Source organism: Colletotrichum chrysophilum (genome assembly GCF_026319265.1).
Source record: "Colletotrichum chrysophilum strain AFK26 chromosome Unknown scaffold_2, whole genome shotgun sequence".
Taxonomy (NCBI): domain Eukaryota; kingdom Fungi; phylum Ascomycota; class Sordariomycetes; order Glomerellales; family Glomerellaceae; genus Colletotrichum; species Colletotrichum chrysophilum.
In genome coordinates, this window is record NW_026517289.1 from 873,744 (window position 1) to 1,010,737 (window position 136,994).

The following is a 136,994-nucleotide window of genomic DNA, read 5'->3' on the forward strand; positions in this document are numbered from 1 at the left end:
CTGCCCACATCGGTGGGCGGTCGATATGGGTGTATCCGTTGACTCGTCTCGCAATAGCTATTGAAGCTGTATCCTCATATGCTATGTTGCAAGGATACGTTTTGGCGAGTTGTTGTGAGAAGGGGTCAATTACGTAGGACGTCATCATGAGGAGGGCGCCGATAGTAGCTAAGGTTCTACTCGGGACACGACAGCGAGCATCGGTAAATTGATCGCCATCTTTTCAGTTGGAAGATTCCGGTAACTTACGGCTTTGATACGAAGAAAAGAAATTTAATTGACCCCCAAGCTCCCCTGCCAGCATTGTCTAAATGCTCAACGTGGCGTAGAGGACGCGGTGTCTCTAACCAATCCCATTTTGACTGCCCGATGACTATAATATTTTAGCATGGAAGATGAAAAAGATAGACTATGATTTTCATATTACCTTCAGTTGCAATGAAAGCCGTAGCAGCTCTTAGGGTGGTTGACAAGATCGCGATGATTGTGTTGATGTTGACATCGCGGGCAAACTCAGGCTGGGGCTGGCCATTGTAGGCACCAAGAACCGCTATAATTCATGCATAAGAGAAGATTGAAACGAAGAGGGCCAGAAATTCGAATAGCCATGATCTTAAGATATCCAGCTTCTCCGTTGGCTCCGGTGGCTTTCGTTGGCACTCCTCTGTTCTGGGGGAATCAATAGCCGTCTCCTTCCCGGACGTGAGGGAACCTGTATCGCTTGTCGGTATAGTATTGTAGCCCGCATCTGTGCGCATCGTGATCTCGATATCACTTTCGCCTTCTACAACGTTCGCGCGGACGTCCTCGTTGACTGTGACTGTCTCCTGACGATCGGTTTCAGTTGTCTGCCCTGGGGCAGCACTCAACGGTACTCTGTGGTTGCTGAGGGGGTCCAACATGGTAAGAAGTCTTCCTTTGAAGCAAAACTTTATAAGAAGTAAAGGAATCGACTTGGAAAAACAAGGGAGGTGGCCGAGGTAAAACTATCTTATAGTCAACTTCAGACACAATTTACGCAATTCGCTGCCATGTAAGACAACCAAGTGAAACCCTCATAATCATAACTTGCAGTGGTGGGCAGGAAACACGATATTCTTTGTAACTTGCTAGGTAGCGAGGTAGACACAAGCTCCGTCATCCAGGGAACCTGAGACTCTTCCGAAATAGGCAGTAACGAGTCCTCTTGGTCAAACCAGCTTCATGAATTCAACATAAAATGGTAAAGTTACAGATTACACTGCATCAAAAGTCCTTAGTCAGACTAAAGCTGTTTCACAATCTCAACGCAAGACTTGAATGGAGGGCAGTCTACGTAAGTAGTATCATCGTGGGATATAGTTATGAAAGACATATGCTTCTATGCAAACAGGCTGTTAGAGGCCCCCGCACCAGCTTCGCCGTTGCGCTGGGCCAATCACAAAACGGCCGAAATGCAAGCCCTATCGTCATTGCATTTTCGGGAGTTCGTCTATTTCCGTCTCATATTTCTTCTTCACCAGGCAAGTTTTTTTCGTATTACATTGCTGCATTTGTTGGGCGACAGTCGGAGTTACTCCGCCTTACCCCAGTCCCTTCCCCCGCACACTTGCCTCTGAACGGGACCCAACCCCGGATTTTGCCAGCGGTGTGTGGTCCCTTTTCCGTGTTGGCTTGGAGTCGTCACCAATCTCGAGACTCGACAGCGTGGTTGCGATGGCTTCTTTTACGTATTTGTAAATATTCGCCGAACGCGAGAACGAGGTGGTCTCATTATCGAGTCTTGGCCCTGATCTGCGAACCAAGAGTTCGGGCTCGAAGTTTTCCGCGACAACCCGTCCAGCTTCCATTGCGCCGTAAACCGCAGCTTCGAGATGCAGGCTGCAGGTTCTCCGCACCAGAATGGCGGTCCTGTCAAGCTCAATGCACTTCTTCCACGAAGCTTTCGCCACGCGCAAGACGATTATCTTTGGGACGATCCCGACATTCGGTCCCGTGTCGCACCTGTCCAGCGCGTGGTTGGATGGCAAAATGGGGAAGAAGATTGTCATTACCTGGTCGAGAGGGGAAAGGGAGTTCTGTCACACCAGAAATTTGAATGGCTGGGGTGAGATTAAGCTACCCCACGGGGGAGGGACGGTGATTACCCCGACTTGGGTAGAACGGCTTGGGACGAAACCGAGCCGAACATGACCACCCCCAAATGCCGCCCCCCATGTCTTTTGTGGTTTCCTCTTTTCCGCAGCGGAAAGCTGCTAGAGCTTTGGGAGGTGCGGAGTTAAAGAGGTTCGACGTCCGCTCTTCTAAATGGTACTTGAAGGATTCATGTCCCCATAGTGATCTACTTCTGCGCGATCGGTGCTTGCTTTCTCCTCTCTTGTCGACCCGGCGCATCGGCAAAACGTTCAATCGACTCATTTCGCAGCCAGTATTTGATAACGCAGGTTCCGAAAAGTGAGCAACAAGGAAAGTGGAAGCTAAATGGCGGACGGAAAGCCGACGGAGGTTGACCACACCTCGCTACACCACGACCACCGGTCCAACGATGTCAACGATACGGCTCCGAAAGCCTCCATTGAGGCCCAGGCACAGCGGAGAGGACTGCAGCCACCGCCCATTGTGGCGGCGATGAGCCATGAGTATCGCGCCGAGCTAGAGAAGAAGCTGAGACGGCGGATCGACTTGCGCCTGCTTCCGATGACGGTCATCTGCTACATCTTGTAGGTCTTGGTCTCGTGGGTTGACCTGCTAGGAAATTGGAGACTAAACTTGTGTAGGAACTACATCGACAGGAACAACATTGCGGCGGCTCGTTTGGCGGGATTGGAACGAGACCTCAAGCTGGACCCCGACTCGAACCAATTTCAGACGGCGGTCAGTATCTTGTTCGTGGGATACCTGCTCATGCAAGTGCCTTCGAACCTCTTCCTGAACAAGATCGGTAAACCGGCCATTTACCTTCCCACTTGTGTAAGTCGATACAGAAAGTGACATGTCAAGTACTGGCATAGACTGACCTCGTCTGTGTAGATGGTTGTCTGGGGAATCATCTCTGCCGCAACGGCAGCATGCCACAACTATGCCGGCCTTCTTGCCGTTCGCTTCCTCTTGGGTAGGTGAAGCTCGACCCCCTTCTGCTTTAAGATCTAACACAGAGGAAACAGGTTTCGTGGAAGCCGCTTACTTTCCGGGATGCTTATACTACCTCAGCTGTTGGTACACGCGTGAAGAGCTGGGTCTGAGAACGACAATCTTGTACACCGGCTCCCTCATCTCTGGTGCTTTCTCAGGTCTCATCTCGGCTGGTATTACGGGAAATATGGATGGTGCCCGAGGTCTCGGCGCATGGCAATGGCTGTTCTTGATCGAGGGCGTCGTGACTGTTGCCATTGCAATCGCCGCATACTGGGTCCTGCCAAACTTCCCCCGCACAACATCGTGGTTGAGTGAGGAGGAACAGGCCTTGGCTATCTGGAGACTCGAGGAGGATATTGGCGAGGATGACTGGACGGGAAGTCAGCAGCAGACCTTCTGGCATGGATTCAAGACTGCGCTGGAAGATGTCAAGACCTGGATTCTGGTATGCTCACATCATTCACTTGCTTCCGTATCAACCCACTAACATCCACCAGCTCGTCCTCATCTTCAGCATCGTCGCCTCGGCCTCCATCACCAATTTCTTCCCCACCGTCGTCGCAACCCTGGGCTACAACAATGTCATCTCCCTGCTCCTCACCTGCCCCCCGTACGTCCTCTGCATCATCACGACGTCCCTGAACGCGTGGCACGCCGACCGCACCGGCGAGCGCTACTTCCACATCATCCTCCCGCTGTGCGTCGCCATGGTGGCCTTCATCATCGGTGCGGCCACCCACGCCACCGCGCCCCGCTACGTCGCCATGATGCTCCTCGTGCCGGGCGTCTATTCGGGCTACACGACGGCGCTGGCCTGGATCAGCAACACCCTGCCGCGGCCGCCCGCGAAGCGCGCCTCGGCGCTCGCATTCATCAACGCCGTGTCCAACTGCTCCAGCATCTACGCGAGTTACCTGTACCCCAAGAGCGCCAGCCCGCAGTACATGGCGGCGTTCATCCACAACTGCGTCGCATGCTTCATCGCCATCTGCGCGGCGACGGTGCTGAGGGTGGTTCTCATGCGGCTGAACAAGAAGCTCGAGAGGGGTGAGCACGTCGAGGGGGCCATCAACGCTGCGCCTGGGGAGGCTGCCACGCATGGGTTCCGGTTCAAGGTTTGAGGAGCTGGAGTTGGAAGTGGGATGATGTCATCTCAATGTTGGAACGTTGGCGTGCCTGTGTGTATAGCGCTCGTGATATCAATCAAACATCAGGGCTCTTCACAGAGACTCAGCGTCACATTTTTCTGCTTGGTCCCTTTCTTTTTGCTGCGCCTTGCCGTATGTAGTACCCTCGAATGTCGTAATTGCGTGGGCACATGGTGGCCTGAAGATCATCGGATTACCGGCATCCGCATGTAACCCCGTGAAGCTCATTTTTCTGCTTCTGATTTCTACAGTTGAGTTTCACGGCCCGGTGGGTTACATTCGGCACCATCACCGGTATCCCACCCGTTTAGACGGTGATGACCCAATCGCTGACCCTGAACCCGATGGCCACGTTCCGTTGTCGCGCAGATGATCTGCCGCGCGGAGAATTATCATCCAGCCTCCAGAGACATATACGGGATTCGGATGAGCCAGTCGTATCAGGATTGCAACGACTTGGGGCTCCATCGCGATGACAACATCGACCGGGAATGTGCTTCGAGCGCTGAGGCAAAGACGTGTGTCATCAGCCAAGTCATACACGCACCGGGGCTAGACTCGATGAACCGCCAACAACAAGAATCGTAAAAACCTCAGGTTTTCTCAAGTCACAGTCATGGATAGCCACAGTAGAAATAGCATGTGACGGCCCAATCATCGACACCACCTGGCGACTCCTGCAGAGTGAAAGGTGCATGGCATCTTGAAGAAGAATGGGACAAGCGCAAAACCTAAAGGCGAAACAACGGCTTTTTTCATCCCAATCCCAGACTGACTTTCCTCTGCACTGCCAATGACTCACAGACACACGTTGGCTTTCTCGATAAATGACCTCAATTGAGTTAGGACTGGATGATGCGCTTGGCAGCTTCATCCTGGAGCTTCCGTCTCCACCGGCGAGAAAGCTTGGAGGGCGGAGCAGCAGCCTGGGTCTTCTAGAACTACTCGAGACACTCTTCCGAGCTGTGTTCGGGGGAGATTGAGATGAGCTTGATGGGACCAATAGCAGTTCGGGTTTCCAGTTATTGAGTCTTGATGCAAGACACTGCGGGGGACAGCAGGTGAGCAGAAAAAGATAAAGCCAACGATGCCATGCGCATCCTCAAAAGGAAAATCGAAGAAATTCCTATTGTTCAAGGCCATACGTGGAAGTTTACCGCGCGCCTGGCAAAGCCCGTGTCCAGCAGCCCGTGTCCAGCAGCCCGTGCCCTCGACATTCTCCTCGTCTTCGTTCGGATCAAACCAACGTTTCGGGGTGGCAGTTCGCAAAATAGACTTGTTCTTATTCCAACTCAACGGGAGCAGCCGCTGATCATCAACTGTGATTGCTTGCAGGCTTGAAAAAGGCTTAAAAAAAAAGGCAAAAAAAAGTCCGGGTGCGCGCATCCGAAAGAAACGAGAAAACGAGCAGGAGAAAACGAAAAGAACAAACCTTAGGCCCCGGGTTGGACGATACAAGTCCGCGCTCCCTTGTCATGAAGATTTGACGTTTTTGTAATTCCAATTCCTTGTCGTCGTTAGACTTCTGTCACCTTTCAACCGTGCCAGTGAAACAAGCCCCGAGTTTCGGACCTCGTCGCTCTGGACCACCTCTCCGTTTTGGCCGACGGCCGCGGCCGATGCTGGGCGCTGGGAACGTTGGACGGCCGGGGCGCTGTGTTGGGGTTACAGTGGGAAACGACAATGCTGCAAAAACGGCGCTGGCTGCTAAGTCTTGAATAAGTGTCAAAAAAGGTAAAGGCCGAATGATTGATAAACCAGACGGATGTCCCAACCTGTCTCCCTCTTCCTCGAAGCGCACGTCAAAACATCAAAAACTTAAGGCACTTGATTGAACGAGAGACGGCGAATCACCCAACTCTCCGAAGCTTCTGTCTCTTATCCATGACTCTTCTGCGATCTTTGTCCACACCATCAATATACCGATCAGTCGAATCAACAATCTCGGCAGCAGCACCGACAGAGCGGAGCACCCGACAAGCTCCACTAGCGTAAACCGGCCGTCCACCCTGCTACACTAGGTAAACCGGGGAATTCTTTTGCTTCTCTTATCGACCTACCAGACTTGGCAATTCCCATCGGCAAGAACTGGCCCTAGGCATTACGTACATGATCAATCTTCAGCGAGAGGGCGAATGAAAGACACCGTCCTTGGTGTGTCCCGGCAAGGAAGAAGAGCCAGCAGGTTCCATTACATATGAGCTTTGCCCGTTCCGCGTGGCCGAATCTCCATCATCCCCGCTCTCCCTCCTCGTCTTGTGAAAGAGAAGAATACCTAGGCCTGGCTTGTCGTTCGCGCCTTGCTCGGTTAAATCGTCCTTGTGTCAACGGTCAACGACGTCTTTCGGCGCCCTCCACCTCCGAGTTCGCTGTTATCACGACATAATCATTGACGCCATCCAATTCCCCCCCTCTTATTGTGACTGACACTGCGCGTTTTTGAAACCGTCGACATTCTGTACCTGTCAACGACTCGCCGAAAAAAAGTGTTCATCCCATCGCGCTTTTTCTTTGCTCCCTCATCATCTGTCGAACCCCTCCCCCGCGCTTTCGTCTCCGGTTTATCGACGGCGAGAACCCCGCACCGACGACTACTCACCATGCCCCTCTCCACCAGCGCCCTCCTCACGCCGCAGGCGCAGGAGTTTGTCAAGTTTCCCAGCAGACGCAGTGTCGTTCACAGCACCAAGGGCATCGTCTCATGCACTCAGCCTCTCGCCGCGAAATGTGGTATTGAGATCCTGCAAGCTGGCGGCAATGCGGCCGTAAGTCGATCCTTCAGATCTCTTTCCGGGGTGTTGCGGCTGACAAGATATGTAATGTAACAGGATGCAGCGGTCGCGGTTGGTCAGTACAACTCTATTTGGGACTTTTGTTCAAGTTGCTAACAAGAACATACATTCAGCCGCCGGTCTGAACATGACTGAACCGTGCTCAACCGGCATTGGTGGCGATATGTTCATCCTCTTCTACGACGCCAAGACCGGCAAGGTCTCAGCCATGAACGGCTCAGGACGCTCAGCGAAGAACGCTACCCTCGAGACCATCCGCAAGGACCTCGGTCTTAAGGATGGCGAGCAGGGAAAGATCCCTATGAAGAGTGTTCACGCTGTGACTTGCCCTGGTGCGGCTGCTGGTTGGGTTGACACCATCGAGCGCTTCGGCAGCGGCAATGTCAACATGGAGAGAATCCTGGCCCCAGCAATTGAGCTGGGTGAGGGGGGTTTCCCCGTCAGTGAGCTGACAAGCTCATACGTATGTACAAAGTTCTCAATACTAAGAAAGCCGCTGCTAATGATGAGTAGTGGAACACAGCCGAGCCTCAAATCAGAGATGCATCGCCCAACTTCGCTGAAATGCTGAAGAAGGACCCCAAGGCCGCGGACGGCGTAAGAGCGCCCAACCCGGGTGAGATCATGAAGAACCCCACTTTGGCGCAAACGTTCCGCACGCTCGCAAAGGAGGGCAAGAAGGGCTTCTACACGGGCCGCATCGCCGAGGAGCTGGTCAAGGTCGTCAAGGATCTGGGCGGCCACCTCGAGCTCGACGACTTGGCCAACCACCTGGAGCTTGGCAGCGAGCCTGTCGACCCCATCTCTCTCAAGTTCAAGCCTGTTCTCAAGAACCAGCAACAGGCCAACGGCAATGCCGACTTCGTCGACGCCGGCGTCGAGCTCTGGGAACACCCGCCTAATGGCCAGGGTATTGTTGCTCTCATGGCTCTTGGCATTATCCAGGAGCTGCAGGCATCTGGAGCAGTTCCTGCCTGGTCCGCTGAGGACCACAACACGGCGCCCTATCTCCACGCCATCATCGAGGCTCTCCGTCTTGGCTTCACGGACGCGAGCTGGTATGTGACCGACCCCAACGTCGTCAACGTGCCCTCCGCCGGCCTCATCTCGCGCGAGTACCTCGCCCAGCGCGCAAAGCTGTTCGACCCCAGCAAGGCACTGAACAAGCTGCACCCCGGCGAGCCCCCCAAGTTCGTCTCTCCTGCTCTGAGCAGCAGCGACACCGTCTACTTCACCGTCTCAGACGCCCATGGCAACGCCGCATCATTCATCAACAGCAACTACGGCGGCTTCGGCACCTGCATCATCCCCAAGGGCTGCGGCTTCACTCTCCAGAACCGCGGCGCCAACTTCAGCCTCGACCCGGAGCACCCCAACAAGCTGGCGCCCCGCAAGCGCCCGTACCACACCATCATCCCGGGCATGGTGACAAACCAGGCGGACGGCTCGCTGCACAGCGCGTTCGGCGTCATGGGCGGCTTCATGCAGCCACAGGGTCACGTCCAGGTTCTTCTTGGCCAGATTGTCGCAGGACTCACGCCGCAGCAGACGCTCGATGCGCCGCGCGTGTGCATCGTTGCTGGTCTGCCCGAGAAGGACGCCGACTTTGACTGGACCGTCAGTGTCGAGGAGGGCATGCCCGAGGAGACCGTTGAGGGCCTGCGCAAGCTGGGACACAAGGTCGAGGTCGTCACCGGCTCGGAAAGAGGTCTGTTTGGCCGCGGCCAGATCATCAGGTACCACGTCGACCCCATCGAGGGAACCGGCGTGTGGTCGGCAGGCAGCGACATGCGTGGCGACGGCGGAGCGTACCCGGCGCTGTAAGCGTTAATATGTAATGTGATGGAAAATGAAAGAACCCTGGACGAGGACCAGCAGTATGTGAATATGCGCAAAAAATGAATGGAGATTTTCCGGATATCGCAGATGAAATAAATACCACTCTATTTCCCGGGACCTGTTTCGCTTCGTGGCTGCCTTCCCTTGGTATTTTACAATCGTACAAAACATGAAAACGCTCTCCTCAAGCGTGGATGTCTAAGAATATCCTTCTTTTTACTCCTCCTTCTTCTCGCTCTCGGCCGCGACAAGAACCTTCTTCTCCTCGAGCAGCTTGGCGAGCTCGCCGTTCTGGTGCATAGAGACGAGGATGTCGCAGCCGCCGATGAACTCCTTCTCGACGTAGAGCTGGGGGATAGTCGGCCAGTCGGAGAATTCCTTAATTCCTGTGCGCCTATGGTCAGCATCTGATCTTCCTTCCAATTTTCATCTTTCCTCGTAGTTTGTATTGTTCGTACCTTGGCGCAGCTCGGGGTCGGCCAAGACGTTGAAGGCGGCGAACTTCTCGGGGTCGACGCCCTGGAGGCCGAGGATCTGAATGGAGGCGCGGGAGAAGCCGCACTGAGGGGTCTCGGGGGTGCCCTTCATGAAGAGGACGACGGGGGCGGCGCCGACGGCGTTCTCGATCGCTTGCTTCGTCTCGTCGGAGAGGAGGCGGTGCTGGGTGAGGAAGGGGATGGGAGCACGGAAGGCCAGCGGGCGAGCGGCGGGGCGGGCTGCTTGCCGCACGAAACTCTGCGACGTCGGGTCAGCGCCTCTTGGTTCTTTGTGGTTGTCTCAATGGGGTTGAAGACGCGAGAAAGGAAACTTACTGAGCGGGCGAACGACCTGACAAACATGTTGGGCTGTGTGGTGGTGCGTTTGGCGGGGTGGTCAACCGGAAGCGATTGATGAGAAATGCGAAATTGTTATCGGATGGCAGAATGGGTGATGTAATAAGGTGTGCCCCTCGGTGAAGGAGCTCGGGCCATGCCTCACCGAGCTCACCAATATGGCTGCGGGTCTCCGAAGTCGAATAGCCCAATCATTCGCTCGTCGTTGTCAGCCATCAACAGCTGCGCATCTTTCTTGCCTCGATGAAAAGTGAAGTCTTTTGCGACCTATGCTCTTCAATTGCCTGATCATTATATGCCTTCCATTAGAAAGAGACGCTTAATTTGCCGGGAATCTGGCCAGACAACGGCGCGCAATCTATGAAGAGTGATGACTCTTGGACCTCTTGAGATCAGGCCAGCGCGGAGATGCCTGCCAACAGCCGAGCTCGACAACATGACGTCCGACACTGACTTAATGAGCAATCAAATTGAGGGTCCTGTGACGAAAGTGTTGCTAACAAACTAAAGATATGGCAAGTGATCATTGGTGTCAATCGCGGTAGTGAACATGGGGGTTAAAGCCAAGATACACAGCGGTTACCCGGTACCTTACGAATCCCCATTCATCAATTGCGGAATTGTTCTCGCTGACAAATTTGACTCGTTTAGGCCTATTTGAGACGCTGCGTTTCTCGATTCGGAAGGATATGTGACTGGAGCTCTGATTCAGGCAGGAGATCCCGAGCGTTGCGGTGTGCCGCCGATAACCCCCGCCCGGCCGATCCGCTTCCGGGACGGCCATATCTCAACGCATCCTCAAATTGGTTCTCACCAATGTCTGTGAGACCATCTATCAGGGTAGGACGCCATGCAGCAATCATGTCGCCGAATAAGTCACGGTGTTTCGATGAAAGGTGTGAAGATAGTGTCCGGGACTCAAAGCCTATCAGCAGCCAAATGGCGACGCTCACGGTGAAATCGTTTATAAGTCTGGGTTTCTTGGCATCATTCAATATATCAGTTGCAGCATCAGTCCAATTTCATTCTTCCCAGCAACTAGCCAACTGAACCACTGCCGAAAATCGCCAAACTAGGTTCGCCATGTCTACTGACAAAAGAATCCTCGTCCTCGGAAGCGGCCTCGTTGCCAAGCCCTGTGTTGATTACCTCCTTCGCGATGAACGGAACAAATTGACAATTGGTTCTTGACCCGTTCCAAGAACCGGCCGAACCAGAAGCTGACTTGCTCCCTCTTAGCTTGTCGAACTCTAAGCACAGCCCAGACCCTTGCCGCGGACCATTCCCGGGCGACCGCCATTGCTCTCGACGTCGCCTCTCCTGAACTGGACACCCACCTTGCTGAACATGACGTCGTGATCTCCCTCGTGCCCTTCATCTACCATCCAACGGTGATCAAAGCGGCAATTCGCGGCAACACCCACGTCGTGACCACGAGTTACGTCTCGCCTGCGATCCGAGAGCTGGAAGCCGAAGCCAAGGCAGCTGGGATCACGGTTCTCAACGAGGTTGGAGTCGATCCTGGAGTTGACCACTTGTACGCCATCAAAACCATTGATGAAGTGCATGCCAAGGGCGGAAAGGTGGGAAGCTGCACTGGAACCAGTTTCGGAGCACCGCTCTTGCTAATGTATTGCGCCAGGTCAAGGAGTTCTACTCATACTGCGGCGGTCTGCCTTCTCCGGAGTGCGCCGATAACCCCCTTAAGTTCAAGTTCTCCTGGTCCCCGCGCGGAGCTCTCCTGTCGCAGTTCAACTCGGCATGCTTCCTCAAGGATGGCAAGGTGGTTGAGATCTCCAATCAGCATCTCATGGCGCACGCGGAGCCGTACCACGTCATGGACGGGTACTCCTTCGTTGCGTATCCCAACCGCAACTCCGTCCCGTTCCGCGAGTTCTACAACATACCGGAGGCAGAAACGGTCATCCGCGGGTCTTTGAGATATGCCGGCAACCCGGCTTTCGTGCGGGCGTTGATCAGGATGGGGTGGTTGGACACACAGCCCAAGGAATGGCTGGCCACTAAGAATGAAGGGTTGACTTTGAAGGAGGTCCTGGGAAGATGCATCAACTCCAAAGACTTTGATGAAAAGTATGATGGCTTGTCTTTGGTGTATACTGGAGATGTTCGCTGACTTGCACAGGGCCTTGATTAATGGTATCGAAGAGCTTTGCGACTTCACCAGTAACGCTGAGAGGGAGAGCATCATCGAAGGCTTGCGATGGATCGGTCTGTTCTGCGACAATCCGGCCACTCTTCGAGGAAATCTTCTGGACACTCTATGCGCGGAACTCGAGAAGCTCATGAGCTTCCAACCTGGAGAGAGGGACCTGGTGATGCTTCAGCACAAGTTTGTCGTTGAATGGAAGGATGGTTCCAAGGTAAAGGGATCCCTGTCTTGTTCGATCATAGTGCGGCACTTGAAACTGACGGCGGCTTCTGAGTAGGACACAATCACCTCAACTCTGGAGCTTCTTGGAGAACCAAATGGGTACTCGGCGATGGCCAAGTCGGTCGGCGTAACTTGTGGCATCGCCACTCAGTTGCTACTCAACGGTGAGCCTGCGCTCAATGTCACTGGAGTTTTGGCACCCTACAAGGCGGAAATTTGCGATCCTATTCGTAAGGCAGTTGAGGTGGAGGGGATCGTGCTGGTTGAGAAAACGCTTTGAGGGGACACTGTTTACGGCGCTGTTCAGCTTGGCTCCGTCTTGAACAGATATAAAGCTTTTACCATGAGAGCGAAGAGTTTGATATCAATTATGCTTGTGCTTTTGCTACCAAAACTACCATTTTCCTCCTAAACCGAACATCTTCACGCTATTTCTCCATGCAGCCTCCGCCACCTCCTCCACGGTGATTCCCTTCAACCCAGCAACCACGAACGCAACTCGATCCATCGTACAGCTTTCATTGCGCCCCTTTACCATCAAGCCCAACTCAAACTTGTCTTTCTTCTTACTCTGAGGCAGACTCGGGGCGTTAGCAAGGTACCTTTTCGCCAACTCCGAACCGGCAGGGATCTCTCCCCAAGGCGCATCCGTCTCGATCTGCAGCCGGTCCAATGGAATTTCGCGAACCATCTCCAAGCTTTCCCTGTCCTGGAAGCTAAAGCCATTAACACTGACGTCGAAACCCATCTCGACCAGTCCCTTCATCTGCTCCGCGCTCCCCACGAAGGAGTGCACAAGTCCTCGTCGGGGAAGATTGGGGAGGTACGGCTTGATAACCTCCACAAAGTCATCATACGCTGCACGGCAGTGCAAAAAGAGTGGCAGATCAAGTTTTTCCGCAACGAAAAGGTCTAGTTGGCGCTTGAACGTGCGAAGCTGCGCTTCCTTGGAGGCATGATTGAGCCGGTCGTAGTCCAGACCCAGCTCACCGAAAGCGGCCACCAGACTGATGCCACCAGACGTCGGGGCCAACGCATCACGGACTGTCTGCGCGAGCTTGGCAAAGTGGCCGTCCTCGCCGCCATCCGGCTCTGCATCCGGCTCCGCTGCGTGGTACGGGTGGATGCCGATCGTGACGAAGCATGAACCCTCTGGGCGTGATTTCGCGATGGAGAGGTTCGTTGCGGCATCGGAGAGGGACATGCCCGTCAGCATCACCTTCTCGACGCCCGCGGCGAGCGCGCGGTTGAGCACCGCATCGAAGTCTGGTTGGTGATACTGTTTGCCTCTGTAGATACCCGCGAAATCTTTTGCGGTGGCGGTGACTGCGACCTGCTTGGATGATTAGTACGATGAAAAAGAGATCCGTGTTAGTCGCAGGTGTTGCCCTTACATCTGCAAAACGGAGTTTGGTTGAAGGTCTAGCCGGGGCTTGGGTCGGAAACACGGCGAGGAGGTCGGATGCCATGCTTGCACTACTTTTACTGTCCTTTGCCGTGTAGTTTGCCGAGCGCAATGCGACGAAGTCTAAAAGAGGTTGGTGATCCAATCAAATTACGTTAATGTGACAGAGGATCATGTGTTGAGTTATTTGGCTTGACTGTGGCAGACTGGAAGTTCCCCCACGTTCCTCCCGCTTCGACGCTAGTGCAGTGTTCGACTTGGCAGCCCCGGTGTCGGCCGGGCCGGGCCCCGGGATCGGGATCGGTGCGGAGGCTCCGAAGTTTGGCCAATGTCGCACCAGATTCCGATTCGACTAAAAGCTGTGAGTTGACGAGAGATGTCGATTCAAGGGCGTACTCGAACTCTATTCTCAGCCCTATGGTGTACAGATTGAGCTTACCGGTGGACATGGGTAGCTCCTGTGTACCCCACTTCGGGCTTTCGGCACAGTCTTTGAAGTAAACACCAAGACAAAACCAACTTGAACTGGAATTATCATGTGTCATGTTTTCATCGCATGGTAAGATCTCCATATTGCCGTACCGGGAGCATCGACCGGTTGTCATAACCGGCCGTCAAACTCCTCCGCCTATCTTTAGAGATAATAGCTGATGATAGCGACGCATTGCGTGGTAAGGCTACTCATGAATGAACACTGTTAAGATAGAGACATTGTGAGATTTAGAATGATGAAGACAGATCCTCTAAGTTATAGACTAAGTCTAGTGGTCGAACATCTCTCTTCATTTGAGAGATCAAACACACGCTACGTAAGGAGGCGCCTTAGACGGAGTGTGAAGAGTTCTTTAGGGTCTCTGATTCATGGTTATTTCACTCACGACACCACTAGAACCAACTAAAAATGCCCAAACTCAAAGTAGATGTCGGTTATGCCAGCTCCTTCTCAAGAGCATCTGCCATCTGTCCCAACGTGTCAAACTTGAAGTCGAAAATCTCAACATCCCTGTTTCCCATAACCGCACCGGGTCGGACAATCCAAGACGACTTGATACCCGCCTCCTTAGCCGGGTGATGGTCGTGAAACTGGCTCTGAGCCGTTTGCAACACCTGGTCCTTCTCCACACCAAATGTCTCTTTGACCTTCTGCAGCATGTAGCTGAAGTTGCGCTGGTCAGGCTTGTAAGACCCCACATCCTGCGCAGTCACCACAAGATCAAAAGGCACACCCTGAAGCGGGCCGGCGTTGCTCTTCGCAAAAGACTCGCGGTCGACGTTGGACAGAACGACGAGTTTGTAGAACTTTTGAAGACGGCGCAGCGCGTCCACGGTGTCGGGAAACGCAGGCCAGTTGCCGACTGAGTCGCCGAAGGCCTTCGAAGCCTCGGCCGTCGGAGCTGCGAGGCCAAGTTTTTCAGCAATCTGGGGGTGAATGGTGGCCACGAGCTGGTAGTAAGGCATGTCTGGCGTCTTTGTCTGCTGCTTGGCCTCAAGCTCGTGGTAGACGTCCAGGAGGTGCTTGCGGGTGAAGTCTGTGCGCTTGTTCTCGTCCAAAAGGGGTTGCAGGGCCGTGAGCATGCCGCCTTCCCAGTCGATTAGAGTTCCGTAGACATCGAAAGTGAGAACACGGAAGTCCTTCAAGCTAGCCATTGCGACTTATCGATGTGAACTTTGGTTATCAAAGTGAGCGTTTGATGAGAAATTAATGATAGCGATCTTGGCGAAATGCGGGGTTGATGGTACTGAATCTTGGCTCGAAGTTCGAGGGTAACTATAACTCTTTTAAGAAAGAGAGAGATGGTGAAGATGTTCCTTTATTGTTGATTACTGATAATTCAGTTCGTTACATGTAGTATCAACCTTCGCATTGTCCTTGTCGGAAGCTTCAACGTCAATCCAAGGGCGTAGCATAGTCCCCACTTCGACCGGGTGGCGGTTTGCACCGGCCCGGGTGCAGCCGGAACCGGCATGTATCTTTTGAAGCTCTCGGTGCTCGAAGATGCAGGACTCTCAATGCATTTGTGGCGCCAGTCCAACCTGACTACATTGTATTTGGCAACTGTTTGTTTTTCATTGCCTTTTGGGCGAAGACATTAGCATGATCTTCCAGGTGGTAAAGTCTGCAGTGGGATAATTCACAAGGGGTGACTTTGACATGCCAACTACTGCCTATGAAGCTTCCCCAAAATCTGTGTGTAAGACAGAAACGTAAATCTTTGTTCTTCATTCCACTACATGTAATGGCTGAGGACCAACAAATGACTCTCTTCCGGAATTACATAAAAAAGAATGACTCCGTATCTCTTGGTAGACTAGCAGACTCAGAACTCTTGCAGCTCTGTCAAGTGGCCGAATGATGAACACCCCTAGGAAACCCACCTTCGACTAAGACATCTACCAACTGCTGATTTCCCGCTCTTTCCGCAAGATCAAGTAGTGTTCTGCTACCTTCATAGCACCTGTCTTTTAGACCGACTCTCTCGACTGCATGGCTGAATGCGACATAAAAGTCGTCAGCTCCTGGCTTTGGGAAGGCTTTGACCGTGAGCAGAAACTCTTCCTCCTCAGTAGAAGCCGACTCTGCTTGCTGTTCGGTGGCGTCATCCTCTTTATAAACTACCAGAACGTCGTTTGGTATGCCATCATAGACAGCCATGTTTTCATATACGGCTGATCGGACCAAGACTTCCATTCGAAGGGTACGGTCTTTGATGCCAGTCTTGGTTTCGTGTTGCTCGACCAGCGTCGTTACAATCTTGGCTGAAGGGACGTGTTGGGACGCAAAGGCGATGGCCGAAATGAACACGCCCCGTCTAGTTATTCTTCCTTCGTCTTCTTCTAAAGCGGTTTGGCCGCCCAAGCTCTCTATGTATCCGATGATCTTACTAAACGGGCGGTCGTGACGCGCAACAGCATTGACAAAGGTCTCTCCGAGCATTAAGTTTGGGTTGAATCCGAGATCATAGAGAGTACTGAGAATCTCCAAGAATCCATCCTCCTGGTAACTACGCATGCGGTCTCGCTGCTTACGCAGCGGTAAGGGTTCCGGGCTCGTCACGTCCAGTGTGTCATCGGTGTCTTCGTTGACGTGGTCGCCGAAGAATTTTGTTGAAATGAAAATCAAGTATAAGAAGGTGACGCGGGGGTTGGCCAGACTGCTGATACTGGCCACTTTATCCAGCAGAATCATTTGCTTTGAGCCTCGATTGCCAATTTCTTCGTAAAACAGTTCTAGCAACTCGTTGGCTGGAGGTAGAGCCGCGCCGTGCGCCATCAAAGCTTGCAATACCGACTCGGAGTTTCTCTTGATAGCTTGAATGAGTGTCTGTCCATCTTGACAGACCTGTTTGACGATGCCAGTGCCCGGGGGCTCGAAACGCAAGAACAGGGCAATGTGACTTTCCAAGACCCCTGTATCTTCTTCGTGGTTTCTACCAAAGTAGGCGTGCTTGTCAAGAAGTATTCGAAAAGGCGTGTGTCCACTGGTATTCAAACACTGAAGGTCTTTCGAAGCTCCGTGGTCGAGGAGCAGTGTCAGCAACTCGACTGTAGGTCGGAACCCGGATGTCGCGGCATGCAGAACGGTATTTCCGTTGTCATTACACGAATGAATATCTGCGCCGTTGGAAAGAAGCGCTTCGATGGTATCTATATCCCCATCTTTCGCGGCCAATATAAGTGCAGTATTCCCCGTGGCGTTACGAGTGTTGACGTCTGCGCCGTAGGCAATCAAGAGCTTGGTTAACTCAGGTGACTTCGCCCCAGCTACATGCATCAGTGGAGTGTAGCCCTCAAATTTGAACACAGCATAGTCTTTGAGACCACCCCCTCTTTTTTGTGTTTGATTCACATTTGCTCCGTGTTGAAGCAAGCGTTCCACTACAGCGACGCTTGCCATCTTGCCTCCCCAGACATAGTCATAACTCCGGACGGCTTGTAGTAGAGGGGAGCTTCCCTCATGCTCGAAATCGACATCCGCCCCATTTGAGAGAAGCAGATCGAAAAAAGTCGTAATCTCAGATCGCACGGCAGCATAAACAGGACAAAGACCCTGTTCGCGGGCGTTGACATCCGCGCCGATCTCGACCAGCATTCGCGCCGCGGGTAGGTTACGGGAAATAATGGCGCTTTGTAAAAGGCTCGACTTCCAAGTCTCTGGTTGCTTCATGAAAAGCTGCTTCGATGAAACCTCGATTGCGCCAGTCTTCCTTGCAACGCGCCATGTGGATTCAGAGACCGGCGGTTGGAACTGCCCGTAAGCGTCGTTGATGGCAACGGTGACCTCACTTGGCCGTTCGAGCCAGGACATATCTCTAGTAGATGGTAATACATCCTGCAGATAGACTTTGTGTGTAGGACCACGGAAGTAGGATAGACCGATAGCCTTTCCAATGGTTTCAAGATCCGACTTTGCAATAGCAGTCTCTTTAGGAGCTTTCGACTTATTACTGTCAGCATCCTGGTCAGATTCAAGCAGCAATCTGACGACATCGAATTCGTGACGTCCAATTGCCCAGTCTAGCGCGGTGAGGTCACGATTGCTTTTGATTGAAGGATCCGCACCCAATTTTATGAGGATCTTCACGACTGGTGCATGCCCGCCAAATGCCGCCCTTTTTGGTGTGGATTTGATTAGCAGAAGACTTTCTAAACAGGTTGCAGTGCTTACCAAAATAACGGAGTCCATCCTTCTGAATCCTTTGCATTGAGATATGCTCCAGCTTCGGCAAGAGCCGCCGCGACCTCGACATGACCGTTTGCGGCAGCCCAATGTAGTGGCGTCCATGACTGAGAGTCGGATGTTGACGGTGGACAACCTTTTGAAAGTAGGCTCTTCGAAAAGAGTGACAGTCCCCATAATGCTGCCAGGTGGAGTGCGTCTTGTCCATAAGGAATCGTAGCGAAAATATCGGCGGCAACAGCGGTGTTTTTGATACTGGAATCAAACTGGAGAACTTGGAATGAGCTCCACCGCGTCTTTTCGGATGCCAGTAGCTTCTCCAGCAAAGGGAAGAGCGATTTCTCCATGTTCTGGTCGATAATATGGTGACCCCAGTGGTGAGCTGAATAGTCCAAGAACGGCATATCAGTGAGTCGGCCACGCAACTCAGCCACGTCTTTTGCTGGACCTTCTGAAAAAGGCTTGACACACAAGTATCGGATACAAGATTGCGCGATGTCGATTTGAACATCCCAGAGGTTGCTTTTGTGCGGCTCGAAGAATTCGAATACTGACGTGTGGGTAAGTCGGACATTGGCCATGTCATCCACCACCACAAGTCCAGCGCAGACCCGTAGCATGAGGCTTTGGCTCGTAACAGATTCTTGATCAATTTCATCCATGTCTTCTGTAGCGAACGCGTGCAACATCTCATCTGTCGTCAAAACCCTCCTCGAGTTGATAATCCAGCCGATCACTCTGTGGGCCAGAGCTTTGTGCGGTGGGGGCTGGTTATCGATTCGTTGTAAACTAGATTCAAACACATCGTTGATACTGCCACTTTTGGCGGTGTCGAGAATATGCCTCATGGCTTTGACTGATGTTTGCTCTAGGAGATGTCCGATCAGAACATGAGCAATGAGGAATCTGTCGAAGTATTTGTATTAGTTCTCATAGTCGTAGTTTCCAGAGTAAAAGGCGGGGGATGTCTGAATACCTACATCCCATTCGATCTTTTAACAACACAATCAATCAACTCAGGAGTCACCTGATCTCTCAATGGACTGTCGTGACTTTCACACAGACGACTTTGCGCTAGTCTGCGAATGTCTTGGGTGGGACTTTCCATGACAACAGAAGTAACCGATACGGAAGCAGAAGGCATAGCATCTTCGTACTGACGGCGACTTGTAACAAGTACGCGGCAACCTGCGTCGGCAAAACGTTTAAAGTGCTTGGTCAAGAGCTCCGATGACCAGATTTCATCTTCTGCATCCAGAACACAAGCGACATTGTAGTCAGACTCTGCCACTTTAATGATAAACCTAACTAGAGCTTCAGCGTCCTGAAATGCATCGAAGTCTGACAAAACATTCTTTGCAGCTTCAATTACAACGTTGTCGCCTTGAGCTATCAACTGGTAGGCCATGCACTGGAGCACAGCCAAAGTTGTCTGGCTCTTCTGCTGTATGAAGTCGCAGAAGAAATAACACAGAAGTAGTCTCTGATCCTTTTGCTGTCGCTCTTTTAGGCCCTTGACCACGAGCCATGCGATGCCGGATTTACCAATCCCAGGCGGACCATGACACCATAGGAATGCAGAAGGAGGTTCGGGTTTCAGCCACTGGTCATAGGTCTCCGATTCTAGGAACCATCGGCCAGTTCCAGGACAAGTTTCTGTTCTCTTCGAGATGGTAGGCTTAGGAAGAGCTGCTAAAAGCTGACTGCGCTCGTGTGACAGCACCAAGGGATCGACCTTCTTCAAAGTCGCTTTGGTGGTGGCGAGAATGCTGGATGAGGCGAAACTATCGAACATGGCTCGATTTCGCTGGAAGGTGTCGATCTGTGCTCTCAGGTCATTCTCCTTGACTGGCCAAAGTAGTCTTGAAACGCCCAGTGCCGCCACTCCCAGTGTCGCTTGGATGGTCCTTAGCTCATTCTCGCAAGTCGATACTAAACCTCGCAATTGAGCCTCGGCACCATCGCTAGAAAGAATGGCAGCATTCTCTGCACCAAGGGCTTGCTTGAGATGTAGAAGCACCACAACAAGAGCGTTAACCTCTCTTAGATACTCCCTCCGGGTATAATCCGCGTTTCGCACGCTAGAAAGATAGCTGTAACTCAGTTTTGTGATCTCGCACGTCATCTGTAAGAGACTGCCAATGCTGGCGACGGCGCCGAGAGTGTCGTCCCAACCCATTCCTGAATAAGGTCACGGGCGTAAATGATCTGACAAGGCGAATACTGATAGTTTCGGCCAGAGAGAACTGAGAGAAAAACCTCTTCGTCAGAAGAGGGGTGACCTGATGATGCATCCAATAGCAACTGCGAGATGCAAAACGAGTTGGAGAGCCCTAGTCGTATTAGGTACCCGCTTTGGCGAATCCTTTAGCATTTCCTAAAGCACGCTTATCTAAGACCTACAGGATGAAAAGTGTCTACAGGGGCGCTTCGCTCCGGTCCCGCTCCGTGTGGTGATGCAGCCGAACCCCAAGGATCCCAGTCCGAAGGGCCGAAGGCCGATCCAGAATATGGACAACCAGTCATGTCATCTTGAGTGCCTCCCGCTGACGCATGCTTCTGGTCTTTGCACCTGACTTAGTATGTTTCTTGAAGGCAATATGTCCTGTAAATGATTACTCTAGCAGAACCAGAAGATGTAACATCAGATGAGTTGCATCAAAGGCTCTCCAAATCAAGTGGGCCAGCTTTCCTCACCGTCTCCCAGACCTGTCCTAAGGTGCTGGATCCACGCTTCATGAATTGGCCAACACCTTTTGACGCGACAATGCCTTCTCCATCCCGGTCCCAAACCACATTGCCTCTCAATATCGTGTATCTCGGCCAATTCCTCACACTTCGTCCTTGATAAGGCGTGTAGTCGACATCGTGGTGAAGTAAGTCGTTTGCAACTTGGAAGTCACCGAGCTCGTCCTCCGGATACCAGATGACCAAGTCCGCATCCGAGACACCAGGGATCATTGCACCCTTTCGAGGATACAGACCGTAGAGCTTAGCCGCATTGGTGGAGGACATCTCGACGAACTTTGTCAGGGCTAGCCTTTGTGCCGAGAACGCAAGAGGTAATCGAGTCTCAACACCAGGCAGACCGTTGGGTATATAGCGGAATTGACCCACGGGATGGTCAGCCGTGACGCAAGAGTTCTTACCCGCCACGGGGTCATTGAATCGGAATGGGCAGTGGTCAGAGCTGAGTACCGTAAAAGTTCCGTTCGCGAGACCCGTCCAGATAGCGTCCTGATCGGCACTCGTCCGGGGCGGAGGTGAGCACACACACTTTGCACCTTCGAAGCCAGGCTTGTCCAGGTCATCTCTTGTCAGAAAGAGATACTGCGGGCAGGTCTCTGCAAAGATAGGCTGTCCAGTGGATTGAGCGATGCGGATGCGTGAGGAGGCCGAGGGATCGCTGACATGCACGAGCAGAATAGGTGTGTTAGCGATGAGGGATGATAGAGCTATTGCGCGATTGGTCGCCTCAGCTTCGAGGATAGGCGGGCGCGAGTTTGCGTGGTACTTTGGCGCAAATTTGCCTTGTAACTCAAGTTGATCTGTGAGCCAGTTGAGAACATCACCATTCTCAGCATGGATCATAGTAAGAATCTCATTCTGACGTGCTTCTAGAAGAATGCTCAGAATTTGGTCGTCGCGAAGCTGGAGAGCCGTGTACGTCATGTAGATCTTGACGGAGGAAATTCCTTCCTCACTCTTGAGTGTCTTCAGCTCGGACAACACCTTGGGGCTGGTATCAGAGATGATGACATGAAAGCCATAATCTGTGTAGCAGTTTCCTGTTGCAAGCTTATGGGTTGCATTGACCGCACTTAACAGGGAGTTGTCTTCGCCCTTTCTCTGAGGCGCAAAGGCGACGACGGTTGTGTTGCCTCCAGCCGCGGCCGACCGAGTTCCAGTTTCCCAACTGTCAGCTGAGCGGCCGGTAGAACCTTTGAAATAAATTGCAGGTTCCTCAAGATGAACATGGCAGTCTATTCCACCAGGCTAGTCGATTGCAATTGTATTAGTGAAATGACTCGTTTTATCAAAAAGTTAATCGTGCAGGTGAAAAAACTGACCATGACATAACCGCCTCTGGCATCAATTATTCGTTTGGAACTCGCCTTAGATAGCGATCCGGATGGTGCCTGCAGCACGATCTTTTCATCTTTGATGGCAAGATCCCACGCTGCAACATCGCTTGCTGTCACGCAAACACCATTGGTGATCACGAGGTTGAACTCGGTCGTGGAAGACATATCAGGTGCACCGATGAAACAAAGATGTTTCGCGGTGTGTTTTTTTGGTTCCGGCCGTGGGAGATGCCACAAAGTTGTTTGGTAACGCGATTCTCATGTGCACACATCCGGACGCGCGAAGGTGAGATCGCCGCTGCGGCCGACTTCCACTGCCGGTCCCATCTTATCATCGGCCTTTAAAAGATAAGAGTCGGTATTGGGCCGACAGGCCGACACTCCGGGCAAGACTGTGTGATAACGACGGACGGGCAATGATAAGCGGCGACTATGGTCCACCAATCACATGTTCCGGATTAGTCTACAGCATAATTAACACGGGGCACATTTATCTGCAGCGTCTTATCTCACTCGGGATGATCGAAGTTGCATTGGTGGAGAGAATCTGGGGTGATAGCATGGAGGTGTTCTGTGTGGAAAACGGGGTTTCCAGAGCCGTCAACGTCTGAGTACTCTGTAGATTCCCCCCTTTCATGCTCGGCATCAACACCGACAAGGAAAGGGGGAGCCAACGCATAGTCGAATTCAAAATGACACAGACGATGAGGTCAAATCTCACAAGTGAGTTTAGCTCTCAGTCATTCGCTGCGGAGACAAAAGGGCGGACGAAAGACTGACCTGCATACCAGCAAGAGCAGCTTGCAGCACTTGCCACCATCGGAAGGTCAAATGCGACGCTCATGATGTTGGAATCCCATGTTCAAATTGTCAAGCAGGCTCTCGGGATGACTGTCGTCCTCATCAGAAACGCAAACGGGTATCTCGAGCAGCTACAGCTCGCCGTTCTTCGCACTCTTCAGTTGAAGTTGAAAGACACCCGCCTACTTCGCCAACGCGTACGGCCATCCTCTCAACGGCGGACGGCATTATCACTGTTGCTGCTGAGAAAGGGGGCTCACCAACCTCGCCTGTAACAGAACAATCGGAAGGCCAGAGACCAGTTCAATCAACCCCTGGATCAGTCGGCTTTGGCGTCACAGGAATCGACATTCACGCACAAGAAGATGGCGAATATCTTTATAAGCGACATCTGGTTGAGTTTATTGACCAGCCAGAGCTTGTAAATCGACCAATCGACAACAAAGCCCGTATGACCTACATTGGTACAGATGTTTCGAACGTCAACTATCTCATTCAACAGCAATTTGGAGCTGCTGTTCACACATCCAAAGTCTGCCATTACCCAACAAATCGCATCTCACGGCGAGTGGCGGGTCACGATCCGGTGGATCGACTGCCTCTAGACACATTTCAATTGCCACCAAAAGTTGTTGTAGACGAACTTCTGGAGGCCTATTTTCGACACGTTAACCCGGGGTTCCCCGTAGTTGATGAGCGTATCTTCATGGGCCAGTATCGAGCTAGAGATTCCTTGAATCCGCCTTCACTCCTACTTCTCTACGCTATCCTTCTTGTTGGTAGCCATGCCCTTTACGAAGAGGATTCCGAAAAGAGACATCTCGCTAAGGCAACCTATTTTCGTCGTGCCAAAAGCCTACTGGATGCTAGATTCGAATTAAATCGCGACACCATTGTCCAAGCGGCTTTGCTTCTTACTTGGCATACAGACGGATTGGAAGACACGACAGCGAACGCATGGTACTGGCTTGGAATAGCTGTTCGCATTGCCACTGGCCTGGGAATGCATCGTGACGCAGAATTCAGCACATTAGTCCAACACAATAAGCGCATGTGGCGACGAGTATGGTGGCTGCTTTTCCAAAGCGATGTATGGATCTCGCTCCAATACGGGCGGCCACAGTCAATCCACCTCGAGGACTCAAATGTGCAAAAGCTGAAAGTATCAGACTTTACCGACTGCGGGCCGGATGCACAGCCTGAAAGCCTCATCCAAATGTCTGAACTGGCTATCATAGTATCAAAAGCAATGCGGGAGAGAAATCGAGCTTCAAGTGACGAGGTTAGGCGCATCGTTTTGCACAAAACCGATGAGAGGCTGGCCAGCTGGGCGTTGAGGCTGCCACAGTCACTAAATCTCCATGGTGCCCTAGGAGCCGGTGTATGGAACACAAATCTGCATCTACACTACAACATGGCTCTCATTCTTCTTCATAGGGCCCCTCCAAAAGCTTCATCTCGAGACGTCAGCGGCGTAGAAAGTTCGAAGCGCGATGACAATGCCGAGATATGCACGGCTGCTGCGGGAGTGATCCAATCACTTTTCCAGACCTTATGCCAAACTGATGGCATACGATGTCTTTGGATGTCGACCATAAACTGTTTGTTCTCGGCTTTGGTTCAGTTGAGCACCGAAATACGCATTTCGAACCCCTTGCTTGCCATATCGGCCCTTAGAAGATACGATTCAGCTCTGGTGTCGCTGAAACACCTCGCAGAGTATTGGCCCAATGCAAAGTCTATCCTTCACTTTTTCGAAAACTCGGTGCGGATCAATTCCCGGCTTCAAGATAGTCACGACGTTTCGCAGCTGCCCGACGAGGACGCTCTACGACAGTCAACAATCCACCACACAACAAAAGACAATGAAGAGGTGGTGGATGGAAGCCAAAGAAGACCTGACGAAATAATTGACCCGTCTGTCTGGGGTGTCACAGAAGATACGAATGAAACTGGGGATTTGAATAGTACTGGGGCGATTTTCGACTCTTGGAGACAGTGGCAAAGCCAACACTGGCATACACCCGAGTTTTCAGACGAATATTTGTTCACATTCTAGCTCGAGAGAACTGTACAACGAAGAGATGATTCTTCTAGCAGAGTCCAAGAGATACCCGCCCGAAGTCTTTCTCACATTCACCATCGTCCTCCTCAACCTTTGCTGGGATAGGCTTATTCGCCAATGGAGTCAGACGGAAAGCATGCCTGCGCTCACCAGCAGGGTAATCAAGGGTCTGAGAGTGGTTCGTGACACGCTGATCCCAGATGAGAACGGTGCCAGCCTCATAGCGGACACGGCACTGGAAATCCTGTCTCTTAGCGATGTGATCGAACAAAAAGTTCAGGAGGTAGTCAGATTCCTCTTGGTCGAACCCAACGATCTTCTTCGTGTAGACGGGATTGACATCTTTTAAGTCCTTGTCAGCAAATATCGTATTGTGTCCTCCTGAGGTCAACTTACATAGTGCCTTCTCTCTGGTAACGGGATGAACGATGACGACAGGGTGTTCTTGAACCAGTTGCTGTCTTCTCATGACTGCGTTTTGGCCGTTCTTCAGCTCCTGGGTGACACCATCGTTATTGGAGTGGATAGCAGTCAACCCCTCCAGCCTCTTCCTGAACTTCGGTGACAGGGCCTTGAAAGCTTGAACGCTAGAGCTCACAAGTGTGTCACCACCAGCGGCAGAGGGTGACTCGAGCATGCAGATGAAGGTGGTACCAGGGGGCTGAGGCTCGGGGGACTGGTCGGTGTGCCATTGCACGGGGCTGCGACCCCTCCAAGACTTGCGCACACGTAGATCCTCTTTGTGATCATAGATAATCATGTGCTCCTCAGAGCCAGCAGCAGGGTGTGGCGCCCATCCATGGATATGCAGTGGACCGAAATGGCGTACGATTTGCTTCTGGCGTTCGAAGCCGATGTCGCGGAAGTCCTGGTTGCGAAAGACTAAGGCCCCACGCTTGGCAGCGAGAAGCGCGAGTTCATCCAGTCCTTCAGTTGATAGCTGCGACAGCTGAACCCCCTCGATCTCGGTGCCGACGTGGGGCGAGAGGTCAATGACCTTGGTTGCTGTTGAGAGAAGATTGGGGAGCTTTGGGTCAGCGCGGTGCCCGGGGTCGAAGTGCTCGAAAGACCCGATGTCTTCTACCTTCTCCAGAGGGTCATAGAAGGGCATGAACTCGGGATACAGTGCGGAGCCATCTTCCTTAACGGGTCGCGTGACGAGCTTGGTCGCCAGAGGCTCTGCAGGGCCGGGGACGGGTGATGTAGTCGTGGCTGAGGGCGCCATGGTAGCAAGCCTCTCGAAGCCCCTTGGGTTCGGTATTGTAGAATAAGATGAGTACGGCAACCGGGTAATTGTTTCCGTATCGGTCCTCCCTTTGTCAATTTTGTGAAAGTTTGTGAGATAAGATGGATAAGATGGCGGGGAAGATCCTGTGCTATCAATCAGGCTTTACTTATACCTACTCCGGATTGCCTCGGTCGGGCTAAGAACCACAGGGCTGGACTTTATCAGACCGTTGACGATTGGTTCGAAGCGTCTTGGATGATGGTCGGTGCCAATGGGGCAGTTTCTAGCTGACGCGCCGATAGCAATGACACCGAGACCGTGAGTTCAAAACGCCGAGGCGCCGAGTCGCCGACGCGGCCAAGCCGGTTGCTTGTCGTTATCAACAGAGGATCAGCGGGGCACAACAATCTCTTGCAGATAGCGGCATGTAAGTTGTCTCGATCTGCCGCTCTGCTTTCCGGTTCAAATGCCAACTTTCGACTTTTCGACATTGTCGTTTCTCGTTGTCGCTTGCTTGTTGTTCCATTCTCCGACCAATTCTCGGTGTTCTCACCATGAGCGCTCAACCTCACGACGCATCCTCAATCGAAGATGTCGAAAAGAAGACACCGGATCAAAACTCTCCTTCGTCAAAAGCTAGTGTGGCTGAGGGTCAGGCAAACCCTCCAAACTCTGAGTATGAGAGGTATCTGGATTTGCATCGACAGTTTGAGGGTGCTGGGAGAAAAAGGCTTTTGCAGAAACGTACGTGTTGATGCGATTCTGAGACTTAGTTTCCCTATGATTAACTGATTGGATGCAGTCGATTGGCGCCTTCTACCCACTCTGAGTGTTCTCTACCTGTTGTGTTCACTGGACAAGTCGAATGCTGGCAACGCCAAGATCTTCGGCTTCGTTACAGACGCCAACATGACTTCAACGCAATTCAACTTGGGCTTAATGGTGTTCTTCTTCTCATACGGTCTATGGGAACCCGTCTCGAATGTTCTGCTTAGACGTCTTGGACCCAAGATTTGGTTCCCTATAATTATAGTAACTTGGGGTACGATTACGACCTTGACCTGTCTTTGCCGCAGTTTCGGAGCATTCATAGCCATTCGACTTGCCCTGGGAATCGCCGAGGCCGGCTTATATCCCGGATCTTACTTCATTTTGAGTATGTGGTACACGCCTAAGGAACTTGCCACGCGCATGGCCATATTCTATGGCGCAAATACTGCAGCTGGCGCCTTTTCAGGTGTCATCGCGTATGGCGTTGGTCATCTCGATGGCTCTCATGGCTACGCTGCTTGGGAGTGGCTGTTCTTGATAGAAGGTGTCATCACTGTTGCTGTTGGACTCATGACCATCTTCTTTCTTCCGTAAGGGTTCTTGCTCAGAATTCCACATCGTCCTGCTAACACGATTTGAAGTCATTTTCCCCACCAGTACAATGAGACTCGCAAGACTAGCTGGCTCACCGCCAGTGAGCTGGATTACGCCAAGTTGCGGGTGAAGTACGCTTCTGGTCCGGATGCTCCTACCTACGAGTTCCGCTGGAGTGACGTCTGGGCAGCTGCGCGCGACCGCAAGACATGGCTCATGATGATGATGTTCTGGTGGGGAGGTTCCATTCCAACATACTCCTTGTCGTATACTCTGCCGACGATGGTGAAGAACCTGGGATATTCAGCCATCCGCGCCCAGGCCTTGACCACGCCACCTTACATTTTCGCCACCATTGTGTGCATCTTCAACGGTTGGATGAGCGATCACTTTCAGAAGCGTTATGCCTCGATAATGGCATGCTATGCTGTTGGTCTTACCGGTATCGTCATCTTGTGGATCAGTGTTCACTTTGCGCAAGTTTCAGGGGTGTCATACTTTGCGATATTCATCGCAGCCGCTGGTTACAGTGCTCAGGCACCGATTGTCGGAGCTTGGACTTCGAACAATATTCCCAACCCTTCCAAGAGGGCTGCTTCCATCGGACTTCTGATGCTTTTTGGCTCTGTTGGTGGTGGCGGTATTGGTTCCAATATCTATCTGGAGGAACAAGCGCCTGTCTATCCCTTGGGTTTCGGCTTCTCAGTTGGCGCAACCGTTCTCGGGGCAATGATCCCTGCTACTATTCACTGGTGGCTCATGCGAAGAGAGAATGAGAGAAGAGCTATTTTGGACCACGATAGGATTCTCACTGAACATAGCCAGAAGGAGCTCAGCAGTATGGAAGAGAACTCGCCTCTATATCGTTACACTTTGTAGGGTTGGACATAGCACAGCAGTATGAGCAGGTTGAATCAAACCCATTACTAGATCCATGATATTGTATGTGCAGGGGCAATTGAGGTACAAACCCTTGCCATCGTACGGCTTTTGTGTATATGTGACCACTATAGTTCACTTCTAATATGTAGTCTAGGGCGCATGAGAATACGTTTCGGTCCTGTTCTGTGTAACCGAAATGCTTTTCCATAACATCGTTGTCTAACACGACATATCGGAACATGACCTGGATGTCATGTTCGCAAACCACGATTGAATGCTCAACACTTGATGTATGGCATTTCTGCAGCGAGACACCCATCGATATGTGGGTTTTTCTCGGCGTTTCGGCGGGAGGCTCGGCGACAGCACTATCAGGTGCATGCGGAAGTGTCATGTGATTGCCGATGTATAATTTGTGTCTGACCTCCTTGTCTCTTCACACAGAAAGCAACTGGGTTTGCTACTGAAGCTGCATCATTTTCAAGCAACATGGCTTCTATCTCGCACCGACCCCTTCCTCGGGGTATCTACACTCCCCTTCCTACATTCTTCCTTCCCAACGAAGATTTGGATCTAGATGCATTTGCAACTCACGTGCGATACGTAGCTGCGGCGGGCACCATTCCGGTGGTAGCAGGCTCAGCCGGCGAGGCCCCTCATCTCTCCGCCGAGGAGCGTACGCAACTGATCAAGACTGCTCGAGCTAGTCTTGACGAAGGAGGGTTACAACATGTGCCGATTGTGGCCGGTATCGGTGCTCCAAGCACCCGCGAAACCATTGAACTTGCCAAAAAGGCCGAAACAGCGGGCGCCGACTATACTATGGTCTTGCCTCCCGGCTATTACGGTGGCCAGCTGGGGAGTCCGGCAGGAAGACTTGCTCTAACGAAGTTCTTCATCGATGTCGCTGAAGCAAGCCCGCTGCCTGTGGTTCTTTACAACTTTCCTGCTGTATCAGGGGGCATCGATTTGGACAGTGACCTGATTGTCGATGTTGTGAAGGGCTCAGACAATGTCGTCGGAGTCAAGTTGACGTGAGTAAATAATCCTGACATCAAAGACATCTGTGCAAGATCTGCGATACTTACTGGGGGAAGATGCGCGTCCGTTGGTAAGATCACAAGGATCAATGCAGTGCTGTCCGCGTCTTCCTTCGTGGAAACCTACCCACGTCGTCGTCAAGGGGACAACTTCAAGATCATCGATGGCTTCATTGACATCTTGCTGCCATCGATAGCCAGCGGAGCTGCTGGGGTAAGGCTCAATGTCCAGGACGTAATGGAATTGGACTAACAATCTTCTCCGTATTATCATTGTAGGCTATCTCAGGTCTTCCAAACTTTGCTCCTGTAAGTCACTTGCATCTTGATACTCCGAAAAGTTGGCTTAAAATCACGCAGAAAACATGTGTCAAGCTCTGGCAACTATGTGGCTCATCTCCAGGCTCTGAGGATTACAATGAGGCTCAGCGTCTTCAAGGTCTGTTGGCTATGGCGGATGGAGCGTGTCAACGCATAGGAGTGAGTTATCATGCTTACCAGTCTCGAGGGAAGAACACTGACAAGACTGAAGATCGCCGGGTTGAAAATGCTTGTGCATATGGTATTGGGACATAGTGAGCTACCTCGAAGACCGCTACTGCCCATGTCAAAGGAACAAGGACAAGAGCTTGTCTCTCTTGATGCCATACAGGCCGTCATGGAAGAGGAGCATAGGTTGACAAACGAGCTATGAAAACGAATCAAATATGAGCTGTTAATGAAGTCTAAAGACATTTCGGAAAGCTGCCAAATTATCGGATGTTGTTCAGTGCACATGTATGTTTCGGCGGCATGTGACGTTCAATCTGACCCGAGTTGACAGGAATACGATGTTACATCACTATTGATGCGGTCGAATCGGATTAGGAAGGCATGTAATAGCGCCAGTGTGGGAACTTCAGAATCGGACTGCCAGTCCGACGTCGAACTATGATCCCGAATAGAGGCAAGATCCGGCGGATCAGCGTTTCATTAGAGGGGAATTTCCCCGCACTGCACCCAACATAGATATCACATCACCAGATCTGGGGTAGCTTCCCAAGATGCTGTGTTAGCCGCACGAATAGTGCGTGGTCTGGGTTTCTGAGAGACGGCCAAAGCAATAGAATGTCTGCAGCTACCGAAATCTCCAATGTGTTCACCTATTCTGGCTGTTAGTTATAAAAGGCTCCGGCATCCGTGTTAATGTGAATGATTAAGACAATATGATTAAAGACAGTCGAGGTGAAAGCGGATTTGTCTTGGAAACTGTCGCTGAACCAGTGCTTCATCATGAAATTCCTTTCAGTTCTATTTCACCTCTTCGTAACGTTTGCGACCGCAGCGCCACCCCACGGCTTGGCACATCTGGTTCAACGAGCCACCCCTGCACCTTTCAGCGACTTCACCAACAACCTAGTATTCTACCCAGATAGGAACTACACCAGCTGGAAGGTCATCTACGCCCGCACTGTGCAGCTGCCTGATGGTAGTCACCTTCTATCGTGGGAGAATTATCCACCGGAACCTCCGCAAGCCAACTTCCCCATTTACAAATCAACCGACGGAGGCGCAAACTGGATCGAGTTTTCATCCGTGTCTGACCAAGTCAATGGATGGGGTCTGCGGTATCAGCCCAATTTCTACCTTCTCAAAGAAGCGTTTGGCGGATATCCCGCCGGAACCATTCTTCTTGGGGGAGCTTCTGTTCCGGCGGACCTGAGCGAAGCTTATCTAGATCTTTACGCCAGTAGAGATGAGGGATTGAACTGGGAATTTATCAGTCACATGGTATATGGCGCTGGGCCCGAGACTACCACCAACGGCAACGATGCAGTATGGGAGCCATTCTTCATGATGCACGAGGGCGAGTTTGTGTGCTTCTTCTCTGATCAGAGAGATGAGAATCATGCGCAGAAACTTGCACATATCACGACCAAAGATCTCAAGACATGGAGCGAACCTGTGGATGACGTTGCTTCGTCGGCATACGACGACCGCCCAGGGATGACCACGGTGGCACACATTCAGTCCACGGGTCAGTACATCATCACGTATGAAGTTTGCGCGACGAATGAGGGCTGCGAAGGGTATTACAAGGTCTCTTCCTCGCCCCTGACATTTGGCACTATTGAAGGGCGCGGGGACAAAATTGTTTCCGCCGAAGGCCATACTACCGGGGGATCACCATACGTCATTTGGACTCCCAACGAGAAGACAAATGATGGCTCTGGCATAATCATCATGAATGGTGCTAGCAGAGAACAACTTTTCGTTAACGAGGATTCTGCGGATCCAGCGGGATGGAAGGAAGTTGATGTGGGACAATGGGCAGCGCATTCGAGATGCATTGAAGTGATCAACAACAACGGAACGGAGAAGTTGATGCTTTCCAACGCTGGCCAAATGCAGGCGGGATTTGACAACTATGTGGTTGTCGGAGTTGTGGATATTCCCTATGATGCTGTCTGACCCTCTGGTGACATTTCAAAGGCCCATCTTCAGCATACAGACATTGGAAGTACCATCAACACTATCCAACTAGTAATTGGCGAGAAATAGAGTACAGAATACATAAGTTTTATTCTGTTTTATCACAACAAAACAACCCAGACAGGTATGCTTTTATTGAGGCGAACCATCCAAGGTCGGATAGTCACCAACTATCATCTTTGAATACCGCTTGACAACCCAAGCCTCCAATGAATTCTCGTGCTTCAGTTTCTGATCTGGACACATGGGGTTGCTCCTCCTTGCTCTCAGGATCTATAGTCATCTGCAGAACCCCAGATGGGTCGACCACCACCACATTCCGCCCATCCAAAATCAGCCGTCGGATATTTTCACGAATTATCCTTTGTGCAATGGCATTTAGTGAGTATGTGTCACGGAATGAGAATACCACGGCACAGGCATTGGCATGCATTCCAGAGCCGGGGTCATCCGGGTCCGGCTCACTCAGCTCACGCGCAAGAGTCCTGGTAAGACGCTCTGATCCCGCAAATCGAACAGCGCCTCGAAGACTGAAGATGACAACTTTTCGTTGGCAGTTCGGATGATGCGGATCCCTCTTACCCCCAACGATTGTGGCTACTGAGGTGCGCACAGTGGCACCGGCGACCTGGCTGGCGTCCATCATGTGCAGGCCCATGTCTCGTGACAACTGCTCACAGATCATGACGCCCCTTACACTGTTTCCGCGCCCGTCAAGCTTGGGAGAGAAAGCTGCGAGACCGACTTGGCCCGGTAGAGCTCCGAGGATGCCGCCCGCCACGCCGCTCTTCGCCGGGATGCCGACCCTGGAAACCCAGTCGCCTGCAGCATCGTACATTCCGCAGGTAGTCATGATAGAGAGAACCTGACGGACACTGGTTTGGGGGATAATGTGGTCTCCAGTGATGGGGTTCACACCGCTATTGCAGAGAGTTGCTGCCATCAAGGCCAAGTCTCTGACATTGACATTGATGGAGCATTGGCGGATGTAACCCTTCACGGCGTCTCGCGGATCGCAGGTGATGATGCCGGTTGCTTTTAGCATATATCCGATACTCATGTTGCGATCCGCATCCTTGAGTTCGGCCTGATAGACCTCCTCGTCGACATGAAGTTCCCGGCCTGCGAGCCTTGACAACGTCTTCAGGATACGTTCCGTCCTCTGCTCCACCGTAGCGTCAGGCGAGACGACTAGTGTGTGTGCCGTGATGGCTCCGGCGTTGATCATGGGGTTCATGGGCCGATTGCTGCCGCGTTCGAGCGAGAGCCGATTGAAAGCGTCGCCGGACGGCTCTACGCCAATCTTTTCCAACACCCGCGACAATCCCGCGTCCTCGATAGCCAGCGCATAGACAAAGGCTTTGGAAATCGATTGGATTGAGAATTCGACCCGGTCGTCTCCTGCCGAGTAGAGATTGCCGTCAACCATGGCCAGAGCCACTGCCATCTTGGAGGTGTCCGCTTTCGCTAGCACATCGATGTAGTCTGCTGGTGCTCCATCGTCGTTGGGGCGGGCATTCTCAAGTACGCGTTTGAGATAGTCGGGGATGGGCGACTTCATTGCGTGGGTGAGTGGTGTAGCAGGATCGTGAGAACTCAGTGGAAAAAGCCTCTCAAATTGCCAAAAAGGTGAGAGAGAATATATTTCGCTGCACTTGGCGCTTACTAACAATTTGACCGTAGTGCACAATTAGGATTTCTCGGTTTCCGAGCCTAGTGGAATTTCGCGAGTCACGGTGGGTAGGTGACCTTCACAAGACTGCCGTTTGACTAGAGCATTCTTCATCGTCAGGGCTGATGAGCACATGACAACCTACGAAAAATGACCTTGCCAAGGAAAAAAAAGGTCATTGGATGAGTCTTCTGTGTTGTGGAGGGCGAAACGATTACGTCAATTTCAGCATACCCTTCATGAGCTGTTTGGCGAGGGAAGCAAGGGCTTATTTGTGCTACAACACGACGTTTTGCCCTCTAATTATTGTCTCGTCGTCAGTAATTGAATTAGATGTGTCATACGTCCCCATCTGGCGTGGTTTGTAGGAGGCGTGGAGACAAAGCTCTCCACCTTTATTTTTTTTCGAAGGAAATCGCATGTCAAGGCCGAGCCTTTTTCGGATATCCGAAACCCCACACATATGTTCTTCCCTGGTCAACTCAAAGTTATGATGTCTTCACAGAATTGACAACTCTTTGAAACGGGCAATACTCTGGGCGGGAACGTTCGGTCCGGACTTTGTGAGAAGCATGTCTTCAAAACATCCTGATGTTATTTCTGAGATCAACCATTGTCCGTCTCACAGAAATTATGTGCGTTTGTTTTTGAACGACAAATGTTTGACTGGAGGATGAATTGGTTATAGTAACACAGAGCGGGAGAATGAAGCAGGAATCTGACATACAGTTGGGTTAGGTTAGTTCATGGTTTACAACGTTCGCAAAGTGGGGCGCTATGGATCAACACCTGGAGTGCGTCAACTGCCGTATCTAACTCCCCTTTACCCGACTAGAGCTGATGACTAAAGTGGCTGAAGCCGAGCTAGATAAACCAACCATCAATAACTCGCATTTCGCAGCTCACTCTCCCCGCTCTCCTTCCCCTTCTGTTCACAGACGACCACCTCCCGCATCCCGCACAGTATACAACCAGCACAAATGAATGCGGGGGGTGACTTCTTCCCGGTGCAACGAATCGCTCAGGCATGTATTCAGTGTCGGTAAGTATGCAGTGGCCGCGCTGGAAGCAGAGATAACGAGATGGCATGCACTTTGTAGTCCGGCTGACCTTACTTAGACGCAAGAAATGTCGATGCACCGGAGATCGACCTGTCTGTGGTCATTGTCGTCGGTTGGGACTAGGTTAGTCATGCCCCGTATTTCAGACTCCGGTACTTGTCCTATCATGCTAATACACTTCTTCAAATAGACTGCATTTACGGTGAAGAGAACCCTCGGCAGCGTTCCTTGGACTCCGAGCCACACGTTGAGCCCGACGCATCTTCTCGGGAGGCCACCGTGAGTGGAAGATGATGTCCAGCCAAACCAAGCCTCTCACATCTGTCTCTCTAACGAGGCTCTCAGACAACTGTGTTGAGGAGACTGTCAATGCTTGACAACAAGATGGAGAATGTGACAGCTCGACTTAGCACGTGAGCTACCACCCTGACGTTGTACCATAGTGTAACAAGCTCACATGGTCAACTTCACAGTATTGAGGACCGCCTGACATCAATTCTCGATCTCCACCTTTCAGGCAGCGTACCAGCGTCTCATGCCGCGCGCCATCCTAGCAATGACACCGCCGCACCGAACCTTGCCTCAAGTCAAGATCAGAGTGTGGTCGCAGAGCAGGAGGCACCTGCACCCATGGATGTCGGCGTGCCTGAAGACGTTGTCGCTGTCGCGGTGGATGCCTACTTCTTCTATTGCCACAACCAACCCTACTCATTTTTCCATGAAGCGCACTTCCGTCGCTGCTTGTCAGAAAGGACTGTGCCTACACATCTGCTGCTGACTATAGTGGCTACAGCTGGTCGCTTCTGCTCACATCCCTACTTCGCAGGGCGCGTGCACGAAGCGTCGGTCGACTGTGCCAATCGGGCTTGGAAGCTGATTGTTTCTGATTGCTTCACGGAAGGCACTGGCACGGAGATATCCGCAGTACAGACGGTGGCTCTTTTGGGTCTGTTTGACTTCACTGGTGAGTGGTTATTCTCATACTGGGGCTTATTACTTGTTTTCCTTAAGCGATAAGACAAAAGGCAGAACACTGACGGCAAGAGCAGCTGGCAGGTCGCGTCACGGTTCGGCATGGGTTAAAGTAGGTATGTCTGTGAGGATGGCACAGGATTGTGGACTCATGTTGGAGAACGCAACACATCTTCCGTATGTGGAGCAGGAAGAACGCCGACGCGTGTTCTGGTCTGTCTATCTCCTGGACCGACTGGTGTCCTGCGGACGCGGTCGTCCACCAGCCATCGTCGATGCGTCTTGCCACCTGCAATTACCATGCGAAGAGGTGGTCTGGAAGAATGAGGTATGGAGCAAGACGCAATCTCTTGACGAGATGACAAACCGGGCCTTTACAGTACCTCAGAGTCAAGGCTCCTTCGCACATGTCATTGCCATGGCACAAATTCTAGGACGGAGTGCGCAGTATATGCTTCAGGAGTTCAACATCCGCAGTCCTCATCCTCCCTGGGATCGAAGCTCCGATTTCGCTGCTCTTGAGTCTGATCTCCTCCACTTTGAGTCATCCCTGAGGATCCAACAACCGTTACAGCAGGTTCTGGCTCCGTACATTAGTACCGATGGAGTCGTGGATTACCACACCACTGGCCCGATTATCTTCTCTCGCGCATTTTATCACCTCTGCTACTGCCTGCTTAATCACCCTTTTCTGCTCAAGCGCCGGATTGATACGTGCCGCACGTTGGCCCCAACGAGTTTCCTGACACGATCATCTGACCTAGGATGGTTGCATGCGCAGCATATGCTAGCACTCATACGGGACGCTCGCGGGCTGGGGTGCTCCTTTCATTCCTCTTCTAGCGGCTACTGCGCGACTGTTGCCGGTTCCATTATCGCACTTAGAACCGGTGATTCAGACTTGGCCGTGAGCCAGAGAGCTCAACTTCTCCTCGAAGAGGCTTTATCATATCTGGACACTCTAGGTCGTCATTGGAATAATGTCTCCTCGATGGTGCGTAACTCTTACATTCTGGGATCGGCCATGCTGGGCTTCCTTCTTTCCCACCATGAAGTGACCTAGGACTCACAACTCTTTAGGCAACAGTACTTAGACGAATGGTATATGATGGTTTTCTGGGCGGAAGTCTGTGCAGTAGTGAGCTCCAAAGAGCCAATATTACTCTGGCTGAGGAAGAGACCTTGTGGGCTGTCGTTGACTACAACACAATGTCGAGCACAGTGAGCGAGGAATCTTTGAATAACAACCAAGACCTTAGTAGCATATGGCTTGATTCGTGGACGGATCTCTTTGGGGTGCCAGGCGATCAATTAGCCCCGCTGACTCCGAATCCTCTGTAGAAGAACATTCGCAGGAGCAACGGAAATTGTTTGTTTGTTAGTATTGGAGCAAAATCTTGAACATAGGCGGCTTGTCACGAAAAGCGAGAAAGCTTCAGTAATTAGGTAGTTGCCACAACATCTTGAAATCAACCATCCCGAGGTTAGAAATAAGTACCTCGCGCAGTTGCTTAGTCCCTGTGACGAACAAAATCAAAATACTATGCGGTGGCTGTACTATTTACAGCTCGACCTTCTTAGTATCATGCCCAACTATCGCCTCGTCGAGTGCCTCATAGACAACACTGAAGTCGCGACTTCCCCATTCGGTCGTCTGAGCAAGAGGTCGATAAACCTCTTCGACACGTCTTCCGAGCGGCAGTGGCGAGTTTACTTCCATAGCAGCCTTCACAGCCAAGGCCAGATCCTTGTGCGCTAGGCTGGTAACGAAGCCTCCCGCGTATTTACGATGGGCTGGAGGGCTTGTATGTCCTACCTTGACTTCCGGAACGGGATGGTTGATCTGGAAGATTTCTTAGCTTACCACCCGTCTAATCTTGAACCCAACGTCAAGCCTGTCCCAAGAACCAGTGATGGAGCGAATTCATCTTTCCATCGAAAACACCTGGTCAAACCTAACCCAGAAGAACTTACCTCACTAGACCAACATCTCCCCGTCGAATTGTTGATAATATCTGCGAGAACTTGGGGATCAACACCGAGCCTCTTGCCCAGCAGCATGGCCTCACTGAGTAGATTTGCGTCAGTTTCTGGATGGAAACCATTTTCACTCTGCATCAACTGCAGGCAGAAATGCGTTTACCTTAGACCCAGCATAGTGATGCCTAGCAAGAGACTGTAAATTCGAGGAATGATTAGAACAGTTTTCAAAGAAATATTGACACGGTGAGTTCCCCTACTTGTTGGATATTTTCGCTGCAAGACCAGCACCAAGGTCACCGCAATATGTGACCTTCCTGGCCATAGGCTGGAGATAAGGGACAGCCCGTTCAAATGATCTCTTATTGCCGCCGACCATTATCGCGAGAGTACCATCTCTAGCACCGATCACTCCTACGACCATGATAGTCAACATACTGTAGATCCTCTAGGTAGATGAAACGGTTGAGGGGCAAAATGACATACCTCCAGACACGGGGGCGTCCAATAGGTCGGCACCAGTCTCCCTCAATTTCAGAGCGACAGACCTGCTGACGCTTTGCTCGATGGTGGACTGGTCAAGACACAAAGTCGCCGATCTTTGCTGCTCGTCCAACGTTTCCAAGGCGCGAATGACGCTGCTGTCGCCAAGGTAAACGTCTTCTACGTGGCGACCTGTGGGCACCATCGAAATAATCGTCGAAGCCTTTTGTGCCACATCGCATGGGGCTGTAAGAAAAGAAAAGGAACAACCCAATCAGTGAATTGGAATTCCCTGCGACAAATCTGTATCGAGACTCACAAGAGCACCGATGTATAGACACAGCTGGGTTCTGCTTTTGGTGCCGCTGGATGACGCCTTCCACAGCAGCATCGTTCACGTCAAACAGAGCGTATTTGGCACTGTTGCCGACTTTCGCTATGGATCTGCTGACAAGGTTATTGAACTAGATCAAAATTCGTTAGAAGCATAGACGGAGATACTTGCGGATAGGTACTCACCATATGATTCCCCATAGCTCCCAAGCCGATGAATCCGATAGTGTTGCTTCTGTCAGTGGCGCCGCTGGTCATCATGCGCGCGGAGCCCAACTGGTGATGGCGTCCAAGTTGATGTCTGCAGGGTTGCTGGCGGAGGATGGACCTCCAAGAGATCGTTGACGGCCGCATTTGCATGTTGAAGGTTGCGTAGTAACTTCGCGTGAGGTCATGGCATATTCATGTTTCCATGGACTGAATTCGTCCCTTTAAGAGTGAATCGACGTTTCCGAAGTGATGCCGTTGTAGGCCCATGGCAACCGGACCCAAGCCAGAACAAGGCGGGCCTGATCGGGCGGCCGTAGTGGGTACGGTCCGGCCTTGGGGGGCTGATCTGCACTAGTGTGTGAGGGGTGGGAATAAAGGTGGACACGGTCCGGCGCCCGTGTCACTAGGATTACATGCATTACTGGGGGTAAGACCCGGGACAGGTAAGATCCAGGCTTCTGTTTTGGGAAACAGTGATTTCATCTGAGTGCAGTAGACGTATCCCAGAGCAAGGTGGTGGTCTGTTGGATATGGTGTGGAAATCAATATCCGCTTCGCTCGGCGTTGAGATAGTGTTTTCACCGCTGTTGAACTTCATGCTGGAAGAAAAAGATGGCATTGAGTTAGCGACGACTGATAGCAGGCGAGGCAAATGAATATTTCAGCGAGATTTTGTGGGATGCAGACGGGGCGTATCTTGAAAAATACTTGCAATGATGATTCTACTTTGGGTGGGCAGTATCATGATGGTTACGACGAAAACGGTTCAGTCATTGATTTACAGTGAATTCATGGTTTGAACAGCTTCTCGTCGATTCGCGTCAGGGACGTGCTGCGAAATCGGACGTCTCTGCCGACGTTTGTCGCCTCATGTCAAATCCAATCTCGAACCTTTCTCCATGATACCTCACTCTCACTGGGCAAAACAGTGCCTAGTGTCTCATCGCTTGTCGCTGATTACGAACTCTTCTTGCCAAAGCCTATCAACTACGCCACTTCTCTCCAGAAGCTCGAAGGCGGATCCTTGACCAGTGCTTCAGCTTCATACCGATCAATGCTTGGCCAAGCCCATAGGAGGTCTACCTCGTGGGCTTTTTTGATCTGTGTCTTTTTGGTCAACTTCCATCCTGTGTACAACACAGGCGCAAGAAGCTGCATGGTATAGTTGGCGAAGAAATCGGAGGCATTCCAAAGGCGAAACGCGGTGTATCCATAGAAAATTGCGATAGCTATCTCCAGAACCAGAGCTACTCAGGCACCGTAGGGTTGAAGGTACCCATAATATGGTCTGCTTCTGCGGTCGACACCTTGAGCTTTGCAGGCTTCGTAATAAGATAGAAAGGTAATCAGTATGACCACACAGTTGACAAGACAACCACCAGCAATAACGGAGATGAGGGTACTCAAAACCTTTGCGGAGCCGCTGTTGGCCTGTAGAAATGCCAAGAATGGGAAGACCATGGTAACTGCAAAGCAATTGATAGGAATACCAGACTTTGTGACCCGCTTGAGGAAAGATGGAGCATGACCCTCGAGGGCTAAACTGTACAGTGAGCGAGCGGCGCAGTAGGTATAAGTATTGCCCGCCGAGTAGATGCTCGTACATAGCAAGGCGTTGATGATATGGGGAAGGACAGTGATGCCCATATTCTGCATCGCGATGACATACGGCGAGGCATTGGCGGTCCCGGTGCCCTGACCATCGATGTGGATGCTTCGTAGCTTCGTATCGTCGTAGGGAATCACAATCCCGACTGCCACAGCCCTTCCGACAAAAAAGATACCGAAGCGAAGGTATACTGTCTTGAAGGCTGACTTGATATATCGGCTGGGGTGCTTTGCCTCAGCGGCCACCATAGAGATATAGTCGGGCCCGACAATGATGAATACCGCGGTGACCAGTACGCCCATAAACCCTTCAAGGCGGCCGAGGTCTCCAGTGGAAGTGAAAGTCGCAAAGGCACCAGGGGTTTCCCAGTTCCGGAAGCCGTATGCATCTCCTTGAGGGTTCCCACCAGCCATAGTGATGATTGTAAAGCCGAAAAGCATGAATGCCAGAATGACCTTCCCTGCTGAAAGCCAAAACTCGGCTTCGCCAAAGATATTGACCGCAACGGCGTTGATAATACTTTTGGCACCGTCAGTGCATCGAACGGGCAGTAATCGGAGATTTTACAGAATCAAATGACTTACCCATAGGAGACAATTACCCCTACACAAAATCCAGCCAAAGGCCCAGGTTCCGAGATGCCAGGAGCCCAAAAGGATAGTACGATATTCAGTGCCACTATCTCAAAGGGAATGAGAAGAGCCTCGTACAAGAAGAAGTTCCAGCCGACCACGAATCCTAAGGCATCATCGAACCACTCGCCCGCAAGGCGAATAAACCCCCCAGAAACAGGCATATATGTGACCATCTCGGCAATGGAGTTGTTGACGAGGGCCACCACACAAGAATAGAGCAGGAAGCAGATCGGAAGATTCGCGGGTCCCCCCTTGACGAGAGCAGCCCCGATGCTCACGAATAGACCAGTGCCAATGGTTCCGCCAATGGCAATGAGCTGTATCTGCCTGTTGTTGAGGCGACGATGCAAGCCGCCATGAGCCACAACGTCGCTTCCAGCATCTTCGCAGTGCTCGTGCTCAGTCTTCATATCACTTCCCGTGATGTCTTCGTTTGCGCAGTATTTTTCAGAATGCAAGGCTATAATGACTAGAACCTCGCTGGGTTTGTAGGTGCTTCGCTGAGAGTTTGCGATTTGTTGATACGTGATTTCAACTCTAGAATCCAAGGAAGCGGTGTTGGGTCTTTGTAACGACAGAGAGGTTTCTTTAAAGAGCCACAAACGATCTCTGTACCGCATTGAAGATTTAATGAAGAGTGCAGCAGGGTCCTCTGGTGGTCAGCGCGATGGATGGGTTCCCTCGTAAGATATCCTCAGGAAGTGTCGTGACCCGTTAGCGGGATTCTCTGTTGGTCCAGATGCGGGGAGACCCCTCCTCCGCAATTGATCTAAAGATCGTCACCACTACCTTCTCACCGATCTCCATGGGAACACAGGTTTTGGGTTACCGCGCTGACGAGCAATCTGGAGGGCAAGAGTGGTGGTGGTTGTGGTGTAAGCTTAACGGCCGGACCGGGTCCACAAACCACGAAGCACGAGGCCACCCGCTACCAGTGGGGACGGACCAACCAGTTGTCTGGTGGCATCAGGATTTCTTGCGAAGGTATGCCCATGTAAGCAGTTGACTTACAAATCATCGTAGCTTTCGGGACCGCATGCCTATTCAAGGAAATATACGAGCCACAGGCCACTGCTAGTCGATTCCCTTCGACCGGGAGCCGCTTGGAGTCATGATGATCACCCTTGAATATGACGGGGTAAATTCTGAGATCAGATGGAAGTTGGAGTTGACGGCCGAAGTGAATTGAATTGAGTGGAAAGGGAAATAGTCTTGCCTACTCCGAATCGGCAATCTTGAGCCGCCGCCATTTCGGGCGACTAAACGGTGCCCGACACACAGACACTTTGAAATCCTAGAACATATTCATCATGATACTTGAGACTATGTATGAATTTAATAAACAAATTATTCCATAACACTTGATTGAACTACGCTGGTGCTATAACATCAAAGCCATGATATTGATGGGCTGTCGTGGTGACAGTTAGGCTCTGGTGCTGAAGACCATTGCGGAGACTCTTCTGGAGTTGCCAGTTGAAGAACAGGTCTGAGCAGTTCGAAATTGCCCCATTCACCTTTCAGCTGGGTGAACCATGGCGATGATGGCCCAAAGTGCTCAGGAAACACAGTGGTCCATCCCTTGAGCACAACATCCAGCAACTCGAGGACGAACAGCTCGGGACCAGTTTCGCCCCATTGGAACCTTTCATTGCACTGCTTCACAGCTTCGGGAGAGTATAGGCCGACGTCTGGCTGCAAGGGCATGGCGGCTGCCGCCATGAGCGAGGCGAAGACGTGATAGGAGCCGCCCTGACGCGCGCGGTCTCTTATGGCCATCATAGCCCCAATAGCACCAATCAAACCAGTCAACATGTCTGGGACAGGGAGAGCTGGCAATACGCAAGTGCCGTCTGTATGACCCAGACTTCTTCCGGTGACATAAGAACACCCAGAGGCGGCGTCGGCCACCTGCTGCCAGCCTGGGCGTTCGTGCATGGGGCCGTCTGGTCCGTAGCAATTCTCTTCGACGTAGACGATACCCTTGCCTCGTTTGCCGGCCATCTCCAGGAGATCGTGGAGGCCCATTCCTCGTCTGGCTAGGGACCCTGAACGGTAGCCCTGGACGAAGATGTCTGCGTCCTGGATCAGGTTGAGCAGATGCTGCAGCTCGTCTTTTTTGTCGAAATCGATGTCCAATGTGCGGACTCCGGCATTGAGCGTGAGTTGCAATGACTTTCCGTTGAGTATCAATCATCAGCTTTTGTAACATGCTTCCACAAACGTGATGGACGAAGAAAAAATGTGAACATATGCAAAGGGGCTTTTCCAGTGCTTACATTAAAGTCCGGCAGCCTGCTACAGTTGATGCGAATGACGTCGGCTCCCAGTGCCGCCAGCGTCGTTCCAATCACTGGGCCTGCAATGATCCGCACGATTTCCACCACTTTGATGCCAGCCAAAGGTCGTCTGTCGGACCCGGGGGTCAAAGGAATTGCTGGGGTAGGGATGGCATGGGACTGCAACTTGCAATTCACAAGAGGGTGTTTAGAGAGGTCTTTGCTCATCCGCGTCTGCCTCCACGATTCCGGAGTATAGCAGATGCTTCCACAGAGACCGCGTTCAATGTTTATGGCTTCCAACTCGTGAGCGCCAAACTTCCGAACGTGGTTGCCGATGAGCTCGTGGGCTTCAACAAGCCCGCTACAGGGAGCATCCGGGTCCAAGCCAATGGCTCGTAGCACAGGATCCGCGTCAAGCGAGCCATGGAGCTGGTACCAGAGTCCCTCTTCTTTGGTCGGATAGTTGGCTGTAGCACGTAGTCGCAGAGGCGTTGCAAACGTGCCCTTCTCCAGGTCCTTGGAGAAGATGCCTGCGAGCTCGCCCCGTTTAGCCAACTCTCGGACGGTTGACCCGTTGCGTTTTGCCATGCCAACACACCCAAGCCAGAATGCAGCATGGTCTGTGTTGATACCAACATGGCGGATAGGACTGCCGCCGTCTCGGAGGGCCAGGAGCTCGTTGGCAACCACTCCGCACATGGCGTGCAGTGCCGCGGCAATGACAGGAGACTTGAGTGGGCCAGGGGCGATGGTCTGCGGCGAGCCTTGGAACGAAACAGACTTCCACAATTCCTTATCTTGTGTGAAGCCCGGGGTCACCGCCGCAAGCGATTCAAAAAGCCGGAGCGCATCGTCGGGGACGGCTGGGGCATCGTGATCGATCCATGACCCAGGCCCATAGATGTCGGCGCCTGAGATAATGTTCGCCATGGTGTTGGGGGTTTCTGGTGCGCAGGAGGACTTAACAATAACCAAGGTGATGGAAGTTGCGGAGCGTACTTCACTGGAAGAAGAAGTTTGGGGTAAAGTGTTTGCGCGGGATGGGAATGCCTGTAAGACACGGCAGAGTCGTATTTCAGGAGGTTCACCATTGTCATCAACGACTTAAATACGATGTAAGTAGACGAAAATCAATGCATGCAGCCTATTGCCCCCCTGCTTAAACCGGGGGTATTCCTGGTGGATGCTCGGCCCCGGATGACGATGAATTTAGACATTCCAGGGATCGTCGCCGGTCCGCCCGGACCGTTGGGGGCCAAGATTCTACAGCGCTCTCCGCACATGTATCCAGCCATTGTTCCCACATGCTTGTCATCGGAGGCAAAGTTTACCCAAATAGGTCAAATCTGCCGGCAATGACCATTCTTATCAAAGAGTGGGACCAACAAGCCAGAGGTTCAATATTGGAAAAGGTCTTCCTTGCCTCGCTACATAGTACGCCTGGGTCCTGACACTCATCGAACAAGGCTTCATCATACCTCTAGTCAGGTCAACAGAAACTGTCAACACTCACCCTTGGAAGCTCTCCACCTTTGAACGCTCACTAACATTCACTACCGAAATGGAGAAACCCTGTTGGTTCGTTTGACCCCTGCCCCTGCTGTTGCGGTTCCTTGTCTCCATGGTTTCTCTCCGTTTTGAAGGCATCTTTAGTCCGCAGACTAACTTAATGTCCAATCAGCTCGCACAAGCAACATGATAGCGGAGCAGCACCGTTGCCTGTTTTGATGGATCATTCGACCATCACCAACTTAGCCGAGAGCGCATTCCCCGAGCCCCTGTACGGCAATGTCACTTGGCAAACGCTGCTGTCGAGACCCGACACCTTGACTGATTCCATGTGTGCGGGACTCGCAACCTGCCCGCCCGAGGGCTTTCTTGCTCTTCACCAGCACACCCAGGCCGAGATCTATTACATCCTTTCCGGCACCGGAAGTGTCGAGATCGATGGCAAGCGGCACGCGGTATCGGGCGGGAGCATTCTGTGGATACCTGGGGATGCCGTACATGGTGTCTTCTGCGGGCCTGGTGAGACCCTGCACTGGCTTTATGTTTTTCCCGAGGCTCGGTTTGAGGACATCATCTATCGGTTCCAAGAGCCCATTAAAAGTAAATTGTAATCAAGATGTCGCAAGTTAGTTAGAGCAGTTGTTGAAGGCGTAAGGATGAGAAGCAATACGTCTCAAAGGCGGTCGAGGACTCAGGAACGATAATGAAAGGCTGGAATGGAGGAAGAACTCAGAATGAAATATGATAAGAGTAGGATGATGATGAGGAATAGTATTAGAGACAATTCAGAAGTCAATTATCTGCATTGCTGCAAGTTGACTGAAAAAACACAGCCCATGACCATCTGTATGATTTTACACTTTTGTGAACGCATGTCTTGGAAGCTAGTGTGCAAATCGCATATCGATAGCCTTCTGCTTTTCTGCCTCTGAAGCCTCTGCGTATCTCCTCTCAAGTATACGATTACGCCAGATGTAATATAGCTTCATGCCAATGAATAGGAGAATGTTGAATATACAAAGCCCAATCAAAGTCTTATTAGCGGTGTAATCTGAGTAGAATTCGTAAGTGATTAGAAGAGCAATTCTGTGGAGTTTGAATCTTCCTTACAGTACGGCTTGTCCTCGTCTCGATAGATGTTGACAGCAGCTATGCTGCCTATCTGGTACGTCATGTTGTACACAGCTGTTGCGACTGCTCTCGTACCCACACTACGTGAGTTGCGACTCGCCATTCCGACGAGCACGGAGTGCGTGTACGGGATCGAGTTGATTCCGGTGAGCAAGGCGTACCGGACCCAGGGGTTGGCCGATTCGGGCAGAGCGATAAGTGCGATGAAGAAAGGAAGCATCCATATATTGCTGCAGGACGATATGATGGAGCGTTCTTTGAAATACTCGGATAACCAACCAAAGATCAGAACCTGAACATCAGATATTAGTGTTTTGTGCTTGGGTACTTTTTGTCCGACTATACTTGCATTGATGGCGAATAGGGCATAGCTTGGTATCGCAAGCATATTGGACTCGAAGACAGAGTATCCCATGTCGCGAAGGATGAGTGAAAGGTAGTTGGCTGTCGGTTGAAACGGAATCCAGGCGAAGAGGCCAACGAGGAAAATGGGCCATAGGTTCACAGTCGTCAGTGCTGTCCAGAGACCGTGGAAAGTTACGGCAGTTCGGTTGTTCATGTCGCCTTTCGTAGGGTCGTCTCTGAGGATTCGGTTCACGAGGACCTCTTCCTCATGTTCTGTCCACCACTTGTTAGATCCGTCGGGGCGCCTGAACGCGCGAGCGGGCTCGCAGACAGAAGGAGGCATGACGAAGAAGCTTATAGAACCGATGATCACGCAGATTAGCCCTTCGAAGAGAAAACTAGGGGTTTTATCTGGATCAGTATCTGTAGTAGGGAGGAAGGCGTGCAGAGGACAAGGAACTTCGTCGCTTGGTCTTGTACTCACAGCCATTGCCATCCCGCCCAACCTCTGATGCCCCTCATGGCGAGAAAACCGGCCGCCAAAAGGGCACCATAGATTTGTGTGATGGGGATAACTGTGTAAAACACACTGAGGCGGATGGGAAGTTCATTATTCTTGTAAAAGTACGAGAGATAAAGCACCATCTCAACAAACTAAATGTACTAAGCCCTGTCTATAGAAAATACCCCCTTTTTATCTATTCCTGTACGTGGAGCGCCACCATCGTACTTCTATCCACCCTCGAGCGACTTCATCTACATGTCCGTTGCGCTTCAGTTTGTCATTCATCATCATGCAATCACTGCTGCACCCATGGTCGATATACGTAAGATGTTGGTTGAGCCCCGATCACGGCCGTTCTATGGAGACTCTCGGCATGACGTGATCTTACCACCCCTGAACACACCCCCTGATGGCGATCCTCTTTACTTGTGAGTGCTCCGAAGACCGCGAGGACTGGCAAACAGCGCCGCGACTAGCGCGATAGCTGCGAAGCTGGTGGATGCAGCAAAGGCGTATCGGATGCCTTCGTAGTAGACCATGCGTGCTGGCAGACGCACCTCCACCGGGAGGGTCTTGAGGGCTGTCACGGAATGACGGATCTCGTCAATGAGCTTCCATCATGTTAGCAATTGAGACATCAAGGGATAATTGGGGAACTTAATACCCTCCACTTGTCAGGGACATCGCCGAGAGCATCTGGCAGACGGACACTCAGGGTCGTCTGGACGATGGCCGAGGTGATTGCGACGCCCCAGACGGTGCCAAGGGAGCGGACGAGGTAGACTGTTGATGCCGACACGGCGTGATCTGTGGTTCATGTTAGCCCGAATTTGATGTTCTGATAGTGAGGCTCGACCTACCGGCGTGATCAAACGAAGCTAGTGTCGTGAAGAGGATGGCGGGGTAGATAATTCCCTGGCCAAGATTCGCTGGGAAGATGTACACCAAGTACTTCCAATTGCTATCCTCGAACTGCAGAGCCGTTACAAGGGCGTTTCCGAAGAGCATGAAGAAAGCTCCGGTGCGAACAAGCCAGACGAGTTTGCCCCAACGTGACATGACGATTCCGGCAACGAGGCCGCCAAGAGGAGTCGCGAGCGATGGAATGGCCAGTCGGGCACCGGCCTTGGTCGCTGAGTCCAGCAATACGACCTGGAAGAAAAGAGGCAGCATGAAGAGATACTGTCTCGAGTTAGAAGCATTTCCGGTCAATCGAAATGACCTCAAGAGTCGTTACTTACCGCATAGGCCGCTAGTCCCGCACAAACGTTCGAAATCTGCGTCAATACCGGCAACCGACCCCTCAGCATCCTCAGTGGAATAACGGGAATAGCTGTCGTTCTCGCCTCAACGACCAGGAACAGGCCTAACAACAGCACGCTTCCCACCAGCGTCCCAATGACGATTGGACTGCCCCAAGGCAGCTCATTCCCGCCCAGGCTCAGTCCGACAAGCTGCACCGAGATAGCCACCACGAGCAACAGCGCACCGGAAACATCGACGCGGGTCCATATGGCCTTGAAATTAGTCGTGTCAATGTCGAAGCCGCCCTCGGGGTTCTTGATCACAATCGCACCGAGAACGAGAGCCAAGACAGAGACGGGGACCTGGAGGAGGAAACACCAGCGCCAGCCGATGTGGTCGGCGATGGAGCCGCCAAAGGAGGCGCCCGCCACGGCGCCGAAGCCGAACATGCCGTTTTGAAGGGCCTGGTACATGCCGCGCTTGCGGAAGGGGATCATATCCGAGTTGACGATTGTTGCTGGGGTATGGTCAGCTGTGTTGTACGTCTTAAAGCGAACAGTTGCGATCGGAAACGTTACCCATCGTCATCAACCCTCCACCACCAAAGCCCGTCAGCGCTCTCATGCAATTCAACAACACCACGTCCCGCGCCAGCCCGCACCCAAGACAGCCCAGCCCGAACGTGACGCTGCTGACGAAGAAGCACACGCGCCGGCCGAAGATGTCGGAGAAGCGGCCGTAGAGGGGCTGGAAGGCGGTGCTGGTGACGAGGTACGACGTCGTCAGCCACGAGGCGGTGTTGGCGGCGTCGAATTCGGAGCTGATGACGGCGTACGTCGCGGCGGTGATGGTCCCGTCGAAGCCGTATAGGAACACGTTGGACATGATGGCCAGCTCGATCCAGGTGAAGCCCGGCGGGGGCTTCCACGCTTCGCCGGAGGTGACGGCGGCGCCGGGGTCGCGGAGGAGGGGCTGGTCTTCGCGGGGGGCCGGGTCAGCGTCGGGGTACGGGGGCGGCGGTGAGGCCCGGGCCCGGGCCTCTTCGTCGGAGTGGGGCCGGGGATTGGACATTTTCAATGTCTTATTGCCTTCAGAGTGTGTGTCTGATTGCACGTGCTGGTAAGACAAGAGAGTCTCAGTCTGCAGGAACTAGGATGGGTGCCGCGTGGACGTTAGATGAGACGGAAGTGGGGATGCGCGGCTGTTCAATGGGAGGATTTCATTGAGTTGGAGATTGAAAGAAAATTATTCAAACGGCCATCACGCAATCGGGGCCACAGCGACTCGGTCTGACTCTTCCGGCGCGGCTTTAAACTTGTCAGTGCTGGATGGAGTCGATAAGCCGGGGTGTGGGCGGGAATGACGAAGTGCAAGGCGGGACCATTTTTTTCTCTTTTTCAGTTTCATCCGCCGATGGGGAACCGACGGGGTGACGTGGGGCCGGGCTTCGTCCGCACGGTACAAGCTCTTTGGTCTCGGCGGGCCAACTTCGGTGCCGGGTCGGGTAGCCGATAACTGCAGTCTATATCTTGGTTTTGATGGAGAAGGTATATCACACCATATGCATCTCAAGCACGTAATGCTTCAGACTCTTGTATCGTTCACGCTGTTTACGCCGTTTGCTGCATCGCTCCTGGCGTTGAAATGATTTCACATCGATTCTTGGTTGAAAGAGTATGGGCGCCCCGCGTTACCGGCACACGGCATGAGATTCCGCGTGAGTGCCGGAGGTGAGGGGTTGATGTCATGATGAAGTAAATACAAGGCCTGGCTCCATGATGTACACATGTAGGGGATTAACTCCTGGAAGTCATTGTCTTGAGCATAGCTGCGAGACCGAAGCAATCCTTCGAAGCACGCAATGAAAGAGTTTTCAACGTGCTGCTTCCGCAATACCCGAGGCAGACCAGTGAATCTATCCAAGACGACTGTCACCTAAATCTCCGCCCGTACTAGCTGGCCTGCGTCTTCGAGCCTCAGAGAGCTTGGAACACGTAGCATTGGTCGCAGACCGTCGTAGGGCTAGTCGTGGTGCAAGACGAACAATGAGTCAGGCCGGAGACAAGTACTATCTCTCCAATCTATCAAGCCCAGCCGGTTCAATTGCGTAGCCCGTGACACTATGGTGCCATGCTTGACAAATGTCAAGGTATTGCTGCAAGAATACCGATGTCGCCATGCCGATCCGTATACTGAGGGGAAGCATACCCAAAGTCTGCTGAATTGAAAAGGACGGGGTACCCGCCCTTTTCCCACCATCCTCCTCACCCAGCAATAGCTCTCACTGGCAAAGCACTGTAATTTGAAACATTGGAAAACACGTGAAGGAAATTCTCACAAGTCATCTTTTGAACTCTAGGGCTCATGTACTTCACCAAGGTGAATGTACCTATTCTTCGCAATGGGTAACCCAACGGAAATAGCTGACGCACCTAGGATCCCCGGCCACCCACCATGAAGAAGCACACCACCGCGCTCCTCGCCTTATCGGCGCTCCTCGCCCCCTTGGCGTCCGCGGACTGGCAGTTCCGCTCCCGCCCGGACCTCGCCCCGCCGCGCCTCAACATCACCATCCCGGCGACCGCGGACGTCGAGCAGGGCTACCTCTTTGTCGCGCCCTTCGCGGGCCTCCCGGACACGCCGACGGAGCAGCACGGCCCTCGCCAGGCGGGGCCGTACATTTTCCGCGACGACGGCGAGCTCGTGTGGAGCGGGTACGCCATCTACAGCATCTGGGCGACCAACTTCCAGGCGGCGCGCTGGCGCGGCCGGGATGTGCTGTTCAGTTTCGAGGGGGACCATAACCCCGGGTACGGCCACGGGCATGGGCATGTCACGTTTTTGGACCAGCATTACGAGACGATCCGGGAGGTGCGCGCGGGGAATCATAAGCTTGTTGATAAGCACGAGTTTCATGTTGTTAATGAGGAGACGGGGTTGATTCAGATATATCAGCCTGTTCCGAGGCATTTGACGCCGTGGGGCGCGGAGCCGGAGCAGCAGTGGATTGTGAATGCGATTATTCAAGGTGTGAAAGTTTGAATCGCTGAAACACTTTAGCGTCGTACTGATGTTGTGATAGAATTGGACATTGCTACTGGCAAGCTCCTTTTCGAATGGTCCAGTCTTGACCACGTCACTCCTGATGGTAAGATTCCAGCCTTCGCTTGAAGGGCACATTATCTCACACATATCACAGAGGCTATACTGCCCATCAACCCTGGCCAGGCTGGGTCAGGCTACAACAGCTCCGACGCATGGGATTACTTCCACATCAACAGCGTCGACAAGGATGCCACTGGCAACTACCTCATCTCCGCCCGCGACGCTTGTTCCGTGCACAAGATCAACGGCACTGACGGATCCATCATCTGGCGTCTGGCAGGCACAAACTCGTCGTTCGACCTCGGCGAGGGTGTCGACTTTTGCTTCCAGCACCACGCTCGCTGGCTGTCCCAAGACGGCGACGAGGAGGTTCTGAGTCTGTACGATAACAGCGCCCATGGTACGGAGCACGGCGGCGGTAGGGAGGTGCACACAGCGCCGACGAGCAGCGGGAAGATCATCCGCGTGAACACGCGTACCTGGAAGGCCGAGCTAGTCCAGGGCTTCTATCCCCCTGATGGCTTGCTCTCCAAGAGCCAAGGCTCGACGCAGATTCTGCCCGGTGGCAACGCGCTCGTCAACTGGGGTTCTTCTGGTGCCGTGACCGAGTTCAAGGCCGACGGCACTCCCATCTTCCACGCGTACATGGACTCTGGCGACCTTGGCGTCGCTGTCGAGAACTACCGCGCCTTCCGGTTCAACTGGACTGGCCTGCCTTCGGAGGAGCCTGCGATTGTCTCGCTTGAGAACAAGGACGGCACGGCGGTGTATGTTTCATGGAACGGCGACACCGAGACCGAGACTTGGCGCTTCTATGAGCTCACCGACGAATATGGCTCGAGGAGCTTCCTTGGCGAGACTCAGCGAACGGGTTTTGAGACTTCGCTGCACGTTCCTGGCCGTCGGGTTGGTCGTGTTGCAGCGGAGGCAGTTGATGCTCTTGGCGGCGTGCTGAGGGGCACTGGTGTCGCCAAGATTGAGCAAGAGATCCTGCCCATCAGCGCTGGGAAGGGCCGCAAGGGGCCGCACCCTCAAGTCGCGGAGAGCCAGCGTCCCAAGGAGAAGGTGCTTGAGAAGGCGAAGAGCTTCTGGGAGGAGTGGTCCATCTTCCGCATCGTCGGATGGCGGAAGGCGGGCGACCTCTGATGGCTGCCATTCGTGAAGCAAAGCACAGTATTCCTGCCAAGACAGTTTGATGAGGGCGACGTGGTTGGCCACGAGCTCGTTCACTCTGCCCTTGTTGTGCGCCACTCAGAAGTTACTTATCCATCTGGTGAGGCGATGCAGTATCGATAGCGGGTACTTGGAAGATGCAGCGTCCCGTCCCATACCGTAGTCAATTGAATCGATACTATAACAGGACGAGCCGATAAATCGTTCGCACAAACGAAATGAGGCCTTGGTACGCATGAGTGATATTGAAAGGAAGTGACCAATCTGTGCTGCGGTAGGTACCTACCTACCTTAGCTTGAGCGCCATGCCGGCTGTGTGGGACGTGCACCTACAGTGTACCTAGGTATGCCCGCTTACATAATATGAGACCCACGTCGTATTGCAGATAAATGTCCTTCCGCCGCAAATTTTTCTTCCATCGTCCTTCCTCCCACTCAACACGAACAAATTCCCGGCAACAAACGCAGGACCAGTTGCGTCGCAGTGAGAATCGACAGGATCGGTTCACAGTCTTATTTCTGGCTGAGATTCTTCTTTTCCTGCGACCGTCTGGTCCTGGAATCTCAAACTGTAAGTTCCTGCTGATTTCCTTCCACATCACCGTCCCAAATGATGAGAAATTAAACTTCCATGGCAATGATATCTATTTACATGATTATTGTTACACACACTGAAAATCCTGAACCGACAATCATTTTCTCACGTCATGTTCAATCGTCTGTTTCGCGATCAATGACTAACGAGGTTCAGTAGTTTGCTATGCATGGCTTGATGGCTGAATGGGTTCCGTTTGGTGGGTTGAGAGGCAAGATAGTAAATACGACATACTTCTCCCAGCGTTTTTGCGTGCAGTACCTCCCTACCTATCCTTGTGATGGCCCAAACTTGATTCCGTATCGTGCTGCGAAACTAGCTTTCCTGAACTCGCCAAGGCAAGTGAGCAAACAAAGAAGCTGGAAGGGGTAAAGGCGACCGTTTCCCCCGGTCGACACTAGCATGCTGCCAAGCGGGAAGTACATGCGTGCACTTGAACTACCTACACGCGTTCCCCCACTGTTGGTTCTCATTCCAACGCTCCTCCCCCTTTCAACCTCAATCAACCCCTTCACCACTATACGGACCTTCAACGTGGCCAAGCCAACGCTCGAAACGCTGCCTCCAGAGATTCTCCATCAAATCTTCTCACTCGTCGTCGCACAAAAAGATGAGTACACTACCAGTCTCTGTTGTACAAGCAAGCGCATCCGCGAGTTCTCGAGCGCCGCGCTGTATGGGATCCTCACTCCTCATGAACCCTCGGGCCCGGATGAGCTCAGTCTTCCACGCGTCGTTGCCCTCTTTCACGCGTTCGCCGTCAACCCACGCCTTGGCGAGCTCGTGCAGGAGATCGACCTCTTTCACCTGTATACGTGTACGGAGTGGGAGCCTATCCATCTACAAATGTTCCAGGGCATTTACACCATGTGGAGAAGTGAAAAAATGGAGGCTCTTCCCGGCCTGTTCTTGCCCCCGCCTCAGCTTCTCAACCAAGTCCAATACATGGTGTGGCTATCGGAGCTGCTCATCACGAAAATGCCCAACCTCCATACCCTCGCGATCGGGTCTCAGAGTTTTTGGCGGCATCACCTGATCGATGACAAAAAGCGGGATGGGACTGAATTTTATCACATGGAGACGCTGGACATCGTTTCCAGAGCTGCTGGGGGGCGAGTGCTCTTTCCTCACCTGAAGAACGTCTGTATCGACATGTACGGTTGTTTGAAACCGCTCAGTGACGTCGCACCCAATATCGAGTCCCTCGAACTGAACGGTTTTCTCTGGCACGTGGATGAACCGGCCGCTGTCCCCGACATCAAGTTATCCCATCTCAAGTTTCTCGAGGTAGTAGATAACTCTGTTGTCACAACGCGGGTACTTCCTGAGCTGGTTAGAAGGCTGCCTAGCCTGCAAAAACTTCACTATGAACATCAAGACAGCGGGATATACTGTTTGAGAACAGGTTCAGACGACGATTGCCCCACTCCTCGAGGCATCGTCAATCTATTGAAGCCCATAGCAGGGCAGATGAAGGAGCTCAAGCTGAGCCATTTCGACCGATGGATCGTCAGCCTTTGTCATGACACTGAGGTCAGCAGATACGCTCAGAAGTTTGTCGAACCCGCTGGCGTCCTGGAGCCTCTGGAGTTCCTTACGGTCCTCGAGCGTCTGGATGTTGACTCCGACTGTCTTTGGGTACAGCGACACCCATACGTCAGAAGGTCCAACTACGAGAAGGTCATGCATCTCATCAAGTTGCTCCCCCAGCGACTGCAGGACCTTAAGTTCGACGGGCTCAACGACGATGACGCAGATGGCGACGACCCGGATCCCAGGATACACTTCGTCAGAGAAGTTGCACTCAATGACGGCGACGAAAACATGGAAAACTCTGAAGAACAGTGGGACAGCATAGACTATCCGTACGTGAGAAGCAACTGGCCCCGCGGCAGTTACGTTCATGAGCACGCTCATGATGGGCTTTTGCTGCTCCCGCGTCCCTTACGACAACGCTGCCCCGACCTACAGTCGGTGACATATCGCTTTCTACCGAAAAGCCCTGGGCTTGCCCCGGAGCAACTGCAGACTCTCAAGCAAGCATTCGCCGAGGTGGGAATCGCGTTTCACCCTTCTGAGCGCGATGAGTACGAGATAGAGAAGCGGATTCTTCGGCATTACTTGCATTCCGACATTCCGCAAACAGAGTGGTTTTGAGCTTTCAAGCAATGTTTGGGGCGTCCTCTACAAGCGCTCATACACTTACGGCTGTGTGACTGTTCCTTTAAAATGGCTTTTCTTCTTCCGTAATATTGGAAAGACTTTGGAAACAAATAGCATAATGACGGCGGCAATAGGGGAGATAGGCAGGCAGGATGTGGTAGGTTGGGACGGCATAGACAGTGTGACCTTAGGCAGGAAAGCAGCTCCTTGCCAGAGCTCAACCTTTATAAATTTCGTATACTTCCTTCTCATACGAAAATGATCGTCGAATCAAAATTTTGCCGTGCAGGTTGCCTAGTTTTTCCGGCCGGAGACTGCAAGATTCTCACCTTGTTGTCAACCGTCTTGAAGCCCATGTTTTATGATTCGAATTGCCGGGATGCTGCCCCCGTCCTGCCGTCGCAGAGGCCACGGAGTCAGCCAGCCAGACTGGTTCACTTCCTGGCCTCCTCCGTCCATCCCGACATCCGTGTCTTTTCCTTCCCATTCCTTCCCCCGTTCGCTTCTTGATTCCCTTCTCCTTGTCTCCGTTAGTTGCCTTCGTCGATCTTGCCCACTGTCATCCTAGATAGAGCTATCTCGAGCCTCGCGGGTGCTTTCATCTAGCACCGCCGGATTTTCGACTTTATGTAGCCCGGTGTTGTCGGACGGCGAGGCTCATTCATGTTCTTGTATAAGTGCGTTGTGATGCTTGGTCCGGGACAATCGAGGGCTGGGCCATGGATCAGAATTTATAGCCAAAGGTCACACCGGGCCGGTGCAGGTTTGCGACACCGACATTCGGGACGCGGATCCGTGCAAGGACCGGGCCGGACCCGTACATGCACCACAGAGAATTCAAACAAGGGGAGAGACGTTCTAGAAAGGCGGAATCAAGGAGGGTCACTCCCCCAGACAAGAAAAAAAATTCATCATGTCACGGGGAGGAGCCCATCGTGAAACCCCCGCGTTTTGTATGAGAGAACAGGTATAAGCTCTCGGAGAATCGGGAATATTAGCTAAAAGAAACGAAGCCCCTAGCATCGCCGAAGACGGCTCGGCGGTGCGCGGCTCGGGGTGGGGTGTTCCGTCTCCGGCTTTCGGGGTCGACCCCCGCCGCCAAGGGGAGGGTGGGCTTCACCGTGGTGAGCACGCAATTGGAGACCCAAGCAGAGTTATGGAAGCCATACTACTAGGTATGCAAGTAGACAGCACAGTGCCCGCGGACTCGCAAAGTCTGGGGTTTCCAATTTTTCGCGTCGAGGTCGAAAATAGAAGGTTGAGCACAGGCGTGTTGGGGAAAACGGAAACGCTGATGCACGCTGCGTCCGGGTGACCCAAGCTTTTCGCTGAGGCGCGGGTCACACGGCCGCCTGAGGTGTCGGCGCTAGAAAGCAACGGTGCATGTCGCCATCCCCCAGTGCATATGCGTTGTTGCTTGGGCGAACCGTGGCCATGTTTGTGTCGTCGTGACTTTTTCTGGGGTTTTGGCGGTCACCGGGTGATGGACTGGCGGTGGCATTCGTACCTGATCAGCGCCTCAACCGTGTGTGGTGTTGCGCTCGCGTATCGTGGGGAGCGTTCTAGGTTCGCACCAGGCAGGTTAGCTGCAGTAGCAGTGGGCAGCGAGAGAGATCACCACCTCAGCGAGGTGCCGCCTGTGCCATGCCATCCCGCCAGGTCTCAGGTCGAGGTGAAGGGGGAGATGGTTCGCTGAGGGAGGGTAGCTGGGCTTGATCTAATCTGATTCGATCCAGTGCGGGTACCTCTGGACTGGACCTTCCGAGTTGGCGCGTCCGCATGCTGTTGCTGCTTGCTGGGTGCGCTGGCTGGCGCCCCCCTCCACCCAAACTCTCTTCCCCCACCCCCTGGCAGCAGCAGCAACAGGATCGACCTGAACAGCGAACATCATCCTTCCGTCAACCACCACCCCGGTGCCCGCCCTGTGTCGTCGACTTGCGATGGACTCAAACGTCGCGTTTCTGGTCTCGTAGTGTCGTTTCTTCCGCAAACCCGTTGCATGTTTTTATTCTCGTTCTCTTTCTTATTATACATCTCCTATTGATATCTCCACAGGATCTGCCGAGACAATACATCCGTTGCGTCATCATTTCCGGTTGGGAAAACAAGCATCAGCTGCGGCATCGGGGGATTCTCGAACCCCACCCCGCCCATCCCAATCCCCATCCCACGCCATCAGGTGCACCTCACCACACAGTACACTACACTACGGTCTACCTACACAGCTCGGCTCGGGTGTCAGGAACCGAGAACAGATTGGCAGCAACCCCAAGCTCGAGCACTGCTCGTGCGTCTGAACCGCTCACCGGCGCCCAGTCAAATATAGCTGGCCCCTGTCCAGCTGCCCTGGCCCAGCATGGTCGTCTTTGTTGATTTAGAAGAGGACGACGAACCTCTTCATGTCCTCGAGGCCCGTCGTTTAGCAGCAGCCGCCGCCGCCGTCACCCAACGCATCGAAGCACGCAACCGCGAGTATCAGCGTCAGTTCTACAGGCCCAACATGGCTGCCGTCGCCGTCTCAGTCCCCGTCCCAGCTCCGGCTATGCACATGGCTCCGCCTGCTGCTGCTGCTGCAGCTGCTGCACCGGAGCCATCCCCGACCTTCCAGAGTGCTGCCACTGAGGCTCTTGGCTGCTATCCGTAAGCTTACCCAATCCCCAATCCCATACGATGTCTGACACGGAAGGGCAGTGTCGTGATGGCCATCGCCGAACACATCGACCTCAACACCCTCGACAGTCTGGCCCGTACCTGCCGTATGGTCCGACAAGGCCTGCTTCAATACCGCAACATCCTCCTCTCCTCGACGCTACACTGCTCCAATGAGCTCGACCCCGTTGACCCGGAGTCAACCTTCCGCTATCGCGCGAGGGCGAGCAACTGGTACTACATGGAAGACGGACGCGCCTACAACGGCAAGAGCGGCAGCTGCGCCCGGGACCTGGTGACGGAGTGCCGGAGGTGTGAGACTGTTGTGTGCAGGGTATGCCGTCCTATGCCGTGCCGCGTGCCCTTGGCCCTCTCGCCGAGAGGGGCTTCCCTACTTGTGTGAAGAGGAAGGCAGCCTACCAGCCTCCCCAAGGGGACATGCGGCATTGGCTCGGGGAGGAGCCGAGAAGGCTACACAGGAACAGTCGATCGCTGACACGTCATAACAGAATTGTGCCATCAAACCCCCAGCCAGTACAGTCCTCAAAGACCGTCATCGCAGGCTGTGTCAGCCTTGCGTCAAGGCGCCAATTGCCGCTCTCGTGAACCCAGCTCTGGATCCCGAGACACCGCTCACCCACGACGCGGTGCGACGGGAGATCTGCAGATGCGAGCTTGATGGTGTCTGGCTCTGCCAGCCCTGCGGGCGGAGCATGCGCGCTGCCGATCAGGATTACCGGCGGTATGTAACCTCCGCCACTAACACCAATGAATTAACCTGCTAACAATTTTCAGCATCTGGAAATGGCGCGCCCATTACGGTGAAGTCCTCGGCGGCTTGGGTACGGGCATTGGCGAGGGCGACCGCGGTGTCATCTGCGGTCGCGAACAAGCCTGCGTTGGCGCCAAGGAGCGTGAGAACGAGACTGATTGCGACGCCGAGGATGCGGCTGTCAGTGGCGCCAACCTCTGGGAAGCCACGGACGAGGTGCATCTCGATACCGTGCGGTACCAAAGGACGCCAAGCCCGCAACTCGGCCCTGGCTATGAGAGGCACGAGATTGAAGGCATCGGCGGTGTTGTGAAGACGAAGCTGGTGAGGATGGTGAGTGTGGGCGCATGCGTGCCCGAGTGGGACGACGAGCGACATTCATCCAAGATTCTCAGCAGAGAAGCCAATGGCATCAGAAGGAGCTGGTGCGGCTGGTGCTGGAGGGTCATACCTGGAAAGGATGACCTGGAGAAGGCCGGTGTTGAGATGGCGGACAAGATGGGCGTCAAGGTGCCCAAGCTGTGAGCGCTTGGTATGGTTGAATTCTCTACTATAATGTGATGATGACTATGGGTTTGATACTTGCTTCCAAGTAGGATTATATAGATCGCCGTTGTAGCGGCGACCAGCGGAGACAACAGCCAGCAGACTACACTGGCTGGTCGAACATGAAGAGGAGGCTACGTAAAAGGGGTGGTCAGAGGGATGGATATACAGCTCCAGGTTCAGAAACCAATGGGCCTGATCTAGTAGTAGTGTTCATGATTCTTAGAAGTGACGATGCAGTGCTTGAGAAACCTATCTCGCACAATGTGATAGGTAGTTCAATACGGCGTATTTGTAATGGCGAACCAGGGAATGGAAAAAATTATACACGAGTTTCTATGAATTTTACTCATTGTACAGATATGGTTGGGTGTTTTGCTCTTCAGCCCTGAGCATGAATTCGTCCTTCGTCTCTATCCTACATCCCCGCCCACCGCCTGTCTTTTGTGTGTAAACCTCCATCATGGCACGTAGACACGCGAGCACGCGATCAAACACGTCGCAGCCTCCTTTTTTGCTTTTTCTTTTCGTCCCGTATTGATACAGACAAGCCTCATCTGCCGTTTTCACTCAACCTCATCCATACGTAGCAGTCGTCCCTCGCAGGGGCCATAACCGTAGGTTTTCCTGCTCTGCAAATATGTAACCACACATGTCCAATCCAATCCCAACCCGTTTTACAGCTCACCACGGAGGAGCATCTCCTTGCGGCGCGAGCGGTCCTCGCGGGCCTTTGTGCGGATCTTTCCCCAGCCGTCCTTGACGCTCTCGAGCTTCTGGGCGAGCTTCTCCTTGTGCTCGCGGGGCGCGGGGGTGCAGATGGTGACGAAGACCTCGGAGCAGTCGAACTTGCGGGCGAGGGCGGAGACGGACCAGGTGACGGGGTCGGCGGCGCGCAGGCGGCGGATCTCGGCGACGTCGGCGGGGGTGAGGTGGTAACGCGGGTTGGCGCCGCGGGAGGGGACGGCGAGGGCGGGCGGGAGTTTTGTCCCTTCTGCCGATGGTGTGGCTGCCGCAGAGGAAGCGGAGGAGGAGGAGGAGGCGAAGAGGTGGGAGAGGTTGGCGCGGCGGCGGGGGTCGGTGGGCGGGAGGAACTTGAAGGGGGTGTGGAAGACGGAGGGGGCGGCGGAGGGCGGGTTGATGAGGATTGTGTCGCCGGCGGTCGAGGGGAGGAAGTCTGGGTGGGGCGCGATCTTGAGGGCCTTCTTTGTGCGGGTTGTGGTCTTGTGGCCGCGACGGAGGGTGAGGGATGGTGAGGATGAGGGGGATGGTCTGGCGGCGCCGCGGAGGAGGGTGGCCGCTGGGCGGGTTATTGTCCTTGCTTCCATTGTCGCGGTGTGTGGTTGGTGATGTGGTTTTTTGGTGGGCTGACCAGAGCGGACCGGAGGGATCAATTGGGTGAGGGGAGGTTGTTTTTTTCGACTCGGCCGGCGTCGTCGTCGCTTCGGAGGTGAGGAGGGCGGCGGTGTCCGGGTCGGCGCGAGGGCGGGAGGGGGTGGTGTTCGCGGTGGTGAGGCTCTCTCGTGATGGACCCTTGGAGGTGGTTTGGACATTGAAGTTTTTCGGAGCGTTGGAAATTTTGATTAGGTAAGGTGTGGGGATAGCTGTCCGAATGGGGGAGCTCACAGCTCTGACTGATTACATAAGTGCATGGTGGCTTTTTTCGCGGAAGCCAGAAAACCGTTCGCTTATGTAACAACATCGGCTTTATCAAGTTTACTCTCTTGAAACTGCTAGACACGAACCGCGTGACGGTACCTCTCTCTATAGGGTAATTTGGCATAAAATTGCTCCAGTCGAAGATGATTTGCGGCTGTTTGCAGAGTTTGTTCAATAAGGAGACCTTGAATGCTGAGGAAGAGTAGCTCTTGTTAGCCATCCTATCTTGCCCCTCATATCGCTCCCTCGTTTCGCTGCGGAAAGCTGTATGCGACTCAAGCCGCTGAAGTATTGTTCTTCTTCAGTGGTGCTTATCCAGTCGAGACGAAGCTTCAATATACGGTGTGGCCTCGACTTCTGTGAGCGGATTCTCATAACAGACCATCAAACATGAGATCTCTCGCTTTTCGACCCGAGGAATTTGGCGCCGGCATCGGGAACGCCCCTGCGTTTTCCGACTCGGAAAGTCAAGACATTGGCTTTCGCCCGCATGCGCATCTTATTTCCTCTGCCGAACCAACATTCATTTAACAGCGTTCCGAAGCATATTAATCCAGGCCAGAGCACCACGCCTCTCATGAAGATCATCATTGGCACAAGGGCTTGCGTCTCAGCTTAGCATGCCTTATGCCAAGACATTCTTGTTTATCGGACGTGGTGTAATGTCTCCCTTGGTCCAGAAACGCTCCCATGCCTTACAGCTCTGGGGCTCAAAACTAGAATGAGTGACTAGTGATGACCGGAACAGCTGCAAAAGCGTGAGGAACGGAACGAGGCTAGGAAGGGAATGGCTGTCGGAATCTTGGCGTGATATCGTCATTTACCCTTTCCCATATTGAGTTTTGCTATCCGGGCCGAAAACTAACTAGATCAGTTCTAGTGGTTCATTTTATCTAAAAGAATCAGTTTTGTCATCCCCAATGTTCCTATCGTCCCGGGACCTGTCCACATCTGTCTCTTTCTCTGCGGTCGTCATCGTCGCTGCCGTTGTTATCGTTTCCTTACGCCCACTACCCGTCTTGATAGCTTTACATATCCGCCCGGATAGCAAAACTCTTCCTTATTTTGTGATTCGCGTTAGCAAGTGATGGACCGGTCCCGTAATCTGAGACTTCCAGGGCCTGGGTTGACGATGGCGTTCCGCTCCACCGTCTTCCGCGTTCCAGTAAACCCTGCAACCCAACCCTTAGCATATTTTCTCACAGGCCTGTCTTTATCTGCTTCATTTTGCAGATTCTGTAGAAGACATTCTTCCATCTTAGTGAAGACCCGGGGACCCAGACAGAGCCTCTGTAAACATTCAGGGATCGCGTTGTACAGTCATCACAATCGCTCAGCAACCTGTTGATTTATGCGTTGGTCTCTGCCAGATTACAGGTTGGATTTTGTCGATGTTTTCCGATGCCCCATTTACTTTGAACGCAGCCATCTCCAATCAGTATGGCTAGGATTTCTACCTTCATCACGGCCCTCGCGGCCGTAATACCTCGTTGTCACTGCTTCGGCGTTACCGCATCGAACAACGCACTCGTTTTGGCCAATGCCATTTTTACCGGCCCCGGAGTAGTTGTGCAATCGGCGACTTTTACAGGATCATCGGCCAGTTCAGGGACATTCACAAACGGCCTTGGCGGCATCGGTAATGGTGCAATTTTGACGACTGGAAACGCCGTGGGGGCTCTTCCCAACGGTGACCATTATGTGAACAACGGAGCGGCCGGAAGCGATACATATTGCGGCACTGACACTTTCAACGCTGCAATTTTGAGTGTTTCTGTCGCTATTTCCAATGGCTACAACGGAGTTCAAGTCGAATTTATCATGGCCTCGGAAGAACAAGGGTACGTTCTCGCCAGCAGCTCATCTTCTAAATTCTATCTGATGAGTCAAGACTGCTGACAACTTGACAGAGGAAGTTCTGATCCCATCGGCATCTTCCTCGACGGCCAGCAGTATGCCATAGGCTATGGCGGGGCAAGAATCACGGCAACATCCCCTTATTTTGTCCAGCCGATCGTCATCACGCCGCCTGACAGCGTCTCATCGTACCCAGGCTCGACCCCACCTCTTCTGGTAGGAATACCGGCTACCGGTACGAAGCAGATGGTCTTTGCCATTTGTGACTTCGCTGATACGGAATGGGACTCCGCTCTTATGTTAAAGGCGGGTGGCTGCGTGCAGTGCAATTCTCAAGTCATAATCGACTACGTGACAACAACGGTCATTGTTGCAGCAGGGCAGGAGTTCACATCGACGGTGAAGGCTTCCGGCACTGTCTCGGGGACCATAACCATTGGGGTTACTGCAACAGCTACGTCAACCTCTACATCGACGACTTCATCGAGCTCGGCGAGTTCTGCAAGTTCGACGATAGCGCAGTCCACGAGCAGTACTTCAACCGACTCTTCCACCACGTCCACAACATCTTCAACGACGACATCGTCAAGCACACTCGCGTCATCAACTACGTCAACGGGACTCATCACCTCCACTAGTACCACCGGGAGCTCTTTGACACCAACGACATCTGAAACTGCAACTATTTCTGTGACGCAACCAACAAGCACAAGCACAACTTCGACTCAAGATTCTACCGCAACCAGCGTGACTAGTTCCACCGAAAGCTCCACAACAACCCCCACCAGCCTATCGTCGTCCACAACTACAGTTCAACAGTCGACATCCGGCGCTTCGACTTCCTCAAGGTCTCAGAGCATTTCTCCCTCCGCTCCAACAACGTCAACGTCGTCCATTCAGACAACGACATCGTCTATGCAGCCCACGTTGCCTGACATGTCGAGCTCGAGGACGACAATCTCTTCAGCAGTCATATCGCAGACTTCCCTTCAAAGTACTCCGGAGTTGTCCAGCGTTTTTTCGACGACGTCAGTCGCGTCGTCGACGCCCAGAATCTCCAGCACGGGTATTTCCATGTCTTTCCGCTTTACAAATTCATCCTCAAGCGTAGTTTCAACACTCGAGCAGACGCCATCATCATCAACCACGACCAGTTCTGCAAGCAATGCCCCTTCCACGCCAATATCGACATCAGTTCCCGTCACAAGCGTCGTTACAATCCAGTCTTCAACTGGTGCGCTTCTGAGCTCGGGCAGTGCCCCTACATCACAAATCAGCTTGCCAGCCAGCTCTTCTTCATCTTCTCTGAATCCGGCCTCATCGACCTCCAGCAGTGTCCAAAGTACCCGCCTAAGCAGTCTACTAATCGGCTCATCAAGCGCTCTTGCCATTAACCCATCAAGCAGTCTCAGCATCAGCTCATTAATCACTTCTGGTACAGGCACACCAGGCAGTCTTGTCGCCAGCTCATCGACGAATCCCTCAACAAGCCTTCCCAGCAATCCTCCTGGCAGCGCCTCGGGCGGTGCACCCTCCGGCCTATTTCCCACACCCACAGAAACTGCAGAAACCTCCACTACCCAGACCTTGGTCGGCACTCCAATTCTGCTCTCAATCATTGCCGGGGCTGCAGGCCAGCCCCCGCCGTCTAACACACCAGGTGCTCCTTAACTGGGCATGTCCCAAGCTAATAAGGAAAGACCGCGCTTCTGCCCCAGCTATGTCATAGCGACGGATTGCCGAAGAAAGGACATCGCATGGTTCCTTTTCTGAGGGAGTTCTAAAATTTTTGAAGCTTGAGATGCTGGCTATCCATGCGGTATGATGCGGAGAATCACATACAGGACCGTCTTCCTAGATGCCATCCATGATCCGAGGCTGGCCTCTGCCGTCGTGTGGCTGGGGAATGAGGTATCGCATGGCTCGGCGGACAGATATTTACTCTATGAGAGAGCGCATAATCCCTTCAGTGCTGACAAGAGACTTTTCCGACCATGTTTCCCATCCGGATCCGACGGTAAGGGTTGATATGGGGTGGTGCAAAGCCCAGCGTCTTTGCTTCCATCGCAATCTCATAACACTTCTCCGAAACTGAGGATGAAGAACTTAAGTTGTTGCGGACTCCCATCTTCTTCCTGCCTAGCGATGAGCTTCAGGGATAGATAGAGACTTGAGAAGAGGCGCAGAGCGCTGTTGATGCGACTTTAAGCTAGTAGGCTTGCGGATAATCGATGCCACAAGGATGTCGTTCAGCACTTAAACCTTAGGAAAAGTCACACATCTAGACCGTAGCTAAGAAGTCAAAAAGACGCAACTTTCACATTCGGATTTTGAAATACAGAACAATCCTTCAAACGCCATGCTCTACACTCAAAAGGATAATCCGAACCGCCCCGAAGTTCTTGCCTGTCTATTCTGACCGGTGCATCCTTTAACTGCAAACGTCATCGGGGTCTCCTTAGCGCGCATAGAAGGTTTAGGCTTCTAATCATGAGGAGTGACGATGGTCCCGTCAGCTTCAATTCTATGCCCTTCAGGCAAGAACTGCACGAAACCCCTGATGAGTTGAGGCTTGTCCCAAAAGAGGTCTCTGACTTTGTGCATGGCCTCCCTTAGAGATAATCTGCGACAAACATTAATGTCTATTGCTGCCACACTCACTAGATGAACGTGCTCACCTTTTAGCCTTGCAATCAAACATGATGTTACAAAACGTGCTGATGGTGCTCGGGCTGTCGGGGTAGGCTGATTTCAAACAATCCATAAAGCCAAGAGCGTCATATAAAGTTGTCCCAGGTGGATCCATCATCGCACTTTTGATCGAGATAGGTAGTGTGACTAGCTCCAATGCGATGATACTTGGATGAAAAGCTCCCGAAGGCTTCTATTGAATGACGAGTTTAGAGAGTCAGGTCTGTAAGCTTGTCTAAGGCCGTTCTTATATCGTTCTTGCCTTGTGTATTGTCTATCAGGATGGTACTCGATGAACGGGGGTACTTTGGTAAGGGGCGAGGACTTGATGGTGTGATGGGGAATACCTTGGTGGCCACCTCTATAAGGACTTGCAACCGCTTTGTATACCCTGAAGGATAGTTATCGAGGCTTCCCAGGACCCTTTATATCCCATCAGAGTTATCCGGCAGTCCAAAAGGTGTCCTTCCAGATGGTAGCCTCTTGAACTAAAGTGTGGTGTCAATAAACGACATGTTAGCTCTTCCCATGCCGGAACAACCCAGGAAGACTCGCGATATGGTCTTTGCTGCATCGGAATTCCACTCGACTCCATATGCACGGTTCATAGACCACTACACCGCTAATTATCTTTCATTCTTTATGAACAAACATCTACCTAGTTTCCTTCAGACTCTACACGTTGCTCTGGACCATTTCTCGCCGCTGTACGATCAATTATTATTGAATGTGAAAGGTTCTCAAAAGTCTCACATGAGCAAACTAGAGTTGGAGGACCCAGAGATGTTCCGTGCCGTGAAGTTTACCAAACTGCAACACAGCACGCTATGGCCATGCAGATTAGACGGTGGTCTAGATTGCATAATCCAGACGACGTTACCGACTCAGATTGCGTCAGGCATCAACCTGGGATGCGCATAGCTACTTCCAGTCGACGTATAGCTTTGGCTAGTATCGCTGACTTTCAACCTGAGTCTCAACTTTGCGTTGCCGTGGCCCTTTCCGATATCTACGGCATTGCACAAGCCAGTAGCATCCCTCCGAGCCACTTCTGAGCTATCCAGCATGACAGCAGCAACCAGGGAATTATTAACAGTTTTGGCTTGGCAGGTCGCCTGAATGATCATCAGGAGAAGGCCAGATGCCACAAGCGCCATACCCATTCCCATCCAAATGTACATTCTCTGAGAGGAAACACGCGCTTCCAGAAGAATAACAGGCTTCCAAGCTGGAGTTGTGGTACGCTGGGTCTCCACGGGGCTGAGATATTCAGCCATCGCACTCCAATCGCCCTGGTAAGCTTGAATAAGAGAGTTTCGAAGAAACCTTTCCAAGTTTCCCTGAAGTATGCCGGGCTCATAGGAGCTTATCACTACCACAAGCGACTGTATCTCGGATGGCAAAAGCTTATTTGACAAGATGATCGGGTGACATGGCGTCGTTGTCGGTGCTAAGAACATTGGACGCCCATAGACAAGTGGACTTTGGCGACTTGCTGAGGTCGGACTGAGAGCATTGCGTAACACCTGCAGTAACGTCCAGCTTTGCGACAGCAAGGCTCAGTTAAGGCTGGCCGCATATTTGTAACAACTCTGCCGCATTTGAAGGGCTGCAAAAAGAATCTTTCAGCTGTCAGCGCCAACAATCACAGTGTAAACCGCCTGGCTAATGAGACGACGTGTGGGTAGACAATAGGCTATCCACACGATTGGTCGAGAGACTTGTTGTCGATGATTACCTGCAGCCTGGTTTAGCCGCCCAACGTCCATGCTAGGCATCCGTCATCAACCCCGCTTCTCGCAAACCATCTGGTGCTCATCTTCCTGGAATCAGCAACTTAGATTGTAACAGAACACTCGTTTGCAGACCGAAGTTGACGATACACGATGTCTACGTACAATTACCGCAGTCTGCCGCCCGGCTGTGTCCGCCTGCTTCGCCTGAGTCCACACCAAGACAACACTGCCCCGATACGATGTCAGCTTTTTGAGTATTCTCTCGCAAGCACGAGAAGCAGAGGAACTCATCTTTACGAAGCTCTTTCTTATTTTTGGGGCTCTCCTACGAAGTCTCAGACAGCTTTTGTGGACCAGGGCTTGTTACATATTACTGAAAACCTCCATGCAGCACTTCTACGCCTTCGGGACCCTGCCCTCGAGCGAATTATGTGGATCGACGCTATCTGCATCAACCAGGATGACTTAGACGAAAAGCGCCTGCAGGTCCAACTCATGGCAGAGATATTTGCTAGAGCAAGTCGTGTTATCGTCTGGCTTGAAGATGTGACTGGCGATCACCTAGTTGATAGCGAGGTCGGAGGCTGCTGGCCTCCAAGCAATTCGGGCGTTGGATGATGCCGCAACCAGATCGCCAGAGGCACCTTTCGACGACGATGACAAAGCATCTCCTGACGACGAGAACGAAGCGTCTCCTGGGAACGAGCAGGATAGGCTGGCCGTTGAGAAACTACTTGGAAGACCGTGGTTTCGCCGCATTTGGGTAAGTCATGGCTTAACGTAATAAGCAAAGAGGCAGACCACACGACTAACAACACCTAACCAGGTGGTCCAAGAGGTTGCTGCCACTCGGCATGTTCTGATCATTTGCAAGTTCGCCGAGATTGATGGCCAAGCCTTCTGCTCAGGGCTCGACCGGATGAAAGAGAGTCTGCTTCTCGAGGATGAAGATTCTCGGTCTCGGATTCGTTCGACTGTCAACCTTATCAAGGATGCAACACTTCGTTTTAAAGTTGTGGTCAACAACACCTCGGAACAATTTTCTCTGCAAATCTCATCTCTCGGGTATTTGATAGAGTTGCATCGTATACAGGAAGCCACAGATCGTCGAGACAAGATTTATGCACTTCTTGGCATGAGCACCGACACGCCAAATGGCATGGTTCCCGATTACCAGATGCCATGGAAAGATCTGTTTTCTCACCTTATCAAGTCACTACTCCCGGGGTCCTTGTTGGTCACCACGATTGACGAGCATCAGACTGCGTTATTTACGATTCCAGGTCGAGTTATAGGCGTAGTTCATTCGGTGCGAAATGAAGACACTTGGAAAGACCAACAATTGGTTACTATCGCTCGGCATGAATCCGATAGCCAAGATTTCGATGATTATCTCATGTCATGGACCACTGATTGGACCCTTCAGCCAACATCAAAGCGCATTTATCGAGGCGATATCGTTTGTCTTCTGCAAGGCAGATCACTTCCCACAATCGTCCGAGCACACCAAGATTACTGTTCTATTGTCGCCATTGCCGTCGGTACAGAAGCGCATATGACCCTAATTGAAGGTCCTTGGCATAATAACACAGAATTCGAATTTCTACTTACCTGCAGCTGGATAGAAGAGAAGCATCCAAGTCACATCGACGAGTTTCTGAATGCCCGAGGTGTGAATCCAATAACTTGCATCAACTGGCAGGATTCAGATGGTCTGAATACTGCAGTTATGCTCCTGGAAACAGAGCAACATTATTCGGCGATATTGAAAGTTCATTCAATCACACTTGCGTCTGATGATGTCGGCAAGAGTGAACGCGCCAACGCCATGGCTGTTGCGAGATTCGTTGACGTGGTACAAAAAGTCTTTTTGGGCAGGGGCCGCTATGAAATTTTCGACATCTTGAGAAATCTGATTGGTAAGAAGAGAGAGTACGTCGACGTGACGGAAGATTTCCTGATTCCGTTCATAATATCAGCTAGAGGATGGGAACCAGTGGCGTTCGTACTGGACACGCAAGGAACGCCTGTCACAATGACTGAAAACCTCCTGGTAGCTGCAGCAGAGAATGAGTATTGCGGCAAGAGTGTCATGGAGGTTCTCCTTAAGCGCAGTGACGATCAAATCAGCGTCACCGATAACTGTCTCAAAGCAGCAATGACACACTCCCGCGAGATTGTCAGGACATGATCACACTCCTTCTCAACAGCAAAGCGGCTCAAATTAGTATTACAGAGGATTTTCTCGTAGCACTAGCAGCCAGTGACTATGGGCATTTCAATAAGAGCAGTAGTCGGCTAGTAATGAGACAACTCCTGAAGCTGGGAGGGGATCGAATTACTATCACGGAGAACGTTCTTGTAGCAGCATCAGAAAACAAGACCAGGGATCAGATCAAGCATGGAGCCATGATAGGACTCTTCCTAGAGCAAAAGAATTTCCAGATAACTATCACTGAGAGCGTTCTTATAGCAGCAGCAGCAAACGAAGGCAACACCGCCTGTATCATGGAATTTCTTTTTAAGTGGAAAAAGGGCCATTTTACGATCACTGAAAACGTGCTCGCAGCAGCGGCGACAAACAAGGATGCATCAATAGACAACTCGCTTCTCAAACGCATGTTTCACGAAAGGAAGGGCGTATGGTCCAAGGCATGGATAGAAGATCGAACCAAAGTTACTAATCAAGTCATCAAGACGGTTTATCAGAATCTGTCAGATAGTCGGAGTAGAGATTATCTCCATTTTCAAATGAAGAGAAGAGGCATGCAATAAGAATTTCTAAGTTACAGGGATAAATTTTTCTACAGCAGCAACATATTTTTTTACCTCATCTAATGTGCAGTTTACTGCTTACTTGGACTGATAATCGAGCTTATAGTTCATGTTATTTGTCTTCTGTGAGACAACCCGTGAGAACATACATATACAAGCCTCCTGCATGACGGACGAAGCAAATCTTATGCTCCTTTGGCCTTGAATCCTAGTCTCTCTGGCGTCCCAATGTCAATCCCGAATCTGTCTTGATTTTGAGAAAGTGCCCTGTCGGTGTCGGTACTCGGAGACTCGTTTTCAATCACACTACGACTCCACCAGCCCAACGAAAATAAGTATCCTTCAAATAGCCGGTCGAGTTCCCGCTTGTCCATCCACTCGGACCCTTCCATAATAGTACTGCTGCAGATTTCGCTTCCCGCAAACAATGCCATGACGCTTGCTATCGAATGGGGACTTCGCGGGAGGGTGCCCTTAGATCAACAAGAAGAAAGGCCGTCAGCCCAAAGACCACCATGGAACCCAAAGATACTTGCAAGATTATTTTGGCGTTGTGGTTCATAAACAGAAGCGTTGTTTCTCTGGAAATAGTGCCGTTCACGACGCCTTCATGCGCTGAATCGGCGGGTCTTCGAAAGATGGGTGAATCGATGACCTGGACCATATAATCGCTATAAACCTTGTTCACCGTCGCAACTAAGAAGTTGCGATCCTGGGATAGTTCAGTAATGTTTGCCGTTGAGCTTCTTAATATTATGTACTGGAAGAAGGGATCCGCTTGATCGTCTGGCGAGCCAATCGTCAGATTCTTATCGAAGTGAGATTGCACGCGGTAGCTAAAGGCCTCCATTCGTGTATCGCTTCCCGTGAGATTAGTGGTCAAGGATTCGTTGATGACCGGCGACGAGGTAAGCTTGCTTCTTCTCAGATCGAACACTCCATTCGGTCCGATAGCAGACTGGAACCTCAAGTTCACCTCGACTTGTTGAATAGTTTGAGTGCACAAGAGTGCCGATATTCCGTCTGTGGGTTTTCCGAATAAAACACCGACGTATGGACAGCCCTTGAATCTATCCGGCAGTGTCACAATTGGACTTGTGGTGCAAGGGGGGCACGTTTTGGTCATGTTGTAACCCATGTGGAGGTCTAAAAGAAACCCTGCCCATTGCGTTGAGTTATCTCCTACTCCGGCAAACGAGATCGTGCTCCGCTGACCCTGCTGTATTTCTGTGCCACATTCTGATGGCACAGGGAATTCAGCATTGGCAGTGAATGAAGTGGTGTCGCTTTCGGGTTTGGGCAGTGAGACCTGGCTAGTCTGAACATCGCAGAACAGTCTTGGTCGTAAAGCAGATACGTTGAGGATGAAGTCGAAAGCTTGATCAGAGGTCCGCGATTTGAAGATGGATTGTGTGTCATTGAACGCTTTGACTTTGCCAAACGACGGTATGACAATATCATTCCAAGTGGCCGTGTCCGGACTTCCGACGCCATTTGGCTGAACGTTATTCAACACAGTACTCGCCCCACCATCGTCGAAAGCATTGTCGTCCCACTGAGAGTTCCAAGTATTTGAAACTGGTGCTTTCATATCGATGTATGCAGTGGCTGCTTCCTGAATCCACAAGTTCGAAATGACGATGGTGAGAACGTTCCCAATAATGACTGTTAAATTTGAAGTGAACAGGCCGACATTGCCATGCCTAACAGCTCGTAATAATGCTACCGGGGTCATCTCCCGCATCGGATTGACTGTAAGCCCCCGAAACGACGGGACAGCCCGGGATCGCATGACTCTGAACGTTGCAAATTGACAATCGTGAAATCCAGACCATTGAACAGACTAGCTATGATGAGCACTGCAAGAGTCGAGCCGTATTGTGTCGCATATAACGTAAGGGTAGTGTCTTGCATGGCAAACCCATGAGTTTTGTCAATTTGTCGAGACAGTATTTCAAGAACCAAAATCCCAAGTAGCGGTAACATGAACGTAGCTACGACCAAATACACTCGGGCTGGGATTGGAAACCAGTTTTCTTGCTTGAGATCAGGTTTGTGGTCATGATGATCGTCGTTGGGTATATCCCGGATGGCATGTAATCGAAATGCTGAATAGACAACTTCCGTCGTGAAGGTGTACTCATTGAGTCCTCGAGAGATGTGACTTGTTCGACTTCCTCCAAGGGGATCCAAGAGGGGTTCCAGGGCAGGGTTCTGGGCCAAAATGGCAGCCTGTGAACCAAGAAGGCTCGGATCCTGGGGAGCCGCCGGGTTGAAAGTGAAGATGATGCTCAGTGCCAGCATGCTCAGTATCAAAAAACTGGCAACCATTACCCATAACGAAAGCTCACTGAACCGAAGCCTGTTACGAGTATATATACTCGTGGCGAAAACAGTTGTGGCGGTTGGAGTAGAAAACTTCTCATGGATGAATGGAGCCGCAAGTTGTGTGAAGACTGTAACAGCAGATCGAGTCATGACTTCGCTATCGAAGAGATCTATCGTTGGCTCATCAGTCGTGTACTCTATCATCTTGAATAAGGTAGCATATCCGGTAGAGTGGTTACTCCAGGTGTAGGAGGTGTTTTTGCTGTCATTCAGACGGGGCATATGCAATCCTCCATCTGCAGCTACAAGAACGGAATACAACAGCTCCGTGAGTCGCCAATCAGTCAATCTGTTCAACATTCTTCTATTGTCCGGGATCTGTGCAAAGCTGACTTCTTTGCCAAGTTTGTTGACCTCCAATGTCGCATTCTTTCTCTCTAGGGTATGCGTAACTTTGCATGATGTTGCAGCTATGTTGGACACCGTCGCCGTGTAATCGTGCCCGGCATTCTGTATGCTAGATACAGGCTGGTGTCTGATTTCGCTTGTCAAAAGGATCAGGTACATTTCGGTTGAAGGATCCTTGTAAATGGGCGCTTCAGTACAGACACCTGACTTTGAGCAGTACACTCTATACAGGTTTCGCTTTGTTAAAAGGTTTTCGCAGCCTGAAGTAAAGCTTTTGCAACGACTAAGCCAGACTTTAGCGGTTCCGCAACCGGGAATGTCCATCTCAACCATGCCACTGAATTGCTTGATATTCTCCTCTTGTTGATATAAGACTTTGATGGGCACCTGTCTGCAGCTGACGCTTGGGACGACACTGTCAACAACGGTGGAGACGGCGTTGATCTTCGTGATGTTTGGCGGCGGTGTTGGTACGCGCACTTCTTGGAATACAATTCCCTTTTGTGTTCCATTTGGGGCAAGAGTTTTTCCTTGGTATGCTGTAGGTAGCTAACGGCCGCGGATGGGGACACATTGATGAACATATAGTCGCCCCTTTTTGTGAGTCCCCAAGCGGGCGATCTCCAGAAATCTGTGCCGTCGAAAGTGGAAACGATCTGGACTGGAACTGGCCCTGTGGCCGTGGTGGGCACAGGCGCCAGTAATGCCGTTGAAAATACCGTGATCAACTTCAAAACAGTAAATCCGGTCATTGTGGCTGCCACGGTCCAATGCCCATTCCGAAACGCTTTGAGAAGCCCCATCGGAAGATTTGGAGAGATATAGTCCAGTAGAACACTGCTACTTGCAGAACTTGGTCCTTTCGCTAGTTGTTGCCATGGCTGGTTTATTTTGCTGTGATAGTCGACCTGCCTCCAAAGGCCAGTGATTGCAACTAGCACGGCTGTGGGACTGTAGGTCCAGAAAAAGCGGTTCGCAGTGGGCGAAATAAAGAATCCAGAGTTATCTATGTCATAGCGCCAGACAACTATTAAGGCAACCCAAAGCGCAGTGAACAAGCAAAAAAGGCCAAGCAGAGAGGACTTTCGAAGCCAGGGAGGGGTCCATAGAGTTGCTGGGGAAGGTGGCGATTTCGTTGCACATGTTGAGGTGAATCCATCTCCGAGTATCTTATCGAGTGGCGTCGTATCTAGTAACCTCTGTAGCTGCTGTCTATATTCGTAGTTTTCGGGGCTAAGTGATAGAATGTGGTCTTGTGTGTCTCTGGCGTTGGACTTCCGGTGTGAAATACGGTCAGCAATAGTAAGAGTGTTCGACCCTGTGGTGGAGTCGATGGCGGAGTCATGGTAACGCTGAGAAGAGCAGGCTACATCTTGCTCGCGTGGCTCGATACCAAGGTCTTTGGACAGAGAACGGTAGTCTTTGAACCTGTGGTCATAGGCATTGTCCTGGAGTCCACCAAGTGCTGGAAATTGGGTGGATTTGCTTTCGATCTCCATGTTTAGAACTTTACTTCTCGAACTTTGGTGGTCGGCGGAGGAGCTGTGTATTTGTTCGTCGCCTGGAGTGGTGTTGCCTTTCTTGTTGTCCATTTTTTGAAGGCCAGCTGCCAGGAATTAGAGAAAAAGTGAAAAACATGATGACTTCGTTGACGAAATATGGCGGACAACAACTTGATAATCAGAAGTCTCGGACCGCCAAATGACAGGTAAGAGGAACACATGACGACGTCCACGGGTAATGCATAGCCCAAGGAAAGTCGCACAAGGGCGTGAGATATTTATTAATACAAGACACACTGCCACCTGCAGGCAGACATGATTCACGATCCACAAGGTCTTTGTGATACCGGGAGACATAGACTTTCCCAAAGGGGTATTAGTGGCTCGTCTTGATACTGGGCTTATGTCAAAGGTTGCAGCTTCGCTTCTCCAGACACATGCTATCTCAATAACAACTGACTGCCTCAACATAAAGATAGAGCGCAAGCCTGGTCAACTTCTAGGGGAGACCTGCACCAACTATTCGGCTTAAGACGGGTTAGAGCAGTCCCAAGTCTTGAGTAGTTGGACGAGCTTGCGATATACGCATAACTCCTTGGATAGATGCATAGCTACATTCAATGCATAACTTGTTATTCGGAAAGATCGTTTTCAACGCCAAATGTCACATGACGTAACACGTGTGACCTGCATTGCCGATAGACGGCTGGATCCGAGAAGGTGGGTCCCCCATCCAAGGTTTTGCCTTGGCTTTCTTCCCCCCTCCGTTGCCAACGCAGCTTGCGCAGCCCAAGAACCGGTGACGTCTGCGGTCCAGCCTCCCCCTCCAATTCCCAACCCCTGGATCAGCGGCGGTTGGCCGGCGAGGCAGGCAGTTAACAGTCAACACGAAGGGGGCGCGCGATTTCGACCGCTTCTCTTTCGGCTTCGCAAAACAGCTTAAAAAAGAGTTTTGTCGATCGCGGTGAGGGAAAAAGAAACCACGAGGCTGCAGGCGGGACAAGCGGGAGAAAAGGTGTAAAACAGAGTCTCGTGAAGCTCTCTCTCCCGTTCGGCTCGTTTCATGTTTGGTTGTTGCTCCTTGTGATGGACGGGTTTTTGGTGGTTTTAGCAGATGCTACCGCGGCGCGGCGACGGCGAAGCGTCTGGTTAGATGGAGGGGTTCTTTTTCTTTCTCTGGTTTCTTGGTCTTGTTGCTATCTTGGGAATAGGAACCCTGTCTGCACCGGTCGACCGTTGCGAGGGGTTAAGTCACTGGCTACTGCGGTAGAGGCAAGGCCCCTTTGCACTTGGGACCAGGGCCGGCTCTTTTGCTAGGGGCAGCATGAAGAATGCAAAGGGCACTTGCAAGAGTTCCCAACGGAAGGCGTTGGAACGACTAGCCCAAGATAGCCACGTCGTTGGTCCCCTTTTGAAAATTCTTTCTCCGTCGATGACTGTTTATTCATGCCATGGAATTGTTCATGCGGAAAAAAAAAAAAGGACCTTGGGCGCAATGACGTGCCTTGTAGGGCGCCAATCATGGGCAAGGCGGCGGGAAGCCCGATTAACACAGGGATTCGCGGGGAGGGGCGCAGGCAATGCTGGGAGCGCAGCGCAGGCCCGGAAAGGGGTCCTGGTTCTGGGCAGGAGGAGGGCGTGGGAGGTGGGTTCCGTCATTGCTGTCGTCGGGCGGCATTTGCAGCAGTTTTGAACGCCGCCTGCGTGGTGCCCCATAGAACCGCCCTGTCTTTTCACCGTCACATAGTAGGTAGGTAGGCACATCGATATGTGTGATTGTGACTGTGATCCCGTGGGGACGACGCGGGACCGAGGCTGACGGTAGATAGGCAACAATAGCGGTAAAGCCAAAGTAGGAAGGGATCTCATTGGGGGGAGGGAAAAAAGGAAACAAGGCCAGAGAAAACAGGGAAGGGGAAGCTTTGAAGTTGGCAGCAGAGAGGAGAGGCATCGAGCTGGCTCCCAGGGATGGCTGTCTGTTGACTCGCGCAGCACAGCATCTCTCAAGCAACCCGCCTAAAGACCCGGAGATGATGTGGCTGTTCCAACCTTTTGGGAAACAACCCGAATCCCCGTCTGAGGTAAATCGAGCCCGTACCATGTGAGTCTGGAGCAAAGAAACCTTCGGGAGCCTCCCAAGGGGCCCCGTAAAACGAAGCTTCCATCGAATAAACGACTCAGAGGGGCGTCCCCTGTTCAGATGAAAAAAGGCCGCCGACACGAACAAATCACCATCCGCCATTTCTGGCTTGCGCGCTCTCTCCACTATGGGGTTGATATCAACGGGAAAGACGGGTGTTTCCCGAGGCATGATGTTTTGAATCAATAGCGTCAACGGAGCATGAGAATAATAGATTCCCGAGGAAAACGCGGTCTCGCGCGTTGTTGTCTAAGACATTGAATCTCTGTGTACCATTAGATTTCTGTTTGGATTTTTTTGCATAACAAGAAAGGAGGGGTCACAGGCCAGGGTCCAAATCGTGGAGCTAGCCAAAAAAAGATGCATGCGTCACTTGGCGACTGACGGGGCAAGACAACGGAGGGAAGTTCTCACACGAGCGCAAAGTTCATGCCGGGTTGGCAGAAGCAAAGAAAGGGAAATGAGGTATGCGAAAAGGGAACAAATTAGAACATTGAGAGACGCGTCCAAAAAAGCAAGTTGAGGACGCGTTTCGAGACGGATTGCGAGGCGGCGGCCGGCCGGCCGAGAAAACACACGGACAATCAGCCCACGCAGAAGCCGCCCGCCTGGACTCGATACACGCCAGCGACCCAGGGCGCTCGAGGTCGTTCGCTTCCCCGCGTATCCATTCGTCGGCGTGTTGTAAGTGCCAGAAGTGATGAGATGAATACGAAGCACGAAAGGGGCTACAGGTATCAGGAACTTGGGAACTGGTGAACGGAACAACTGGAAGTCGAGAAAATCTACCCGAGTTAGTCATGGGATAGGTTCGTTAGGAGGCTAGGCGATGGAGAGTGAAAGTTGAACACCCCTGAGCCCCTTCCCGGGCTCGGCGGCATCGGGGTGACTAAGTTGACGAGGGAATATCTGGCAGTCGGCTAGCTGTACCTGCCCAAAGGCTAACTTTGGGCACGATGAGGAAAGGCGACGACGAGGTGCCTGAGCTATGGCCTGGCACTTGCGGGATGTCGGATCGCTCTCGAGCAGATCTATATGTGTTGGGCATCGGATACGGGGACTTTGGACGGGGAAGCTCTCTGTGGTGAGGTATCTTTGTTGTGGATGAGGCCGCGGAGAGGGGAGACTTTTTGAGAGGGTTGTACTTGGCAACTTGGACCAAGATACTTGACGGGCAGTGAGGGTTGGCAGAGGTGAGCATGTCACTGGCCTGCGCATCACGTCAATGCCCGAACTCTAAACAACATTGCGGGGAGCGTGATGGGCCCCCTTTTTCCTTCTTCACAAGCAAGCTGCCACTGACTGCACTGCTGCCAGGGCGTGCGTTGCGTGCGGTGACGGGTTGAAGGATGACGGGTGACCCTACCGGACGATTCTGCTACCTGCCCACCTGCCTTAGTGACGGGCACCTAGCTCAACGCCTCAGAAGGAACACGCCAGCAAGAAGAAACAGCCCGACTACGGACCCTTCCTTCGTTGGCAGTGGAGGACCTGGCTGTGACAGGTACGAACCTACGCACCGGAAGGTAGGAGGAGGTGATGAGGCAGGGAAGGTAGCTGCTACTTGAGGAAAAATAAAACACTACAGATAGACAGGAAGGAGTGACAAGCGCGACCTGACAGATCAAAGCTCCTCCTGACTGCAATAATAGCTCGCTCGTGTCCCCCCTTCCTGCCCTCTTGGATCACTTTGCTTCCCTATCCTTCCGAATGCTCTTTGCAACAATCTTTCCGTCTCTCCAACGCATACACAAGCATTTATCTCGTGCATGTCTTGCTTAGAACAAACAGCCGAGCGACCGCACCCGTGACCTCGCCTACTATTTTCATCCACTCACCCTGGAGAGGAACAGCAAGAGACCACCACCTCGACCCGTCCAGTCTCCAGACCAGCAGCAAGGCACGGCACCACTCGAGAACCACAAGTCACCAGTCTAGGCCTGGGCCGCCCATCAACGACCCAGAACCAGACAGACCTGGACCGGCCAACCCACACGGCACGCTCGCTGCAAGCAGGGGCACGCAACACCAACCCCCAATCTGCTTGCGAGTCGCTTCCACTGTTGCGTCACCCGCGTCTCCAGCTTCGTCAGTCAGCACGCAGGACCACAAGACACCCGCACTGAAGACACAGCAGTCGCTGCTGCTGCATTTCAAGGTACCTGCAACAGCATCGCGAATTTTCCACTCTTCGGCATCCCGTCCCTCGTCCATCGTACCTCACTGCTGCCGCCCTGCCATATCTTCGGCCACTCATTCCACGCCTCACTCAAGACCCAAAGACCCGGTCAATCTTTTTATCCCTCTGCGATTTCCGACGGGCAAGCTAGCCACTGCGATTCCCGACCGACCGTCCCATCAGAGACAATTAGACAGAGACGGAACACACCAAAACCGGCACCGCCAAAAGTGACACCTGACTTGGTCTCTCCTCTCTCTCACACGTTCACGAACCAACGAACGCCCGTGTAAATCATCCCATTCTCGATCGGCTAGTCCCCTTCCAATTCCAAGCCTGCACGCAGGGGAGCTGCGCCCATTGCAGGCAGGCCATACGAAGACATCCAGTCGCGGCCTTTTCCTGTCGTCGTCCGCGTCCTTCTTTACCCCTCTGGTATGTGCATCTCGATAATGTCACCCGCCCCCGTTCTGAAGCGTGTCAAAAGTATCAAGTGTCGGATCTATTGCCAGGGAGGCATCTCTGCCGCTGGACGCTCGCTGATGCTGATGCCCGCTCCTACAACAATCACCGCACTTGTACACACCCCCAAGTCGAACCCCTTCCACTTTCCCCTTCTCTTGCTGTGACCCAAAAAGGGCGAATCGCGGGAATCGACGTCAGGGTCACAGGGTCACCAAGCCAATCTATTGTCCCCCCACCACCTGTTTTCCTGTCCCGTCCCAGAATCCGTTCCTGCTCCCCCTCTCCTCCCCGGCCTACATAATAACGTCAAAACGTCAGGGTCCCTGCTTGGAACATTCTCCATAAACCTTGGTCACTCCCGCCAGTGACTTACATTTGCGCCTTATCAGCAAACCCAACTACAAGACATTGAACTTCCAACAATCACCACCACCACCTCTGCACCAACAAATCTATCGCCATAAAATCAATCCCATTTCACGATGAGTCTAGTGGAACCATCTCCGGTCACTGCTGCCGCCGCGGGAGCTAGCATCTCCCCCCAGAACCCCATCGCCGCCGCCGCTGTCGACACATTAGGTGGTGATGCGACACCGCGCCCCTCGAGCCACAACGAGCCAGCATCCGATGCCTCCAAAAAGGACGTGAAGAGCAAGGTGAAGGGACTCTTTGGAATCGGCAAGAAGAAGGAGGACTCGAACGCCTCCAACAAGTCGTCATCCGCCAAGCATCCTGCCGCGACCGTCACCAGCAATCCCTCCTTGTCAAGGGACCCCTCCAGAGCGTCTGCCAGGTCAACCACCGTGCACCCTTCGTCGCCAGGCCGTGGCATCTCCAGCTCCCCGCGCCTGCCATCACCAGCGGGCTCTCAGATCTTCGAGCGCGACGTTGACAACATGTCAATCAAGCCGCAATCGCCCGCCATCCCGTCGCACATCCAGACAGAGAACCACATCCCGCCGGTCCTCGATGCATCCTCGGAAGCCATCACGGACGACCACCTCGACCCGGACAGCGTCGAAATCGTCACCCACGCTCAGCACCAGCCCGCCGCTGCCGCCGTCACGGGCGCCAACGGCGGCACCCCGCACGCCTCCGACTCAATGGCCGCATCCTGGACCGAAGAATTGCGCGCATTTGCCGACCGCGATGACGCATCGAACTACAACTCGCTCGAGAACGCCGACGTTCGCCGTCTCAGCTTCATTTCCTTTGCTGATGTCGTGCAAGCCGAGCAGGGCGGACATGCAGGTGCTGCAGGCTCTCGGGAGTCGATCCATGTCGCGGGTCTGACCTCGCTGTCATCAGTCAACGCCAGGTCGCCGTCTCCCATCCGCTCGCCTGTCTCGTCGCAGCCGGCCACTTCCCCGCCAACGAGCAACCCCGGGTCTATCAAGGGACTGGAAATGTCCCCGACGCGCAAGCCCGTTGGAAGTCCCATCTCGTCGCATCACAACCTGAACATGAGCGGCGACCTCAACATTGAGACCATGTCGCAGGTGCTCAGACACACGGGAAGCACGGATCTGAGCGGGGTCCGGAGCTCGCCCACGAGCCCGATTGAGGGGCCGTCACGTTAAAAAGAACGCATTTATCGACGAAGGGGACAAATGGATGACGAAGCGCTGCAAAACACTACAAATTTACTGGTACGGAGTCGGAGGCAAACGGAGAAACCATTGATACCAAAGTGGAAGTTCTTTCCTGCGAATTACTTTTTTCTCGTTTTCACGCAAACGCTTTTTTTCTTCCTACACAAGCGAGCAGCCATATCATCCGGGGCGGCTGTCTCATTGAACTTTTAGGGGGATGGGGGGACACTGTCAAATTGCTGCTTTTTTTGCTTCCCGACTTGTTCACTTCGTTTCAACCTACAAGGAAATTATATGGAGTTGCGCTAAAGAGGGAATTCAACTCTGTCGCTCAAAATGTGATGGGAAAGGGCGTAGTTCGGACAGTTTTGGGGAGGAGGAAATTTTTCCTGATCCTAAAGCGCTTGGATTCACGTAGTGTGGGAATTTCCATGTCGCCTCCCTTGACGAAAGCAATGCAAAACTTTAAGATTGTTTGAAGCGAACTCGAACTACTTCCCGTCATTCTGGGTTTCTGGAAATGTGACTTTGATCTCGTGAGGCGCGGGGCTATTGGCTGGTCTAGCATGTGAAAGACGCTTCTAGCGCTTGCCTAGATTCTTGCATGAGTGACATGAGACGGCGCGATGCGGCCTCTTTTCATTTGACATGTCAGCCTAGGGGGAATTTTTAAGTAATTATCCATCTGCGCGTTAGTCGAGATGGTTATCGATGGAACTGTGGGCAGTAGCGGCGGCTTATTTTTATCTGATGAGAGCGCCGCCGTGGCTGGGTTCTCAAAATTGCAAATGTTCTAGAGATCGCCTTTTTTTTTTCCTATGCTAGAGCGATTACTTTCCTTGTGGCTACTCTACGTTACCCTCGTCGTCGTCGTTGTCGCGACTATTGTCTTCGATGGAAGATCAAGTACATAAGGAATACGGCCGCGGAGATACGGGGAGATTAGGCGCTCTCATGTTCTATTGTAAATCGATTGTGAAGTCTTCAGCAATGACGTTGTTCATTAGATTCCGTTGATCAGGACCATACACGAAGGAGACGTGTCCAATGGGGGGAGTGGTTGTGGTCATCCAGATATGATATTCAATTTATGGCTTTTAAATATTCTCGCACCGCGGACCCTTGCCATGCCTGACGTAAACCCATCTGTATGCCACTGCTGCTACGAAAGAGACTACCGGTCGTAGCTCCGGCTCTTGGGCATCTTCTTCTCCTCCAACGCCTCGACGTCGCCCTTTTTGTAGAAATGCGGCGCCAGCTCCGCGAGCCACTTCGCCTCGATGGGCATGCAGCTGCGCATGTACTCCTTGGTGGTCTGCACGAGCTCGAAGTACACGAGCATGCGGATGGGCGGGTCGACGCCCATGAGGACGGAGGACGGGTGCACGTAGACGGTGGCGTTCTTCTTGACGGTGCGGTACGAGTCGCCGGAGCGCTGGAGGCGAGCGGCGTTGGGGAAGAAGCCGGCGGTGAGGGCGCGCTTGATGGGTGTGAGGTTGGAGGAGCCGCAGGTGGACGGGGAGACCTCGACACGCTCGCAGAGTTTGGCGAGCTGGTCGCGGACGTCGCGGGCGCGGGTGAGGGAGCGCTGCTGGAGGAAGTTCTCGCGGGACCAGATGGGGGAGAAGTCGGCGTCGACCCACTGGTTCCAGATGTTGAGGAGGGTGAGGTGGTCGCCGCCGTCTTTGATCGTGAAGCGGGCGCGGGCGGAGTCGGCGTGGATCTTCTTGTCCTTGGGGCGGAAGAAGAGGGCGGACGCCTCGGAGAGCATGGAGACGACGGAGAGAACCTCCTCGACGCACCCTTCCTTGTCGGCGGCGAGGACGGCCTTGGCGAGCATGGGGTCCGTGGGGAACTCGGCCATCTGGCGGCCCATCTTGGTGAGCTCGCCCTTGTGGTTGAGGGCTTGGAGAGCGAAGAGGTTGTTGAGGGCGCCGATAAGGGCCTCGGTCGGCGGCGGGTCCATGAACTCGAAGTCGAGCAGCTCGTTGATGCCGAGAGATTTCAGCTGGAGGACAACGCCGTTGAGGTTCGTGCGCTGGATCTCGGGCATGGGCGACTCGTCCATCTCGTTCATGTAGGCGAACTTTGTGTAGAGGCGGAAGCACTTGCCGGGGCCAACACGACCTGCGCGGCCGGAGCGCTGGTTCGCGGAGGCGCGAGAGCACGGCGTTACGACGAGGTTCTCCATGCCGGTGGCCGGGTTGTAGACGTTTTCCTTGACGAAGCCCGGGTCGATGACGTAGACGATGCCGTCGATTGTCAGCGATGTTTCGGCAATGTTCGTGGCGAGAACCACCTTGCGCGCGCCCTCGGGTGTCGGTTCGAAGATTTTGGCCTGCAGCTCGGAGGGGAGGTTGGCGTAGATGGGGCAGATAACGAGCTCCTTGATGCGGGAGCCTAGCTTCTTCGCCGTGTCGGCGATTTGCTGCTCTGCTGCGTCGATTTCGTCTTGACCCGTGAGGAAGACGAGGATGTCGCCTTTCCCTTGTGTGGTGTGAATCTGGAAGACTGTTGTGATGGCTGCTGCGAGGTAGTTCGCTTCAGGGGCGGGGGTATAGTAGATGTCGACGGGGTATCGTCTGCCGGGGATGTTGTAGATGGGCGCGTCGTCGAAATACGCAGCAAACTTTTCGGCGTTCATCGTGGCCGATGAGATGAGGAGTTTGAGGTCGGGTCGTTCTCTCGCCAGGTCCTTGACCAGAGCCAGTAGAATATCAGTGTGCACCGTTCTCTCGTGGGCTTCGTCAATCATGATGGCAGAGTATCCGGCGAGATCAGGCTCAGTCATGAACTCTCTTAGCAACATGCCGTCGGTCATGTACTTGAGAATGGTCTTGTCGCTGGTGTTGTCCTCGAAACGGATCGAGTATCCTACTTCCTGACCGACCTTGACGCCTACTTCATCCGCCACACGTGCTGCAACACTCATTGCTGCGACACGACGAGGCTGCGTGCATCCGACCTTTAGCCCGTTTTTCGTATATCCTGCTTCGTGCAGGTATTGCGGCAATTGTGTCGTCTTTCCGGAACCCGTCTCTCCGACAATAACCAGAATCTGATACTTTTCCATCGCCGCGAGGAAGTCGTCTCGGTAGGCGTAAATCGGCAAGCTCTTCCTCGTCTCCTGGATCGAGAGCTGCTTCTTCTCGGCTGCCTCAATCTGCGCCGCAAGGAACTGCTGCTCCTTGGTCAGCTTGCCTTCGCCAGGCAAACTCGAACCTAGGTTCCACTGGATATACTGCTCCTCATCCAACACATAGGCATAGTCGTCATTCTCCCTCTCAGACCTCTGGATTTGCGCCTTGGCCTTGGTCGCCTGCTCCCTTTCCCACTCCTCGTGTTCTGTCACAAACTTCTCCTGGCCGTACTCGTCCTTCTCCACGTATCGCTTGTACATGGCATCCTCCTTCCTCTTTCTGTCGATCTTTCCCTTCTCCGTGATGTAGTCCTCGGGGATGTAGTACCCGTCCTTGTGGTCATCGATCTTCAACCTCTCCTCCGCTAACCTCAAAATCTCGCGGTTCTTGGCGAACTCGGCCTTTTCCTTCTCCGACAACCTCGCGCCGCTCCTGAGCTCCGCCGTCTCCTCGGCGACTTGTTTCCGTAGCAGAGCAAGCTTCTCGGCCTCTCGCTTCCCGAGGTACGTCTGTCGACTCTTCATCCTCAAGTCCTCCATCGTCGCCTTGCGGTCCGCGGCGTCTGGCAGCCTCCTACTATCCGAGCCCTTGCTCCTCTTATCGTCCTTGTCCTTCAACCGTTTCGCAAACGCCTCGCGCTCCTCAATATCGCGCTGTCGCTCCAGCTCCTCGCGCGCGCCATCGGACAAGTCCTCATCCCGTTCGCGGTCTCGTTCGCGATCTCGGTCATCGTGGCTGAGCTTGACGCGCTTCGACGCCGACTCCTGAAACTCAGGCTCGTCGTCAACCTCTTCTTCCACCTCCGATGGCGGCTCCTCGTCCGCCCACCTGTCATCGTTGTCTGTGTCTCGTTTGCGATACTGTTTCGACGGGCGGGCCGGTGATCGTGAGCGAGAGCGGCGGCGGGACGTCCGTTCGCTGCGGTCGCGGTCTCTATCTCTCTCGCGTGACCGGTCGCGGTGGCGCGATTTGTGCTTCTTCTTCTTCTCATTGACGACTTTCGTGGGGCCGACCTCGTCGTCCTCCATCGGGAGGAAGGCGTACTTCTTTGACGCCATGGTCGCGGTCGGTTTCCTACAGGCTTCTGGCCGGCGATTTTGATACTTCGAGAGGTGTGTTTGTGTCCTGAAATCGGAGATTGCGCCGAGGATGGAGCGAAAATCAAATCGCAGATGACAAACAGCCTATGAAAGAAAAACCATATGGTATTGGCCTCAACTTGGACGTTTCTGACGTCTCTGTCGGGCTGCAAGTCGTCTGAACTCAAAGTCTCCACATTTCCTCCGTGGGGCGGGCTGCATTGTACTGCCATCCAATCAACAATCTCTGATAACATTTCTTATCGTACCTCCCAGCTCCCCCTTCTTAACACGTTGGAACTTGCATTTCAAGCAGCTGTTCAATTGCGCTCGCCTTCTTTGATATCTTTCAGAGTCTTCCTTCTCCATAACCCACCTCCCCCCTTCCTCTCACACGACAAGTCCTTTCCTTCCTTTGAGTCACTCCTTCAAGGACTTGAAAAGTTCGGGCGACCTCACTACCGCGAACGGTGTGATTTTTATTTCAAGCCATTGCACTTTTTTAACCTTCCGGCCACTAATACACCCTCGAAGTACACCCACGATGTTCCTCTTCCGAGGGGCAGCGCTGCTGCTGCTGCTCCTATGCCTCGTCCAAGTCGCCCTCTGCGTCGGGGACTACTACAAGGTCCTGGGCATCAACAAGTCCGCCTCCGACCGCGAGATTAAATCCGCCTACCGCAAACTCAGCAAGAAATACCACCCCGATAAGAACCCGTACGCTACCTCCCTCTCCCCTCCTATCACCACACACCAGCCAAGCTAACCTCTCTCTTCCACAAACAGTGGCGACGACACCGCAAAGGACAAGTTCGTCGAAGTCTCGGAAGCCTACGAGGCCCTCATCGACCCGGAGACGCGCAAGATCTACGACCAGTACGGCCACGAGGGCCTCAAGCAGCAGCAACAGGGCGGCGGCGGCTTCCACCGCCACGACCCCTTCGACGTCTTCTCGCGCTTCTTCGGCGGCGGCGGCCACTTTGGCGGCCACGGCCAGCGCCGCGGCCAGGACGTCAACGTGCGCATCGGCATCGCCCTCCGCGACTTCTACAACGGCATCAACACCGAGTTCCAGTGGGACAAGCAGCACATCTGCGAGGACTGCGACGGCACCGGCTCCGCCGACGGCACCGTCGACACGTGCGGCGTCTGCGGCGGCCGCGGCGTGCGCATCGTCAAGCACCAGCTCGCCCCGGGAATGTACCAGCAGGTCCAGATGCAGTGCGACGCCTGCGGCGGCCGCGGCCAGAGCATCAAGCACAAGTGCCACACGTGCGGCGGCGCGCGCGTGGTGCGCAAGCCCACCACGGTGCAGCTCACGGTCGCCCGCGGCGCGGGCAGGGACAGCCAGATCGTGTACGAGAACGAGGCCGACGCGAGCCCGGACTACGTGGCCGGAAACCTGGTCGTCACGCTGGCGGAGAAGGAGCCCGAGCTGGGCACGGATAACCCCGAAAAGGTCGACGGCACGTTCTTCAGACGCAAGGGGGATGACCTGTACTGGACCGAGGTGCTGTCGCTGCGCGAGGCGTGGATGGGTGACTGGACGCGCAACCTGACGCACCTCGACGGGCATGTGGTCAAGCTGGGAAGGGAGAGGGGCCAGGTTGTGCAGCCGGGACATGTGGAGACGGTGCAGGGCGAGGGCATGCCAAAGTTCCACGAGGACGGCGACAGCGTCTACCACAAGACGGAGTTTGGCAACCTCTTTGTGGACTACGTGGTGGTGCTGCCGGACCAGATGGAGAGCGGGATGGAGAAGGAGATGTGGAGCGTGTTCCAAAAGTGGCGCGGCAAGATTGCCGTCGACCTGCACAAGGACAGCGGAAGGCCGGAGAAGCCCCCTGTGCACGACGAGTTATGATGAGATGTAGACGATGTGTGTGTGATAGAACAATAGACGGCCGTAATGTCAAGTCCCTTAATTCGGAATGTTTGCCATTGAGACTGAATGTCTTTCAGTATGTGGGTTGAGACTGCCTGCCTTCAAAGTGTTTGCCTACCTATTCAGGATATTTGCTCATTCACATTGTTCGCGTATTCAACTTGTTTGCCATTCGAGAAGAGATTGAGAGATTCAAATAGTCCATTTGATGTGATGTATCCATGTCTAACAACCGTCTCGTTCGTTAAGTGTTGAAGCAAAGTCATGAGTCGTTACATCGGCCATCATATCGTGTCTAGATCCAAACATATGAATGTCATACAAGGAAAAATAAGGGAAAAGTCGCAACGTCATAAGTCGTTATCCGCTCCTCCTCCTCCTTCTCCTTCGTCTTCGGTCGTGATCCTCATCTTCGCTCGTATCGTCCTCTATCCTTCGCTGCCCTCCATGCTGCACCTCTTGCACAACGCCAACCACGTCCTTCAAGAGACTCTTCCAGCTGCCATGCCCGCTAATCATGCCTTCAATGTTGCTCGCGATCTTTTGGACTGAGTCGTCATCCGTGCCGCCGACGGCCCATGCGCCGCTCGTGTGCCAGCCGTTGCCGTTGCGGGGCCGCGATTCAAAGTTGCCTTGCCGCCATCTCATTGCGCCTGTGCTACCGTTCAGAGGACGTCCATGAGAGTCAAAGCGATCGGGAAGCACCTCTACTTCACTATCCGAGTCCATCACAGGGAATTCCATGCCACGCCTCTTCTGGCGGATGAGTGGATGATTGGCGGAGGGGTCCGACGAGGACCGTCGGCGGTTGAGAACTGGCCGGATGGTTGCTAATTGCTCCTCACTCAGAGAAGGTGGCTGCTTCTCCGTCTCCTCCTCTTCAGCCGCAGCCACCTCTTGGTCCCTACGATGCCGATGCATAGTCTGTGACGATTTAGGAGACAAAGGGATGAAGGTGACCGATTTTGAAGCAGAGTGTGGACGCTTGACTGACTCTGCACTGGAGACAGAGGAAGATGACGGTGATGCAGACCGCGAGCGGGGCTGCGATTGAGACCGAGACCGAGAAAGAGCCTCGGGCGGTATGAACTTTTTAGCACGCTCTCGCCATTTTACACCATCTGTAATCTGTCAGTAATCGTCATAAGAGCAGTAAAGATACAAATGAGATAACGATCAGATCGACCCACCCTCAGGACCCAGAGAGACTGGCTGGGCATCTTGCGGTGAGGCGCTACGAGATTTGTCTTCACTCACATGGTCAGGGCCGAACCTCGTTCCGGGCGGCGGGCCGCCTGCCGGAGGAGGACCTCCCGCCGGCGGAGGCGGAGGAGGATATCCACTAGCGCCGCCCGTGGCCATAGGTGGAGACGGTCCCATCGGTGGCCCGTAATCTTGAGGGTACGGCGGGTATTGGTCCCGCAAGTTCGTTGTCGAAATGTTTGGGTGTTGAGTGAAGCCCGCAGCAGCACCAGTCGCAGTTGGGTAGTACGAGCCGCCCGACGCGTGTGGCGGCGACGGCGGACGACTGTAGTCATCGTAATGCCCGGCTCGAGCATCATCTTCGTATCCTGTCTGCTTGTCAGTAACATTGGCCACCCACATGCGTTCAACTTCAAGACTCACGTCTGCGGTCACGCTCGCGTTCCCTGTTTCGTGGACGTTCTCCGCTGGAAGCACGGTCTCTTGAAACTCGGTCCCTTGAAGCCCGGTCCCGTGAGTAGGCTCTATCGCGCGAGATTGACCTATCACGGGAACGGGATCGTGCGCTCCTTTCCCTCGATCTCCTATCGTCCTCTTCCTTCTCCTTCTTTTTCTGATACTGCTTGATACCAATAGCGGCGGCCCCTGTCCCAACCGCTGCCGCCGCCATGTCTCTCAATCGACTCTTGCTTCTCTTCTGCGCCGGCTCGGGGTCATCGCGTCCATCCCGGTGTCGACGTCGTCGCCTCTCGTTCGCTGCAGACTCATACCCGTCATCCGGCGGGTAGGGCGGCTCGGACGGCAGCGGAGCTGTTCCGTACTCAACTAAGCCTAGCTCGGTATCAGCGTTGCGCGGCTCCGAGTATAGAGAGCGGGCCTGGGACCTGCTGCGCGACCGGCGACGTGAGCGCCGCCGCTCCCGCCGGAGATCCTCCTCATACTCCTCATCGCTCAGTTCGCGCTCAATCTCGCGCTCCTTCTTGTCCTTGCGATTCTTGTAGATCTTGCTGGCGACGCCTCCGGCTAAGCCGGCCGCTGCAATTTCTGCGCCGGTTCTGAGACGAGACTTGGACCGCGATCGGCTACGGGACTTCGACTTGGACTTATCACGGAAGTGCTTCACCAAACCAGCGGCGGCGGCGGTTGCGGCGGCAGCCTTGGCGACAGAACGGCTGCGGCTCTTGCGGCTGCGGCTACGGGATCGAGATACCGAGTAGCTAGAGACAGAGTAGCCTCTGCCACGGCTTCGGCCGCGGGTGGCCTCTTCCTTTTCAATCTTGTTGCTCTGCATGTACTTGGCGGCACCGGCTACCGCGAGAGCAGCAGCGGCGATGCCAAGACCAGTTTTGATCCTGGAGCTGCGGCTGCGTGATCTAGATCGAGATCCGTGGTGACGGTCATAGTAGTCATCCCCATAGTTTTCTTCGTACGCGCTGCGCGCACGCCGGATGATCTCAGTGCCCAGACCTCCGAGCGCGGCACCAGCGAGCACTTTGCTTCCACGGTTGACGGGGAGCTCACCGTGGCTGTCTCTACGGCTTGCAGCGAGAGCAGCAATACCAGCTCCGGCAAGGGCACCCTCGGCAAGGTGGCGCTTGTGGTGGTGGTCGGAACTGTTGCTTCTCTCACGTCGAATGATGGTTTTCTTGTAGTGGTAGTCTTCCTCATCACTGGCGTAGCCACGTCCCCGGCGGTCATAGTAGTACTCGCGATCGTCCCGGTGGCGGCCGACAGTCTTGGTCTCACGGCGGTAATAGTACTCATCCTCTCGGGGGTCACGGCGGACCATTGGTTGTTCGCGCTCTCTCAAGACGACGATATTGGGTTCTTGGCGGGGAAGAACAATAGGAGCTGGCGGAGGAGCCTCCTGGACAATGATCTGCTGGGGCTCAGGAGCCTTCTGTCGAATGATGACGGGCTGGGGGATGGGCGGGGGGCTGACGGGGGAGTAATATTCGGTCTCCTTACGGTACTTTTCGACCTCTGCGCCGCCGTGATCGTCTCGGTACTCCTCGATACGCTTCTCAACCTGAACATCGCCATCCTCACGACGCTCTACGCGCTTATCCACGACGACTTCGGTGTCGCCATGGTGATGATGGTGGTGGTGGTGGTGATCCCACGGGCGATTAGAGCGACGGTCCCAATCGCGATCACGCTCAACTTCGATGACGCTGCGGTTGTCGTCGAAGCGGCGCTCCCGCTCGTAGTCCTTCTCGTAGATGACGCTGCGAGAGTCGGTTCTGTAGGGATCGACCTCGCGCTCGCGCTCAATAACTTGACGTTCGACAACCTGGCTCCGGGAATCAAAGGCAGAGCGGGGGCGCTCGGCGTAGGGAAATTCGCCGGAAGTACGCAGAGGAGGGGGATAGTTGGAATATCGTGATCGGCGATCGTCGTCGTCAAGCTCTACACGCTCGCGTTCGATCCTCTCAAGGGTTTCAACACGGCTAGGGGCGACTTTGTAACGGCGGACAGTTGTTCTCTTCTTGTATCCGCCTTCATCGGATGAAGTTGAGTCGGCTCGGTCCCGGTAGACGCGGGTCGACTCTCTATAAACTCCAGCCATCGCTAAATGCGATGCGATGGACGAGAAATCGGAAGCTAGCAACGGTGGTTTCGGAAGACGGCAGGCGAGATTTAACGGCGAAACGGTTCGCTATGGGCGGTTGCAGGCGTGGTTGAACAAAGAATGTACGATGATGACGGAGGGGGTTGATGGGCTAGGTGATGTACATATGTAGTCGTGGCTCGCTGCTCGGTAGGCTCTTTAGTTGGAGCAGGGTACGTAGCCGATCAATTTAATGGGATGGCTGGTGGGACACCAACGTTTCCGGTTGGGTGAGTGAGCTGTCTGAACAAACAGTCGGCAGCTTTTGGGTGTGTGTGCGGTTCTGGATGGAAATGGAGGGAAGTGCCCGGGAGAAGGAGAAAGAAACGATGATGGATGGTGTTCAAGAGCGAGAAAGAGGAGGGGGAGGGGGGAGGGAAGAGGGACGGACGGAAGCGAAGCGAAGAAGTGGAGGGAGGGGCAGAACACCAGGCGCAGCAGCGTGATGCCGGTCGAGTTGGGCTGAGAAGGTGGACCTTGGACCTGGACCTGGACCTGGACTGCCCACGGCCTCCCGTCCAGCGTCCAGCGTGCGGCCCCTCCTTTTAGGGCCCTCCAGTGCTCGCTCTGCTCCCCTCCACGAGTCCATCCCATCTCCACGTCCAGGACACACTGCAGTAGGAAGGTCCTCGGTGACGGGAACACCTACCTACCTCACACTCACAAACTCACTCACTCATGGACTCGGCTGTCTGAGGCACCCAAAGGAAGGCCCGGACCAGGGCCTCAAACACCAGGCCGGTGCCCTCCTTCCTTCCCTTCCTCCCATCCCGCCTGTTCTCGCCGTCCGGCCAAGGTTTGCCCGTGGTCGATACGACTAAGAGGCTGCATCTGGAAGGGTATTCCATGTCGCTGCTGCTCCAACCACCCGCAACCCATGTTCAACCGTGTTCTAGCTGGGCTATTTCCATCCACCCTTCACCCAACTCCAAACACTCACCTCTTTTCTTGGTTCGCTCCGGCCTTTCTTTGCCAGCCAAAGTCGCATTTCTGCACTATTGCGTCGACTCCTTGCTTCAACAGACACGCTATTAACAGTACCTGCCCATGGCCTTCTAGCTCACGTAGCCTGCCTAGCCTGGCTGCTGACCGTCATTTATCATCTCCCGACAGCCTCGACGGAGAGTCGAATGCTCGCACAGCAAAAACCATTACGTCATTTGTACTGACCAACGCGAATCCACCTTGGGAAGAAAAAGCACCCAACGCTAGTTCATGTCGTCCAACTGCCATCACCGAAACTGACCACGGGCAAGACATGCAAATAATACCTCTCTCGCCCATCCGTCAGCAACCTTCCCCAACAAAAAAGAACAGCAGCATCCCCGGCATCGAAAATCACGGCCAAGGCAGCCTTGTGACCAGGCAGATTTACTGCGGCACGCCATCCGATGCTGAGAGGGTGGGCGGTCCAGGGCAGTGACAGGCCGTGACACCCCGACCGGCCTTGTCATCCGCCCTCATCCCTGTCGCTCATGACAGCTGGTCAGAGTCTCAGAGAATCACCCCGCCATTGTGCTCGAGAGGCTCGCGACTCAGTACTTCTTCAAACCGACCGAGTCGAGGCTTGACTCCATTCCTGGATCTTATTCTGGCGGCTTAGGCCTGTGCTTATTTATTCTGGAAGAGGCCAAGCTAACGATTTGACAGTTCAGACGGCTCCCGCGGTGGCACGCTTCAGAGATGCATCGCACTGTTTGAACCCCGGGAAGATGCGCCCCGCTCCGTCGCAGCTTGGTGTCGTCATGGTACAGAGGGGCACTCGCAGATGCGCCCAATAAAACCGCCCGCCTGCATGTCCAGATTCCGCCGCTGGAACCCCTCGGGAAGCGCGAAGAATACAGCTCCACCAAACCACCTGCTGCGGCTGCTGCGCTGTCCTCGTGGTCCATGGCGAAGACACAGTTGCAGAGATGCAGATGGAAGACCATTCGAACTTACGTCCGACTTCAGAGTCATCGCATGTTGGGATGCGCCCTGTTCGTGTCGGCCACGACAGCCGCAGCCAACTTCCAAGTTGCTCTGCGCGCTGGGTGGTTCTGGTTCCCCGAGATCTGCCAGGAATTCCTCTCTTAATTGCCTGCATTAAGGACGGCTTTTCAAGGTTTGCTTACCATTCAGAAGAAGCAGCAACAACGCGTTGCCCACCCGTCTGGTTTTCCTGCTCTGCATGCAGCATTTAGTACAGCCGGCACTTGCCTGCGAGCTGCAGCATGGTCACTGTCGTCTGATTCGCTAGTCGCTGGTCATTGCTTCCAGAGATCCCGAGGCCTCACGGCCTCGATGAGGCTCCAGCTGCCTGCGTCCAACCTGCATCGTGGCTTGAAATTATTGTGTGTGTGATTAGCTCAACGTCACTCAGCTAGATTGCACATAATCCATCAGCCTAGGGAGTATGGCCCGCCAGCTCCCACACAATATTCTTACCCTTCTTTTACGTCCCATTCTATATCTTGTTGGGCAAGCTCTTGTTCGATGAATCGACAACTGGTCGGAAAAGAAGAAAAGGCATGCTTTTGCGAAAAAGTAGAAGGGAAAGGAGAGGAGTACAGTATCGCAGTGACGACAAGGACAAGTGAAGATATCAGGCCAGCAAAGACAGCATAGACGGTCTGATTTTGAAGTAGCCAGCCTATAAGTTGAGAACATTCTTTGGATAATCGCCAAAGGTAATTGACTTATGAAAACCCTTTGCTAAAACTAGAACCCAATATTGCGCTAAAAGAAAGAAGAAAAAAAAGAAAGAAAAAAAGAAAAAAAAGAGAAAGAAAACCTATGCTCAAGGGAGATTCATGGTAAACCACACTACTCGAGTATTAAGTCCTTACTCAACTTCACACGCAACCCCAATCCAGTGTTACACATTTGCTTCGCATCAAAAGAACATGTCCTAGCCTAGAATCAAATCGATCTCCTGCAGCTCAAGCTGTTCCCAGTCTTCCTGGTAAACCCACCCACTGGCGCGTCGGTACGCAATCCCGTCCTGCCATTCGATCCAAAGAACACCGTAACGATCAGTTGTCTGAGCTTTGATGTCGTCTTGATCGGCCCCGCCGCTTAAAACCTTTGAGTACCTCCGAGTCTTGTTGATGGCCACAAGCTCAACGACTGGGTTTGCTGTCCCTGGTCTACCATCGTGGTCGTCGAACGCAGCTGCCTGTTCGTCGTCATGGAGATGAAGAGCTCCAATGATTCGGTCTCTCGACCCAGGAGAAGCTAAAGCCACCAGGTTCGTAACAAGATCTTTGAAGTATCTTGGATCATATGTCTCTGAGCCCATCAGCCGTCTAATTGGGTTGACAAACGCCCTGTTAGTAGTGCAGAATAGATAGCGCAGTTGCGGAATCACTTTTAGGGGACCACTGTCAACCCCACTGTTAGGGAAAGGGAAAAACCACGTCAGATCCGGGTGTCTGTAAGATTCTTCGTGGACAAAGACATACTTGTCACAACCTTCTGGACAGAGATAGGGCCTTTGCTCCCATCTCGTTTCTGGCGAAACTTCTCGTCTCTTCCGCCCGGGAGGGAGTGGCTTTGAAAAGTCCTTGTATTCAGCGGCGGTCTCATGCCACGAAGATTTGATTTTGAATGACTGGGATGTTCCACGAGGATCATGTGGAGTATCGCCAGCCCACCAACTTGTGTACGGCGCCCGCTCTTCAATGAAGACACCCCCAGGATCCCTCGGTCCCGCGGAATGTCGGGTTCCTAGAACAGTAAACCCCTTCCAACCAATCCAGGACCAAGATGGGAGGCCCGATGGATGAAGTTTGGCCTCCGCCGGCCTGTCCGACTGTTTTCTGCGGGCTAAAGAGCAACAGTGATTTGCAGGAGTCCAATTCAGACATCCGTCAAACATGTTGATGGGGATCCCGTAGACAAAGCCTCCAAAGGGTCGACTAAACGCATTGAAAAGCCCCAAGACCCCAGGCAACGCATCCTCATCGTATTTGAAGTTCCGACGTGCGTTATAACTTGATTGAATCCTGTTCAGCTTTCTGAGAGCCGGAAATCCTGCCATGATGTTTGATATTTGTTCGTACATAAAATCATTGAGGGTTTTCACCCTAAAACCACGAGCTGCAGTTTCGTGGATGGTTTCTCGGTGGCATTGCCAGTGAGCCTCGCCATGACCAAAAACTATTTTTCGCGGCGACAGGACGAACTCTTGGAATGTCCATCCTCGGTTGCTGTATGGCTTCATGAGGTTGAGTTCCTGTCTCGGATAGTTCTGCTAGACGATCTGCTCCATCGAACCGAAAGGTACAACCACCTGCTTCAGTTTCCGACTTTTCCTGATACGTGCATCTTCGAGCCCGCCGATTCCATCAGATGAAGTCCCATCCGCAGCAACAATCGTGACGACGGCACTTGCATATATAGCGCCCATACGATTCAATTCTCTTTATGTTTCTTCCGTACGCCCTGACGCGGATGCAATGCACAATGCATCAACCCAAAGATATCTCTCTCCAAGGGCCGAGGTTAAGTACATGGCATCTATAATAGTGGGCGGTAGACAAGCCATGATGCTTTCAGCGTACAGGCTGTGGGGCACGCGTAGTCTTGCCTGCAAGGCGGCATCAACAGCTAGGTTGGTTGATTGGGTCCCCCAAGTGTAGCTCAAAGCGACGAAGGAGGTGTGCGTCCCTCCGCGGACGACACATTCATCTTGAAGGTCAACGAGCCAGGCAGGCTCTACTTTGGGTATCTTCATTGGGTTTAGACATTCTGGTCCATGATCAGCATCGCATTGGTTTCTCCATTGCTTGAGAAGCGACATGTCAACCCAGTCAGGGTCGAGAAGTCGTGTAGTACCACCATGGCCAGGAATGTCATTTCGCTTCACAAGTTGAAGCCCAAAAATACTGTCTCCCAAAGAACCACTGTGCCAAAGTTCAGCGCCTTGCAGTTCTATCGCCCCAGACGATTCGTCTAATTCTCGCGAATGGCGCTTATATCTCGAGACAACATATTCTCTGAACATTCTCAGAATTGCCTTGTGCGTCGGACAAGATGAAGAAAAGGCGTCGTTGAAAGACTCGGCGACTACAATGCGATTTTTGCTGTCGTGACTCCACTTGTCCAACCGGCTGGCATATGACGAACCGTCGTCATTCAAATGTTGCCATAATTCAAAACATACGTCGCAGTCCGGGAGATCGGCTGGGAACGGCGGTGTCATGCTTCAAGGACTTTGGTGGCATTGACAACAAGATCAGCTTTCGTGGCCCCAAACGAACGCAAAACAGAACTCTGGGGGACAATCTGGCCAACTGAGAGTTCATTCGAGTGTCTCGTTGCTGAACGTGCGTTATGAAGAGTATCGGTCGGGCTCTGACAGGATGTTGGTAAGAATCAAAATTTCGCAATAGTGTATGCGGGATCGAAATTTCCTATCTGGACCCGAATGCGGAGAATTTGTCCACTGACGTATCAAGTGCATATGTGTCATAGGTTACACAAGCTGACAGAACCATACATAAGGTATGCCCTGGTCGGAGGAGAGAAGGATACTACTCTACATGATCTCTTTGATCATTTCTGACGTAAGTGCCTTCTTACTGGTTAATCTTCGGAGAGGTGCCGTCGCGACCACTGAGGTGGATAAAACAAGATGATGTGAACCAAGCACACAAATCTGCATGCCTCACCTAAAGATAAATGTTTGAGTAAGAAGCTGTGCGGAGGAGTTGCGTTATGTCGCTGAGAAAAACATCAGAAAGGAAAGAAAAGGCCCAAGAAGGCAAGAAGCAAAGGCTTCAAGTCTTGCGACCGGTCTCCTTAGTGTTCAATACAAACTTGACTGCATGGGAATTTGATCGTGATCTCTACACTAAAAGGTCGTACCTTATTTGTTAACAAGCCAAAGCACAACCAACTGCTCTGTCATTTCTCTGTAGCTCAAGCCGACCAGGTAGATGTGATACATCACATAAAGGTGAGAGCACAGCCAGTGAGCGCTCGTATTCAGAGCTTCATGTGGGCTCTCAGTCTGCATCATACCAGCTTAGGAAGCTCTAGTTACCAATAACACGGAATGCTCGCTGTACTTCACATTATAAGTGGGCAGACAACAACATGGTTGGAGTATCATAGCTCAGCTCCTGAGCAGAATTTCCGCCCTCGGCGCTTCTTTTTCGCATAATAAGCAGTCGGGCTCTGATGTCTTTAGCCCAACCTAAGTCTTAGATCGGCTTCAACCGACTTTCTGCTCGATATCTTTACGGCCAGCCACAGATACTGATACCAACATGCGACTTATCAACGCTAGAACACTTCAGCTCGAAGAGTTCTTTGGTGAAGGAATTCCAAAGTATGCAATCCTTTCCCACACTTGGACAGATGGGCAAGAAGTCACGTTTCAAGAATTCTCGGCCCAGGAATCTCGCAACAAGTCAGGATGGACCAAAATAGAGAGGACTGCCCAGTTGGCTCTCGAGGATAAGCTTCATCATGTATGGATCGACACGTGCTGCATCGATAAGACTAGCAGTGCTGAGCTTACCGAAGATATCAATTCCATGATGAGCTGGTACGAGCGATCTCAAGTATGCTACACATACTTGGAGGATGTTCCATCTGGTCTTGGGGTAGACGCGCGGGAAAACGTATTTCGCAACAGCCGGTGGTTCACTCGGGGTTGGACCCTACAGGAGCTTCTCGCACCGTCAGAACTCACCTTCATATTCTCCGATTGGACGCGGTTTGCTACCCGGAATCAGATGGCCAATCTGGTCAGCAGCATCGCTGGCATTGACGCATCATTCCCACGCACGCCTGAAGGGCAGGAGGACAACAAGGACTTTTCGGGAACCGATACGTTTACAGGAACACACGTGTCCCCGAGAACAAGTCTCTACTCAGCAAGCATCGCACAAAGAATGAGTTGGGCCTCGAATAGACGAACGACCCGAGTGGAAGACATTGCCTATTGCCTTCTGGGCATATTCGACATCAATATGCCACTGCTCTACGGTGAAGGGTCCAAGGCATTCCTGCGCCTCCAGGAGCAGATTTTGATGAATTCAGATGACCATTCTATACTGGCTCGGAACATTGAGGGCCTTGAAACAGAATACGCTGGCAAAGATGGTGACCACTGGGTCTGGGACGCATATCGGGAGCCAACCTTTGCTGGCTTTTTCGCCGCCCCTTCATTGCCCTCTCGACTTGTCAAAGCATAAGACGAATCAAGATCGGCAAACCGACTGTTCACTCGCTCCTAACTAACAAAGGGTTGAGATTCGAACTCCCACTCGGAAGCCCCACAGACTATCCATGTGCTTTGTTGCAATGCGAAGACAAGTACGCCCCGGCCAGCGTTGTGGCCCTGCCGCTGAAGCCAACGTGCGAAGGATTCTACGTACGGGCCAGGCTTCCTCTGAAGCTTGTTGATTACCAGCTTCTACTGAGGTCTCGGCCAACGGAGCTCTATGCTCTCAAATATGGCGATTATACCATGCGGTGGGAAACCCGTAAGGAGCTTACCGTTAGATACGAGATCTACCCAAGGACGTCGAGGTCTTACATGCATGGAGTCAGAGTGGCAATCTAGGGCCAAATTCACAAATCATTCTAGAGAGCAACGGCCAGGCTGATGAGCCTAGGACAGGTGCTCTGCTGCTAGGGGACCGCTCCTCCGGCAAAGCCAAATTGGTTCTTCTTGTCGCATTACGAAGAAAACCAGCAACCACGGGTGACAGTTTGAAGTTTTGTGGTCTCGCTACACTTCACGGAGTAGACGATCTTTGGTTGGATAACGGAGATTTCAGTCGTCCAGGAACTCAGAGACAGCAAGACAGCGATTTCAGCGCTGAAAATCTGTTGAGAATCTTGAAGAAGGCGAACCGATGTGCGCCGACTATTCTCACAGCAGACGGCTTTTACTCAACGAACACCGAGGTCCAGGACTGCTGCGGCAAAACTGTCATCTCAGTCGACATAAGGACCTGGCCGAGGCCGCTTGACCATGCCAAAGTTCGATCACGGCGAATTACAAGCTGGTTTCTCAACCACTTGCGGGGATACAGTGGTTTCACAGGATCATGTTACTGCTTGCGCTTGGCCCACGCGTCTTCACCATTGTGATTGAGCAGTTGGCGCGCAAGGCCCCCAAGACGCTGAAAGCTGCAACCAATCCCTGGTACATGTTCCCTTTGTTGACGAGCTACGTGTTCCTCACTGCTGGCGGTCCTCCGCATTTTCTGGCTTCGGCGTTAGCAAGAACGCGCAAGGGGTTTAAACACTGGGCAGTGTTCAGCTTTCTTGCCTACTTGAGTTGCAAGTTGATTGGATCAGATACAGTGCTGGAAAGATTTAAGAAATTTCTTACGAGTAAGAAGTAGCAAGTATTAGAATCCTGTGTGTGGAAAAGGCGCCGGCACCATGTTACGAATAGTAATATACATATGATGGCCCGGGGACGACAATGGAAAACACTATCACAACCTAGTATTGCAACTAAGCACTGATTGCATCGGCATCACCGAGTCTGTCGTTGGAGGACAGCTTCCCCTCTGCCCCGCGCCCACTGGCTTTTGAAAAAACAGCACAGTGAGAATACCTCATTGCTGTTGACAAGACTGTTTCCATCATTACTGCTTTTTATCGTTAAGCCTCCTGTTCATACCGGATGATAAAAACCAGATGTTTACTAGGACCACAACTTAGATGTTTGTCTCATCAGAGCGTGCATGAGAGGGGGTGATGTTTGCGATTGGCGCCGAGCTGTCCATTCTGTGCTTAGAGGTTATCGCCATCTGTAGCATTGCAACTCGATGCTCAGTATCCTGTGGAAGTTGCCAAGTCGTTTAAAAGCGGCAATGAGTCATTTGAAGCCCTTATCACTGCATATGTGATGGGAATAGTACGAAGACAGAAAGAAGGGCGGGACTACGACATGGTGGTATGAGCCCACGACGTACACGATGAAACGGCGAAAAGGTGCTGTACGGAATTGCAGACCTTAGTACCGCGTACAAACTTACCGACACGCAACAAAATGTCCTCTGAGGATCGCGGGGGGGCGAAAGAGAAAAACAGGCTTGTTCTGTAAAGCATCCATGGTGTAAGTCGTGATCCGTAGATACCACCCGAGGATCAGTTCACTTCATTTGAGGTTGCAAGGTATTCGACGTGCACAGGTAGCGAAATGCACATGACCCTTTGCGCGCGTCGAGATGTCATTGCAATTCGCTGAAGTAAAAACGGCAAAAAGCAAAAGTGAAACTAAACTCCTCGACGGGGAATTGAACCCCGGTCCCCGGCGAATCGTGTGAATGACAAGCCGATATCCTCACCACTAGACTATCGAGGATGGTGGATCGCGTTCTGCGTTGACGATTGGCGCGGACTGAGGGCTGATGAAGGACCCGCATGTTGTTGTGGAGACATTGATGGCCGAGCGCTGCGTGTAAGTGTGGACTAGCCAACCTCAATCGTCAACACAAGTTGCGCATAGCGTGGTAGGTGTTCGCCAGGAATTCAACTTGATTAGGTCAGAAGACTTTGAAACAGTAATCTTTGTGATTGTGAAGCTCACTGTTTTTAGATTCTGGAAAATGTGCACTCTACTCAGCTCTGCAAACATCGTGTCCCTCTCCGCTGTCTTCGTGGCTTAAGCGGTGCTTAATAAGAAGCCGCTGGAGGAGCAGCAAATCCCGGCACTTACGACCACCGTCTGAGTATCTAAGTCTTCCCACCATGTAGAGAAAACAGTAAGGGCGGGTAACTTCTCTACACTTGGCTCTCTCGGGTCTTCGTAATCGGCGACTGAGCTCAGTGCAGCCATTCAACAAAAGTCTGTATAAATTGAAGTAGCCAGTTCTTCTGACATGAGATTCTCACCCACAATTGCATCGGACTGTCTCAAGTGGTACGGATATATTTAGTGGAGAGCCATCCACGTGAAGGAAACCATCATCTTGCCCAGTCATTGGGAGGATACGGTCCCTCAAACCAAGACATCCGTTTTCCGTCTTCCTTCAGTTCTGTCATGTTATTCAAATTGCATGTGATGAATCATGATGGCGACCGATGTCGCATCTCCAAGTGAAGGCCTGAACTGCCTTCTGAAAAAGCAGTCAGCGGACGTCATGCTATCAGCTTGAGCCCCTCAGCAAAACACCGTAAACGCTGAATTTATAACGTCTTGCAAACGTAGACCTACCGATGACAACATGATGAAACCTCCCGGCCGACATGACTTATTCTCCGGCAATAAACAGGGAGAAACGGTAGTGTATGACTCCAATGCGCCACGAGGCAAGATTGCAGTCGCCAAGCAACAGGCAGAGGGTGATTATAAACGAAAGGGAGATTCTCTAGATTAAAACACGACGCCAACTTTCACGCTGAAGGTGAAGATGCGACTTGACGAAAAACGCTACTGGTTTCATTGCTGCCTAGTTTCTCCGCCTCCGCTGAATTGGCGGCTTTATAGGACCTCGAAGAGCTTTAGTGCAATAGCGGCGACGTTTTCAGTTATATCTGATGCACCCAGCAGTTCAGCTGAGTGTAAGTTTTACCGCTGTCATCTCTCAGTCGCCAACAATGCCTGTGTAGGAAGTCAAGCATGCGGTTGCCGGAAACCCTATCCTCGTGCTTTCTGCTTTTCCCTGCCATTGGACGATGGCTTAGTGGTTTGCCGACGCAGACTCGGTTCCACGAAGACTCATAAATTGATCCATCGCGATTGAAGTCTCCTATTCATCAAAGCAACATTTGCCGGAATCGGTCGCACAATGCGTTTCGTTAAAAGTTCAATTCAATGGAAGGATGGTGAATTCATGATGAACATGTTTCTTGAAGTATTCCTACGCACATTCTACTATTGAACGATTGAGACTAGGCCTAGAACTATCCTTCATCGTCGCCCTTGGCCGTTTGTTGTTAACGTAGTATGAGGTTCGTTCAAATGGTGTTGCCTCATGATCAAGTCCGGAAATATCGAGTCAGTCTTAGAAAAACCCTGTGAAACAAGTTTATTTCAGATAGAATCGCAAGACGCCTTTAAAACACGACTTACTGGCGGATCCGCTCCCGGGAAGTGAACCGCCTCGTCGGGGTGCCAATTCTGCATCAATGCGGAAACATTTCACGCAGATACCGTCTCAAAATATTTATATCATCAAAACAAAGTCGGTCTTCAATACGTGAGTATACGTTACGTAGCGACGAGGAATGCATAATTCGTAAGAGAAAATTCAGTGAGATTTGCGGTCCCAACTGTGCCTGAGTTCCTTCCAAACTCAACCTTGAATCTCGATGAGAAGATACAACTTGATTCAGTATTCAATGCGTGTAAGAATATCTGTGCAGTTCCAGACATACAGCACCACCGTGTTGCTTCATCGACGGCCCTCTTTTTCAGCCAACCACCTGCGGAAGCGCATTGGTAGCTCATGAACATTAATACGATTGTTTCAAAGACTAATCAAATGTGGGAGTGGGAACTTCCATTGGCCCTTGAATGATTGATGTAATCTTGCTGGATTACGACGGTCACCCATACCGGTCGCTGGATCGGGCTGTAGGATAGGGTCAAGAATGGTGTAACTTAGCTTCCCGCTCTTGATTCAGGCTGAGATTCCGCCTGTCTGATGTGCGCATGTCTCTTCCATCGAACGCAAAGTCAGGACGTACCCACCGTACCTACACTCAAGTGTCTTAGACTGCTGCCGTTCCGAAGGCAAGCCTGAATCCCACACATCTAGGCAAAAAGCCTTCCCAAGTTCTGGCGCAAGATACAGCATGTATGGGCGGTGTTTCTGGGTGCTTCAATTTTGAAGTCGACACGGCGTCAAAAGGTTCCAAAGGCTGTGCTGCCAAGCCCACAGCCTTTCTCGTGCTCCTCTTTAGAGTCATCATGAGAAAACGCTAGCTTCAGGTGGACCGCAGAATCCGGCAGTTTCATGTTAAAGTCGTTGACAAGCATTGGTATGCTTGTTATGCTTAGCCTACGATGAGCGATATACGTCGACCCCCTGGCCTGGGTAGGTTCGGTGTGGTCGACGCAGACCCCCGAGATACATGTCAGGCAGGGGACCACCCACATGCCGAAGTGGCCAGAACCCACGACGGTGGTGATTCATGATTTAGTTATTTGCAATGTTGTGGATTTTCATTACTGACGATGCCGGCGGTGAGGTACTTCTCTGTGGCTACGCTTGTGGCTACTTGACAGTAGGTCGGGCCGTGTCTCTAATACACGGCCAGACTGTTGAGAAGACTACTAGGGTTCATTGCAGACCGCTCCATGCGTTACTGGGAAGGATCTTAAACAGCAAGCCGTTGAGACTGATTCGTGAAGCTCTGCAAGAATGGCAGTGCTAGCTACAGCAATATTGAAGCAGAGCAAGGACGACGGTGAGACCGAAGACAACGAAGACGACGGCAACGACGGGGACGGTGACAGCAGGGGCAACAAGTAAACAAGGAAAGCGAGGGCAACAAGGAAGATCGTGACGCTTGACTTGACTGAAGCGCAAGAGGGTGGCTGACACTGAATAGGAAATAACGCACCAAAACGCTCACCCCAGATGTAAGAACTCCAATGAGATGAGTCATTTCAAGAACCTGTGGCTTGTATCAGTTCGAACTCCAAGCGGCATCGCAGTCCTTCAGTGCCGGCCATGTATAATGATGATCACGACATCAACCCTCCAACATGACGTATCTGGTGGGACGGGAAGGGGAGTAGCGATGTAGGAGACGCAGGCTGTGTAGGTAAACCCCGGAAAACCCCCTCACAGGAAGAAGAAAACTGTTCCAGACCGGATCGTCGGAGGGCGCAGCAGCAACCCCAGTTCTTAGTTTATGCTCTATCAATAAACTCCCCGATCGTTGGCAGCAGGGCGAGACACCTTCCATCCAGCCAGAGGATGGGATCGTCCTCAAATCAAAGTGTGGCTTTCCCGAAGGGCTGACTGATGGCTCCAAGGGCGTCTTGAGGGGACGTTCGTTCGGTCCCGCGGTCTGGACGAATCTCCCGTGCTGCTAAATCTGACGGTGGCGGTCGCATGACGTTTGGGCTAGGCGCCGCCGTCTCGTTTCCACAAACGGGCTGGAACAAAACGGCCTGAGGTGGATGAGGTGATGGAAGTGAAGGAAGGGGATTTGGTGCCTTCGAGGCGGTGCTGGCTCTCCCGTTGCACCACGAGCCCAGCCAACACCATGGGACCCTGCAGCTTGCAGTCCGCTAACACCATTGCCATCAGGGTATTTGCAGGTTCAGATGAAGCAGAGTTTGTCTGAAGGTCCAATGTAGTTCATCCAAGCTATTGGGCAGATATTGGCGGGGGAGTGAGTCCTGAGTCCTGAGCACTAGCGCGGGCGATCGAGGGGGGGCGACAGCAAGATGTAACCCTGTGTCGGCGGCAGCGGATTGTCTTTCAGGAGTGACGTGAGAGAACATGCAGCTTTGGTTCGACTGGCACTCTAAAGCCAATAACCTCAAATGAAAAGCAATAGTGAAAGAGACCCATCGGCGCTTCGGTATGCATGTATTTTGAGGATGTCGACGAATTGCCAGGTTGCCGACGCGCAATGCAGCCGGATCGGGACAGATACCAGGGTGAGAGGCGGCTCCACGGATGGGTACTCGCCAAGAGCCCGGCAGAAGTCGTATCCTCAGGAAGAAGAAGAAGAAAGAAAACTTCAGGTGTTGTTCACCATGAGAAGTCGATGTGATGGAGCGCCAAGAGAAGGGATTCGTAGTCCACGCCCTCTCGCGGAGGCCGAGAAGAGTCTATCTATACCGTTGGTGAGCTACATACCTCTTCGGGGATGATGCTACAAGAGCAGTCTCATCCAAATGCTTGATGGCCCCTTCCGCAATTTTAAACAATCAATTGTTTAGACAAGGGAAGACCGTCGAAACCGAGGGTGCTGTGCTGCTGGTGGGTGGTGGATCGGGGTGCTGCTGCGATCTCCCGCATGGGTCGCACAAGCCAGACCTTATTCACTGACGTGTCGCGGATCATAGCAGCATCGTGCTGATCATAAGAGAGCTGGGTTGGGAGGGCAGAAAGTTCGTCTGGCTGCCCGCGCGGTCGATGAGCCAAGTTTCGGCGTGAGGGGGTTCATGGGAGAGGTTGCAATGGATAATCTCCGCGAGCATATACCGCAAAACAACAAACCATGCCCATAAGACACCACAGAGAGGGAGGCTCGAGAGCAGGTTATTGAGTGCGACTCTTGGATATGACCTCGCCCCGGCGGGACGACTATGCTATTCCTCAGGATCGGTGTTATGACAATCGGAGAAATCACGAAGGGAAGGGAAGGGCTGGGTGGCGTGCAGTCAACAGTCGTCCCAAGTCTGCACGAAAGACGACTCCTGCAATTAGCCTTTGTGAAACCGGTGCAGGGGTTCAGGGACCAGGGCATCGGACGACATGACATCAGATGGAAGAATCGGACGGCCGTGGAAGGATTGGGGCAGCCTTCGTCGACCGGCCGAGAAAAACCGCGGCCTGGATTCAGGAGAAGAAGGGGGGAAGAGAGGGGAGGAGAGCCAACACGTGATCTGGGGTTGTTCGGTGAAAAAATCGAGGAACGGCCAGTTCGCCGTGTTCGCTGGAACGCTGCAGGCGAGAAGCCACAGAAAGGGGAGTTGGGACGAGGCTGAGTTTCCCCTTTGGAAGATCAGCTGAAACAGGAACAGCCGGGTCAAGGGGGCGAACCATGTTTGGGATGAAGAGAACGCAGCTGCGACGGGCAAGAAGGGCAAGAAGGCCGCTGCCATCTTCAAACTCGCCAAGTGGGTCTCTGGCGGGCATTAGATAATCAAGACTGCAGAGCGGACCTCACTAGCTCCCTTCCAAGTGTCTCCCGATTGGCTGTAATTCTCCGAGTGATCCTCACTGATCTCGAAAATCATGCGCATCCCCGACCGGCACCATCCCGACGTCAGTTGGTTCCTGAACCATCGAACCCCCTTCTTCTGGGCACTCAAAGTGAACCTCACCTCCTCCACCCCGCTGCCCCTGAGCCTCCATTCGACATCTCCTGCTGGCAGGCCGCCTCCTTGGACTGCTATGCGCATGCCCGCAGAGCTTTCTTTCAAGCTTGATGCTATTGGATCACAACATCAGACGCTGAACCGCTTCCCCTGGCCGAAGAAGTCTTTGCTCGGGTTCTCCTTCCCTGATCCCATGTTTGCTTTTCCAGCAAGCCCACATTTCGCCACCGTTTCTCCCGACCAAACGAGGTCTCTGCCTGCCTTGTTTGGACTGTTGAAATAGTCTCTTTGGGGTGGAGTTTCTACAGACACGGCTCGGAGAAAAAAAGGGAGGAGAAAGGGACGGCATGAGAGAGAGCGGTTGACGGTCGTCGATCTTTACGGGAACGCTACGGGACGATCATTTGCAAAGTTGCAAATGCCAACCGTGCATGCAGTCAACACGATCGAAGTCGTCGTCGTTGTGGTTTCGATTCAACATTTGGATCTACAGTCACCGTTGCATTCTGCACGGCATCTCATCACCGTCCCATAAACTCACTTATTGAGCTCCGCTCCAACACCACCGCAACTGCAGAGGAGACGCGCATTCTGCTAAGTCTGATATAGGCCCTGCCATTCGGCCTGACTATGCCTTTTACGCACCCTCTCCGCCGAGGAACCCACAGACATTGAGGCACATCCCCGCTCATCCTTGGACGTCCTCCGTCGACCCCCGTCATTCCAGCCACCACCGCCTTCAGCCTTCACATCGACTGTTCGGGAAACACTCATGTACGCCAAACCACCAGCCTGCTCTACCAATCCCTCAATCGATCCTGCCAGGGCAAAAACTCCGTTCGCGCCCCCAGTCTCGCGCCTCCACTCCCCTCCACCACCCCTCTCTTGGAATCGTAAACACCAGACGACGATAAGCTCATCCCCCTACCCCGGCCCCGCCGCCTGCCCGCTCTCTGCCCGAACGTCTCACGATGGCTAACCCAAAGCGATGGTTGACCCGTCCTACAGCTAGCTAGCAGGCCAGCAGGCTTGGGTCAGGAGGCATGCCCGATCCATCGAAGGGTCGACGACCCTTGGCATGGGAGAGCCTCCTCCGGCTGGACTGGGAGCCATATGCTTTTAAAGATGGTCGCCCTTCCCGTTTCTCGACGAGGTTTCTTTCTTGCCTCAGCAGCCTCAGCTCTCCATCATTTGGTACATTCTTGCCAGTTCTTTCTTTTCCCGTTCAGTTTTTTTGAACTTTGTCATTCTCTTCCAGGTGCTAGTCGCCCGTCAAACCCTTGAAGGGCCCTTGCTTCAGTCCATTCCTTCCCAACAAACCGATCCAACTTTCAACCACTTAGCAAACCGCTCTTCTTCGACTTCTCACGATCATTCGCCATGTTGCTCAAATCCGCCGTCCTCGTCTGCCTGTTGGCAGAGCTTGGCCTCGCCAAGCAGAAGCGTCAAGCTGAGCCGTCGCCGATCCTCAGCAGCATCAGCATCCCGCCGCGCATCTCGACCGGCACCGGTGATGCGGTGTCCTCCGCTGCGCCCACGGGCATCTTCCTCAACACTTCGGCCCCGGCGGTCCCTGCCGTCACGACCCTCACCGAGGTCGCCACCGTCACCTCCACGAACGACAACAATGTCACTGTCACCGATGTTATCACCACCGAACGCACCGTCACGGCCAACCCTGTGACCATTATTGAGCAGCCCAAGATCATCATCATCTCCCAGCAAACCTTTTTCAACTTCATCTCTGGTCTCGGTGGCGCTCCTCCTGCTGTTCAGCAAGGCGAGCAGGGCGGTTTCCAGGTCGGAGGCCAGCAGTTCGGCCAGTTCCAGTCTGCTTGCAAGGCCGCTTGCAACATGCAGTTCACCCAGTGCCAGAGTGTCGCCGGACAGAACTTCGCCGTTACCCAGTGCCAGACCCAGCTTATTGCTTGCAACAACGCCGCCAATGAGCAGACGACTGTCACTGTTTCCGTCCCTGTCACCTTGACCCAGACCGTTGTCGTTCCTCCCTCCGGCACTGTTCCTCCCGTTGATGGTGGCTCCGTGATCGCGACCACCACTCTACCTCCCGATGCTGGCGCCACTGTCGGTACCGGCGGTGTCACCTTCGTCTCCTTGACTGCCGCTCCCTCTCAGACTGCCGCCGTCCCCGAGACCACTGCCGCCGTTGAGACCACTGCCATCGAGACGACCGTTCCTGATGCCACTGGAGGCCAAGTCGTCTCCACCATTTTCGTCACTCGCTCTGCTGGTGGTGTTCCCCCTTCTGGCCCTGAGGGTACCGCTGTCAGCTCTGCCGACGCCGTCGCTAGCTCCGTTGCTCTCACCACCTCTGCTGTCGTTACCACCGTCCCCGACGCCACCGGCGGCCAGGTTGTCTCTACAATTTTCGTCACTCGCTCTGCTGAGGTCCCTGCTGCTTCTGAGGCTGTTGGCTCTGCCTCTGAGGCTGTCGGTTCCCTCACGACCTCTGCCGTCGTCACCACCGTTCCTGACGCCACTGGAGGCCAGGTCGTTTCCACCATCTATGTCACTCGCTCTGCTGGCGGACCCGCTCCTTCCAACGAGCCCCAGCCTCCCGTCTCCGACCAGGGCTCCGTCGTTACCTCTGCCGTGGTCAGCACCCTTCCCGCCGTCACCCCTGGAGGCGAGCCCGTTGTGAGCACAATCTTCGTCACTCGCTCTGCTGGTGGTCCTCCTTCTGCCCCTGAGGGTACCGCCGTTAGCTCTGCCGATGCTGTGGCCAGCTCTGCTGTCGTTACCACCTCTGCTGTCGTTACCACTGTTCCCGATGCCACTGGCGGACAGATTGTGTCGACTGTGTACATCACCAAGACTATCGAGGGCGGCGCCGCTTCTGAGGCTGTCGGCTCCGCTGCCACCTCCGCTGTCGTCTCTACTCTCCCTGCTGAGAGCGGACAGCCCCCCAAGGTCACTACGATCTTCGTCACTGGCCAGCCTCCCGCTCCCACCAACGAGCCCGGCGTCTCTGACCAGGGTTCCGTCGTTACCTCCGCCGTTGTCTCTACCCTTCCAGCCATCACCCCTGGAGGAGAGCCTGTGGTTTCGACTGTCTACGTCACCGCCACTGTTCCCGCCGCTGCCCCTTCTGCCCCCGCCGCCTCCGAGCCGGTTACATCTGTCATCTCGATGACCCTCGCTCCCCCCTTGGGCTCTCCCGTCGTGTCTCTGGTCACCATCACCCTCCAGCCGACTGCAGGCCCCTCCGGCACTGCCCCGGTCACCTCCGCCGTCGTTTCTACTCTCTCCGCTGAGAGCGGCCTGCCTCCCAAGGTCACCACGGTGTACGTGACCGCCCCCGCTCCCACTGCTCCTCCCGCTGGCCAGGTCTCTGTCATCACCGTGACCCTTGGCGACAAGACTGGAGTCGTCACTATCAGCCCCTCTCAGACTGGTGCCATTGCGACCACCATCGCGTCCGCTCTCCCCAGCGCTGGTGCCGGCTCTGGTGGTTCCGGCTCCGGTGGCTCTGGCTCCGGCTCTGGCTCCGGCGGTTCTGGTTCTGGTTCTGGCTCCGGCGGCTCTGGCTCCGGCAACGGCGGCAGTGTCGGCGACGAGGGCAGCTGCCCGTCCGCGGTCACGGTGACAGTGACCGCGTCCAGCTGCCCCACCGCCGTCACCTCCGTCCTCACCGCCACCGTCTCCGTCGTCCCCACCGAGGCCCCCGCCGCCAAGAAGCGCTCCTCCGAGGAGAAGCGCGAGGCCGCCGTGGCCCACCACCAGCGCCGCCACGGCCGCGCCTTCGGCTTCTTCTAAGCCAGGCGCTTGACTAACCGGTCACGACCACACACATTGAAAAAAGATAGACCGCATGATTTCATGAGACCAAAAAACGAAAGTCGAGCTGGATCTGCGGGAGGCGTCTCCCGTTGCAAGGCGACCGACGAAAAACAGGGGTTGTGTTCCGCGTTGTCACTTTCGACATCGGCCTGGCGCTGAAGTCTGCTGTCATCACAAGGGGTTTTGTTCAAGGGATCTGGTTTTTCTTGGTTGTTGGGATGGTTCTTTTTTTCTTCTGCAGAATTTCGATGTATGTACTTCTCGGTGCTCAGTTACATAGACTTGTTCAAACATCAGCATTCTTGGCTCTTCCACATGCACTGGCCCTCGCACTACTCCCAATCGTGAAGAGTCGTCGTACGTAAGTAGACTGTTGTGCCTACGCGAGCCCTCTCGGGTATGCATCACATTGGTGGCGGCTCGTGGGTCGCTCGCTCCCTGGGCGATCTAACTCTAGCTCAAGCAGGTCGACGTGTCCATTACGAAGACCATCTAAGAGCTTGCTAGTGGTAGCTGGATGCAGGCCAAATACCTGTTGTGGCGCTGGATTGAGCGTCGGACCTGACGGGGGGGCAGGACTCGACGACCTATGCGCAAGAGAACATATAAAAAGGGGGTATGTGTGATGTTTGCGAAGTGGTTGAGATATCCAGCAGGGCTGTATTCTATGTTGAATACGACCCGGACGGGTGGGAAGAAGACGACGAAGACGACGAAGACGACGAAGACGGAGAAGACGGACGGTGCCGCTGGGCACATTGCCGGGCCTGCATGGATGGATTCCGAAGAAAAGCACTATAAACAATCCCGGGAACATGTGCTTTTCTTCGGAATCCAGGGATTGTTTATTCCATTGCAAAGGTTCTTCTTGCATTGCACATGTATGAGCTCGTCTAAGATAGATAGTGCCTGGTTCCAAAAGCGGTCGATATTCCACGAATGTCAAAGGATGCCACGCAAGTTCGTTTCTGCCTTTCATAGTGCCATGATACGCCATGCGTCCCAAAATCGAATCTGATGCCCCTCCAAGATACCATGATATCCACCTCATTAATCATCTGAACCATCAATCGGATCATCGTTGTAATTGGGAAGAGCCCGAATAAAAGCGCTGCCATCTCTGTTTGGGTGAGACCTCTTTGCCTGCGGATGGCCCTTTTTCTTACGTCCTTTGTTGGGTTTCTTTGGTGCGCTTGACTTGTTGCCGCACAATGTTATCGACATTGGGGCTGCTGAGGTAACTCGACTGCCAACGAAATTCTTGGGCTGTGTAAATGTGAAAGCAGCTTCCTCGCTCGCCTCTGATTGAGGGGGCTGGGCGATAATTGAGGCACTGTCTATCGTTAGTTGCGAAGCAGCGCCATCAGTCATGTTGTCAATGGTGGTGCGTGAAGAGTAGCCGGGCTGTGATGAAGCTCCTCTCATTGATGTCTCGTTATATGGCATACTGTGTCGGTAAGTCTCTGAGTGATCGTGATGTGTCTGATTCTTCCTTTCCGCAACAGCACTCGACAGTTTCAAGTCAGGATCTGAGGAGAACTTTGGAGGAAACGGGGTCCTTTTGGCAGGATGGCCGAAGTGTGGATCGGGAGAGAACCTCGACGAGAAGACATTACCGTTTGCCGCCCGGAACGTCGATGTGCCACAGGTCGCCACTGTCTCCGCATAGTGACTTGAGCTCGAAGTGGTTGAATTATCGATTGGGATCTCGGAAACACTGCTGGAAGGCCGTATGACTCGCGCTGCCTCTTGCGCCGCCTCTTGAAATGCAGCCTTTTCAGCATCGTCGATGTCACCGTCAAATATGAAGTTCATCCATGCAGCCTCCTCTTCTGCTTCCTTTTGCGCCTTGTCAACCACCGGCGGAGGTTCGTCCTCTTCCGGCTGGATGACCTGAGACGCAAACATAGGCTTCTCGAGTTCGTCAGACTGTGCAGTGCCATCGAGGTTCAACTTCCTCTCGCTGGCCAACTGACCGTCCCGGATCTCGAGGTCCCTGCCCAGGCCTTTATTATGGGGTGCAAAGTCGCTTAGGTTTTCATCAGATGAATAAGCGCGTATGGCAATGCGTGGCTCTCCATCTGCAGGCTGCTCATCGAGTTTATCTTCTTCAGGATAGGCACAGAGAGACGAACTTGGATCCGTCGCAAGCTGCATGGCAGGGGACGACCGCATCAAAGAACCAGAAGAATCCGGCGTATGGCGGCTTTGCGGTGCATTTTCGATAGCTACAGGCGCCTGGTCACTTGCCTCACTCGATTCTTGGCAGGATTCTGGCTGTCGGGTGTCAGAAGAAGTACTCATTGGTGGATAATCGAATCTGGGTCCGTAGATAACTTGGTCTCTCGTTTCTGGCTTTGTGCTTTCGGAATCGTTGCTCATTGAGTCGCCGTCATATCTCGCCTCATGCCCCTCCCCCGTTTGTATCCTTGAAACTGACGATGTGCTCGTGCGTAGTAACTCGCTGATGCCAGGACTGATTTGCGGATAGGCGCCAGACTTGTCAACGTGCTGTTCTTCAACATTCTCGGAATGCCCCTCCATCGCTTTGAGCATGTTCTGCCAACGCTGATCCTCTCTCATCTCTGAGGGAGCAACGGCCGGTGCGGGACGTTGCCCAATCTCCCCGGCAGTGCTTTCGATCTCGGATATATGAACACCAGATCTGTCCTTTAGTAATAGTTGACTAACTCTGCGTGGTACTGGCTGATGCACGACGGTCGGCGTAGTCTCGACTCGTAGGCTACTGCCCTCTCGTCGAAAGTGTCTCGAAGTAGATGGCTGCGGAAGCCCATCAATAGCCAAATGGCCATGGTCCTGGTAGTCGCGGTTCTTTCGTAGCCCGTGCACGGCTGACTGGCGGTCATGGGCTGAAGAATGTCTCTGCATTGCAGGCTGATCAGCCTGAGGTCGCGAGGCTTCCTAAGACCCAGCTGACGATTCATAGCCTGACCGACATTTGTTTTTCGACGTTGACCTGTTCCCGGAGAGTCTCTTGCAAGGGCTGCTGATAGTGTATTGGCTTGATCCTCCATTCTGAACGTCGCTCCCGATTCTGATGTGTATGCTGGGACTTCCACGATGCGTGCTGCCCTGTTTTGAAAGCAGCCGTATTCTCGATGCCGGTGCTGGATGTCCATTTCTGTCCATGAAAGGGCCATAACCTCTCGTGTCTTGTTTCTCGTGAAAGTTCCACATCTGGCCAGCCCGATTTTCGTGAACTGGGAATTCCATGGAAAGTGTCTTTTGCATGTTGAGACCTGCCCAGTCTGAAATTTCCAGGAGCCTGCGCCTCTTGGCCTCAAAGGCGTCGTCAGGATCTGCTATGCGCTGTCTCTTGGCACTCTGGTTCACGGTTGCATGAGACCGGGCACTGACAAAGCCACCGGCATGGACATCTACATGCTGCAGTTGCTGCGAGTCCCTCCGGAAACCAGGTCGTTTTTGACTGCTCTGATGGCCCAGCTGACTTTGAACGTGCGGCGCCGAGGGCGCGTGATGCGCTTGGGAGCTTTTCTGGGGCAGGGCTGGAGAATTGGGAGGGTGGCGTTGGAAGAACGAGATAGAGTTGATATCGGCCTTTGAGGTCTCGCGTCTGCCAGCCCGGGCCTTTGCGAAGTATTCCTGCTGGCGAGCGACGTCTGGCTTCCACCTTGGGCCTCTCGAATGGCGAGCCAAAGCCCCCTCCGTCCAATTCATTGCTGGAGCCGGTGATGATCTGTTAGTATGTGGCCAGTTGCAGCGACATCGAAGGCGGGATGGGATCATAACAATGTAAGGTAGCAAAGTGGCAGTCACAACACGAAGATGGCAAGTTTAGTGTTTCCGGGCAGTGTCACTCCGATCCACGCGGAAGGCCCAGTCCATGCACACAAAAGCGCGAGGCAAGTAGGAGGCAGGAGCATGATCGTGCTTTCCAATCTGAAAATGTTCCATTGCAGCTTCCTCAATACCCAAACATCATGTGACCTGTTCGCTGCAGTTCCTGCAGGAAGCAGCGACGTCGAAGCGTACGGGAGGCTGCACTTGCCGCTTCAGCTTCCATTCACCCAGGCAACCCCTATTTCCCCCACAGTGTGCATACAAAGACCTGCGCACTGGCGACAGTCCACTGTTTTCTCCAAATGCAACACCCTCTCGGAATCACAAGTCAGACGCAGCCCCAGTCCGGTCAGTGCCTAGGAGATCCAGAACACCCTCCTGACGAGCCTTACCTTACCTTATCGCAGTGTCCGCCCACCGCTCTTCCCGGGACAATGGTCCGAAAATAAACAAGAGCCGCCGCCGGCCGAACACGAGTCTGACTCAACCCACCTCAGTTGACGATGTCGACTGCGCCCTGCTGTGGACTCGCAGCCGGACCCGAGCCTGGACAATGAGTCTGACCTCTGAGCTCCAAGCCGCCTGAGCCAACAACGCTTGCGCATGCCGTCGGGTCGGGCTTGTCTTGTGCGCAGTGCCTTCGGTCTCTCCATGTGGCGCTTGCCGCGCCGAGATGCATTCCCCTGAAAGAAGACTCCCAGCTAGTTCCAGCGACACGAGACCCCGAATTTGTGACAACTTTGTCTCCACGTTCAATCGAATCCTGTCCGACGCTTGCCGTACCGTACACCGCGGCCGACGTCACGGAAGCGGTCTCGATGCCCCCGGCCGAGGCCCTCCGAATTGCCTCCATCAGCCGTTCTGGGTCCTGCACGAGGTCACACCCGTCGCCATGATGTTATCGCCGCTCTTCTGGATCGTCGAGGACCCAATCGACTATCCCAAAGACGTCATTGTGATCTCGTGAGAGACTCGATCGGGTCCCTGGCATGCCCTCGCCCAGGTGCCCCGGCAGTGTTCAGCCAAGTCCCGATCGTGGCGGGTGGGCGCCGACCAATCAGACAATAACTGTGTGTCAACGCCGACCACTCAGCGATGAGACCGGCGAATCCTCGTTTGCAGGAGAGTTCGGACGATGGGAAATGACGAATTTTCGCATGCGTTCGAGATAAGGAAGAAAAAAGAATGTCGCAACACAGAGCAGTCGTGGTTGAAAGCGCTGCGCATCCAGCAAGCCCAGAACTGAAGTTCAAGGAGGCCGCAGGAAAGGATCGGTCGGTATGGGGCGGTCGAGGCGATTGCCGGTGTGGGATACGGACACCGCGGTCTTGTCCGGTCGGGGCAGCCGTCCAGCCGTCCGCAAAAGCGCTCCCGCTGAGGTGCCGTTGCCGCTCCATGCCCGGTCTCGGCGACCCTGGGAAGAGTGGCAGATTCTGCAGTGTTGGTCAATCAAACTGACGGCCAACATCCCATCCATCCATCCACGATTCCACTCTCACCCCCTCCCCGCCGGGCCGGCGCCCAACCCAACACGGCTGCTCCATCCACATTTTCCAGAATCCAACATTGCGGCACTAGCCCGTGGACAACCCTTTTTTCTGCGGCGAAATGGGTGGTACCTTTGCCTGCACTTCTGGTTCGCAGTGACCCCATGTCACAACCGCGGCTCTCCACCAAGTAAGCTCAGGTCAGTCACACACTTCACCGAGGCCAACGACACCCCGTGAAGCTGCGAATCGTGGCAGCTCACCTGCAGTTGCGAATGACAAGAGAGGTAAATGTGCTTAGCAGTCGACAGCGTAACGAGCAATCAGGACCTCTTGAGCGATTAATGTCTGTCTTTAAGGAGAAGACGGAACCGAAACAGCTCTTGAGAGAATTCAATTATTCTGCACTTGGGATCTAACCAATCAGCGCCCAACGATAAGCCAGCAATGCAAAATGCGCCATCCATCCACTAGCGTCCCACACTTGATGGTTTGGAGACACCCGGGATGGAGGTCTCCTGCAGGTCACATCTGGAGAACGAGTTCCATAATGGAATCATCAAAGTTTTACTTGAACTTCGTCTGGGAGCGGCAACGGCAAGCGGCATCCCAGGATACACGATGCCCGATAATGTTGACGGACACAAGGCGCATGTTGGGATGACAATGTTGGGGGTAATTGTCTATCCGCGAGTGCTGCGGTACAGATACCGCCGCGTACGATGTACGGGTCTTACCCTGTCGCGTGCTGATTTGCGGGGGAGTGGGAGCCCATCTTGATACCGCCGTATCGGAGGGGCATGTGTGGTTGATATGACTGACTGGAGACTCGACATCACCAACGACAGGTCGGCATCTCGATCCTGTCGAGGAACTTGAGCAACAAAAAGGTGACCTGATCTACTTCGGTGACCATGTGGTCAGCAGCATCAAATCAGCGGTTTCCCCTAGAGCGCTGGGCGACTCCAGCTTTGTGCATGCTGCAGTCTCTTGGACGTTTGGGGCTGCATATCAGCCAGATATTTCACTCAAGGCTTGCAGGAGACGGGCCACGGCAGGGCAGCAGGGCCATACCCATGCGGATTGGCGCTGCCTCCGAAGATAGCTTCGACATGGTCGTCGCTTCGTGGAGACCAAGTTTGGGGGTTCGCTGACGAAAAGAAGCTCGAATATTGGCCGGAAGGCCTATCTGCTGCTAGTGATTCCCGAAGGTTTGGGGAAGATGGCCCTCCCGCTGTCGGAGTGAGCGCGCAATACGGGGTTCCCTTGAACCCCCCAAATGACTCGAGACGAGTTGTAAACTCGGCTTCTCTCACAGGATACCGACAAACGAAGCCATCGCACTGACCACACTTCCAGATCTAACGTCTGGATTCCGGAGTGTCTACGTCTGGCCCGGAGCAACACCGACCCCACCTTTGCCCCTCGCCGCATCACAAATGGGTCGACTTGTGTCGATAGCTTTGAGCGGGAGATGTGACCGACGGGTTTTAATGGTCCTGATTGGGATGCCACAAGATGCGCATACAAGTACAGATACCTTTAAACGCATTCAGGGTCAGGTTTTTCACTCCATCGAGGGGTTACAGGCGCACAAACGGAGACGCACAAACTGCAAGACAGCCAACGTTGAGAGGGTTGTCTCGATCTCACTGCCGGGACGCGGTCAATATTGGGTGGAACGACACGCCGCGCACTCGGTCGGTGGGCGAGGCCGGAGCTTCCAATCTGACCAACAAGAGACGGCACGAAGGAAGCAACTCCTAGAGGATGATTACCTGTGCCGCCAGCAGGCATAGCCATGGCAAGGGTGGGAGATTGATGAGGAAGGAGAATTAGCGCACCACGGCGTGCGCCGCGGCGACAGTTGCGCCAGGCGGCGGGATAAGAGGATTTGTGCGATGAAGAGACGATTCGATATCGGTGCTGGTAAGATGAGATTGTGAGTGGCTGGGCCACGATGTCTCGTCTTCTAGGGTCCTCTGGCGGGGGGCGTCAAGGTCAAGGTCGTGGCCAAGGACGAAGTCAAGTCTCGGTACCTCACGAAACCCCCCAAAAACAAGTCGTAGCGCACAATGCCCCGAGAATTCAGCGCCAGGAATATGCAGGTTGTCGCAATACAGCCAGACGATCGTCGGCGCGGAACCTTCATAGGTGCAAGCGACGGTCTCTTCCTCTCTCGGGGTATTCACAACCGCCAGACGAGGGTCAAGGCCTGTCTAGTCCTGCCTTGAGCGCGGGGGAAAGGCCGAGATGACGGAGCCGGTTGTCCGTTTTGTGTACATGCCGAACATTGTCTACAAAGGCTAAAGTTTGGGAAGCTGTCTCGGGAAGACCTGACTAGAGATATGTCTGGAAGCTGGAATGGCGAGATGAGATCTGCTGGAGATTAAGACTGGAGACGGGCATGGGACGAAACACAGGAACGCGAACAAGCAAAGCGCATGCAAGTGCGTGGTGGAAAATCTTACTCATGAGCGGCCGTTTCTGGGAGCCAAAGTTCCAGTAGGCTGCGGCTGCCGCTCGCAGGCAGGCAGGCGATGGGCGGTCTGGATTCTGGAACGATAGGGAAACTGACCGCGGACTGTCTGTGAGACAGAGCCAGGAATAGGTAACTCAGTCAAGTCGCCTTTGGTTTTGGAGCCTTCGAATTGAGCCTGAACGGCCGGTGCCACAGCCACCACCACGACCACACCTTGATCCGAGGAGCTACGGGCAGGCGACAGCGACAAGCGACGGCGAAGGCGACGGCCAAAGAGCTTTCCAGCGGGCGGGCGAGGGCAACAGCGAGTATTCGACACACGAGCACCTCAGCAACTGAGGTGATCCAAGGATAGAAACAGCCCCAGTGGAGCGAGACGAGGCAGGCGTGGATGTACCGGTACGTACCCCGCGTTGATGGACCGCGCTTTTGGAGGGGCCTCGAGGCGCGGGAAGGGTTGCGCTTGGCAGTGACACTGTACCGAATACTTGCAGTACGGCAGTCTGTGTCACTGTTGCTTTCTTTCTTCATTGTTGGCTGAGGTCAGGTTCTGCTGCTGGTCTGCTGCTGGTTCTCGTCAACAAGTGCTGCGCTGCGTGCTGCGTATTTTTGCGTAAAAAGGCACATTACCTACCTATGAAGGTACCTCGCTGCAGTAGGCGGGTTGCCTCCGGCGACAGCTGACTGGCTCCCCTCGGGCCCTTCTTCCAAGCCCCCTTGTGCGCGCATGTCGAAGTCATCGTCACACGCTTCACGAAAATTTCATCAACCCTTGGCTGTGGTTTTGGATTTTATTTTCCTATCAGCGGTCTCTGACTTTTGGGGACTAGGGTTGACAGAACAAAACCACCTCGATGGAGGCGCAAAGAGGAGCTCGCTGCATGGCGACGATGAAGTCGACGATACCCTTAGGGGTGAATGATCCGCCCGTCGCATTTCCGTTTCTCTTGGAGACATGACGGCCGTTGGTGCAGGACAGGGCCGACGGGGCCTTGGACGGGGAGGGGGACACTGTGGTACATTTTCCGGTACGTCGCTTCCAAAGGCACGATGACGGACGGTGCAAATTGACGAGGCCAGTACGGTCCTGAAGCCGGGAAAAAGTCAGTCATGTCGCTGTCTCTGAGACCCTGGGAACACTGTGAAGGCACGTCCACAGGTGGCATGTATCTGTGGTCCCCCAAACTCAGCGCTGGCGAGCGAATCACAGGGCTGCTGTTTCCGGGTCCACACCCCACCACACCCACCCCTCCACCCCACCGCAATCGATACCAGCAGCCAGAACCAGCCACACCCCTGCAGCCGCGATGGGCAGGCCTTATCTTGGGCTGAGGGAAAGTGTGGGCAGTGGACACCCATTACTGGGCTGCTGCTGGAGACGAGACCTGGACCTGCTGGCGGCATGTCCATTAGCACCTCAGTGTGTGAGGGAGGTACAGGAGGTACCTCGACCGCTGGACAGAGGCGGCAGGAACCTACCCAGTTTCTGGACGGTAAGGTACGAATACCCAGCCGGCCTGCCCAGTACGCTTCTGTACCACGCGCGTCAAAGGCCAGACGAGGCAGGATGCGGTCATCCCAAGTATCCTGATGGTACCTGGCGGGATCGGGTACGTTCATCTTCAGTCGGTACGGCAAAGGTACGCAGTACGCAATATCCCGCCCAAGATAGCTGGGTTCAAAGGCATCGCCGCCAGTCACCTTGTCCAAGTCGCCCAGCCCATGCCTTCCTCCTGGACACGGCCACCGAAAACATAAAACCCTCAACCGCCCCGGCGTCTGTTCCCTTATCGCAGCTCTTTACTTTTCACTCATCCTCTATTCTATATCCTCTCGTCTTCCTGTTTTCTAGATCTATAGATCTACCTGCTTGAACCTTTCCTCGATCCTCAATTGACCCGTTGAGCCTGTCATCAAACTTCTTCCTTTTTTAAGCTTTTACACACACACAAACCGCAAAAATGGTGAGTCCTCCTGCTGCTGCAGTTCTGCGCAGAAAAACCCACGTCATTCCTATAACGACCCGGTCGATCTGCCCCTCGCTGGTCGATGCGGTGTTGCGGAAGAATATCCAACATGGAACCTGCGCTAACATGACTTGCTCAATAGGCGACAGAAGCTGCTACGGTTTCCAACCCCAACACCGTGAGAGGCACCCGCCTACGCTGATCCCGTCATCAGCTTCGATCTACACGAGAACAAAATATGCTGACTACCTGTGTAGCTGGCCAAGTATCTGAAGCTTGACCAGAAGGGCCAGATCATGGCCGAGTACATCTGGATCGATGCTGACGGCGAGACCCGCTCCAAGTCAAGGGTATGTCTTTTTTCCCGATAAGCCGCGTCTCAGTCTTTTTTATTTTTTCCATTTCTGTCACACCCGCCGGGCGCTGGCTCGGTTCGCCGCCCGCAAAATCGCCCGCACTGCTGCAGCCGGAGAATCCTTTACACGAGCAAAAGGATACGCCTCTTCCAGCGTTGGCCCGCCACGCGTTGCAGCTGAGCCGGTTAATGCCTCTCACGACCTGCGGCGGCGGGCGCAACAAAGCTGGGGAAGCGGCCCAGTGTTTTGAGGAATCATTGCCTCGGGGTCTCTCCGAGTCTGCCCCGGACTGAGATTTAGGCGGGCTGCTGCAGCAGGTTGCGGCGACGGCAAGCACTGGGGCTTGGCGGGGGTCAAACCACCGCCTGCCCCGCGGATGCTGTGTTGGGTGTTGGGTTGGCGGTCGTTGTACGTACCTGCTCAGCTCTGCTCGGCTGGGCTTCTGGTTATTGCCAGTAGCCGGGGCTGCTGGCTGACAGGATTCGCACACGACTCGGTTCTGCAAGGAACCCCACCCCACCTGGCTGGTGCAGCGACTCCGAGGCCTCGCCTTGCCTCCAGCTGCAGGGTTCAACGCGGCATCTCGGGTATTGCAGGTCTTGCAAACAAAAAGTCTAGAGGTGTCTTTGTCCGCTCGCCGTCGGGGCGCATCCTTTTTGCCGGTTGGCCAGCCGCCGGCGCGACGTGATAGCGGTCACGACCCCACTGGCGATCGGTCCGAGACCCAAAAGCCCCGAATGAGCGACTGGAGCTCCCCGCTTGAGCATCGTCAGTTCGACGACAAGGCGCATCGCATGATGTCAGCCTTGCCGGCCAAAGTTGGCCACGCGCCGAGCATCTACCATGCCCAGACTTGCATCATAACGCCACATTCACGACATCGATACTGACAATGTGTGCCTACAGACACTCAAGGAGAAGGAGTACACCCCCGAAGACCTTCCTATGTGGAACTTTGACGGTTCCTCCACCGGCCAGGCCCCCGGTGACAACTCTGACGTCTACCTGAAGCCCGTCGCCGTCTTCCCCGACCCCTTCCGTGGATCCCCCAACATTCTCGTCCTCTCCGAGTGCTGGAACGCCGACGGCACCCCCAACAAGTACAACTACAGACATGAGTGCGCCAAGCTCATGGAGGCTCACGCCGCCCACGAGCCCTGGTTCGGTCTGGAGCAGGAGTACACTCTCCTCGACCTCAGCAACCGCCCCTTCGGCTGGCCTGCTAACGGTTTCCCCGCCCCTCAGGGCCCCTACTACTGCGGTGTTGGTACCGGCAAGGTCGTCCAGCGTGATATCGTCGACGCTCACTACAAGGCCTGCTTGTACTCTGGCGTCAAGATCTCTGGTACCAACGCCGAGGTCATGCCCGCCCAGTGGGAGTTCCAGGTCGGCCCTTGCGTCGGCATTGAGATGGGTGACCACCTGTGGCTCGCTCGCTTCCTGCTCGCCCGTATTGCGGAAGAGTTCGGCGCCAAGGTCTCCGTTGACCCTAAGCCCATCCCCGGTGACTGGAACGGTGCCGGTCTGCACAGCAACTTCTCCACCAAGGAGATGCGTGTTGAGGGTGGCATGAAGCACATCGAGGCTGCCATCAAGAAGCTTGAGGGCCGCCACAAGGAGCACATTGCCGTCTACGGCGAGGGCAACGAGAAGCGTCTCACTGGCCGCCACGAGACGGGAGCTATCGACCAGTTCTCTTACGGAGTTGCCAACCGTGGTGCTTCCATCCGTATCCCCAGGGAATGCGCCGCCAAGGGCTACGGTTACTTCGAGGACCGTCGTCCCGCTTCCAACGCCGACCCCTACAGGATTACTGGTAAGTCTACAGCCCAATCAACACCAACATTACTTTGCGATGCTAACCATCGTCTCAGGTATTCTGATGGAGACCATTTACGGTTCCGTCGACAACTAAAGGGGATGACTAAGAGAGAGGATGGTATACCCGATTCAAGACTTCGCCTCGTTTTGAATATGCTTTTATCAGCGTGTTACATAGATCAGACTAAGGTTATTATGGGTCAATGAGAATTAAAGAAGGTTCAAACAATTTTTCGCGACTACTCGTCCCTACGTGCATGCTGTTACGTCGCCCACATGCTTGGCGACGTCATTCGACCGCGTTGCGGTGAGGCGCGCGTGACAGCACCGTCGGGCTTTCCACCGTCTGACCGTGCCGTGCGAACCGTTCAGTGGGCGTTTTGCGACGCCCGTACGGACACATCGTGAGTTTCGGCCAAGACGGCCGTTTTATCGGTGTGTAAATGAAAATGTTTGGAGAAACAGCTGTTTATCCTATTTAAAGTTTTTGGGTGTTTAGACTTTTTTGATGCCCAGCCCGCGCGCAAAGTGGTGCAGCATTGGATCAGACGGAGGCGCCCCTCCGTTTTTCGGAGGTTTGCGCAGTCTGTACGGCGTGCCTCACTGTATGTACGGTGATCTCATGGGGCCGTCTGAAGTTTGTCGTGATGTGAGACAGCGAAGACGCAGGCGGCTGACATGACATGTGGTTGCACCGCACTTTGTACATGAGAATCGAGGCGGTGAGCAGGTCAGAGGAAAGGTTTTTTTTTTTAATCCATGGGGGTGTTTGGATATGGTTCTGGGATGCAGGTTTGGGAGGCGAGAGTTATTAGACAGGCGGAGGGGAGTGGGAAGTGTGGCTCGGTGAGATGTTGCCTTGTAGAGAGAGGTGATGGGTGTGTGTTTGCCGAGTTTGCGGGATGTGGTTTTGAGGCGGCGCCTTGTTTGCCAAGAGTGGCGCGGGAAAGGTAAGCTGGGTAGGACTACCTTTTGAACCGCGGGGTTGGTTGCACGGTTTGTGTTGATGCTCCGATGCTCCTGGGTCAGGACGGGAGGTCTTGGTTCTTGGCGGTCTTGCGTTTGTGTCGACGATGGCAGGTGACGGGTTCTTTGGTGGGAGAGATGAAGGGGATGAGGTTGTCATGATGGTGTAGTTGAGCGTGGGTGAGAGGGGAGCTTGAGGCATACAGAGAGACTGCTGCAGTAAGACTCTAGAGGGCTCGCAAAGAGTATTGCTTGTTTGAGGAGTCAATGTTTACTCTAACTAGAACACGAGCATCATGGTTTCTGTTACACTTATTTCATCGTGCAGGCCATGGAATTCTCTCCCTTTCCCATGAGCTTAACCTTGAATTTGCCATGAGCTTTCTTTGAGGAATTCCACCGGACCTGAGCTCCCCGGCCCCGCGGCTTATCTTATCGGCAAGGTGGGGTACACGCTAGTCCCAAATAAGCCTAGCGTCCAAAGAAATTCTCAATTCAGATCTTTTTTTTTTTCCTTACCAGAAGCTTTCAACCTCCAACAAAAATATTTACCAGCGTCCATCACGACGATACCTTCATTTTCTTGCGCTGCAGGCAACCACCACCCCAATTGCGCCCCTACACCCTCTCTTCGCACGACCAAAAAACACACACTATCTAGATCCAACAAACACAACCAAAATGGCAGCTACCGTGGGACCCCTCCCGCAGGTGAAGCTGCCCTCGGGCCCGTCCCCGGTGACGGCCGAGCAGCGCTACTGGAAGTCCTTCAAGAACCAGCTGCAGATCCCCTCGCCGACGTCGTACCCCATCACGCACATCTCCTCGACCTCCTCCGACGGCCTCTTCGCCGTGACCACCGGCACCCGCGTGCAGCTCTACTCGTCGCGCACCCGCAAGCTCGAAAAGACAATCACCCGCTTCGCCGACGTCGCGCGCTCCGGCTCCCTGCGCCGCGACGGCCGCGTCCTCGTCGCCGCCGAGGACACCGGCCGCATGCAGGTCTTCGACACCTCCTCCCGCAGCATCCTCAAGACGTGGAACACCCACAAGCAGCCCGTCTGGGCCACCCGCTTCAGCGACTCGGAGCTCACCACGCTGCTCTCCGCCTCGGACGACCGGACGGTGCGCCTGTGGGACCTCGTCGCCAACGACCCCACGCACACCCTCGTCGGCCACCAGGACTACGTCCGCTGCGCCGAGTTCATGAACGGCACCAACACCATCGTGTCCGGCTCCTACGACGCGACCGTCAAGATCTGGGACCCCAGGATAGGCGGGCGCAGCAACGCCGCCGTCATGACCTTCAAGCACGCGGCGCCCGTCGAGGCCGTCCTCCCGCTCGCGGCGAACGGCACGACCCTGCTCGCGGCGTCCGGGCCGACGGTGTCGGTGCTCGACCTCGTCGCCGCGCGCCCCGTGCACCAGATCGCGAACCACCAGAAGACGGTCACGTCGCTCGGCCTCGCGTCCGGCGGCTCGCGCCTCGTGACGGGCGGCCTCGACGGCCACGTCAAGGTGTTCGAGACGACGGGCTGGAACGTGGTGTCGAGCACCAAGTACCCGTCGCCGATCCTCTCGCTGCGCGTGCTCGCGGCGTCGAACGCGGCGGAGCACGCGGACCGCCACCTCGTCGTGGGCATGCAGTCGGGCGTGCTGTCGGTGCGCACGCGGCTGACGGGCCCGGAGGCGGCGCGGCAGAAGGAGCGCGAGCGCGAGATGGCGGCGCTGCTGGCGGGCACGCTCGACGAGCACGACAAGCTCGTCAAGGGGAAGAAGCGCAAGCAGTCGGCGATGCGGCGGCTCGAGGCGCTGGGGGAGGGCCAGGCGGAGGTTATCGTGGCGCAGGACGCGCGGGTCAGCCGGAGCAAGGAGAACGCGTGGCAGAAGGCGCTGCGGCACGGGCGGTACGGCGCGGCGCTGGACGTGGCGCTGGACGCGCAGGGGAACAAGGAGTACTCGCCGCTGGGCGTGCTGACGTTGTTGATGGCGCTGCGGCACCGGTCGGCGACGCGGGAGGCGCTGGAGGGCAGGAACGAGGCGACGGTCGCGCCGGTGCTGAAGTGGACGTGTGATCATATCATCGACCCGCGGTATGTGGGTGTTTGTGTCGAGGTCGGGCTGTTGCTGGTGGAGCTGTATGCTGAGTATGCGGAGGCGAGCGCGGAGCTGTGGGAGGGGTTTAGGATGTTGCAGAGGAGGGTGAGGCATGAGGTTGAGAAGGCGCAGTTGGCGTGTCAGACGGTGGGGATGGTGGAGAGTTTGATGATGGGGGCTGCTTGAGGTTGAGAGGTCTTTGTCTGTCCACGTTCCCGGCTAGAGGAAGTGGTGTTGAGAAGGGAACCGGGTTGTATGGCTGTAAAGATGATGGAGAAGGGGGAAAGAGGAAATGGATTACACGGTATTCTTGTCCCCGTGGAAAGGACCCTCTTGTTTGATTCTGACTTCTTGGTCACTGATGCATTGTGATGGCGTTGGGGCGGATCGAAGGAGGGGAATAGGGGGAGGAAACAAAAAAAAGACGCAGAAAAGTAATTTGTGTGGTGTAGAATGGCCTCCTCTTTTCGGAGGTCGTTTGTTGATAGATTGAATACCCTCCAGGTCTGTGTTTAAGCATTTCACGGATTCTTCTCGAGTGAGTGTGTGATCTAAAGATGACAGTTGTGATACTCTGATGTTGCGGTCCTCTTGTGGTCACTTACATAGTAGTTTGCTATCGCACGTATGCTGTTGGCTATCTGGGAGGAGGAGATCAAGAGAAACGACGACGACGACGACGATGACGATGACGAGAGATAACCAAGATCAAAGAGAAAATGATGATGACAAGCTACTGCACCCAGAGAGCAGACCATGAAGTCTTTAACTACCTCAACCGAGTCAATATGGCGGACAGCTATTATACGCTTCTCATGAACAGAGAAGTAATGCAGGCGGTCTCTATTTCGCCAGCGCTTTACCTACCTTCCATTTCCGACCAAAGGACTTCAAACAAGTATATAATGGAGCCCCATGAGATGGCGTACTCTTCAATAATTCCACTGGCCATGACAGACATGGATAGTGAAAAGCCCATGCATCTTGCCCCCGCCTGAAACGACAGACGATGGCCCCATTCGAGTCTGAGAAACCGCGCGCGCCTGTGTGGTAGGAAAGTCAGGCAATCTGTCCACTGGTGTGAAGGTCTGGAATAAGAGAGAAAGACGCAAAGATGCTGGACGGCGGTCAGTATCTTGGAGTAGGGAGTAGTAGGTAATGATGTTATTTTGACTTCATGTGGGCCGCGTCGAGCGAGTCGTTGGCTCATAATGTCTCCAAGAGATGGACCGTAGGGCCATCGTTATCGATTAACGTCTTTCAAAACTTTGCATGCCGGTTTCGTATGCAATCTTCAGCGAATGTCTTTGGGAAGTCGGTCTTGGTGTGGGTGGTTTGGTTGGCGATGGAGAGAGGAAAATGGTAAATAAAAGGCTTCTAATGGTAGTTTTCACTTTAGAACAAGCGGCGAATGTGTTTGGTTGTCTACGCTGGATTCTGCTTTCTGACCAGAATGCGACTTAACCTTTGCCACGATCCACGATGTTGCGAGCATACACTGCAGAGCTAACCCGCAGACCTCATCGTCTCCAGCTTGGTATTTTGGGCCGCTGTCAACTGAAGTGTATTCAAGCAGAGTAAGAAACTCACAAGGGAATGGCATATATGACTGAAGAATGACTGGGGTCCTCTATGTAGGCTGCAGGCAAACGGTCTCCCTCAGAGCGTTGAATTTTACGCCTGCTTCTGGTAAGAGATGGTGGAAAGCGCGCCACTGGTGATTTAGAGAGCCAATGACGTCGTCGCGCACCAGGCTTTATATGCTACTCTTATGCCCTGCAATAGCTCGAATAATGCCCTCGTCCCAGACTTTCAATTCATAATTTGTATGATGAAACCTTGCATGTATTTTTCCTGCACGTGATCGTTGTGAATGATTACGCGCCTTCAATATCACGGCTGATCTCCCATGATCTCCAGTTGACGCAAAGATACCCGATGAACAGCCAAGTCCTTCAACCATAGACTGCGCAAAACAGACGCAGGGAAATATGTACCGTTCAGCCCCATTCCCTCAACCTTTAGCATGTCACAATATGCGAAACGATCGCCAGAGTGCTGTTCAATTGTCTCGGCCCATGAACTGAGAACCCGAGGAGCAAATTCAAACGACCACGTACTCTGCCAAGTGACATTCCCTATCAAGTGAGTTAGCCCTCGTGAACATATCTCGGTCTGGCAATCTTTGTTCCACATAGGCAGAGAATCAAAGATTGCTCGAGGAAGATCTTACCGCCATTACGATTGTAACGGAAAATGCAGCCTTCTTCTGTGCCGCGTCCATACCAGATCTCCAGAACACGTAGCTTGGGCATTCTCCGAGCTGCATTGGCGGCAGCATGAAGAAGATTATTGACCTTGCTCCAGGATTGACGTGCTGATAATGTTTGCGACGTGAGCGCCAACGTTTCGAGACAGTCCCAGGAGTCCTGAATCCCGGCTCTCTGTTCAGTGGGGTCTAAGTCATCTCTAGGCCTGAATGGATAAAGAAAGTCCTCAGCGTCGACGATAAAGGACGCGGTTAGGCTCTCCAAATCTTTGCTAGCAGAGATCAGAGCTAGACCAAGCTCCCGATTATTGAGCCGAGTTGCGTAATCTTCTAATAAGTATTTGAGACAGGAAAAGAAATTCCTATCAAAGTCTTCGAATAGTGTTAAACGCTTCAAAGTGGTCGGTATCCAATCCCTGAATATGTGACAATACCCTGCATTGCGTCATCAGTCAGCAGCAAGAGATTGGACTTTGCGTGACTTAGAGTCAAGCGGGAAATGTCTCTGTAGAAAAGAAGAAATGAATAATGGGACTTACGGCTGTCGAATGTGGCCTGAGCCTGGTGCGAAGGGATTTGCGGGGTTTCGCATACGACATCTTGGAGCCCTTTCAATCTCTCGAGGATTTGGCCGAGACCATCAGGATGGATCAGTCGGTAATTTTGCCTCCTGATAAGTAATTTGGTAACAACGCCTACTTCTGGTAACCATTTCTCAGCAGAAAACGGCGGACTATCGTCATAATTTGGTGGAACGATACAGAGACCTTTTAGACCATGAATGCGGAGGCAATGTGAAAACACTCTTTGGTCATCATTTATGCGTCGGCCAGATTCCCACAAGTGATTGAGGTCGTGGAACTTGGGATGCGTTCTGTCGGCTAAAGTTGCCTGGAAGTTCCCTGGCGCATCTGAGTAGGGATTGTGCGTAAAGTCGTACTCTTTGAAAAAGTGTTCTGCGTCACTCGGGGAGTACGCAGATAACTCTAGCGTCAAACCTCTGTCGCTTCGGTCACTGGAGTCATTCCAGGTGCTTAGACATCCAAAGAGCACTTTGAGAGCATCTGTAAAGATCACCCGATTGCTGATCCCGTCCAGGGGATCTTCCACTAGCCGGCACGATCTGCAGTCGTAAGGATTGAGCTCGATGCGAAGCCAAACATGATTGACCAGTTTTCTCCTTCGACCCTGAACGATTCTTTTGAAGTCTGAGAGGCATTGCTGAGTCAATAACAGCATCCCAAAATGTTTTGCCTCGAAGAAAGACTGCCATTCCGTGCAGACCGTTGCGAATATAGCAGTGCCTCGTCCGTCTGGTTGCTCGCCAAGGTCGCGCTTTGGTTTCTGGTGACTGATGACGAGCTCGAGAATGACCTGGCGGATCTCAAATGGCAAAGTGGGCCAGGCGAACATTTTTGTTGTGAGTCTGGCGTTTAACTGCATATTATTTCAGCCAAAGACATAGGAGTAGAAACACAGCTTTGGGTACTTATTATAGTCTACTATATTAGGAGTAGCAAGAGAAACAGAAAGAGGAATAGGAAAGGAAAGCTTAGAAACCAGAGAAATAGAGTCAAAAGTGACGATTCTACGTAAAAGTTAATAATAAAACTTTTGAAGTCTAGATTTGAGGGCCCTTGTAGTAAACCTCTTTGGTTAAGAGGCTTTTTTCGCATGTGGCGGCTTTTCTTTCGTCAACCCATCTCTTCATTAATCTTTGGTTCTCAGCACGACAAACCAGTCCGTTCAGTCTTCAAAGACCCCAAAACATCTAGCGAATATCGTGATGCGACCAAAGATCTCGCCTTCGTTCTCAAGACACCATGTGAGACCTAATCTTCTTGCTTGATACTAAAGGTGGCTTTTCCTTCCTTGAACTTATCATCGACCTTGTTTCCTAGTCACCAGAGGATTATTGGTAATAGCTCACTCTATAGATAATTGGAATAATTCGAAAATTCTCACTAACGTCGCCAGCGGCGCTGGACTGGTTCGACTTCCTATTTCCGGTCCCAATAACGTTCTTCTCTGGCCTCTGGGATGACAAATGCTGGCCCGGTATGCACTCGTTATTCAGCCTCTGGCACAGCGTATTATGAATCTGTATGAATTCACCCGCCATGAACAGCTCCCAAGAACTGCAAACAGTCTCGTGAAGTGGGAGCAACGGAGATCAATGCAAAACATGAATCCATTGGTCGTCGCACTACAGATCAGGTCAATGATCCCTTCATTCTGTCATACGCACCGAATGACATGTGAAGTGGCAGACGCCCCAACATTTCAATGAGGGAAAACATTCTCACGATAGTAAATTTGCTTAGAAAGAACGGCGAGCTGCTCTCGGGCTGCTGGCGTACGCGTACAAGACAGAAGCTAAGCCCGGCTGGGAACTTGTGCTACCCTAGCTTCGAGTCCACAACCCTGGTATGTCGATAGCCATGATGCAAGACACGGCTGGACCGTACAAACCTGACTGCGTCTCCGTAGTAAACGTCTATTCTGGAAAGCGTTTGCTCGTCACCCGAGACAATTGGTCCAGAAGGCGCGCTACGGTGGAAGAGCACAGGAGATGCTATCCACAGACCCCACAAGGCATTACGCTTGATTTTATCTTTAACCCCTGGCTTAATTACTCCTTAAAAAATCCGAACCATTCGGACGTGCAGGTGATTTAATTAAGGCCGCTCTGATTCGTCGGTGCTTCCCCGCAAAGTACGGGAGTCGCACTAAGATACACCCTCCGCCGCCTAAGCTCCCACATACCGTGGCTTGGCATTTGACTACAGCCTCAATCGCACCCGTTTACAGTCTATGCCGACGCCAGAACCCATGTTGTGGCACAAAGATGATGACGAGTCACCGCTACGTACGCAGTTTGCAAAAGATTGCGGAAGCATACTCGCCCTGCCAACTGGAGTCGGTAGTCGGGAGACAAATCATCATGGCGATGTCTTCCCTTGCTGAGCTGGTGTACATAAGTACGATGAGAAGCAGTGGATGAACTTCTCTTCTTCTTTTCTCACCACCACCAGTCTTCTTTCGCTCCTTATCGGTTGCTCTACAATTTCCTCTCGCTCGAGGTTTTAACATTTTTTTTCGGCTTCTCCTTTTCGACATTTAACTTTCAACCCAAATCACCATGGTTGCCATTACCCGCGTCGCCGTGGCGGCCTCTCTCCTCCTGACCGGAGCTGTTGCTCACCCGGGTGAGGAGCATGACCCCCAGGTCCACAAGCGTGAGATGGCTCTTCGCCGCTCCGTTGCCGCCAACAACCGCCGGGCTCTCAACGCTTGTGCCGGCTCTGCCGCCGATGTCGCCCTCAAGCAGCGCGCCATCCAGCGTCGTGATGCCAAGCTCAAGGAGCTCCGCGCCAAGCGATCTATTGCTGCCAATGGTAAGTCTCAAAAGCTCTTTCGTGGATTCAAAATCAATTTCTGGAATACTAATAAATCGACTTACAGCCCCCATCCGCCGCCGCACTGAGGAGAACCTGAACACCTGGGCGGCCGTTGATCACGCCTCTTCGGCGGGATACACTCTCGATACCGACCCTGCGACTCTCTTCGCCCAGAATGCTAGCTGTGTCGTCGTTCCCGAGACCACTATCGGTCCCTACTGGGTTGCTGGCGAGCTCATCCGCAGCGAGATGACCGATGGCCAGTCTGGTGTGCCTCTGCATCTCGATGTCCAATTTGTTGATGTCGCTACCTGTGCTGGAGTGCCCGAGATCCTGATCGACGCTTGGCACTGCAACGCTACCGGCGTCTACTCCGGTGTCTCCGCCACAGGTCAGGGCGGCCTCAACTCCACCTTCGGTCGCGGTGTTCAGCAGACCAATGACGATGGTGTTGTTGAGTTTGATACCATGTTCCCGGGCCATTACACTGGCCGTGCTACTCACATTCACGTCAAGAGCACCTCCGGCGCTACCGTCCTCGACAATGATACCTATGTCGACGGTACCACCAACCATGTCGGCCAGCTCTTCTTCGATCAGTCCCTCATTTCCGAAGTTGAGGCCGTCACCCCTTACAGCACCAACCAGCAGGAGTTGACTCTGAACTCTGCCGATAGCATTGCTTTCGGCGAGGCCACCGATGACTACGACCCGTTTGTCCAGTACGTTCTCCTCGGCGACGACATCTCTCAGGGTGTTCTGGCCTGGATCACCGTTGGTATCAACACCACTGCCGACTACTCCAGCTCTGCCAGCGCTGCCGCTCACTACTATGCCGGCGGCGGTGTCGACACCTCCTCTGGAAACTCTGGCGGTGGCCCTGGAGGAGCTGGTGGCCCTCCCAACGGCACCTTCCCCAGCGGCGCTGCTCCTAGCGGTGCTGGTCCCAGTGGTGCTCCTCCTGCCAGCTCTGTCTCTTCTTCTGCTGTCTCTGCCACTCCCTCTACTTCCGGAGGCTCCTGCAAGCGCAAGGCCAAGCGTCACTAAGCATCTCTAAATGCATGGACGTAACATAGCTTGTATTCTTCTATTCTTGTACTGGGGCGCCATGATACCCATTGTGAGACCTTCAGAGACTGGTGCTGGGTCTGACAAATGGCGAGTTGCACCTTCTTCTCGAAAGACTCTTTTGAACAATTGTATCTGTATGGAAAGAAAATAAAACCGATTTGACCAAAGTTTCTCCAATTCTCTTCTGTAATTTCCTGTGACTATCATGATTTTCCCCATGTACCATCTATCTGACTTTGCCGATGTGGTTAGAGAATAAGGACCGACCAAGCAAAACCAACGCTCGCTTCGGGAGTATTGGCCGATCAAGTTGCAGTCCCCGTCGTTTCTGGCCCCATCCTGATGCATAAAGCGTTCATTGCAATTGCCCGTCCAATAAGCGCCAGCTGATCACACTGTTGGATTCGTTTCTGCCATTACGTAACAATCGGGCTCTTCCAATCACCCAAAGCCGAGTTGCATCCGACTGAGGGGATTTCGAAGTTTCTAACCAAGTTGCAGACAACGAACGCGACACTTTAGCCAAGGTCGCTTCTTCTGACCCAGGTACTATGCTTACCGCAACTGCGTATATTGAGCTGACACTGCCACCTCTTCCCAGGAATCTTTTTCAATATGCAAAACAACGAGCTCACGGCACCATCTCAAACACCAGATGTCGCCTTGGAAATAAAAGATAATGGCTACTCCAAACCGACGTCTTCCTACGGTCATAGAAATGAGTCCGAAACAGACTTACCGGCACCGTTGGTGCTCGCTTTAGGTCAAGTGGTGTCAAAGTTGTGCTCGGTCTGCCGCGAATTTCCCAAGGGAAGAATCGCCATAATACTCAACGACGAAGAACTACACACAGACTTGAGCCCATACCATCATTCCGTATCGTCTTTGCGAAGATCTGTAAGCGCCAGGTGCTATCTCTGTAAAAGTCTTCTGCAGAGTTTCGATGGATCCGAAATGGCGACTGGTGTGAGCGATGCTTGTTCTATCCAATGCACCATGAAGATTGCGGATGATATCAAATTGACTGGCCACGAAATTTCGCTTTCGTTATATTTATTTGACAGCGAAGGGCACAAGGTGACAGGCGCTCGGTGTGGCCCACCGTATGCAAGTCCCAACTTGCTTGCATCCATGACTTTTAACTCTTTAACCAACTGGAAATCGAGTCTTGGGCCGGAGTTCTTTCAAGGTACGCTCTATGATTACAGGTGGCTTATTACGATTAAAGCTGAACAGCGCCAGACCCTGCCCCCAAGACAACGAGTGCAAGATCTGCAATGAGTATGGAACTTGCGCGTAGCTGGTATGAACAGTGTTCGAGAGATCACACTACTTGTCGGACTTGGAAGCTGGATTCACGCGTTCTGCCGACCCGTCTGCTTCATGTCTGGAGACCACACGGTTCACATACCGTTTCAGCCAAAATCTGCCAGACAAACGAGTTACCAATATCTACTCCATATGCGACGTTGAGTCATTGCTGGGGAAACGGCAACTTTCTGAAAACGACAAGCGTTAACTACGAAACATTTCAAAAGGAGGTGCCCGTTCATGAGCTACCGAATACATTCAAAGATGCAATGGACGTTACTTTCGAGCTTGGTATCCAACATATCTGGATAGATTCTCTTTGCATCATTCAAGACTCGAAGGGGGATTGGACTAATGAATTGAAGATGATGGGGGACGTTTATAGATACGCGGCATGCAATATCGCGGCAACCAGTTACCAGAATGGCGAAACGGGGCTGTTCGGGGAGCGACCCCTATTGCCATTTGCGAATCGTCTATGGTATGTCGATTGCCTTCTAGTTGACGATACGAGACCCGACTGGAAGTTGAAGGAGCTCCGGTTCAATGGGTTTTACATGGATATTGATCTCATCGACTACCAAAAACATATCACTTTCAACGACCTCAATTCCCGAGCGTGGGTCGCCCAAGAACGAGCTTTGTCACCCAGCATCCTTCATTACACACCAGGAAAGATCTGGTGGGAATGTAGTCAGCTCATAGCCAACGAAACGTTTCCGTTGGGTGATTGCGCCGAGTGGTATCAAGGTCTTGATCCTCCAGAGGGCAACATACGGTCGTTGAAGAAAGATGACGAGGAATCTGTGTACTCGTTCTGGAGAGACTTTACGAACCACTACGCCGGCACTTACATCACCTTCGAAAAAGACCGCTTGGCCGCTGTGGCTGGTTTGGCGCATACTGTGGGCGAGCTGCTAGACGATAACTTCGTTGCGGGTTTCTGGGAGAAAGATCTTATAAACTCGTTGCTGTGGACCCCCAGAAGATACGCTCTCCGCCAGATAAAAGGCTTTCCAACAACGCAACTAGTTCCGTCTTGGTCATGGGCTTCTTTATGCGGGGAACTCGAGACATAGATTTACAGCTTGAAGCCCGAATTTAACAGCACAGACACTAAGCTGAGTTGCATCTCTCTCAGAGTACTTTCTGACACTGTTGGCTTCAAATCCGACCTCCAGTTGGATTCGCTTGAAACGTCCGCTGTACGGGGTCTTGCCATCCGTGGACCATTGAGAAAGGTCAGCACAGATATGCTTGCCAGCACTGGCTTCTGGAGGACCTACAAATCGAAAGCAGTCAGCAGCTTTTCCTCATGGCAGGAAAAGAAGTCCCTGAGTCCCGAGCTGGTTGAGAACATTGCGCATGATCAGGCGTGGCCGTTGAATGATTCCACTCATCTGCTACCCTTGAAGAGAACATGGAATCACAAGGGGATAGTTGGTCTCTTGCTACAATTAGTCCCTGGGACAGGAGACCAAGCCAAATTTCGTCGCTCAGAATGCTTTCACATCTCATTCGAAACGGCTAATGAACGCAACATACATGAATGCCTCGGTCTTCTGGATCGGGATGGGGTGTGCCAACCTGGATATATGTTCGAAGAGCGCGGGCTTCAAGACATTGTTCTGATTTGAAAAATGCATTTGTGCATGCTATCGTGGTCCCGTTCTTCCTGCAGGGGGCGCCTATTACCGTTGGAATATCAATACAAATCCAGAGCAATTCCGTCCGCAGTTCATCTCGAAATCTAACAGTCTCACTTCCGCGTAACCTAGTCTCTCAAGCGTACACAAGCCACTAAGCCCTCACTGATTCCCAGGCCCCCGATAACCACATACCTGCCCTCCTGTTCTATCTGAGGATTGAACCAAGAATTATTACTTTGCAATAGATTTATCAGTTGCAATCGATCTAACTACTAGTAATACTTAGCTCTAAGCTTTGATGTAGTAAAGATTTCCTATATATTAACCTACTCAAGCTACAGATATTAACTGCTAAGAGAGTATAGATTAATAAGCATTCACGAAATAGCGACTTGTAAAGATGACGCTTAGTTATCTAGAAACTCTAGTTAGAAGTACCTAGTCGTCGTACAGCCTAAGACCGTTCTCCTCCCGCGCCCGCCGCCTCATCTCCTCGCTTGAGCATATCAACAACTCCCAACTAGCCGCATTAGCCTGACCCGTGGTCGAATAAACGTCCTCGTCGGGATTAGAGTTCATCAGCGCAAAATCATGGGCATAGATCCCGGAGTCGAGCCACGTCGTCGTCGGCTCCTTATTGCGGACAGCCGCGTCCTCACACTCGGAGTTTGTTCGCAAGTCCACAATATCGCACCTCACTTCCTTGGCATGTTGCTCCAGGTAGTCGACATAGTAGTTTCTGTTGGGGCTGTTTGGCCAGCTGCGAGTCTGTGCCTGCCGCGCCTGGTCCCAGAGCTCCGAGCACGGCGGCGGCGCGAGATCCTCCCAGAGAGCCCTGTAGTCGCCCGCGATGCATGCCATGGCCACTTGCAACTTCATATCAGGCCGGCGGCGGACGAGCTCCTTCAGCGTCTCTTCCTCTGGAATCAGGGGCCACCAGATCATCGCGGGCACTTGGTGTTTGCTGGGGCTGGAGGGTGTGATGTGTGACAGGTCGTTGACCATGATGAAGCGCGCCAGGGCAGCGGCCCTGATGGAGCGGCTGCTTGGATCGATCTCCTGAAGATACCACCACTTAGCAAATGTGGTGTTGTGGTAGATGCCGCGAAGGACGGCCGCGTGTTCGTCGTGGAGCATTTTTGGCCGGCGGAGGCGGACATATCGTTCAATATTCCCCTCATAAGCCGCCATGAGGATCAAAGCATCCTTGTTGGTGGTCGGCAGGTGCGAGAGGAGGGGCGTGTAGAACAACGCAATGTGCTCAGGGGCGAGTTCCTCATTGTTGGTCTTTTCCGATGAGGTTTCGTCGATGTTGTAGTCTTCGGCGATGTTGAAGTAGTGCTTACCCCAATCCTGGTACTTGTCTAGCCCGAGTCGGACGTCCAACGAAGACCGCACAGCTGTGTCACCATTCATAAACGCGGGCGAGGTCGGCCTGTCGGGGTGGGAAGACCGGGAGTAGTCGTCGAGAATTTTGTAGCACACAGGCTGGCGCATTATCGTGTCGAATATGGCTTTAGATCCTTCGTTTGAGAAATTGTCTCTGGCCTCTTCCGCGATGGAGATTTCAGGCAGGAGACCGAGTTCGTCGTAGAGGCCGGCATAGCCAGCTACGGCACAGGCCCGGCCGACCACATACCGCATGTCGGGGTAACGCTTTGCCAGTTGACGGTACGTTTCTTCGCTAGCCACGTCTGGATACCAAATGCAATACGGCTTGTCATCGTCGGATGCCATGTTAGGGATGGTGTTGCTCATAATAAGCCGAGCGTTGCGGGCGCGAGAAATGGCTTTGTTGTGCGACTCTGAGCAGAGCCTCTGGACTTCCGACGTTGCAAAAGCTTCATGGTGCCGAATACCGTGTATCACGCACGCCGAGACCCATTGGCTAAGATCAGTCGGCAGCCGGTGGCCACGGAGTGCGTCTCGATGGTCGTCGCCCGGCGGCGGCCGTACTATGAACGCATCGTCCATCCTGTCAAATGAAATCAGTTATCTCAGTCGGAGGCACTAATAGCATGGATTGAAGATGAAGAAGAGGAACACGGTCCAGTCAAGGACTCGGCGGATGGACAAGTCCTTTTTAGTATCCGCGCATGTGTTGGAGCTACTGGAGAGAGTGTAAGTAACTGACTGCATGTTTGTATCTGCGGGTCACCCTAGGAATTCGGGCAGGTGTGTTTTGCTAGCGCAAACAACCCTGGTCATTTCCCATCAACCCCTGCATTGTGCCAACGATCTTTCAGGTTCAGATCATATGGACTAGTTACGCTTATCGAAGTCGCGTTCTCTATGAATCTGAGATCCTACAGCAACGTCTGTGACCGGGAGTCAAGACGAAGCTTTCTAGACCCATAATATTTTTAATAAAACACCGTGACCCTATCCTGATCTACAGCGCTGTCTAGCGGCCTAACCGTCTTTCAATACCTCCATCACTCCCCCTCTGAAGCATACTTTGTGCAGATGCACGCGTGCTCCTCGTAGGTAATCGCAATTGAAGGAGCAGAGGCCTGTCAACCCGCCCGATAAGCCATCTCTCACGGTGCCACCTGCCATGGAGTCGGTCAGCTGCTGTTGCAAGAGACGAATATGACGCTGAGGTCCTGTAAATGACAGACTGTTAGTTATTTTGATATAGCGGTATAGAGAATGTTAGTTTGGGAGTTGTCTACTAATATAGCACTAGATCGTGTCATAGACTTTGGAGGAACTCGACCAACAGCCTATTTACACCACTCTCGTCCTCAAGCATAACCCAGTGCCCTGTATCAAGCACCTCGAACCTGTATCCGCCCTTTGCCCACGGCCTTGTCATTTGGTCCTGCAACCCACCCACCGTCATCTCATCCCTCCCACATCCCACGACCAACACTGAAACTTCAAGCCCCTTCTTCATGTTCTTTTCGTCCTCCCATGACATATTCTCTCTCAGAGCCTTGTACCAATTTGTCGGCCCAGTCCAGCCACCCTCTCTGAACATGGCCACTTTATCCTCAAAGTAGCTGCCTGTTTCGTCACCGAAGAGGTGACTCTGCGCAATACGCCCGGCAGCAACCCACTCTCTCGCCTTATTTTTGGGTCCAAGATTCGCAGCCATGACTTCAGGGGAGGCATGCATCAGCGACACCACGCTCTCAACATTCCGATCCATCAATTCCACCC

The 136,994-nt window shown here is 53.1% G+C and overlaps 31 protein-coding genes and 1 non-coding gene across 32 annotated transcripts in view; 16 read left to right on the plus strand and 16 right to left on the minus strand.

The window, feature by feature from the left end:
- Positions 1–2,460: 2,460 nt before the first annotated feature.
- On the plus strand, positions 2,461–4,235 carry COL26b_000591 (uncharacterized protein; the record flags this gene model as incomplete). Its single annotated transcript, XM_053173557.1, has 5 exons — positions 2,461–2,699; positions 2,757–2,949; positions 3,010–3,091; positions 3,144–3,559; positions 3,612–4,235. 5 exons carry the CDS (start codon positions 2,461–2,463, stop codon positions 4,233–4,235), a joined length of 1,554 nt encoding a protein of 517 aa, XP_053042605.1.
- Positions 4,236–6,862: 2,627 nt separating this feature from the next.
- On the plus strand, positions 6,863–8,878 carry COL26b_000592 (uncharacterized protein; the record flags this gene model as incomplete). The annotated part of the gene is made up of 4 exons (XM_053173558.1): positions 6,863–7,027; positions 7,091–7,109; positions 7,168–7,517; positions 7,568–8,878. 4 exons carry the CDS (start codon positions 6,863–6,865, stop codon positions 8,876–8,878), a joined length of 1,845 nt encoding a protein of 614 aa, XP_053042606.1.
- A 231-nt stretch (positions 8,879–9,109) lies between these two features.
- On the minus strand, positions 9,110–9,732 carry GRX5 (monothiol glutaredoxin grx5; the record flags this gene model as incomplete). Its single annotated transcript, XM_053173559.1, has 3 exons — positions 9,110–9,279; positions 9,352–9,628; positions 9,706–9,732. 3 exons carry the CDS (start codon positions 9,730–9,732, stop codon positions 9,110–9,112), a joined length of 474 nt encoding a protein of 157 aa, XP_053042607.1.
- Positions 9,733–10,809: 1,077 nt separating this feature from the next.
- On the plus strand, positions 10,810–12,398 carry COL26b_000594 (uncharacterized protein; the record flags this gene model as incomplete). The annotated part of the gene is made up of 5 exons (XM_053173560.1): positions 10,810–10,866; positions 10,992–11,309; positions 11,369–11,817; positions 11,870–12,107; positions 12,174–12,398. 5 exons carry the CDS (start codon positions 10,810–10,812, stop codon positions 12,396–12,398), a joined length of 1,287 nt encoding a protein of 428 aa, XP_053042608.1.
- A 114-nt stretch (positions 12,399–12,512) lies between these two features.
- COL26b_000595 (uncharacterized protein) lies at positions 12,513–13,587 on the minus strand (the record flags this gene model as incomplete). Its single annotated transcript, XM_053173561.1, has 2 exons — positions 12,513–13,451; positions 13,513–13,587. The coding sequence occupies 2 exons, from the start codon at positions 13,585–13,587 to the stop codon at positions 12,513–12,515; spliced, it is 1,014 nt and encodes a 337-aa protein (XP_053042609.1).
- An 863-nt stretch (positions 13,588–14,450) lies between these two features.
- On the minus strand, positions 14,451–15,170 carry COL26b_000596 (uncharacterized protein; the record flags this gene model as incomplete). Its single annotated transcript, XM_053173562.1, has 1 exon — positions 14,451–15,170. One exon carries the CDS (start codon positions 15,168–15,170, stop codon positions 14,451–14,453), a length of 720 nt encoding a protein of 239 aa, XP_053042610.1.
- A 5,689-nt stretch (positions 15,171–20,859) lies between these two features.
- Positions 20,860–22,451, minus strand: COL26b_000597 (uncharacterized protein; the record flags this gene model as incomplete). Its single annotated transcript, XM_053173563.1, has 2 exons — positions 20,860–22,197; positions 22,272–22,451. The coding sequence occupies 2 exons, from the start codon at positions 22,449–22,451 to the stop codon at positions 20,860–20,862; spliced, it is 1,518 nt and encodes a 505-aa protein (XP_053042611.1).
- A 2,729-nt stretch (positions 22,452–25,180) lies between these two features.
- COL26b_000598 (uncharacterized protein) lies at positions 25,181–26,377 on the minus strand (the record flags this gene model as incomplete). The annotated part of the gene is made up of 1 exon (XM_053173564.1): positions 25,181–26,377. One exon carries the CDS (start codon positions 26,375–26,377, stop codon positions 25,181–25,183), a length of 1,197 nt encoding a protein of 398 aa, XP_053042612.1.
- Positions 26,378–26,934: 557 nt separating this feature from the next.
- On the plus strand, positions 26,935–28,624 carry COL26b_000599 (uncharacterized protein; the record flags this gene model as incomplete). Its single annotated transcript, XM_053173565.1, has 3 exons — positions 26,935–27,031; positions 27,183–27,741; positions 27,793–28,624. The coding sequence occupies 3 exons, from the start codon at positions 26,935–26,937 to the stop codon at positions 28,622–28,624; spliced, it is 1,488 nt and encodes a 495-aa protein (XP_053042613.1).
- A 492-nt stretch (positions 28,625–29,116) lies between these two features.
- On the plus strand, positions 29,117–30,145 carry COL26b_000600 (uncharacterized protein; the record flags this gene model as incomplete). Its single annotated transcript, XM_053173566.1, has 2 exons — positions 29,117–29,661; positions 30,028–30,145. The coding sequence occupies 2 exons, from the start codon at positions 29,117–29,119 to the stop codon at positions 30,143–30,145; spliced, it is 663 nt and encodes a 220-aa protein (XP_053042614.1).
- Positions 30,146–30,939: 794 nt separating this feature from the next.
- COL26b_000601 (uncharacterized protein) lies at positions 30,940–32,118 on the plus strand (the record flags this gene model as incomplete). Its single annotated transcript, XM_053173567.1, has 1 exon — positions 30,940–32,118. The coding sequence occupies one exon, from the start codon at positions 30,940–30,942 to the stop codon at positions 32,116–32,118; it is 1,179 nt and encodes a 392-aa protein (XP_053042615.1).
- A 486-nt stretch (positions 32,119–32,604) lies between these two features.
- On the minus strand, positions 32,605–33,700 carry COL26b_000602 (uncharacterized protein; the record flags this gene model as incomplete). The annotated part of the gene is made up of 2 exons (XM_053173568.1): positions 32,605–32,669; positions 32,722–33,700. 2 exons carry the CDS (start codon positions 33,698–33,700, stop codon positions 32,605–32,607), a joined length of 1,044 nt encoding a protein of 347 aa, XP_053042616.1.
- Positions 33,701–37,405: 3,705 nt separating this feature from the next.
- Positions 37,406–38,898, minus strand: COL26b_000603 (uncharacterized protein; the record flags this gene model as incomplete). Its single annotated transcript, XM_053173569.1, has 6 exons — positions 37,406–37,687; positions 37,819–37,912; positions 37,988–38,009; positions 38,311–38,553; positions 38,627–38,771; positions 38,827–38,898. The coding sequence occupies 6 exons, from the start codon at positions 38,896–38,898 to the stop codon at positions 37,406–37,408; spliced, it is 858 nt and encodes a 285-aa protein (XP_053042617.1).
- Positions 38,899–42,483: 3,585 nt separating this feature from the next.
- COL26b_000604 (uncharacterized protein) lies at positions 42,484–44,306 on the minus strand (the record flags this gene model as incomplete). The annotated part of the gene is made up of 2 exons (XM_053173570.1): positions 42,484–43,269; positions 43,374–44,306. 2 exons carry the CDS (start codon positions 44,304–44,306, stop codon positions 42,484–42,486), a joined length of 1,719 nt encoding a protein of 572 aa, XP_053042618.1.
- Positions 44,307–45,769: 1,463 nt separating this feature from the next.
- Positions 45,770–46,704, minus strand: COL26b_000605 (uncharacterized protein; the record flags this gene model as incomplete). The annotated part of the gene is made up of 2 exons (XM_053173571.1): positions 45,770–45,936; positions 45,996–46,704. 2 exons carry the CDS (start codon positions 46,702–46,704, stop codon positions 45,770–45,772), a joined length of 876 nt encoding a protein of 291 aa, XP_053042619.1.
- A 584-nt stretch (positions 46,705–47,288) lies between these two features.
- COL26b_000606 (uncharacterized protein) lies at positions 47,289–49,182 on the minus strand (the record flags this gene model as incomplete). The annotated part of the gene is made up of 5 exons (XM_053173572.1): positions 47,289–47,477; positions 47,531–47,673; positions 47,727–48,048; positions 48,108–48,628; positions 48,690–49,182. 5 exons carry the CDS (start codon positions 49,180–49,182, stop codon positions 47,289–47,291), a joined length of 1,668 nt encoding a protein of 555 aa, XP_053042620.1.
- Positions 49,183–50,565: 1,383 nt separating this feature from the next.
- COL26b_000607 (uncharacterized protein) lies at positions 50,566–52,362 on the plus strand (the record flags this gene model as incomplete). Its single annotated transcript, XM_053173573.1, has 3 exons — positions 50,566–51,139; positions 51,194–51,259; positions 51,311–52,362. 3 exons carry the CDS (start codon positions 50,566–50,568, stop codon positions 52,360–52,362), a joined length of 1,692 nt encoding a protein of 563 aa, XP_053042621.1.
- A 2,092-nt stretch (positions 52,363–54,454) lies between these two features.
- COL26b_000608 (uncharacterized protein) lies at positions 54,455–55,141 on the plus strand (the record flags this gene model as incomplete). The annotated part of the gene is made up of 2 exons (XM_053173574.1): positions 54,455–54,849; positions 54,985–55,141. 2 exons carry the CDS (start codon positions 54,455–54,457, stop codon positions 55,139–55,141), a joined length of 552 nt encoding a protein of 183 aa, XP_053042622.1.
- Positions 55,142–57,503: 2,362 nt separating this feature from the next.
- Positions 57,504–59,093, plus strand: COL26b_000609 (uncharacterized protein; the record flags this gene model as incomplete). Its single annotated transcript, XM_053173575.1, has 4 exons — positions 57,504–57,787; positions 57,839–58,108; positions 58,359–58,538; positions 58,592–59,093. 4 exons carry the CDS (start codon positions 57,504–57,506, stop codon positions 59,091–59,093), a joined length of 1,236 nt encoding a protein of 411 aa, XP_053042623.1.
- A 698-nt stretch (positions 59,094–59,791) lies between these two features.
- Positions 59,792–60,442, minus strand: COL26b_000610 (uncharacterized protein; the record flags this gene model as incomplete). The annotated part of the gene is made up of 1 exon (XM_053173576.1): positions 59,792–60,442. One exon carries the CDS (start codon positions 60,440–60,442, stop codon positions 59,792–59,794), a length of 651 nt encoding a protein of 216 aa, XP_053042624.1.
- A 2,152-nt stretch (positions 60,443–62,594) lies between these two features.
- Positions 62,595–64,024, plus strand: COL26b_000611 (uncharacterized protein; the record flags this gene model as incomplete). Its single annotated transcript, XM_053173577.1, has 6 exons — positions 62,595–62,614; positions 62,690–62,725; positions 62,827–62,865; positions 63,085–63,241; positions 63,419–63,541; positions 63,626–64,024. 6 exons carry the CDS (start codon positions 62,595–62,597, stop codon positions 64,022–64,024), a joined length of 774 nt encoding a protein of 257 aa, XP_053042625.1.
- Positions 64,025–79,336: 15,312 nt separating this feature from the next.
- COL26b_000612 (uncharacterized protein) lies at positions 79,337–80,434 on the plus strand (the record flags this gene model as incomplete). The annotated part of the gene is made up of 1 exon (XM_053173578.1): positions 79,337–80,434. One exon carries the CDS (start codon positions 79,337–79,339, stop codon positions 80,432–80,434), a length of 1,098 nt encoding a protein of 365 aa, XP_053042626.1.
- Positions 80,435–81,620: 1,186 nt separating this feature from the next.
- Positions 81,621–84,644, minus strand: CDC28 (Cyclin-dependent kinase catalytic subunit; the record flags this gene model as incomplete). The annotated part of the gene is made up of 1 exon (XM_053173579.1): positions 81,621–84,644. One exon carries the CDS (start codon positions 84,642–84,644, stop codon positions 81,621–81,623), a length of 3,024 nt encoding a protein of 1,007 aa, XP_053042627.1.
- A 565-nt stretch (positions 84,645–85,209) lies between these two features.
- Positions 85,210–86,529, plus strand: COL26b_000614 (uncharacterized protein; the record flags this gene model as incomplete). Its single annotated transcript, XM_053173580.1, has 2 exons — positions 85,210–85,382; positions 85,452–86,529. 2 exons carry the CDS (start codon positions 85,210–85,212, stop codon positions 86,527–86,529), a joined length of 1,251 nt encoding a protein of 416 aa, XP_053042628.1.
- Positions 86,530–86,910: 381 nt separating this feature from the next.
- Positions 86,911–90,322, minus strand: COL26b_000615 (uncharacterized protein; the record flags this gene model as incomplete). The annotated part of the gene is made up of 3 exons (XM_053173581.1): positions 86,911–87,474; positions 87,808–88,121; positions 88,177–90,322. The coding sequence occupies 3 exons, from the start codon at positions 90,320–90,322 to the stop codon at positions 86,911–86,913; spliced, it is 3,024 nt and encodes a 1,007-aa protein (XP_053042629.1).
- A 9,278-nt stretch (positions 90,323–99,600) lies between these two features.
- On the minus strand, positions 99,601–99,683 carry COL26b_000616. The gene has a single exon. It is a non-coding gene; the product is annotated as a tRNA-Asp (tRNA).
- A 7,026-nt stretch (positions 99,684–106,709) lies between these two features.
- On the plus strand, positions 106,710–109,106 carry COL26b_000617 (uncharacterized protein; the record flags this gene model as incomplete). Its single annotated transcript, XM_053173582.1, has 1 exon — positions 106,710–109,106. One exon carries the CDS (start codon positions 106,710–106,712, stop codon positions 109,104–109,106), a length of 2,397 nt encoding a protein of 798 aa, XP_053042630.1.
- Positions 109,107–118,882: 9,776 nt separating this feature from the next.
- Positions 118,883–121,159, plus strand: GLN1 (glutamate--ammonia ligase; the record flags this gene model as incomplete). The annotated part of the gene is made up of 5 exons (XM_053173583.1): positions 118,883–118,885; positions 119,031–119,066; positions 119,146–119,238; positions 120,151–121,060; positions 121,119–121,159. 5 exons carry the CDS (start codon positions 118,883–118,885, stop codon positions 121,157–121,159), a joined length of 1,083 nt encoding a protein of 360 aa, XP_053042631.1.
- Positions 121,160–122,712: 1,553 nt separating this feature from the next.
- On the plus strand, positions 122,713–124,314 carry COL26b_000619 (uncharacterized protein; the record flags this gene model as incomplete). Its single annotated transcript, XM_053173584.1, has 1 exon — positions 122,713–124,314. The coding sequence occupies one exon, from the start codon at positions 122,713–122,715 to the stop codon at positions 124,312–124,314; it is 1,602 nt and encodes a 533-aa protein (XP_053042632.1).
- Positions 124,315–129,539: 5,225 nt separating this feature from the next.
- COL26b_000620 (uncharacterized protein) lies at positions 129,540–130,845 on the plus strand (the record flags this gene model as incomplete). The annotated part of the gene is made up of 2 exons (XM_053173585.1): positions 129,540–129,795; positions 129,863–130,845. The coding sequence occupies 2 exons, from the start codon at positions 129,540–129,542 to the stop codon at positions 130,843–130,845; spliced, it is 1,239 nt and encodes a 412-aa protein (XP_053042633.1).
- Positions 130,846–134,267: 3,422 nt separating this feature from the next.
- Positions 134,268–135,587, minus strand: COL26b_000621 (uncharacterized protein; the record flags this gene model as incomplete). The annotated part of the gene is made up of 1 exon (XM_053173586.1): positions 134,268–135,587. The coding sequence occupies one exon, from the start codon at positions 135,585–135,587 to the stop codon at positions 134,268–134,270; it is 1,320 nt and encodes a 439-aa protein (XP_053042634.1).
- Positions 135,588–136,524: 937 nt separating this feature from the next.
- The window catches only part of COL26b_000622 (uncharacterized protein), a gene marked incomplete at both ends in the record, with an annotated part of 975 nt that continues 505 nt past the window's right edge, over positions 136,525–136,994 (minus strand). The window contains one exon of the mRNA XM_053173587.1: positions 136,525–136,994. This exon is cut by the window's right edge and continues 505 nt beyond it. Within this exon, the coding sequence (XP_053042635.1) occupies positions 136,525–136,994 (470 nt within the window).